General features: G+C 43.8%; 4 protein-coding genes and 1 long non-coding RNA gene across 18 annotated transcripts; 4 read left to right on the top strand and 1 right to left on the bottom strand.

The window, feature by feature from the left end:
• Positions 1 to 13,169: 13,169 nt before the first annotated feature.
• LOC101712838 (vomeronasal type-2 receptor 26-like) lies at positions 13,170 to 35,788 on the bottom strand. Its single transcript, XM_013066174.3, is given in 5 exon segments — positions 13,170 to 14,573; positions 15,684 to 15,807; positions 17,118 to 17,327; positions 21,625 to 22,422; positions 35,542 to 35,788. Coding segments are annotated over 5 exon segments (2,136 nt in total). The 5' UTR covers positions 35,578 to 35,788; the 3' UTR covers positions 13,170 to 13,605.
• A 3,517-nt stretch (positions 35,789 to 39,305) lies between these two features.
• Znf606 (zinc finger protein 606) lies at positions 39,306 to 90,399 on the top strand. Of its 11 annotated transcripts, none has more exons than XM_087200815.1 (7): positions 39,306 to 39,699; positions 55,866 to 55,946; positions 56,677 to 56,733; positions 57,193 to 57,278; positions 64,488 to 64,614; positions 64,843 to 64,938; positions 70,820 to 74,751. In XM_087200815.1, the coding sequence occupies exons 2-7, from the start codon at positions 55,916 to 55,918 to the stop codon at positions 72,799 to 72,801; spliced, it is 2,379 nt and encodes a 792-aa protein (XP_087056941.1). In that variant the 5' UTR covers positions 39,306 to 39,699; positions 55,866 to 55,915; the 3' UTR covers positions 72,802 to 74,751. The 11 variants fall into 11 exon arrangements, with proteins under 11 accessions (XP_087056941.1, XP_021101721.1, XP_087056945.1 ...); XM_021246062.2 differs by lacking the exons at positions 39,306 to 39,699; positions 70,820 to 74,751 and adding exons at positions 54,927 to 55,028; positions 76,723 to 80,961; XM_087200818.1 differs by lacking the exons at positions 39,306 to 39,699; positions 70,820 to 74,751 and adding exons at positions 54,929 to 55,028; positions 90,368 to 90,399.
• Positions 90,400 to 91,759: 1,360 nt separating this feature from the next.
• On the top strand, positions 91,760 to 129,965 carry LOC147821313 (uncharacterized). The gene is made up of 3 exons (XR_015447266.1): positions 91,760 to 92,105; positions 92,214 to 92,318; positions 128,099 to 129,965. It is a non-coding gene; the product is annotated as an uncharacterized LOC147821313 (long non-coding RNA).
• Positions 99,454 to 108,447, top strand: CUNH19orf18 (chromosome unknown C19orf18 homolog). The gene is made up of 4 exons (XM_087200807.1): positions 99,454 to 99,527; positions 103,205 to 103,359; positions 104,428 to 104,530; positions 107,485 to 108,447. Exons 1-4 carry the CDS (start codon positions 99,454 to 99,456, stop codon positions 107,756 to 107,758), a joined length of 606 nt encoding a protein of 201 aa, XP_087056933.1. The 3' UTR covers positions 107,759 to 108,447.
• Positions 114,672 to 121,797, top strand: LOC106007875 (uncharacterized). 4 transcript variants are annotated; one of them, XM_013066250.3, is made up of 4 exons: positions 114,677 to 115,185; positions 115,514 to 115,681; positions 118,355 to 118,481; positions 119,724 to 121,797. In XM_013066250.3, the coding sequence occupies exons 1-4, from the start codon at positions 115,156 to 115,158 to the stop codon at positions 121,040 to 121,042; spliced, it is 1,644 nt and encodes a 547-aa protein (XP_012921704.2). In that variant the 5' UTR covers positions 114,677 to 115,155; the 3' UTR covers positions 121,043 to 121,797. The 4 variants fall into 4 exon arrangements, with proteins under 4 accessions (XP_021101753.2, XP_012921704.2, XP_012921705.2 ...); XM_013066251.3 differs by lacking the exon at positions 114,677 to 115,185 and adding an exon at positions 116,903 to 116,953 and having other exon boundaries at positions 115,198 to 115,681; XM_021246094.2 differs by lacking the exon at positions 115,514 to 115,681 and having other exon boundaries at positions 114,672 to 115,185.
• Positions 129,966 to 132,713: the final 2,748 nt, after the last annotated feature.

The following is a 132,713-nucleotide window of genomic DNA, read 5'->3' as shown; positions in this document are numbered from 1 at the left end:
GAAACATGGTAAGACCAGTGAATCACATCAGCATAAGCCCATTGCTTCACTTCTTTGGCCATGAAAAGAGTTCTTTGGTCAGAAGCAATGTTGTGTGGAATACCATGATGATAGATAAGGCACTCTGCCAGTCATAGATGGTAGTTTGGGCAGAGGCATTGTGTATAGGGAAGGAAAATCCATACCTGAAATAGATGTCTATGCCAGTAAGGCCAAAGCAGTATTCTTCACATGATGGAAGCAGTCCAATACAATCAACCTGCCAGCAGGTCACAGGCTCATTGCCCCAGGGAATGGTGTTGTATCGGGGAATCTGTGTTTGTCTCTGCTGCTGGCATACTGGGTATACCACAGTGGCTATAGCCAGACCAGTTTGGTTGAGTGGGGGGTCCGTTTTGCAGAGTCCATGCATAACCTCTATCCCCGATACCATGACCACTTTGTGCATGAGCCAATTAAGCAATGACAGGGGTGACTGAAGAAAAACTTGACTGCGATCCACCAAAAGGGCCATCTTATCCACTTGATTATTAAATCCTCATTTGCTAGGGTTGCCTTTTGGTGAGCATTTACCTGAGACACAAATGTGCTTATATCCTTAACTCATATAGAGAAGTCTAGACACATACCACTGAACTACTTTGTCACCAAATTTCTAGTCATGTTCCCTCCAAGTCTCTTACCATCTGGTCAGATCATTTGCTACAGCTCATGAATCAGAACATAGTCATATTGCTGGCCATTTTTTCTTCCAAGAAAAATGTATGAGCAGGTGCATTTCCTGAAGTTCCACCCACTGTAAAGATTTCCCTATAGCACTGCTTGTCAGGGAATTTTTGGAAAGGGGCAATAGAGCTGTGTCTGTCCATTTTCAGTTGGTGCCTTCATAACATGGAGAGCAATATGTGAGCCAGGTCCTAGTCTCTTCCTCTGTCAGCTCATGACAGGGTGCACACCATGAGGCTGGCAGTGCATGCTGGGGGACAGAATGCCCTATAGCAGGAGTAGGAACCATGTGTGTTTGGGCAACTTCTTTGTGTACCTTGTGGATTCCAGAGTTGCTCAGTCTTGGTCACATATATGCCACTCCCTTTTCATGACCGACTGCTGCTGTGCATGTCCGACTCTATGACTCAGTGGGTCAGATGATGTTTAGGTCATGGTGGGTACCTCAGGCCACATGGTAACCTGCTGTCCGATGGTCAAGCGTTCATTTTCCATCAAGGTCGAGGAGAAGACCATGAGATGTTTCCATAAGGAGAGTAGTTGCCTTCAGATGACAGCAGAGCCTTGCTGCAAGACCCTAAAGGCCTCTGATGTGAGTCACCTATGGTGGCCTGCCAGAGACTCCAGAGAGAATCATCATCTTCCACCGATACCTCAAGTACCTTTGGATCTGCTGGATATATGGCCCCAGTGACAGAGCGGCCTGCGCAGCCTTCTCTTGTCCCGGGCTACACTCAGATCTAGCAGCGTTTCAAGCCATTGGATAAATGGGCGAGAGTAACACACTGCACTGAGGAATATGCTGTCTGCAAAATCCAGATAGGCTCAGTAGGTACTGTGCCTCTTTTGTGGTTAGAGGGGGAGCCATATGCAACAACTTATCCTTCATCTTAAAAGAGAGTTCTCTGCATGCCCCATACAACTAGACTCCTAGAAATTTCACTGATTAGAGGGGCCTTGGATTTCAGTTGGATTTATTGCCCACTCTCTGCCACACAAATACTTTACCAACAAGTCCCAAGTGATTGCTACAGCTTGTTCTCTTGGTCCAGTCAACATAATGTTATCAATGTAATGGACCAATGTGATACCTTGTGGAAGAGAAAGATGATTAAGATTCCTGAAAACTAAGTTAAGACGCAGGAGTGGAGAGTTAGTATACCCCTGAGACAGGAAAGTAAAGGTGTGTTGCTGGATTTCCTAGCTGTCAGTAAATTGCTTCTGGTAGGAGTTATAGAAAAGTATGGAGAAAACTTCATTTCCAAAATCAGTAGTTGCATACCAGGTGTGTTAATCTCCTCAAGCAAGGAAACCACATCTGCAATTGGAGCCACTACTTGAACAAGCTAATGGTAATCCACCATCATTCTCCAAGATCCATCCTTTTTCTACCTAGGCCGAATAGAGAGTGAAGTGGTGAGAAACATCATTCATATATCTTTCACGTCCTTGGTGATGGCAATAATTTCTGCAATCTCTCTGAGGATGTGCTATTGAGTTTTATTTACTATTTTGCCAAGTAGAGGCATCTCTAATGGCTTCCATTTAGCCCCTTCAACCCAAGTAGCTCTCACTACAGATTAGGGAACCAATGTAAGGATTCTGCCAAAGCCTAAGTATATTTACCTCAATTATGCATTCTGAAACTTGGGAAATGACCACAGGGTGACTTTAGGATCATATTGCAACCACTGTGAGCCAGACCTTGGCAAAACTCCATTGATCTCTTGGCCTTCATAGGCCACAACTCTTACTGGAAGGCCACAAAGACATTTTGGGTTTCCCAGAATCAGCTTTAGTTCAGAACCAGTATCCATTTCTCCCCTAAATGTCAAATAAATTCCCTCCCTCAGTATACAAAAGCCTCAAGGATCATTGGAGACGGATTGACAGTATAACTTTTGGCAGTGCCAACATCCTTCCTAAGAGGCCCAGCCTCCCCTTCCTTCAAGGGATTTTGGTTCTGTAAGGTAGCTCAATTCTGGGACTTGGCTGAGGGTCTGTGATTCTCTCTTGCTACAATTTTAGGTGATTTCTGTTCGTTTGCCCCCAAATAGTTTTCCCATATATATTTTTCTTATGAAAATATTTTTCTTAGTAAAAATTTTGTAGGCTTTCTGTTTATTTTTCTTCTGGGAAAAAACATGAGCAATCAGCTAATTCCATAGGTCTACACATGCCATACCATTCTGCTCATTGCTTTGCTTCTACTGTCCTTTATGGTCAGCACAGACACCTTGCCTGCAGTGGTTAAGTGCTGGCCCTTGAACTCCGCTGCTCCAGCACCCAGCCAAACCCATTGCCTTTCAGTTTCCCCACTGAGTGACTGTAACATCTGGCCTGCAGAGTAGAGCAATGGCAGAGCTCTTCAAGGATGCTGCTGCTCCCCTTACAGATCTGTTTACTAAGGGATTAGTGAGTACAGTTTCTGGCCCACCCACTGTGGAGAATTATGTTCAACCTGGAAAATTCACTCCACTAATCTTATTTTCCTGAGCCCTTGAATTTCCTCATCAAAGGTAAACCCAGGAATAGCAGGAATTACTGGCTCACATATAGTGGGCCACGATTTAATCCATACTTCTGCCACCCAATCACATAAACTATTATTATTTTTTTAAACTCTAGAAGCTGCAACATTAAATTCAGAAACTCTACCTAATGGTATCAGTGTGGGCCCATACTGAGAAACTCACCCTGATCAAGGTTTATGTTTCTTCCACCACTGTCCTACATCCTTAAAATCCATTGCCATACTTGCTTTTCAAACCTCTGCTTATAAAAATTAGAAAACTCAAGAACTTCTTCGGGAGTGTAGTGTACCTCTTCATGGCTCATTTTGTGATCCTCACCTCCAGGAGCCTTCTGAGAGGTGACCCTTGTTAGAAACCTAGAGGCAAATGTTGTGTGATAAGGGTGGGTCCTGAGGAGGGTCAGCATTGTCTTACTCCATGAGATCAGCAAGGATGATCATTACTGTTTCCATAGGCAAGTCCCCATTAGTTTCCTCAGGTTTAGAGGAAAGGCCAATACCAGTAAGGGTGTGGGTGGTGAAATCTCCTCCTCTGGAAAAACAATCTCATCAGGATTTAGGTTCTTAATGTTCTCACCCTTGTCAGGTTTCTCTCCAGCATCTCCATCTCAATTTGAGGGATCCTGTGTTTTTCCTGACCCATGCACTCACTTTCACTTCCGATATCCCTTGAGGCTGAGAGTTATTCTTACACTGTCATTTGGCCAGTGGAATTATGAGGGCTTGCATGTGGGTTTCTGCATGTTCCACCCTATGGCTAATGGAGAGAAGATTCTGTATCATGGCACAATCAGGAACCTTCAGATGCTCGATGCAGTTCTGGAGCTGGAACTTTGAATCTTTAAGCTCCTTATTTTTCTTTATTATCCCTCTTCACAATTAGAAGCCTTTAGATTTTCTGTGCATGTGTAGAGCTCATGATTTTCCTTTACCAGTTTGCCCAGAGATATTAAGGGCAAACAGCCAGCATCATTATATTTTGAACTCTACCAAAAATGTTCAGAAGTACTGTCTATAGTCATTAAATTCTTTGGCTCTCACTAGTAGTGAATTAGGATGATCAAATGGATTTACATTGTTTATCAGTTGAAGCATTCACACCATGGACTATCAGTACTCTCCACATTATCAGAGGGAGAGACCATGGCAAATGTAGGTCTCATCAAATTAGAGAGTGAACACCAGGACCTACTAAACCCATTAAAAGAACACATCCTTACCTTTCAGTCCCTCTGAGCCACCCTCAGATCCAAAATCTGTACCAGTTAGGGTTCACTAGAGGAATAGACTTAATCATACGTAATTGACTAAGTGGTCTCATGGTGGCCACCTACGGAACCAGGGGTGGAGGAATGAAAAATGGCCCCCTGTGCACTGGTGAGAGGTGGAGGACCCAGCCTAAGGCCACAAGCCTGGAGCCTCACTGCAGAGTCTGGCGCAGTTTTGTTCCAGAGTCTGAAGTTTCAGGGTGGAAGGCAGACGAATCTGCTCTGGAAACCTGAAGGAACTGGAGAAGATCAGCCAAAGGCCATGGTGAAGAGCAAAGCCCCTCTGCAGAAGAAAACAGAAGACTGATTTTCTGTTTTCTTCTTTAAATTCTTGCTAGTATATGCATGCAGTCCATAATAATTACATTCACTTTGGAGAATGGGTACATGTATGTAACACATTGCAGTTCTCTTTTCCCCCTTGCTCTCCACCCCTTTTAAAATTTTTTGGCAGCATCAGATTTGTTTATTTGTTTTACAAGTCTTTATCAAATTATTTGTCATAAACAGAATAATAGCCAGACTAACGGGCCAAAACATACAAAATACAGGAGTACAGAGGAGGTGAGCTGCTCCCAGTGCACAAGAGGAGGCTTCTGGGGCACCATAGCACCCCCCCTTCAAAATGAGAAGACATGTAAATAAATCTCAAAAGAGACTTCTAGATCTCCTACTGTAACCCCAAAGGGAAATGAGATGGAATAATCTGATACTCAACCACCTGGACTCCCTGAACTGGCAAGAAAAGAGGATCTGGAAAATATTAAATCAAAAATAATTTCTCAGATAACAGCAGAGATTGTGCTCATAGTGCAAGACATGATTAATAAATCTAGAGAGGAGCTGAGGAGCATGAGGGAATCCAAACATAGGAAACAAATGGAATCCATAAAGCCAATGCAAATAGACTTCCAGGAGATGAAAAACTCCACTGAAAGTCTACGCAGCAGAATGAGCCAATGTGAAGACAGAATTTCAGATATAGAAGATAAGATTGCAATTAGTGACCAGGAAAAGAAAAATTGCTTTAAAATTGTAAGGGACCATGAGAAATCAACCCAGTAGCTGCTAGACGATGCAAAGAGGAATAACATAAGACTGACTGGAGTCAATGAAGAAACAGGAGGGAATGCAGATGACATAAAAATCTTTTCACGGAAGTGATGGCAGAAAACTTCCCAAGCAGGGGAAAAGAACTTGACATACAGATAAGTGAGGCATATAGGACTCCAACTGCCCTTGATCAAAAAAAATCTACACATAGGCATATAATTGTTAAGATTCCAGAAACCCAACAGAAGAACAAAATTCTACAAGCAGTTAGAGAAAAGAAAAAAATCACATACAAAGGAAAGCCCATCAGAATCACAGCAGACTTCTCAATGCAAACCCTAAAGGCAAGAAGAGCCTGGAGTGATGTATTTCAAGCCCAAAAGAAAACAGCCTCCAACCCAGATTGATGTACCCTGCAAAATTATCTTTCAAAATTGATGGAGAAATAAGATACTTCCATGACAAAGAGCACCTTAGGAACTTCATGAATACCAAACCAGCACTCCAAAAATTTTAGACAATATCCTAGGAAAAGACAACGAGGATCACAGCCCCAGGAAGCCCAGCAGAATGAATACATCAGGCACAACAAGAAATTAAACACAGGGTCGGGGATTCAGCTCAGTGTTTTCATCACCTGCTGCACAAGTGCAAGGACCTGAGTTTGATCCCTGGTACTAAAAAAAAGAAAAAGAAAAAGAAATTAAACACAAAGGGGGAGAATCCAACAAACAGAAAAATTCATGACAATGATAAGTCAATATGTATGAGTAAAAACCATCAATGTTAATGCTCTCAATTCACCAATTAAAAGAAACAGACTGGCAGAATGGGTCAAGAAGCAAGATTCAACAATATGTTGCATATAAGAAACACATTTAATTCAAAAAGAAACTCATAGCCTGAGAGTTAAAGGGTGGAAAACAATACTCCATGTGACAGGAACCCAAAAAAAAAAGCAGGAGTAGCTATGCTCTTTGCAGATCAAGTTGATTTCAAATGAAAATCTGCAACACTCTGGTCCCAAGAATTTCAGATAAGGGATACTCAACTTCTGTGTACTAATCTGTTGTGAACATGTGTTTTCATTCCTCTCAAGTAAAAACGTAAGAACAGGACTGTTGGTTCTTAACAGTAATACAGGAAATTTCTATATTGTTTTCCAAAATGGTTTTATCATTTTATATCCACATTAGCAGTATTAGAAAGTTCTAACTGGTTCACACCTAAGCTGACATTTGTTCTTTTAAAACTTTTAACTTCATCTCCCTAATGAGTGTATAATTCAATCTTGTTATTGTACTGATTAGTATTTTTCTGATTCTAGTGTTGCACACCTTTCCATGTGTTGTACTGGCTTTTATCATCTTCCTGTGTCTACTTTTTAGCTAGATTGTCTTTTAATGAGCTGTAAGAGTTCTTTATATATTCTGATCATAGGTTATATGCATTGCAAATATGATCTGTTTAAGGGCTACTTTTCATTTTAACGATGTCATTTAAAGTTCTAAATTTTGATGGAATCTCATTTATCAATTTTTTTCTTTTATACATCATGTGTTTTGTATCCTAGGTAGTTCTTGCCTACTCTAAATTCATAAACATTTTCCCTTATAATTTCTTCTTAAAGTTTTATAGTTTTAGTCTTTCATCTTTAGGTTCATAGATCCTTTCCAATTATTTTTATGTATGGAAATAAAGGACTGACGTTAATTTTTTATATACAGATACTAGGTATTCTAGTGCCATTGGCTGAAAACACTATCTTTTTCTCAGCTCTTGAATTGAGTTTATATTCTATAAAATGTTAATATTAAATAATCTTTCAAAAATCAGTAGACCATATAAGTGTGGTTCTATTTCTAGATTCTCTGTTTTATTTCAATGATCTATATGTCTTTCCTTACACCAACACTGCCTTGATTACTGTAGCTTTAGAGAAAGTCTTAAAATTAGTACTAAACATCTTCCAATGCTTTTTTTTCTTTTTCTTTTTACTTTTCTAGGTCCTTTGTACTCCTACATAACTTTTAAATTTCAATATCCAATTCTTCATTTATAGCAAGTATACATAGACCGGATTTTTTATATATATATCTTGTGTTTTCTAATCCTGCTAAGTTCAAATACAAGTTCTCAGGGCTTCTAGAGATCTCTTAGTATTTTCTCTGTAGATGATCATTCCATCTACATATAAAGATTTTTCTTCCACCTTGCCAATCCTATCCTAATTGTGTCATTTTATTGCCAGACTATTTTGGTTTAGGCCTATGTTTCAAAGTTTAATGGACAGATAAAGAGTAGGCATATCTTCCCTTGTTCCCCACCTTAGGGAGAAAGCATTGTATCTTCTCCATTCATATAAGGCATTTTTGCTGGAAGTATGGAGTACATGTCTTTGATTTGTTGAGAAGGCTCTGTTCTACTTGTAATCTCCTGATAGCTTTTACCATGAACAATTGTAGAATTTAGTTTGATACTTTTTCTCCAACTAGTGACAGGATCATATGGCTTTTTTCTTTTCTCTATTAAAATAGTGACTTCTGGGTGTGGATCTTCCAATGCTGAATCAACACTGCCATCCCTATAATAAAACCACTTTCTACATACCACCAGATCTGACTTCTAATACTTTGTTTTATTAAACAAATTTCTATCTCTGTTCATACTTTTTTCTTCTACTATCTTTATCCAGTTTTAGGATTAGCACAATGCTGATTTCCTAAAATGAGGGGAGAAGTGTTCCTTCTTTTTCCTGCTTTAAATGTTTGATATGATTTATCAGTTAAAATGTATACGAGCCTGTTGTTGTCATATAGGTAGGTTTTCAAGCTAGGAATATACTTTCTTTAATAGGTGCTATTCAAATTTTATATTTCCTCCAGAGTTAGTTTCATTAGTTTGTCTTCCAAGGTACTTCTTAGAAGTTGTCAAATTTATTTCAAAACAGATTTTTGTAATATGCTTTCTATATCCTTTTAAATTCTGTAAAATCTATGGTTATGTTTCCTAGATCTTGATATCATAATTTAAAAAATGTATAATTGATGTTGTATAATAGGAAGTAAAGGTCTAAAGGAGCAGGGGAAGTGGGAGGGGTAGGGGAAAGGAAAGAAGGAAAAAGAAAAAATATGAGAAAAGGAAAAAAATGGAAAGAAAGTCTTTGCAAATAGGGAAGGGTGGAGGGGGTGAAGGGAAGGCAGAGGAAGGGAAAAAAATAAGAACTAAGATACTCATGTACAGGTACAAGATCCCAATGATGAATGTAACTGTATTGTATACCTAAAATGTGCCAATAAATTTAATGGGGGAAAAAATGAGAAAATGAAAAGAAAATGAAAAAATGGAAACAAAGTCTTTGTAAATAGGGAGGGATGGAGGGGTTGAAGGGAGTGCAAGGGAATGGGGAAAAAATAAGAACCAAGAGAGACTATATAAAGGTGCAAATTTCCAATGATGAATGTCATTATATTGTATACCTAAAATGTACCAATAAAATTAATTTTAAAAAATATTTCAAGTGGTGAGTGCAAAGTAGAAAAAGTTAAAATATTTTCTGTATAAATTGTTAACCTTTAGAGATATAATTGCTGCTAAAAATGGAGTCCTTACATTTAAGGAAAATTGGTGCCATTTTGAAAATGGGATCTTGTGCCATAAATTCAGCTGAACTAGATATAAATACTAGTTCACAAATTAATGCTGGCAAAGGAATGAATAGAGAAACTTTCAACAGGTGATGCTCCATTCTAAGTTATGTAGTATGATCAGACATGGCCATCTGGAATTCCTATATTTTCCTTTGTACAAAAGTTATGTATGCTGGTATTTTTTTAAAGAAATCATTTAAATATCACAAATCAACATTTTCTACCAATCACCAATGGACTAAGATTTTCTCAGTCTCTAAAATTTCTTTAAATCATATACTTAACAAGAGAGAAACTGGATTGTCTTTGTATATAAGGCTGTTTTCACCTGAAATGCTTTCACAAGAACTTAAGGGGGTATCTTTGTTACTTTTCTCATTGCTGAGACAAAATAACCATCACTCAAAGTTAAAGGACGAAAGGTTTATTTAGGTCAGTTTCTAGAGGTTTCAGTTCATAATCGACTGGCTCCAAGGCAGGGTGGCATCACAGAGGAAAAACAGTTCATGGTGGGCAGAAGATAGCAAAGCAGAAGCAAGCAAGGGATGACCACAGCTCTTTCTATTCCTTATATCTTATCCAGGCTACTTAGGGTGGGCAGCACTCACACCTTTACTCCTAGTGCCCTTGATCCTAGCATTGCACCATGAATTGATCCCATTGTCACACACTCAATATCCAGTCACCTCTTACAAAGCCCCACCTATGACTACATGACGCTTTGGGGGGACAGCTAGACACAGCCATAACAGGGGCATTTCTCTTGTATATGATATTCTTAGAGGTAATAATACATGAACTTCTTTTATAAACTCTCAGACTACATATTTGACATGTAAAAACCTACAGTTTGGCAGCCATCTCTTAAGTTAGACTATAAATACTGTATAATTCTCTTTGGTCAGAAACATTTAGAATAAGTATTGCCACCTGGGTCAAGATTTTCTTCAGTGCCATTTATTTAGCAAAACCAACTGTCTTTAGGCCATACAATTAGCAAAAATTTGTATACTACAGCAGAATATAGCTTTGAAATTTTTTTATTTTTTATTTTTCATTAAGTTTATTGGTACATTTTAGGTATACAATATGATGACATGCATCATTGGAAATTTGTACCTTCACGTGATATATCTTGGTTATTTCTCCCCCTTCCCCTGCCCTCACTTCAACCTCTCCCCCTCTCTGCTTACAAAGACTTTGTTTCCATTTTTTCCTTTTCTCATATGTTTTTCCTTTCCCTTCTTTCCTTTCCCCTACTGCTCCCACTTCCTCTTCCCCTTTAGACCTTTTCTTCCTGTTTCACATTACCTATTATACATTTTGATCCTTATTTACATTTTCAGTTTTTCACTCCAGAGAAACTATTCAGTATTTACACGTGTGTCCTATTTATTTCACTTAAGAGTATGGCCTCAATGTGCATCCATTTAATATAATATAAATGGCTCTAGTTTCACATTCTTTATGGCTGAGTAGTACTCCATTTTATTTTTTTTAAAATGTGTCTTCTTTATCCCGTCTCCAGTTGATGGGCATTTGGGCTGTTTCCAAGTTTTAGCTGTTACAAACTGTGCTGCTATGAACATGGGTGCGCATATGTTTCCTTTTGGGAAGCTACCCAGCAGTACAGCAGAATATAGTTTTTGCACATGAATTTCACATGAGTTCTTCTGAAACCCAGTCTGGCAAAATTGAAAGGGACAGTCCTAAGGAGAGTTAAGAGAAAAAAATCCAGCACTTCCAGGCCTAAACAGTTGGATCGACCAGAGGTGAATCATGGCTGCTCTCTCAGTTCTCTGAAGTCTGTTGTGTTGGTGGTGACCTTTGTGCTTATTTGCAGGGTAGCTGAGTAAAATTAGGCAGCTAAATTTCAGTTCCATGCTGCTTCTATAAAAACAGAAAATAGGCAGTTATTATAAATTGACTTTCAGACAAAGTAGGAACTGCCTTGCATGTTATTTTTGTAAAGAGATGATATTTTCCAACCAAGCACATGCCATCCAATTATCTGTCAGTCGCACCATTGTATACTGCAGAAAACCTGAAGGGGAGGAGATGACTGTTGTATTTAATCTGTTGGTTTGCATGGTCTCATTTGAGATCATTGGTGTAAGAATCTTAATTTTTTCTATCTGTAAACAAAAATGAAAACATAAAAAGGAGGCATTTTTTAGACTCATTTCATTTTTTTATTAATTTGGGGGGATACAGGGTTTTCTCTTTTCTTTTCTTTTTAATTTTTGTGCTTTTTCTTCTTTATTTTGTTCCCTGTTTTTTGTTCCTTCTTATTTTCTGTTTGTTCCATTTTGATGCTTTCATCTACTTTTGTTTACTCCTTAATAGGATACTTTATCTCACATTTGTTTCTTCCTTCTCATCTTCCTTTTGTGTATTTTTCAAAACTTGCTCCATTTGTTCCCGGAGGGCAGCGAGGCGCACAGCCAGAGGTCGCTCTGGGCTGGCACCCAACATTGCTGGGAGGAGAGGATGGAGAATCAAGCTAGAGGGTCCACCAGCCTGGAAAGGAGCTAGACTGGACACGGAGCCCAGCCTCTTCCCCAACATAGCTGCTTCCTCCGAGAAACAGCATTTATCAAAGTTCCTTCATCAAGAATTCATGATTGCCCTCCCAAATTTAAAGACCCAATCCAAACATGGGCACCTGAAATGAACAGACATTTCTCACACAAAGAAGTAAAAGCAGCAAATAAACATATGAAAAAATGTTCAACATCACTGGTCATCCAAGAAATGGGAATGAAAACAACGCTAAGATTCCACCTCACCCCAGAAAGAATGGCTGCTATCAAGAAATCAACCAATAACAAACACTGGCCGGGCTGTGGGGAGAAAGGAACCCTTCTCCATTGTTGGTGGGAGTGTGACTGGGGCAACCACTATGGAAATCAGTATGAAGATACCTCAAAGAACTAGGACTAGAGGTCCCATTTGACCCAGCTATTCCCCTGCTGAGTATCTTCCTAAAAGAATCATAACACAGTAATACATGTACACCCATATTTATAGTGACACAGTTTGTAATAGCTAAAGCTTGGAAACAGCCCAAATGCCCATCAACTGGAGACTGGATAAAGAAGATGTGGTTTTTTTTATAAAATGGAGTACTACTCAGCCATAAAGAGTGAGAAACTAAAAAAAGGAATGAGAAACTACAGACATTTATAACTAAATGGATGCACACTGAAGCAATACTCTTAAGTGAAATAAGTAGGACACACATGTAAATACCAAATAGTTTTTCTGGTGTGAGAAATTGAAAGTGTAAATAAGGGTCAAAATGTATAAAAGATAATGTGAAATAGGAAGAAAAGATCAAAGGGGAAGGGGAAGTGGGAGGTGGAGGGGAAAGGAAAGAAGGGAAAGGAATAAATATGAGATAAGGAAAAAAGCAGAAACAAAGTCTTTATAAACAGGGAGGAGTGGAGGGGTTGAAGGGAGGGCAGGGGAATGGGGAAAAAATAAGAACCAAGATACTCATGTAAAGGTACAAATTCCCAATGATGAATGTAAATGTATTGTATATCTAAAATGTACCAATAAAATTAATGAAAAAAAAGTTGCTCCATTCATTCTCCTATTGCCCACTCCATATTACTATTATGAAGTTTTATGAATTCATACATATTTACCTGATACTATGCTATTATTATTGAATTATTTTCTTTTTATTGTTGTTGAATTATTTTCTATTGTTCATTGTTCTTAGACATTGCATTTAGCAGTTTTTTAGTGTACATCAATGTTTATGAAATTATTTCTTTTTGTCAAAATAACTCCAAAAAATCAAAGATACTGAAAGCCAAACTTTGTAATTGGCAATACTTTTTCTTTTATACAATACTATTGAAATATAATTTACATACATGCAATTCACCAATGTAAAGTATGCAATTTAATAGTTTTTACTACCTTCACACAATTGGACAACCATCACCAAAATCAATCTGATAATTTCATCATCCTGCCAAAAAAGGCACTATTCCTTAGGGGCCTGAAATCTCCCTCCCCCAACACCAGGAAAACACTACTCTACAGTGTTCCATGGGACCTGCCTCCTCTGGGATATGCCACAGACTGGAATTTTTCTTCTTTTAGCACTAGAATCTTACACCACATGGTGTTCTGCATTTGCTTTCCTTCATTCAGGATAACAGTTTTAAGGCTCATCTATGTTGTAGCATGCATTGGTCCTTCGTTCCTTCTTATTCTCAAATACTATTTAATTCATGGATAGATCACACTTGTTTATCCATGTATCACTTGATGGACTCTCAATCCTCACCTTTCCCTCAGTCAACACAGGAACCAGGCACCTGCACCCAGGATCCTGCTGCAGTCAGTGAGGCTGGGCTCAACTGGTACTGTGCTGAAGGCCTGGAGGGACTCCCATTCCCAGGAGACTGCCACATCCACTCTTAGCCCAGGCTCCAGGCCTCAACCCAGCCAGCGTGTTCCTCTCAGGCTTCAGCAGGATGAGGTAGCACTTGGGGAGGAAGAGGCCACCCAGCAGTCCTGCAGTGGAGGCCAAGATGGAGAAGACCTCCACAGCGACGGTGGCCTTGCCCCGTGCACTGTGGTACAGGGGTAGGAAGGCCGTCCAGACGCTGCAGAAGAGCAGCATGCTGAAGGTGAGGAACTTGGTCTCGTTGAAGGCATCCGGCAGGCCCCGGGCCAGGAAGGCCACAGAGAAGGTGCCCACAGCCAGGAGGCCCAGGTAGCCCAGCACACAGGAGAAGGCGACACCAGAGCCCTCCTGGCACAGGAGCACAAGGCGGCCTGCCTCTGAGGCTGTGTCACTGTGTGGGAATGGTGGGGAGGTGCCCAGCCAGATCCCACAGAGGACGACCTGCACCACCAAGGCACCCAGTACCACAAAAGAGGAGGTGCTGGGCCCAAGGCACATGCGGATTCTCTGTCCCGGCCTAGTGACCCTGAAGGCTAGGACCACAGTGAGGGTCTTGGCGAGGACACAGGACACGGCCACAGTGAACACCACAGCAAAGGTGGTCTGGCGGAGGAGGCAGGTGGTGGGTGAGGGGCGGCCAAGGAACAGCAAGGGACTCAGGGCACAGAGGGCCAAGGACACCAGGAGCACGTAGCTGAGGGCCCTGTTGTTGGCCCTGACCACAGGTGTGTCCCGGAACCTCAGGAATACCCCGAGGACCAGGCAGGCCAGGCCGGCCAGCGCCAGCGCCACCGAAGTCAGTGCAAGGCCCAGGGGTTCATCGAAGGCCAGGAAGGTCTCTGTCCTGGGAAGGCAGCGGTCTCTGGCCTGGCTTGGGTACTGCTCCTTGGGACACTGGCGACAGCTCTTCATGTCTGTGGGAGACACAGAACACGTGTTGGGCACACATCTTGCACAACAGCAGCCCTGGAAGGGCTCTTTTTGCACCAGGGCCTCTAGGAAGAGCTCACGTTCTTCCATATCTGTGGGTTATTCTTAGTCACCCCTGAAGTGCGGGTGGCATCAGAGTCAGAGGCAGTAGGAAAAATGCAGGCTCTATATATTTGTGTGGTTTTTAAATAATGTTTTGTTTTCTTTTTATACAAAAGATTGAACCCAAACCCTTTGGGATGAGCTACCTCCACAGCACATTTATTAGATTTTATTTTGTCACAGCATTTCCCTAAGTCACTGTGTTGCCCAGGCTGGGCTGGAAGATTTTGTCCTTGATTTATTACAAATATTTTGGGCTGCTTTATGTCTTGCAAAGCTTATTTGTTGAAGTCTTGATCTCCTGGACACAAGAAGGTGTTTGCAATTGCAGGTAGGAAAACTGGACATGAGGTAATTAAGGTTCAATGAGGTCACTGGTTTGGGCCTAATCCAACATGCCTGGAATCCTCTGAAGGAGAAGGAATTGGGACCCTGGGAAGACACAAGGGGACACAGTGAGAAGGTGGTCACCTACAAATCCATGAGAGAGGACTCGAGAATCCCATCCTGCTGACACAAAGACTTCTACCTCCAAAGCTGGGAGGAAATGCATTTCTCCGGCATAAGGACCCCAGGCCGTGGGATTTCTTACCACACACCTACTGGAGTGGATATCACACAAAGAGAAAGCAGAAGAGATGAGCTGCTCAAGGACCTCACCAAGCTGTCCATGGACAGGAAGTTAAACCAAGCCTGAGGGTTAGAATGTGGGGACCTGGGCAGGGCCAGGGGCTCTAGAGCAGAACACTCTGTGGCAGGACAGGCAGAGAGGAGAATGCCCACAAAGCGAGGATTTCATGGGACACCTTCCCCACCATGGCTGTCCAGGGCGTGCAGTTCAGGACACATGTGCCTGAGAATAAGTGGGAGAGTGGCATGTTAGCCAGGGTCTATGGGAAGTTCCCAGAGAGTGGAGACCCTGCAGCACCCTATGTGAGTGGAGACTCAAGGGCAGCTTGCTCTTGATGCCCAGAAAGCAGCTTCCCACTTACCTCTCTGGTCTGCAAATTGTCCCTCTGGGCAGGGCCGGCACTCGAAGCAGCAGTGGGGGGCTCCCTGTCGAGGCATCTGGCTGGATCCTGGCTCACAGCTGGTGCTGCAGACAGAGCTGGGCACCTGGGCAGAATGTGTAGAGTGACAATAGAGACCCTGCTTGCTCCAAGCCCAGAGATGGCCTCACCTAGCAGAGAGCAGGGTGGTGCCCTCCCTCTACGCTGGAGAGCATGCAAGGGAAAGGTCCTCTCTGCTGTTAGGAGCCAGGCATAGAGGGACCACCCACAAGGGAGTGAGCACCCATCCAGAGGCCCGCCTGACTCCCTGGGGTGGTACCATTCACCAAACCCTGTGCTCAGAGCCCTTCCATTGCTCTTGTGTCCCACATGGGAGCTCAGGTGCTGGGCCCACACCACGTCATACACACACATGAACATGCACACCTTCCCTCCTCACAGTGGGACCTGTGCAACCACGGCTCAGTCTCCTCTGCCCAGGCCCCACCTCCAGGGAGTAGCAGAGCAGGAGTGGCTATGGATAGCGTGTAGTATGGATACCATGGAGAGAAGAATCGGTGCTATGCTCCTCAGAAGAAAATGAAAGCTGCACTTCAGAACCTCAGATAGGCCCGCAAGTCCTGTGAACATACAGCTGTATTCCTGTAGGAAGGAGTCGGGGATGGAACCCCATCTCCTGAGAAAACTCTTAGGCTATAGGGACAGAGCCAGCCCAGCCTGCAGAGGAGGCTACAGGGTGGGTCCTGGGTCAGAACAGCCTTGGGCACCAATGCCAATAATGGGAACATATGTCAGTGAGTCACGGGAGCAGCTTGCTCTGCCTCCCCAGTGCAGCCTGGGACAGTCATGGAGTTAGAGCTCTGACCTCCCAGGTGCCCAGGAGCCTGACCCAGAGACAGAGGTGGAGAAAGCCACTGATGCCTGCTGCTGACCTAATTCACTCAACTAGTGTGGCTTGCTTTCTTTCTTTCTTTCTTTCTTTCTTTCTTTCTTTCTTTCTTTCTTTCTTTCTTCTTTCTTATTTTTCCCCCTCTCTACTGGAAAGTGAACTGAGAGCCTTCCCCCTAAGCAACATCACCAACCATGTTTTTTCATTTCAATTTTGGGACAAGGTTTCACTAAGTTGCCCAGGCTGGTCTTCAACTTGCAATTCTCTGGCCTTAGTTTTATGAGAAGCTGGAATGCAAGGTGTGCACCACCATACCCACATCAAGGGTTTTAGTTTTGATGGTGAGTAAATACCTTTCCCCCCTCACAGAAGAGTCCACTATGCACAAACAGCATAGCTGAGCTACTACTGGCCAGATTTATATCCACATCCACTTCATGCCTCCAACAGAAACAAGAACTTCAGGCCTGAGTTTCCTCAACTCCAAGGCCCAGGCCTGGGTCCATCTGTGCACCCAGAAGACTTACCTGGACACCAGCCTTCAAGTGAATCATCATCCTGTCCCCCAAAGAGGGATGAGGCTCCATTGTGCCAATGTGGACAAAGTGGAAGTGGCCCTCGGGGCTCTGCTGCCCTTGGATAACATCAAATTTTGTCACCAAGTCTCCATTGGCATCAAACATGATGTGGGTCCCATCAGGGGTCTGGAAGCACACCTTCCTGAGGGGGTGAAGGAGCTGGGGAAGGAGGGAGACATGTAGTCTGGCCAGGGCCCTGGCTCAGGGACAGATGCTTGACCTCCAGGCAGCACCAACTGGCCCATGAGCCCGTGGGGCACCGGGGCCAGAAAATGTTCCACCTTTCAGTTGTAGAATTAAAAGGAAATTTTAAAAGCGAGCCACATGTAGTAATGAATCAGATCACCCTTATCATTATAAGGCAGTCATCAGTTAAATTTTCCGCATCTGTTCCATGAAGTCAGGAACCCAGGACTGTCATGGCTGCTCTGTTCCATGCAGAGCCTCCTGTCCCACTCAGAGTTCAATGCATCCTCAGGCGTGGCATCCACAGAGGGCTCTGCCCTCTGTGCTCCTGATCCCAGCCCAGCCGCTGCCTTCAGCCCAGCTGCAGCCCTGCCTGGGCTCTTCTTGGAAGGCCTTGGCAGGGGCTGCTCCTGGGCCACCACTCTCCTCCCGTGGCAGTGGCTTCCTGTGCAGGCTGGATCTCAGATGCATCCTCCTTGAGATCTAACCTGGGCTCTCCACTCATTCCCACCCCTCATCCACCCCACAGCGTGCAGACATCATGTCCTTGTGATTGGTAATCTCTGCCCTGCCCTACAGCCAGGTGCCCTCATTGTCCATTTACCCAGAGCCACGTGTTCTTATCCCCCAACCGGTAGGTACCCCTTAATCAGGGTGGAGGTCACAACAGTGTCCCCTTCCTGCCTCAGCCTCCACTATAGGCCAGCAGCATTTTCCCAACAGATATCTTGCCACTCCAGGCAGAGGATGTCCACCTGTGCAGTAAGTAGGTGGAAAAGATGCCCTTTGGAACCTCCCTATCCTCCCACCCATCAGATGGCAGCATGTCAGCATCAGCAGACATCTCACAATGAAGGGGAAGGCTAAAAATCTAAGCCTTAAACAGAATGCAGCAAATCATCAAGAAGATTATACACTATGACCAAGTAGGATTCATCATGGGGACGCAGGAATGGTTCAACACATGCAAATGAATAAATATAATTCACCATATTAACAGAACCAAAGACACAACCACATGATCATCTCAATACATACAGAAAAAGCATTTGACAAAGTCCAATAACCATTCGTGATAAAAACCCTAGAGAAAATTAGGACAGATGGTCCTTATTTCCATCTAATAAAAGCCTTCCATGACAAACTAACAGCCAACAATATACTTAACGGTCAAAAACTCCAAGCTTTCACTCTAAAATCAGGGACAAGATAAAGATGTCCACTATCACCACTCTTATTCAGTATAGTCCTGGAAACATTAGCTGGAACAATTAGACAAGAGAAAGAAATAAAAGGAATAAGGGTAAGAAAGGAAGAACTTAAATTAATCATTATCTGCTGAGGACATGGTACAGACACATGTAAGACCCCAAGAACTCCACCAAAAGACTTCTAGATCTAATAATCAAATTATGTAGCATGTCTGGACACAAAGTCAGCCCTAAAAAATCAATAGCCTCTTTAATAAATGGTGCTGGAAAAACTGGCTTTCCACATGCTGAAGATTAAACCTAGCCCCATATCTTTCACCATGCACTAAACTAAAATTGAAATGGATCAATGAGCTAAATATTAAAACAGAAACACTAAATCTGCTGCAGAGAGAATAGGTGGAACTCTTGAAGGAACTGGTGTAAGCAAAGACTTTATGACCAAACCCCTATCGCACAGGAAATATGACAAAGAATCCACAGCTAGAATCTCATCTTATTAAAAACCTTTTGCACAGCAAAAGAAACCACCAATAGAGTGAAGAGACAACCCAGAGAGTGGGGAAAAATTTTGCCAGATGTTCCTCAGACAAATGAATACATAAAGAACTCAAAAAATCAACCCCCCCAAATTTAAAGACCCAATACAAAAACAGGCATCTGAAATGAATAGACACTTCTGAGATGAAGAAGTAGAAACTACAAATAAAGATATGGAAAAATGTTCAACATCACTGGTCATTTGAGAGATACAAATTAAAAGAACACTAAGATTTCATCTCACTCTAGGAGGAATGACTATTATAAAAAAAATCAACCAATAACAAATGCTGGTGGGGCTGTGGGTAGAAAGAAACACTTTTCCACTGTTGGTGAGAGTGTAGACTGGTGCAACCACTGTGGAAATCAATGTGGAGATTCCTCAAAATACTAACACTAGAGTTTCTATTTGATGCAGCTATTCCTCTTCTTGGTATCTTTCCAAAAGAATTAAAAACATCATATCACAGGGATATATGCACACTCATGTTTATAGCAGCATAGTTTGTTATAGCTAATTCTTGGAAGCAGCCCAAGTACCCATCAGCTGATGAGTGGAAAAAGATGTGTACTCCATACCATGGAATACTATTCAGCCACAAAGAAGGGTAAACTTGAGACATTTATAAATAAATGATTGCGTCTTGAGAGCATGTTTTTAAATGAAATAAATCACGCATACATAGTTAAATATGGCATGGTTTCTCTGGTATGAGAAAACAAAAGAAAAATAAGAACCAAAATGTATAATAGGTCTTGGGAAATAGGAAGAAAATGTTCAAGTGGGAAAGGGAACAAGGAAAGGAAGAGGGGTAAAGGAAGGGACAAGAAAAGGAAGGAAAATAGAAGGAAAAACTGGGAACAAAGCTTTAATAAATAAGGGGGTGAGGAGGAATTGAAGGGAGGGGAGGCGATTGGGGAAAAAAGAAGAGTCATGATATATTATGCACAGGTACAAATACCCTATGATCAATATGATCATCATATATATCTAAAGTGTACAATAAAATTAATTTAAAATGTATACTATGAAAAAACCTGCTAACATTTTATGGAATTGCATCAAATCCATGGATCAATTTGAGGGGAATGACATCCTAACCATATTGACTCTTCCAATCTCTGAAATGTTGCTCTTATATGTCTCTATGTAGATAGGTCTTTTAAAATTTTTCATGGTAGTATTCTGTAGTTTTCAATCATAGAAGTCTTGGATGTCTTTAAATAATTTTGTTCCTGGATATTTGAAGTTATCCTGTGATATTATAAGTAGTAATTTTAACATATTTATTTCCTAATTGATTTTTCCTCCTATATAAAAACTTAATTTTCCTACTTATCTTGCATCCATCTTTGCTGAATTCAACTTGCCCATTCTAGAAATTTATCTGTAGAGTTAATGGCATTTTAGAACCACACAACCATATCATCTGTGAATAAAGAGCAGTTTCCTCTTCTTTTTCAAAAAATAAAAAATATAAATCAAAGCCTTACAGACACTTGTGCTGCTTTCCCTAGGCCAGCAGCCTGCTTTCCAGTGCCATGTGGGCCCCCAGTCACTGGGTTCTTTAGAAAGAACTCAGAGAAGGCCCTGCCTGTGAGCCTTCCTCTCAGAACACCTACGAAAGCTCCAGTGAAGCATCACCTGGGGACACTGGCTTGGAGAGTCACAGGGACAGCCCTGAGAGGACTGGACCAGGAGGTAAGGGACACATAGGCATGGCTATCTGTGGTGGGGAGGCCTCCAGGTTGTGGAATATTCCTGGAGAGAGCAGCTTAGCAGGGGCCTCTCTCCATAACTGAGGTCAAGGTGGGCCAGGCAACAGCTGTGCACACAGTCTTGGTCTCTAGAGGGGAAAGGGAACAAGTGACCCTTGACACAGCCAAGAGAATGAGAAGGCCTGGGCAACTTAGAGACTTACCCAGACTCCATCTCAAATGAAATGAAAATTGAGCTGTGGGCCTAGAGCCTTAGGAGTACACCCCTGGGCTAAATGCACTGTGCTATAAAAAGACTCATTGGAGGGCTGGGGATTTAGCTCAGTGGTTCCAGTGCCTGCCTTGAAAGCGCAAGGTCCTGAGTTTGATCCCTGGTACCAAAAAAGAAAAGAAAAGAAAAAGACTCATTGGTACTAGGATATCTCATACATATGAGACACGCACTAAAAGCTATTTGCTAATTATCTTAAATTCAAATATGGGCCATGTATTTATCATAAATCAATTATTGGTCACAAAAACTCAAATTTGGGACACTAGCCAAGAAAATCTGTTCATGGAAGATCTGAAATTCGAATTTCAGGAGGCACCCAGTCTATGCTAAATGAAGCCACCCCATAGGAATGGAATGCACCTGAGCTCACACAGCCAGTATGGCTTTGACACTCTTGGTCCAGTGTTCCTGCCAGATCCCTCTGGGCTGCAGGCACAGGTGTCTACCTGACAGGTGCCATCACTGGGCACCTCAGCAGTTGTACTGAGAGTGTTGTGGCTCCTCCCTTCCCTGTGACCCTGCTCACCTGCCAGGGCTGGAAGTGCCTAGAATCTTCACATGCCTTATCTCCCTGCTCACAAGACACCAGGTCATGCAGGGCACAGGCAATGCTGTAGACGGCTGGGTATGCAGCATCCACTCTACTCACATCCTGGAAAGGAAACTCATGGCCTCTCAGACTCTCACTGCCTGAGCAGAGCTGCACATCCCTCGCCACAGTGTCATTACCATGTGGCCACCTGCACCCAAAGGTGGCCTCCCAGAACCTCCTCAGGAACATGTCCTCAGGGGTCCGGCTGGGGTGCAGGTGGGCAAAGAACTCGGGGAGTCCATGTGCATGGCTACTGTGCAGCTTAAGACCAAATGCACCCTGCAGAATCCAGGAGGCACCTGGTGTGGCCAGGGCAATCACTGTGTGCAGGAGGCCCTCGCTGACCCAGACCTGGCCAAGGACACGGATGCCTACCAGCCTCCGCAGGATGAGTTGAATATTGGAGTTACTCAGGAAGACCAAGACCCCTGTGGCTGTGCTCTGCTCCATCTTCTGCACAATGGCATCAATCTTCTCAGTGGACTAAAGGGAAGGGACATGCAGGTGGAACTCGATGCAAACACCTGCCTTACCCAGCTCCTGGGTGGCCAGAGTGCCGGCCTGGTGCCCAAAGTCATCATCCTGGGCCAGAATGCCTACCCAGGACCATCTCAAGTGTCGCACTAGCTGGGTGACAACATAGGAGGACGTGAGGTCACTGGCACGGGTGCGCAGGAAGGATGGGAACTGGGTCTTGTCACTGAGGCTGGGTAGTGTGGATGCATAGCTGACCTGTAGGGAGGGCCAGGGCACAGAAAAAAGACCAGGACTCAGAAACAGGCTGATCACAGTTCTAAATGAGGAATAAGGGCACAGCAAGGACGGAATGAGAGAGGCCAGCTCCCCTGAATGGCCCAGACATTTTCCCAGACGTGTCCCTCTAAGGACCACATGCCTTGTCCATCCTGAGTTCTAGCAGAGGGATGGACATTCACTTCAGCCATCACAGAAAGTAGACACCATGGTCCCTTAAGAATCACAAGGGCAAGATACAGACCACAAGTTTGAATGAAAACCAAAATTCACCACTGTGCTGCCTGCAGAGACACACTTTCGCTGAAGGTGAAAGGATGGAAAACCATGTTCTCTGCAGCCAAAGCCCCAAAGTGAGCAGGAGTAGCTACTCCAATCCCTGACTGAGTGGACTTCAAACTACAACTGCTCACAAAGGCCAAAAGAGGTTACCACAGAGTCAGGAGTGGTGGCACAGCCTATGATCCCAGCACTCAGGAGGCTGACACAGGAGCACTGCTACAAATTCAAGGTCAACCTGGCCTACACAGTGAGTTCAAGGCCAGTCTGAACTAGAAGACCTCCTCTCACCACAAAATAAAACAAAGGAAAATAATATGTCATTGTATTAAAAAAAATCCATACATATTGTTAACGAGAGCAATTCACAGAGACATGTAACAGTTGTAAATATTAATGTACTAAATATCCATGACACAATTTCTTAAAGCAAAAACTACTTGACACTCAAGGACAGATAGACACCATTACAATCATAATGGGGAATTTTAATATCCCCATTCACAAATAGACAAGTCAAACAGATGAAATATCAATAAAAAAATCAGAGTTGAACCACACCAGTGAACAAATGGATTTAACAGATACCAGCAGAATATTTCATTCAACAGCAGAATACACATTATTGCCAACACCCATAGAACTTTCTTCAAAATAGAATGTCTCAGGGCAGGGGATTTAGCTCTGTGGTTCCACTGCCTGCCTCGCAAGCACAAGGTCCCAAGTTCAATATCCAGTACCAATAAATAAATAAATAAATAAATAAATAAATAGAGTGTCTCAGACCATACAGTATGTCTGAATAGATACAAAGGAATCTGAATAATCTCTTACATTCTATCAGATCATAATGGGATTAAAGTAGAAATCAACAGCGAAAGAAATCACAAAAACTAAACAATCACATGGAGACTAGGGCCGGGGATTTAGCTCAGTGGTTCTGGCACCTGCCTCGAAAGTGCAAGGTCCCGAGTTTGATCCCCGGTACCAAAAAAAAAAAAAATTGTATTAATTAATTTAATTCACATGGAGATTATATCATACATTCTTGCAAAGTAATAATCAAAGGGTCAGAGAAGAAATCATGGAAGAAGTTTAAAAATTTCTGGAAACAGGTAACAATTTAAATATAATGTATCAAAACCTCTGATACACAATGAAAACAGTTCTAAGAAGGAAGTTTATACTTCTGAGTGCTGACTGAGAAAAACTAGGTGATCCCAAATAAGTCACCTAATGATATATCTCAAGGTACTGGAAAAATAAGAAAAATCCATGCCCCAAAATTGTAACAAGAAATACATATTAAAGATCCAGGTTGAAAATCAATGAAATTAAGAATACAAAAATACAAATGATCAATTTATGAATGAGTTGAGAGTTGCCAAACTTACCCAAAGGGGGAAGAGAAAGACCCACATCAATGCAATTAGAAATAAATAAGAGCTCAGTACCAAAAAAAGAAAGAAAGAAATAAGAGAAAGCCATCAGAGATGCCACTGAAATCCAGTAATTATAAAAAACTATTTTGAAAATTTATATTTCTACCAATTGGAGAACCTGGAAATAAAGGATGAAACCTACATACATGTTACTTATCAAAAAAGAACCAAGAAAATATAAAAATCCTGAGGGGACCAGGCAAAGAGAGAAGACAAGCAAAGAAATTGGTGCAGTAATAAATATTCTACTTACTAAACAAAGCCCAAGACCTGACAGATTTGGCCACTGAATTAAATTAGAGCTTCAAAGAACAACTAAGGCCCATATTCCTAAACTCTTCCATGAAACTGAAAGGGAAGAAACATTGGCAACTCACTCCTTGAAGCCAGCATCACCCTGAAAAATTGGACAAAAACTCAACACCACACACAACACTGACAAACTACCTTAGTCAACCAATATCCTTCTCCAACCTTGATGCAAAAATCCACAACAACATGCTAGCAAATAGAATGAAAATCATGAAAAATATCATGTGTCATGACCATATATTAACAGGAAAGAATTAAAATGATCTTATAGCTAATAAATTCAGCAAAGTGGCAGGACACAAATTCAATGCACAAAAATGAATATCATTTATATACAATAATGAACTCAAGGAGAAAGAAATTAGAAAAACAATCCCATTTGTGGTACCATAAAAATTCAATCCTGATAATCAACATAACCTAGGAGATAATAGACCTCTATTTTGAAATTATAGTATTCTGAATAAAGAGATTGAGGAGAACACTAGCAAACGGAAAGATGGCAGACCTAATATTCACATTAGCCATATTACCAAAAGTGATATGTAGATTTATTGCTGATACTACAAAAATACCATCAACATTCTTTGAAGAACTAAAGAAAAAATCATAAAATTTATATGAAACCAGAAGAGGCCAGAATAGCCAAACTAATCCTGAACAAAAAGAGCAAAGTTGGAGGCATTACAATCCCAAAGGTCAGGTTGTACAATGAAGCTCTAGTAATGAAAACAAAGCTTCATGAGACTGGCACAAAACTGAAAATGTAGAACAATGGAATATAATAGAAAACATAGAAACAACCTCAGTCCATTCAGCCATCTGCTTTTTTATAAAAGGACTAAAAGTATACACTGGAGAAGCGCTTCCCCTGCTCTCTGCTTCCTGGATAATATGAGTTGAGAAGCGCTCACCTGATATACCCTTCCAATATGATGTTTCTGCCTTGAAGCCAGCTGAGCATGGACTGAAATCTCTAAAACAAATATATTGGGGAGACTTCTGGGGAGATGGCAGAGTGGTGAACAGCAGAGAAATAGCCTCTCTGAGATTTGGTGTCCAGATGCTGGAATATAGCTATGCATGGAAGAGAAGAAGGAGGGAAGTGGGTCCCCAGTATCCAGCAAGGATAAGTGAAAATTGAAGCCCACAGGGAGAATTAAGAGAGAGACCTCAACACAGAAGAAGGAGGTGGTAAGGGGTGCTTTCTCCTTGAGCCTTAATTCACTGTGTGGGAGGGGCAGCTCAAAGCTGCAGTTGCATAGTAGCTACTGGCAACCCTAGAGGCCTCTACAGAGAAACACACTACTAGAGCGGAGCAGTGGACACAGCAGATTGCAGAGGCTGTTGAGTTATTCAGGTTCAGACACCTCTCAGGAGACGGCAATCCACTGGTAACCATCTTGAAGAGGGGCCAACTAATGTTGGAGCTCAGAGCAGCTGCCATCCGGCTCCATCTAGCAGCTCCATCTAGTGGCTCTCAGTATTAGGGTGGGGCAGAACGAAGTTCAAAATAGCAGGAAATCAAGGAGCAGAATCCAAGCCAACAGGGAACCAAGTTCAAGTTGGCAGGAGGCAGCAGGGTGTTGCAGGCTGAACAAATTGTGTTCCAGCTTCACAGCCAGAACCATTCTGAACTTCAGTGGAACTAAAGTTCCAACCTGCTGGGATTATCCACTACCCTACCATAAATCTACAGCTGGCTTGCTGGGATTAATCAATATGGATCTGGGCTCTGTTTGCCCACACTGTCTATCAGTGACAGCAGAGACATGCCCTTAAATGGTCATTTTTTTCTTTTCTTCTTTTTGTGTTGATTCGTTTTCATTTTTCCGATTATTTGTTCTTGTTTTTATATGAGTGTGAACATTGTTTCTACTTTTTTGGTGTTGTTTGGTTCTGTTCTTGTCTTAATTTCTTCCTTCTCTCCTTCCCTCCTATTTTCTTCATCAGTTCACATACTCTTCATCCTCCAGCCTTGCTTCTAATATCTTCCTCTTCTTTGGCTTCTCTATTTTCCCCCCAACCCCTTTAAAATTTTATTCCCTGAGTGTAAAATCAACATATTGAGGCATATTTACTGTATACAATTTTCTGGTTCATTTCAGATTTTGTTATATAACCGCAAATATACTTCATACGGTTAAAGGTGACAAATTAATACTTACCACAGTTTGTCATTTTCTAGGCTATGTTTGATGCTACTGTTATTGCTCATTGTACTACTTTAGCCAAGGTGACTTAATTAGTCTAATCAGTTGTTCTTCCTCATATGCCAAGACTGAGATTGTCTAAGGGTCATAAATAATACTATAGGCCAGAGCCAAAGAACCAAGGTCTAGGCCAAATAGCCAGTAATTTCTCATACCCAACAAATTGAAGAAGTGGGATCTGTAAACAGACTTAAAATCCAAAAGCCAGCTACACCTGGAAGACATCTCTGAGAAGCAGTCATTTCCTCAGGGTTCTCAATACTAGCAACAAAGCTACTTGCCATAAGCAATCTACAAGCATCAACTTCAGGACTTAAACTTAAAACAAAAAAAGAAAGAAAGAAAATGAGAAGACATTTAGGCAAGATTCAACCCAAACTTTCAGGTCATCAAAGACAAACCCAGGGGGCAATGAGGTGGAACAATTCAAAATCTACCCATCTAGACTCTCTGAAGTGGTAATAGAGGAAGTAACAAAGCAGCTAAATGAGGCTCTAGAAAAAAAATTAAATCAGAAATAATTTTTCAGATAACTACACAGATGGTGACCATAATAAAAGATATGGTTATGGGCCAGGGATTTAGCTCAGTGGCTCCGCCACCTGCCCTGTAAGCACAAGGACCCAAGTTCAATTCCACTGTACCAAAAAAATAAAAGACATCGTTATGACTCTAGAGCAGATACAGACAAAAAAAAAGAGGAGCTTAGGAAAATGGTGGAAACTGTGAACGCCCAACATAGGAAAGAAATGGAACCCATGAAACAGATTCAAACATATATCTAAGAGATTAAAAATTCCATTCAAAGTATATACAGCAGAATGAGCCAATATGAAGGGAGGGAAAGGGAATGGGAAAAAAAAGGAAGATATACCATGGACAGCTACAAATTTCCTACAATAAATGCTATCATTATGTACATTTAAAATGTATCAATAAAAAGAGTTTGTACCAATATGGGGAAAAGTTTTTGGTCCAGCTCAGAAAAAAAGGACAATACAAGAGTATCCTCCTGGGCCTGAAGAGAAGGACTCAGAGGAGACACTGACATTGTGCTCTGCTACTTGAGCCAGAAGGGTTTTCATTCACTTATTCAGAATTATATTAATGTTTGTAGCATACATAAAATAAAACAAAATGGAAAAAAAACATGAATTAGAGAGGGGAGGATAGGTTGGGGTAGTAAATATGATTAAAAGATAGACATATGTTCCAATTCCTCACAATGCTTATAATTATATAATTTATATGTATCACAAACATACACCAATAATAAAAATAATTATAGAATAAGAAAAAAGTTTATCTCCCCGTTTAAAATGGTATGAGATTTCTAGTTGCTAAGTGGCATCTCCAGACTTGTAAAACCCTTATGAGTTTCTTTCGTACATCATAGGTCCCTAGATAGAAAGCTCTTAGGGTGATATTTTCAATAAAGCCCAGCTGTCGTATATGACTTCCTTCTTTTGCCTTTTTGATCTGTTGATGCAATGGAACCTGGTGCATGTTGCCTGATAGGAAAGATTTCTGTGCGACTGTCAGGGATGCCTAGACTAGTCATGACAGAAAGTGGGGCAGGTTGCACATGCAGTGTGACCTCGCTTAGGGACAGCGTAGGCCTGAGAAAAGCGACCTGACTTCTGCCCTGACCCCTGGTCGAGATGCTCTGATTATGCTGCCTGACCTCAGGGACCTAAATGGGACTCATATTTTCTCTCCCTTTTTTCTTTTTTTCTTTCTCTCTTCATCTCTTTCCAAAAGTACCCAAGGTGGATATTGAAGGCATACAGTGCATTTTAAGTGATTATGGAGAGTTTAATATCTCTTCCAGAAATGTCTCCTTTAGGTTATATTTTATGAACTTGGGGACAATTTAAGATGGAGGATCTTTGAAGGTTAGTTTTTCTCCAAGTGTAGGTAAAGAGTAAAAAGATAAGACCTCAAACTTGGTTTTATAATAAAGACAAAAAGCGAAGAAAGATCCCATCTAACAATCTACAGTCCTTCTCTCTTTCTCTTTTCTGACTCCTATTGGTTATGTGTATAGGGTTAACTATCAAGAAAAAAGTACTCAGAATAGTTTAAAATGTTAAAGAAAATAGTTACAATTTATTTTGGTTTTTTGGGGGGTTTTTGGTACCGGGGAGCGAAGTCGGGTCCTTGCGCTTGTGCAGCAGGTGGCAAAACCACTGAGCTAAATCCCGGCCCTACTTTGTTTTTTTCAAAGGAGTGCTAATTGATACATATTAGGGAAAGTTCTCACTGACTACCTATTTATAGTTATGAACTGAAAATTAAGAAAAAATCAGATTATTATAATTCACCATAGCCAGTGTATCTAAAATGTACTCTAGGGTCAGGGATTTAGCTCGGTGGTGCCATGGCCTGCCTCGCAAGCACAAGGTCCTGAGTTCTATCCCTGGTACCAATAAATAAATAAATAAAATGGCAGTGGTCCCACCACCTGTCTCGCAAGCTAAAGGACCTGAGTTCAATCCCTGGTACCAAAATATACATATATATATATTGGACTCTGATTTAACATAATTTTTTTTTATCCTACATGTCTTTTCTGTCTGCTTGCTTATCTATGTCTTTAACAATTGGTTAAAGTGCCTGTGTCTGCTTCATTTAAAAAACATTTTTGAGCTCATATCAATTTCGGTTTTTTTGCCCTTACAAATATCTGGCTGTTAGGGCCTTCCATAAGAAAACAGTTATACAGACAACAAAGGTTAACAAACTCGCAGCATTAGAGGGTAAAAACTTCTACACTACTGTCTTACATAAAACTTTCAAATAAGAAACTTAAAGTTGGATAGCATAAAGGTTATATGACTTAGGTTAATGTGTATGTTAACTTTCAGATGTATATTATCCTCCAAAAGTTCTTTAGAAGTTGGCTTATAGATAAATGGACACTTATGATATTAGCTCAAATACTTTTGTTCACACGGCTTGACTCTGAGCTAATTTAAGTTGGTGTTAAGAGAAGAGTAAAGATGTCTTTAAAGTTAGTGATATGTTCTTCACAGTTGGTCAGTTTGTTACCCAATAAAAACATATATCTTTAATAAATTTGTTTTATACATGCAATGTCCAATGCAATGTTCTCTGGGTATAATAATATCAGATTTTTGTAGTTAAGATTATATAGATGTATATCCTATGAATATTAACTAGGCTATACTTTGCTTCTGATAAGTAATCTGAAGTAATTGTTAAATAAGTACAAGTAAAAATGGAAGTAATGCTTGTACATGTTTATAATAATATCTCAGTCATCAAGTGATGGATATAAATTCTAATACTCTTGCCTTTTTAAGGTTTATAAAAAGATAAAGAATATTTGGTCATTTAATATGTTTTTATGAATTGTTTATATATAAAAGAGTCAGGTTGCTTTACTAGGTTTACTAAGAGTTAAATAATATAATTTCATTTTTAATATATAATGTAAAAAATATATACAAAGTTTGCCCCAAACATACATGCACACTTCAGCAGTTTGCTGTACTGATAAACGTCTGGAAGCTAGTGGCCACAACTTTGAATACCTCTTTTTTAAAATTAATTTTATTGGTACATTTAAGGTATACAATATAATGACATTCCTCATTGGAAATTTGCACCTTTACATAATCTCTCTTGGTTCTTATTTTTTCCCCATTCCTCTGCCCTCCCTTCAACCCCTGGACCTCTTGTAATTGTAGAAGCCAAAGGTAACTTGTATTAATCTCATGATGTCTCAATAAATTTAGTACTAATACATTTATACAAGTTTTTCTTTTTTTGATTATATGTTTTTGGTAGACTCTGTATATTTAATATAATTTCATACTAAAGCATTATTTTTAAAATTTCCCCTAAGTGAGAGCCCATTTCGCCTGGGAAACTAGAAAACACAACTCTGCTTTGTGTAAAACAGCAGCTACCTGAACCAATTTGCTTCAGTTTTCTCTGCTGCAGGGGAGCCCTCTGGTCCTCCCACACTCCCACTGGGCCACGCCTTGACAGATGGTACTAAAATTTATTATGATATGTAATTAATTTGGCTATAATTCAAAAATTAAAGTTTCCTATGTCTAAACTAAAGTTTTCTTAAAATATTAAAACGCTCTTAGTTAAACTTACAAAACCTGGATTAAAAAATAAAAGTTTTGGGCCAGGGATTTAGCTCAGTGGTTCCACTGCCTTCCTCGCAAGCACAAGGTCCCGAGTTCGAGCCCCAGTACCAAAAAAAAAGTTTTGAGTTTTATTAAAACAATGTCTTATGTTTTACATTGCTAGGTTTTGTCTTAAGAAAACAAGTTTTAAGAGTTAAAAATTATTAAAATGTTGCCTTATTAGAAAATTTTTTCAATAGTCAGTTTATAACTGTTAAATGAGCAGTTATCTTAGATTAAAAGACCCTACACATTGGGCCGGGGATTTAGCTCAGTGGCTTCGCCGCCTGCTGTGCAAGCGCAAGGACCTGAGTTTGATCCCCGGTACCAAAAAAAAAAAAAAAAAGACCCTATACATATGTACCTCAGTTCACTAACACTTTTGTGTTTGGCAAAATGTTGTTTTTGTTTGCAAACTCTGCATTAGGTGGCAAACATAACTATGGGCATCTTTCCCACATAAACACAAACATAGCCAACTTTTCCAAAATTGTAAAACAAATTAAGTTCATAGACCAAGACAGATAGATATAGATATAGATCAGGTATGGATCTTGGTCCATGAACTTAATTATATATATAATAATTATATATATGACGAGAGATGTATATATCTGAAGAAAAATTATGGGCTGGGGATTTAGCTCAGTGGTTCCAGAGCCTGCCTCACAAGCATAAGGTCCCAAGTTCGATCCCCAGTACTAAAAAAAAAGAAAAAGAAAAAAGAAAAATTATGCTCTAAGTCTAAGCTTTAATGTTAAAAGATTACAGAGTTAAGACTATATAAGTTTAATGCATACAAAATGACCAATAGGAGTTCTCTTTGATACAATATAGACCATATATAGATCTTAAACATAGAAAATGATCAAAATTTTTAACATTTCCTAAAACCTGGTACTGCCATTCAAAATGCGATCTTCATTTACAGGATTTGACTAAAGACGCATTCAGCTATTGAATAAATGAGATACATACTAGGCTTGGTGGCACACACCTATAATCCCAGTACTCAGAGGGCTGAGGCATGAGAATCGCTGAGAGTTCGAGGCAAGCCTGGGCTACATAGTGAGTTCAAGTCCATTCTAAACTACAAATCAAAATTCAGTCTCAAAAAAGCCAAAATAAATAAGCAAACATAAATAAATAAATGACACACACATGTGCATTGGGAAATAAGTCTATTTGTGATCAGCAACACTGTTCCCTAAGATCTAGAAACCCTAAAGGTGCTCTTTGACTCATGTCAGTGCAGTTATACTATGTAAGTCTGTTAAAGGAATCTAAATTTTGCCTAAGAGTATAAGCTAAGTGAATATATGCAATAGATTTTTAAATAGCGTTGATGCTAATTATTACTAGCCTCTCAGAATATTAAATGCATTTATGTTCCTCAAGTCCTCTAAAACACAAAATTTAGTAGAACACCTTATCACACTAGTGTTCTCAATAGTTACATGTCCCTAAGTACTAAACATTACAGACAGCAACATGCTAATATTTAAAAATTAGGCCTTAGTCACCTACGACATACTTCTTGGGGGGGGGGCGCGGTTTACTGGAAATTGAACTCAGGACCTTCCACTTGCCACACAAACAGGGTGCTGCTGAGCTACATCCCTGGCCTCTATGACATATTTCTCTAAACAAGTACATTCTACTTTAAAAGACACTTTATTTTTAAAAAGTAACTAATTTAGATGAGACTGTATATCACTTAAAATTTTGTAACTGGATAAATGTAACCCATTGGTAAATTTCTGTAGACTAAAATGGAAAATCAAATTATTCTTTTAGAGAAAATAACAAGAATCTAATAGTTCTAGTATAATAAAGTCATCATAAGTATTATGCTAAAATGCTGTGTTATGTTTGCTCTTGATTTTAAATTTTCCTTGCAAAACTTTCTAACTGGTAATATTCTATCGGAATATAACTTCTACAAGACAACCTAAACAGTATGTTTAGATAGTAGGCCATCACCTTCAGTTCAGATAGAACATGATGCAGACTCCTAATGCTAATGCTGACTCTGATTCACAGAAGAAGTAGCTGTTATCTGGTCATTTTTCATATTTCAAAGTGCCCCAATTCAGATATGATTATAATACTTAAAACCTACTGTTCCTTCATCACCTTCACTGCTGCTGTAACTGATCTTTTGGGTGTTCAAAAACAGGCTTGGAGAACAAAGATAAGACAGATTACTGAGCTAAAAGGACAGCCAATATTGTGGCCTTTGCCCTCCGAGATCAGCCAGGACCCAGGGCATGATGGGATTCCTATGAAAGGAGCCCAGAACTCTGGTGAATCACCGAACTTCCTGAGCAGGGAGATTGTTGGACCCCAGAGGACAAAAGTCAACCAGAGCACAATGTGTAAAATAGAGGCTACAAAAGAGAGAAATGTTCCCCATGCTGCTAAGGGAAGCTGTGTGGTCAGGCAAGTCTGTGACCCATTTTGACAGATGACACCAATGGTAGAAGCCAAAGCTGGATGAGCTAAGAGGCTCCTCACATCACTCCAAAAGCAACCTCTCAGGAGCCTGATTTGAACTTGACAAACACATAGAGAGATTTTTATTAACACAGGTCTTATTTTGACTTAGTCTTAAATACTCAGCAGGAAAATATGAGAGAGAGAGAGAGAGAATAAAAAGCTGAGCTGTATATAAAAATGGGCTCCAAACACTACACCAACTTCTACACTTACAATTTAACGCAATGAGAAATTTTGATTCCCAGGCCCACTAGCTCAGAGGTGGCGAACCTCTGGAACACATTATTTGTTTTCTTTTAAGGAAAAAAAATATGTTAACGTATGAGTTATTTTTTTCTAAACTAAAACTTCAGTATTCAGGTTTAATTGCAGTGTTGGCACTTTGCAGAAATAAGTGGGGTTTGGGTTGCAGTTTGGGCTCTCTTCTCTAAAATGTTCACCACCACTGCACTAGCTATTCCAAGAATGTGTTCTTTAGCCTCTCTTATTATATTCCCATTGTTTTATCTTAATGTAATTTCAAGTACCTCTTCAAGGCAAAGATTTAACTTCTAATATAGCTGTGCCTATAGAATAAAAATGGCGATGTATTCTAGTTACTACAATTTGTTAACTTTGTGCTATAAACTAAATTTCTGTTATCTACTTCAGACTTTCTGTTTATATTATCTAGAGCCAATCTTTACAAAACACCTTCAGGTCTACGAAAGAGAGGCTAGATACAGATTCTAACACCTATGATTAAAAAAATTAATGACTCAATTGTAACAATAACAGAGATATCTGTTTAATATATTTCTTCATCATTGTTATAATGAAAAAATTTTAATTGATGGTTTTAACAAACAGGAAGAGTGCCCATGCTCTTAAACTCCACCTGTTTTATTAGGGTAAACACCTCAAAATAAATAAAGGTTAATATTAAAGATAAAAGGTTTCTGCCAAATTCTACTGAACTCTACCATTTTTAGAGCCACTATTTTTCAATATTCTACCTTTTATTTCTGGCCCAGGATTGCTTAGCAATGTTATAAAATTAAGCATAAATATCAATTACTTGCCAATGTCTCTGTCTTCTTTTCCAAACTATCAAAAGATGACAGTTTCATCAAACAACAAAACCTGTCATCCTTTGTCTCCTTTTGATCAGTTATGGTGAGACTTTGGGTCCCTGGCTGGGCAAGATCAATGCTCCTCTTCCGACTGAGGTAATTATAAGAAAATGGACCCTTGGCCCTTCCGCACCCTTCATAATGAAGGATAAAAGTCTGAGGGGCAGAAAACATTGTAGAATATAAGAAATAACATATATAAAAAGGAGACAAGGAGAATCATAACTAAAAATTGTACTTTGAGGAACACTACACCTTCCACTACAGAGTGGTAGTTACCCAAGGTGATCCATACCGGCATTCCTTTCAGGCTCCTTTTCTTCCAGTGCCATCACACCCCAAATTCCTCAGCAATACTCTATGTCCATAAACCGGCTTAAGAAAATAAAGAACAGGAATCTGATCCTCAGTTAAAGGAACAGGTTGAAAGAATGGAAGGAATGTTTAAATTAACTGTCTTTAAAACCCATGGACTCATACCTGTAAATAGGCTGGTACTCATCTGGAGGATGGACCAAATTTCCTGGTATTTCCAACCCCCAAGAGCAGCATAAATATTCTCACCTCTTGAAAATGATGCACCTCTCTCTCTTGAGGGCCTGCACCATATTTCTTTGAGCATGTACATTTGAAGTTCTACCTAATAAAAGGCTGCCTGTGTCTCTTACTGACTATTCCTGGAAATTCCTTTTTGAGGATGGGAGGTTGTGAACCTGCAAATATTTTCTAAAAATAGGTGAGTTACATTCCTTATCTCAGCTTTGAGAACCTCCACAAACACTGTCAGGGGATAGTGGAATAATCTGCTGCCTGGATTTAAGCCCCAGCTCCAAATCCAGCTCCAGCTCCTCCTGAAGGGTGAGCTGGGACAGTAACTGAGTTTAATCCAAACCCTTCTGCTCACCCATGTGGTGGGATCCAAGGTCTCCCATCACAAGGTGCTGTGGAGGAGAGCAGAGTGGGTGGAATGTGACAGCAGGGAGCTGCCCAGAGCAGAGCAGCTCAGGGTCACCATCCCCTCAGGCTCGCTGCCATCCTCCCTGGTTGCAGAGGGACAGGGCTGGGGAGGACTCACCTGGGGAAACTTGTAGAGCCCCAGCAGCCTGGCCATGGCCACAGACAGAGCCGAGCGTGTGTCCCCCACCAAGGCAACCCGGGGTGGACCAAACTGGCACACATAGTTGGGGACAGGATCCTCCTGGCCAGTGAGGAAGGACAGGGTCTCATGCAGGGCCCTGTGAACAGAGTCCCCGGAGTTGCGGATGGAGAAGCCCAGAGTCAGGTTGGGCAGCAGGCAGGTGCTCCTGTTGATCTCCTCGACAGCAAAGACGAAGCTCTGGGCCACCCGGTAGCCCCAGCTGGACACACTGAGGAGAGAAGCGCAATGTCACAGTGGGCAGAGGGCAGCTGGGGCAGGTGGGCACAATCAGTGATGTCTGTGCGCATGCCACACACAGGACAGGTGACGACATGCATCCCCACAGAACCTGTACACAGATGTGTTTGGCAGCTTCATTCAGAAGAGACACAGAGGTTGGGGACATGATTGATGGTACCAGAAACAGGGATATAGTGTCAGTGGGGCAGGAGAGATAAGTGTCAGTCCAGCGTACAGCATGGGTGATTGTACTGCGTGAGAATTGATGCATATTTCAAATGGTGCATGTGTGTAATACCAGCACTCCATGTGGCTGAGGTAAGAGGGTTTCAGGTTCCAGCCCATGGTGGACAACTTAATGGCTTAGAGACAACCTGTGCCAGAATTTAGAGATGGAAGGAGATTTTTGTGATTGTAGCACAGAGCAAATCCCTGGATTCAGTCTCTGGGGAGGAAGGTATGTTACAATACCAGTGATGGTCACAGTGGAACAATGCAAATCTCATTGGTTTTAGGTGGGAATGCTGGGGTGATTTTGGCAACATTTTAGCAGAGTTAAACACACACACACACACACACACACACACACACATTGTTCACAAAAGAACAGTCATTTGGACCCACAGGACAGAAATGGACAAAGGGAAAACAGGCCAAGAGGCGCCCCGGCCACAGTTCAGAAAGAGGTGCATGAACCCACATTTACTCAGTAAGTGAAATACCTACCTCTCACCTGGCACTGTTCTCAGCACCAGAGGTGTAAAGAGACAAGAATCAGTGCCCAAGCCTGGACCAAAAAGCTCACACAGATACCAGGACCAGGCCAGTGAACAATGCAGCACCAGAGGTGATGGGAGGACCAGGCAGAGCCCCGGTTCTGGGATCAGCCCCATCACTGCATTGCGCATCCAGGGCCCACTCACCGTGAGGATGGCAGCCCTGCTGGCAGGGACCTGAAATCCAGCTGGACAACATTGTAGAACTGCAGGATGGAGAAGCTGCCGCCCAGCACCACATCCCCAGGGCGCTCAAATCTGGGGCTGCTGCCTGGCAGGAGCATGGGCACAGGAGCCACCACAAGAGCACATGCCAGCATGGCCAGCAGCGCACACGGCCTCATGTCTCCACCAGCTGGATGCAGAGCAATCTCCCACCTGCACTGCTGTGACCAGGCAATCTCAGGTGTGCGGGAAGGGGGGTGGGCTCTTATAGAGACACCTCTCACCTGGTCACTAAGCCCCAGGGCCATTAGAAGTCCCCTTCCTTTCCTGGCCCCTCACCCTCTGAAAGCCCAAAGCTCTGGGTGCCTCCTGCAGACCTCAGGGAGTGAGGTGGTCCAGCTGCATGGAAGACCTGCAGGCCTGCAGCTATGCTGGCTCCCAAGGGTGGCAGTGCAGTGAGTCTGGAGACGCACTGTCCCCAGAGCTGCAGGTGGCCGGGGGCCCCATGAGGGTCCCAAAACCAACAGAGTGGGGATGCAGGGCTGTGGGTCAGTGACGCCTGGTCCCATGAGAGGCTGGGCTGGGAGGACCCAGGACACAGCTGGGTCAGGCTCCCAGCCCAGGAGGTACAGGAATGGCTCTGAGCAGGCAGGAAGTTATTCAGTGTCATTGCACTGGAGGTGGGAGTGGGCACACGGTCCTGCCCAGGTGACACCATGACGCGCAAGGTCAACTGTGCAGCAAAGCACTGAACTGGAACATCAAGCATCTTGAGAATTTAGCAGGATCTCGGCCTCCACCAGTGCGGATGCAAACACCATCCCTAGTCTCAGAACAAACACCTTCAGACATCACCCAGCAGTGGGCAAGGGGGAGAACTGGGCCCAGGTGAGTCCAGTGCCCCAGGAAACCCAGACTCCTGCCCTGTGCCGAGTCAGAAGCCCCAGCTTTTGGGCTGGGCCCACGCAGAGGTGTGCAGCTCTCGAGACCAGGCTTGCACGACCCCCAGGACCTCACCCCAGACACTCTCATTGGCCCACAAAGGAACCCCATTTCCTGCCCTCTGGCCCTGACCACCACAGCAATTGTGTCTTGACCTTATTTATTTTGGAACCTGGGTTTTCAGTTAGATTTCATTGGGAACAAGGGTGCTGCTACTTACAAAATGTTTGGAAACCACTGCCTGTCTCCAGGCTGCTCCCATGTGGCTCCAGGGGCCGGATGTCCTGAGAGGTCAGTGCTGTCTCTCCTCATTCCAGCACAGACTAAGTCAGGTGGTCTTCATGGCCACTTCCCAAGGGGTCAGAGGGTTATAAATGCACAATCAGCCACCACTGCCCTGAGGGCCAGGCCAATTCCAACTCCTGAGAACAGGACTCAGGGGACCGTCCACAGCAGGACCTGCCTTACAAGGAGAATAATAGCCCTGGGCACACACAGCCCTCCTGGGCCAGCAGCCCGAAGTTGACAGAGGCACAGCCAGGCCCCAGCACAGGTGGCCTCCTCTCCTCCTGGGACTCTATTTCCAGACTGTGTTGGTTTCTTCCAGCACATGTGCTGCTGCTCACGGTGGCTCCTCAGGGCCTTGACTGCTGACCAGCTTTGCCTCTCAGGATGCTGGGACAGACATATGGCTGCTCAGCACACAGCTGCCCAGGGAGTGCGGGGTTCTGCAACCTTAGGCCCGGCCTCTGCTGCTTCTTAGTGCTCAGCTCCAGCTTCCTCCTGCCCCACAGGAGCCCATCCTGCTCTGTCCTGGGCTGTGCTGTCTCCCTGAATCCTTTTCTCACACCAGCTCTGAAGTCAAGTTTTTAAAATAAACATTTACAATACATATCCCATGTATACTTTTACAATACACTAAAACTATGATAAAATATTAGCCATTTAAAAAAGTTTTGGTGCTAGAATTAAGTATAACTATGGTACAAATATATCTTGAGATATAATTAAAATAAGATGTACTATTAGCACTTAATATGGTACTTAGTATAAGAGTACCTCAGATATACTATTGTGACATATTTACACCAAAAGAATCCATTACTGCTCTGAAATTCATATTTAACTAAGAATTCTCCCGTATTTTAATTTGCTAACTGTGGCAACTCAATTCTCTGCGTATATATATTACACACACTTACATTAAACATTACATATTAAAAATTATTTAGGGCCTGAGATTTAGCTCAGTGGCTCCGCCGCCCGCCTCGCAAGCATAAGGTCCCGAGTTCGATCCCCGGTACCAAAAACAAAAAACAAAAAACAACCCAACCAAACAAAATTATTTATATGAACTGGTCACGCAGGCACCCCCTCCTGAATGCCTGGGTGTTTAGTCTACGTTTTAGTCCACAAGTCTTGGCGGCCCTCCGCGCCACCGTAGCTTTCAGAATGCCCGCTCCGGAGCTCAACTACCAACACCGGGGCTGGGAGACCACAACTCCCAGCACCCCGCAGAGCGAACGGAGGCCACAACTCCCAGCCACGGGCTAAAGACTACGGGCTGCAACTTCCGGTCCTCCGCGGGCCCCATCGACCTCACTCCTAGAGTGCAAGGGATCGGCGCGGGCCTTATCTCCCAACAGCCCGAGCTCGGGCCACTGCACGCCATAGTCCCAGAGCGCTGCGCGAGTGGCCGGCTGTGGCGGCTCGGGGTGCGCCCCTGCTGACAGCGTCTTTCAGCGGGAACGCCCTGGAGAGGACGAGTGGTGACCGAACAGCTACTACGGTGGGACCAATCCGATGTCGCCTTGGTTCCCACGCTGTCTTCCTGGGGAGCGTTAGGTCGCCCTGGCAGCGTGTGGCTCCGCGTCTGGGGCTGAGCTGAGTGCGGTTACCCAAGGCCAGGTCCTGGTTTCCGGGAGCCACTCATTAGAAGCCTATCCCACCTCTGCCTGTTGACAATATAAATGTAAGTATGTCTAGGAAAAGCGTGTCTCACCATAGACTTCCCACATTTAGCACTTCCAGATGCAAGACCTGTGCTGTGCAGGTACCGACTCCCGGGATGAGTGCAATCGTGCTCTGCAGACGCGGACTAAAAACCCAGACTTTAGCATCACGGCTACAGAGGGAGTGTCAGGCGCCGCGTGGGGTTTGTCACCGCAATCCCCTCCTAACACCCCCACTGCCTTTCTGTAGAGTATCCCTTGGACTTTGTAAGACTGGTTTCTCTGCCTCCAAGTAGCAAGCTTTGGTTTGCACGTTCCCCATGTGCTTTTCTCAGTGGCATTCCTCTTGTCCTATTAGCTTCTGCCTAAAAGCCTAACTTAACAGTCAAATGTAGTCAACACATTAAATTTTAACTTAATTTAAAATTTACAGCTCAAGCACTGTAAAGAAGGAATGGAACCTATGATGCACTCCGTGTTACTGTTAAACTCCTTCTGAATTCAGTTAGCTTAAAAATATATACATGACCAGCCAGGCATGGTGGCCCACACTTGTGATCCGAGTCTGAGACTGGAGGAGGCAAGGAAGTCACAAGTTCCAGCCCAGCCTGGGATGCACAGCAAGACCCTGTTGCAAACAACAACAAACAAAACAAAACCCATGGGTCCCAGTGAACGTGAATCTCAGATAACAGTGCATTTAATTTTAGTGTTAACTGTTTCAGATTTAATATAGTAAAAACTTATTAATATATTAGTTAAGTAATTTTTTTTTTGTACCAAGGATCGAACTCAGGTCCTTGTGCTTGCAAGGCAGGCAGCAGAACCACTGAGCTAAACCCCTGGCCCTTAGTTAAGTAATTTTTAATATAACTGTACCCCAGAGTAGTACTGCCAGGCTTAGTAAGTAAAAAAGGCAGAGGGCCCGATTAAATTAAACTTCCAGATAAACAACAAATGTTACTATCAGTGTGTGCCATATTTACTTTATTTGAATATTTTAAATATATTTCACATACATAATATTTTTTAATTTTTAAACTTTGTTTTTGTTCTTTTGAAACAGGGCTTTGCTGTGTTGTTCAGGGGTCCTTGAATTCACCAAGTCGCACAGGCTGCACCTGATCTGACCCCCTTGCCTCAGCCTCCAGCTGGGATTAAGTGTGGCTCTGCCTGTTTATCCCTTAGTCCTGTAGCCCCCATGTGGTGCCCCAAGCTGCCTGGCCCCTGCAATACCCCCCCCCGCCCCCGCAAAGCTCCTTTCCCTGTCCCAGCACTTCAGATAAATTCCTGCAGTTAAGGAGCTGGTTCCAGCTGTGAAGCCCTTCTGCCCTCCCCCTAGCAGAGGCCAGGTTGGCTGCCGGCCCCTCCATGGACCAGTGACTCCCAGACACCCCTACACCTTCCAAGACCCCCACATAGCCTGAGACACACTACCCCCACAAAGACATCATTCCTCCGTGGACCTCAGACACGCACAGATCTCTGCACCCCCCAGCTTCTCAACCCCCTCTGACATGTGCTCTGTATCAGAAGCATCCACCCCAGGGTCCACATGGGTTCTGCTTCTGTGCATGGAGAGAAGATACTGTCTGAGGCCTTCAAAGAGGCAACCCCTTGGACCTCTGATGCACAGCTATCAGTCCATTTGCAAAAACACAGGGAGAGCTGGGTTTGGCAGAGTACAACTGTAATCCCAACACTCTGGGGGCCTGAGGAAGGAGGATGGCAGTTTGAACCCAGCCTGGGCCACTTAGTGACTTACCAAGCCCTTGTCCCAAAATTTTAAAAGAGGGGTTGGGGGGGGAGTTGGAGGAGGGGGAGGAGGAGGAAAAGAGAAGAGGAAGAGGAAGAAGGAAAAGAAGAAGAGGAAGAGGGAGAAGAGGAAGAGGAGGAGGAGGAAGAGGAAGAAGAAGAGGAAGAGGAAGAAGAAAAAGAAGAAGAGGAAGTGGAGGAAGAGGAAAAGAAGAGGAAGAGGAGGAAGAGGAAGAAGAAAAAGAAGAAGAGGAAGAGGAAAAGGAGGAAGAGGAAGAAGAAAGAAGAGGAGGAGGAAGAGGAAGAAGAAAAAGAAGAGGAAGAGGAAGAAGAAGAAGAAAGAAGAAGAAAAGAAAGATGCAGTAGGATGCTCTTGCACTTGCCATATCATGGCTTTCTCCCATGAAAATCCTCCTAAAGCTTTGAGGTGGGGTGGTGCCCCATGCAAATGAAGGACATCATTTGGAGAATCACAGAAGGGTTGAGGGTATAAACCCTGTGGCTTGCCACTAGGGGTCTCTGTCCAGACACTGCACCTTTGCTCTTGAACAAGTAGGGACAGCTGCTGTGTCCCACCTGGGATGGGAGGCAGTGAATGGATCCCACCAAGCCCCAATTTGTGGCACTTCTGTAGTGAATCTCAGTACCTGCATCTTTGTCCACATCTGGATAAATTTCAGTGTGAGCTTCTAGAAAATCCTAACTAATACAAGCTGCCACCAAACCTTTCAGAAAGGTCTGGAAGGTGCACGTTCCCATCAGTGGATCCCACAGAGGTCAGATGTGTACAAAACACAACACCCTGTTCATTTTTATGGTTTTTAAATGTTTTCCTCAGGTATAAGTCACTGTAGGGATTTGGGGAAAGCGCAGTGTCTGCTATTTCCTTGCCCTTTCCCTTGCCTGTGCCTTCAGTTTCTCCTTCAGGCCTCTGGCTTGTGACCACCTTCCCCAGGCTGGACATGGCAGAAAGGGTAGAGAGGACAGCAGAGGTGACACCCAGGGTACAGGTGGCCACTGCTACACTACTGTAGTGTGGACCACACATTGCTGTTTCCATTTCAATGAATTACAGTGTCCAAGTCCAGCTCTTTCTGGGTGGAGCATACCATGCCTTCTTGAGGTTCTGCTTCCCAGATGGCTACTCTACAAATGCAAGAGTCCTCTCGGCTCTTCAGTGGATGTGTGCTCGTGACATGGAATGCGGTGGAGGTGGGTGTGGGGCTAAGTCAAGGGAAAAGATGTGTTCAGCGCTGGGTGGACACAGCAAGGTGAGGATGGTGTGCATAGTAATTAATAGGAGCTGGGTGGGAACCACAGGTGTGCAAAGGCCCTGTAGCAGCTGCTGGCTTGCCCTTGGTGCGCTTGTGTCCCTCCCTGAGGGGAGGAGAGTGGCTGGGTTAAGAGAGGGGCAGGACTGAAGAGAGAAGGACGAGTTTTCTATGAAAGTAGTATGGAAGAGTTGTAGCCTAGAGGGGCCAGATGTGAGAAGCTATAGTGAGTAAGTCTCGTAAGTTAGTCCCGTAACTTTACTATCATTGGTTGACTAAAAGTTAGTTTAGAGCTCTCTTGGGCTAGGAGAGGGGCAGCTGCCAGGGTGCGTAAACATGTGGGCCAGACCCGGACAGCGTGGTTGAGTTGTTTAGTTCGGTAAGCAACCGGAACAAAATGTGACCCAGTGTTTTGTCCCAGGACCCCCAACACCAGTCCTGCTCATTCAGTGACATAGAGAATGAAAGGTTTTTGGAGATATGGAAGAGCTAGTGCCGGGGTAGAGAGGACAGTAGGCTGAAGTTGAGAAATGTTTCCCTGATGGATGTGTCATCTCTAGGTTCATTTGGGTCTCCCTTGGAAGCCTCATACAGAGGTTTATCAAGTAGCCTGAGATCGGCTCTCCATAAGCAAAGAAAGCCTGCGAGCCCCAGAAAAGACAGGATCTCGGCTTTGGAGGAAGGGATTGGGAGGTCCCGAAGAAGCTGTGTAGGGTCCAAGGTGAGCTCTCATTGTTGATATGAGACCTTAACCCCGAGATATTGTACTGTGTGTTGGGAGAGTTGGGCCTTGTCCTTTGAGACCCAGTATCCCTTTTTACACAAGAAGTTAAGTAATGAGGCTGTGTGTTGTTGGGAGAGTTCAAGAGTGGGACTGCACAAAAGCAAGTCATCTACATATTGGAGTAGCTTAGAGGGAGACAGGTCTAATTTTAAGAGGTCAGCAGCCAAGGCCTGTCCAAAGAGGTGTGGACTATCCTGAAAACACTGTGGGAGGACCGTCCAAGTAAGTTGATCGGAGTGTCCTGTATCAGGGTCAGTCCATGTAAATGCAAAGAGGTCTTGTGAGTTGGGGTGTAAGGAAATGGTGAAAAAGGCATCTTTGAGGTCTAGAACCATGAAATGATGTGAAGAGGAGGAGATATAGGACAGCAGAGTGTAGGGGTTAGGAACAACAGAGTGTATAGGAAGTACAGTGGACTTGGTGGCCCTCAGGTCTTGTACTAATCAGTAGGAACCATTTGTTTTTAGGACTGGAAGGATAGGGGTGTTGTAGGGGGAGTGAGCTGGTCTGAGAAGTCACTTATCGATTAGACCAGTGATTATAGACTTTAGTCCTTTTAGGTGTCTTAAGGTTATAGGGTATTTTGAGACATTTGGAAATTGAGTGACATCCTTGAGAGAGATCTGAATGGGAGGGTGATGTTTAGCCACAGAAGGGGTGGAGGTGTCCCAGATCAAGGGGTTGATATAAGGCACCTTGGAAGAAGGTGAAGTTGGATTTGAGATTGAGTCATTTGGGGGCATCCAGGAGCAACAGGATGCTGATAGGATCTGAATTGGTTGGGTGGAGAATGAGTGAGGCCCTGAATTTAGTGAGAATATCTCTCCCTAAAATGGGGGTAGGACAGCTAGGGATAACCAAGAAACTATGTGAAAATGTACTGCTTAACAGGGAACAAGCTAGGGGTGGGGTAATTAGTGAGTTTGAAGGTATCCCCTGGACACCCATGATGGTGACTGTGGAGAGACAAGTGGGGCCTGAGTATTGTGGTAAGGCTAAGACAGATGTGGTCTGGAGGAGGCTGCTGAAAGGCCAATTGACCCTGACCCATGGGGGATCGTCACTTAATCGACCACCTACCTCCCGGGTTTCTGGCATCAGATATGTCATGTAAAGAAGCCAAAAACCAAGACCAGACCAGGCCACAACAAGCCTTTATTGTAGGAACAATCTTCCAGGCTGTCTCTGAACAAAGGAGAGACAAAAGCAATATGGCCAGGATGGGGAGCACTTCTTATAGGAGCTGGGGTAGGGTTAAGTGAGGTACTGGCTAGGGACTGGAGGAGCCTGTGATGTCACTAGTTGTTAGAAGGAGAACAAGTATTAGGTTACTCTTTTGGTGGGAGTATGGGCATGTTGGAAAGAAGGTAGCTATTATATACAGCAGCCACCCTAAATCATAGGGAAATGTATCAAGAATTAGATCTCTGGGAATCAGGAGGGAGTTGACAGGAAACCTAGAAACTACAGAAAAACTGGATGAATGGACCACAAAATGGAAAAGAATGCAATAGTCTGGAAACCTCTCCCCAGCTCCGGGGAGGGGCCTCTGCCTTTGCTGACACAAGTTAAGCCCTGAGAATGTCAGCAGCTCCAGGGAGAAACAACAAACTGGGGTAGCAGTGCCAGCCCCAACAAAAGCCCACATCCTTTGAAAATTGTAAGCTGCAAAACAGCATGGGGTTTTACTCTGAAAGTAACTCCTGCGTGATAGGTTAGAATTGGAGAAGAGATCCAGTCCAGCACCTTCCCTATTTGAGAAGGTTTAATCAGGTGCCATTTTGAGAAGGGGGTTGTTCAAGACCGAGCTTTAGTTCAGTGTTCCTGGTGCCACCCTACTATAGTGACTGGGTGGAAGACAAACACATGGAGACAGCATGGGCTGGACATGGGCTCCCTTGAAAAGTTTAAGCTCAGTCCAGAAAGGACAGGGGTGCCCCTACTACAGGGTGAGAAGGCAGGCTGATCATGAGTGACTTTCACAGGTGGCTGGGTCTGAAATTGCTGGCTATGTCTGGTGGTCTGCATGACCCTTCCTGACCAGCTGCTTACAGCCAGCACAGAAGTCAGGAGACCGATGGCTTTTCTGTCTACCAGCGTGAGCAAGGACACACCTGGGACTCTAGCATTGCCACAGGCTGGGATAAATGTGGGCCTCTGGAGCAAGGTCAGTGTCTCACAAAGCCACAGGTCAAAGAGCTAGGCAGAGGGAGTCATGACTTTCTGCTCACAGAAGAACAGGAACACTGGGATCTGAGTATGTAGCCCCCGTATCAAGCAAGAACAAGATAGATCTACCTGAGATGCTGACAGTTACCCTGGGCTCATTGGAAGTTATGGCTGTGGGGGATGCAGATGACCCTGGGCACTGTCAATCCTCCATTGCCAGGCTGATGAGCTCTGACAGAGACATCTCTGTACCTGTTGGCTGGTTTGAGGAGGGGATGGCCTCTTATCTTTTTGGCAAAGGGGACAGTCAACCCTCCAGTGACCCGCCTGCCTGCAGTCAGGACAGGGACCAGGCAGTAGCCTGGGATTGGGGCATTCTTTAGCTCAGTGTCCAGTTTGATTGCATTTAAAGCAGGCCCCAGGGGCCCCATCACGAGTGAATGTCTTTTTGTAGGATGGTGGTTTACCCTGTAGGGCTGCTGCCAGCATCTGGTAATTAGCCACCTTTCGTTGCTTTGCCTGTTCTTCACGGTTATTGAACACCGTAAAAGTGACATTAAGGAGCTTGGTCTGAGTGGCCTGGGGGCCCTCCTTGACCTTTTAAAGTTGTTTTCTAATGTCAGGGGCAGACTGTGAAATAAAATGAGTGTTAATGACAATTGTGCCCTCCTGAGATGTAGGATCAATCTTGATATATTTTTGCAGAGCATCAGGCCAATCTAGAAAGAAACTGTGCTGGATTTTCTTGGGGTCCCTGAGCTATCTCACTGGGATCTGCCAGGGTGGCCAGAGCCTTAGGGCAGAACTTTTGATGACCAAACCCAGTGTGAATGGTGGGGCAGGCTTTGGCACTGACTCACAGAAATGTGAGCTTGGACACAAAATAGGTCTCAGCATTACACACTATCCTTTCTTCATATCTGGTAGATGATCCTGCAGGCCCAGGAAGAAATAACTCATTCAAAAACATGGAGGAATTATTTTAGACTCATTTTTTCTTTTTCATTGATTTTGGGGGATCTAGTGTTTTCCTCTTTTTTCTTTTCTTTTAATTTTTGTGTTCTTACTTTTTTCTTTATTTTACTCTATTTTTGCTTTTCTGTTTTTTTCCATTCTGTTGCTTTTATATAACTCTATTAACTTTCTTTTACTCCTTAATAGGATCTATCATCTCACAGTACTTTTCCTTCTCACCTTACTTTTCTTTGTTTTTCAATTTTTACTACATTCATTCTCCTCTTCCCCTCTCCTTTATCTTTACTATTATTACTATGAGGTTCTATGAATTTTTAGATATTTAGTTAACTCTATGCTTAATTATTTTTTGTTGATTATGGTTATTAGGTATTGCATTTAGCAGATATTTACTGTATGTCAGTGTTTGCTAAATGATTTCTTATTGTCAAAATATCACCAAAAAATCTGAGATAATGAAAACCCACCACTTGTAATTGGCAATTCCTTTCCTATTATAAAATACTAATTTTACTGAAATATAATTTACATAACATACAATTTGCCTATTTATTTATTGATGATTTTTAGTTCTTTTATTGGTACATTTTAGGTATACAATTTGTTTACATTTATCACTGGGTGTTTGTACCTGTACATGATATATCTTGGTTCTTATTTTTTTCCCCATTACCTGTGCACCCTTCACCCCCTCCACCCTTCCCTATTTACATAGATTTCATTTCCATTTTTTTTTCTTTTCTCATAGTTTTTCCTTTCCCTCTTTTCCTTTCCCCTTCCCCTACCTTCACTCCTTCCTCTTTGGACCTTTTATCCTATTTCAAATTATCAATTATTCATTTTAATCATTTTAACCCTTGTTTACACTATCAGTTTCTCACATTAGTGAAACATTCGGTATTTACACATGTGTGTCCTATTTATTTCACTTAAGAGTATGGCCTCGATATCCATCCATTTAGCTATAAATGACTCTAGTTTTTCATTCTTTATGGCTGAGTAGTACTCCATTTTATAAAAAAAACACATTTTCTTTTCCAATTTCCAGTTGATGGGCACTTGGCCTGCTTCCAGGCTTTAGCTATTACAAACTGTGCTGCCATGAACATGGGTTCACATATATCACTGTGGTATGATTCTTTTAATTCTTTTGGGAAGATGCCCAGCAGGGGAATAGCTGGGTCAAATGGGACCTCTAGCCCTAGTTCTTTGAGGTATCTCCATACTGACTTCCACAGTGGTTGCACCAGTCTTCACTCCTACCAGCAATGGAGAAGGGTTCCTTTCTCCCCACAACCCTGCCAGCATTTGTTATTTGTTGATTTCTTCATAGCAGCCATTCTTTCTGGGGTGAGGTGGAATCTCAGTGTTTTTTTCTTCTGCATCTCTTGAATGACCAGTGATGTTGAACATTTTTTCATATATTTGTTTGCTGCTTTTACCTCCTCTTCTGAGAAATGTCTGTTTATTTCAGATGCCCATTTTTGAATTGGGTCTTTGAATTTGGGGGGTCTGATTTTTTTCAATTCTTTATATATTCTAGATAGTAGTCCTTTGTCTGAGGTACAGCTGCTAAAATTTTTTTCCCATATTGTAGGCTGTCTGTTAACTCTGTTGGTGGCTTCTTTTGCAGTGCAGAAGCTTTTTAATAAGATGAGATCCCAGTTGTTGATTCTTTCTGCTAGTTCCCATGCTGCTGAGGTTTTGTTCATGAAGTCTTTTCCTATGCCAGTGTCTTCAAGAGTTCTACCTAACTTATCTTCCAGCAAGTTTAGTGTTTCTGTCTTAATATTTATATCTTTAATCCACTTAGATCTTAGTTTAGTGCATGGCGATAGGTATGGGTCTAGTTTCAATCTTTGGCAGGTTGAAATCCAGTTTTTCCAACACCATTTAAAAATGGGCTATCTTTCCTCCAATGATGGTGGTTGGCTTCTTTGTCAAAGATGAGGTGGCTGAGCATGTCTGGAGTTGTTTCTGCATCTTCTAATCTATTCCACTGATCCTCAGGTCTGTTCCTTTGACAGTACCATGCTGATTTTATCACAGTAGCTTTGTAGTATAGTTTCAAGTTGGGGATTGTGATACCCCCAGCCATGTCTCTGTTGCTTAGAATTGCTTTAGCTATTCTAGGTCTCCTATGGTTCCAAATGAATTTTTGGATTGTTTTCTCAAGGTCCGTGAAGTGTGCTGCTGGGATCTCAATTGGAATTGCATTGACTCTATATAGCAGTTTTGGAAGTGTGGCCATTTTCACTATATTGATTCTTCCTATCCAGGAACAGGGGACATCTTCACATTTTCTTATATCCTCTTTGATCTCTTTTTTCAGAGTGCTGTAGTTCTCAATGTAGAGGTCTTTTGCTTCCTTCATTAGATTGAGTCCTAGATATTTCATTTTTTTGAATGCTATCATGAAAGGGATTGTTTCCCTAATTTCTCTTTCAGTGAGTCTGTTATTTGTGTACAAGAAGGCTATTGATTTTTGAGTGTTGACCTTGTATCCAGCTACTCTACTGAATCTATCAATTAAGTCTAGAAGTCTTTTGGTGGAGTTTTTGGTCTTCAATGTAGAGCATCATATCGTCAGCAAATAATTACAGTTTAACTTCTTCCTTTCCTATCTTTATTCCTTTTAGTTCTTTCTCTTATCTAATTGCTGTGGCTAATGTTTCAAGGCCTATATTGAATAAGAGTGGTGATAGTGGACATCCTTGTCTTGTTCCTGATTTTAGCATGAAGGTTTTCAGTTTTTAACCATTTAGTATCATGTTGGTTGTTGGTTTTTCATAGATAGTCTTTATCAAGTTGAGGTAAAGAACATCTATTCCAATTTTCTGCAAGATTTTTATCATGAATGGGTGTTGAATTTTGTGGAATGCTTTTTCTGCATCTATTGAGATGATCATATGGTTTTTGTCTTTGACTCTGTAAATATAGTGGAGCCTCTTTTTATATCTAGCTTTATTGCTATGTTCTTGACTCTATATATCTTTTAGTTATACTTTTCTACTGAGTGTTCAAGACCAAGTTAAAGTGAGACATATATTAATTAGGATTAACCTCTTGCTATCTGGCAAGGTCAATTAAATCTTCTCAGGCATTACCTTGGAACCGTGTAGAGCTTCTTAGCTTTTATTAGTGTCAGCTGTCAGGGTGGGTCACAGCCTTGCTTGATCATGTTGCTTTCTTTGATAGCATGGGATAATCTTCTCTCTAGGTAATTGTCCTTTGGCACACTGGTTGTTGGTTCTTATCTTTTCCATGTCTACAATCTCTGTGCTTAGGAGGTTGAGTGACTTACCAAATTTGTAGGATCTTACAGAGAAGATTCTCTCATTCCTGAGTTTTTTATTGACCTTGGAGGGCTAAAATATTGGCTATCTTCTTAGTCCAGCTACTTTTCTCATTTTGGTCCCTAAACTTTAGTTGTTGAACACCCAGAAGACAAGTTCAATAGCATTAGTATTGCAATGGGAGTAGTGAATTTAACTATTATAATTTTACCTGGATATCAAGCATTTTGGAATATAAAATATAGGGGACTGTCATTTTTATCAACCATGGTTGTTTTAGTAGTTAAATACCTGTAGAATGTTAACAGAAAAAAAAACCTTCAAATCAAGAGCCACACATAATATTTTAGCCTGACAATTATGGTGACAGTATCTTTGTAACCACTTAAATGTCCATCTTAGTATAAAACATCCATTGTTAAATGCAATCATCCCTTCTCCAAAACACAAAAAACTGTTACCTAAGTTTTTTTTTCCTTTTCTTTTTTTGGTACAGGGATTGAACCTGGGACCTTGCGCTTGTGAGGCAGGCGGCAGAACCACTGGGCTAAATCCCCAGCCCCTAAGTTGTTATCTTTTAATAGTATGCCATCTGAGGAAAATCTAGCGGCCTATAAGTGTACCTGTTATCATAAGTAGCTGGAGCATAAGAGAAAGGCAAATCACTGAATAGAAAGGAGGTTGTTACCTTAAGCAATATGTTGGAAGACCTGTATGGTCAGAAAGCATCAACACATTTACCTTGTATGTGTAAGACTCACTTTGTCAGACGTATAAACGAATTTGAATGTTTTCCTCACAGAGAACTTGTTCATAAGTTGGAGACTTAACTGTAGCCTTTTTGTTGCCTTTCACGACTTTCTGTAGATCCAGGCTTCTGTTTTTAAACATTTCCATTCAATCTAAAGAACATATTTTAGTATTTATTATGGTCTGGTAAGATGTTGAAAGATTCTTTCCTTTTTTTTTTTTTTTTCCTAAAAGTGTATTTATTTTCCCAGGATGTAGAATTCTAGGATTTTTTTTCTCTCACTTTGAAAAACCTCTTCTTTGCTTTCGTTGTTTCTTGTGAAAATTACCTATTGTTTGTCTTGTTCCCGGAATGTAATCTGCTCTGCTCACTTTTAATGCATGTTTTGTATTCTGTTTCCAACAGTTTAATTATGATGTTTCAAGTGAAGTCTTCTTTGAAATGCTTCTGCTTGGAGTACGCTGAGCCTCTTGGATCCAGGACACTGCCTTTAATCAGGGAAACTCTTTGGCCATTACTGCTTCATAAATTTTTTCTTCTGCTTTCTGGTTCTCCTTTCCTCCTGTTAGTTTAGTTACACATGTTAGTTCATTATCAGATGTTCTATTGTTCTTTTTTTGTGGGGGGGAGAGGTTTGTTTGTTTTGGGGATGTTTTGTTTTAAAATTCTTTTTCTCCCTTTATCATTGTAGCCTTTTCTTATGTGTCTGAATTCACAGAACCTTTCCTTTCCTTTGTGCAGTGTTTTTAAGACCTCTCATGGTTTATTTCAGCTATTGTACTTGTATTTGATTCTAGAATTTTCTTTTTTCTTTTTATTTTTTTCCACAAAATTCTCTATCAGTTTATAATAGTTATTTTAATGTCTTTTTTCCTGCTACTTGTCATTCAGTACATGTTTCTATTCACTTTTTTTTCTTGATTATGAGTCATGTTTTCTTGATTCTTTCCATGTCTAGTAATTTTTTATTGTGTACTGGACACTGTAGATACTGGATTGTCATCGTGCACCAAAGGCCAAATAGAAAATGGGTAAAGGTCATGAAGATTTTTTTCCAAGGAGAGAGAAAATAAAAGAAACATAAAACACATGAGAAGACAGTGAATCTAGTTAAGAGAATTGTACATGTATCACAGCAAACTACTGTTTCCTCCTCATGCATTTGACAGAAACTTAGGAATCTCAAAGCATCAGGCATTGGTGAAGACATGGAACAAGTGGAACCTTTAGACTAGTGGGAGTGTAAAAAGGTATAATCCATTTGGAAACAGGGCAACATCCCTATGGGTTCTAGATGTATATGCATATATTTATGTATTCACACTTGACCTGCCAGGGGTGGGGGACCCAAGCCTGAAGATAGTCCTTTGACTCCTCCCTTCTCCCTTTCTCCCCCATAGATTAGAGAGTCAAACAGAGTTGACCAATATCATAGACCCGGGATGGCACAGCCCTAGGAGACAATGACATTGCATATCCTTCCCTGTTCCCTTCCTGCACATGCCCAGATCACAAAACAATCATGCTACATTCCACCTAGGCCATGTAGGCCCCATAGCACTATTTGCCCTGTTTGCCTTCCACTACAAATAAAGAGCATGTGGTGCTCCAGGTGGCCATTAGCTCCCTACAAGCTATGGTTCCACCTGGTCCCAGCTTTTAAGAATAGTCTTGGTTTCTTCATTTTTCTTCATTTCCCACCACTCTCCCCGGCTTCAGATGTGATGTGATGTGTGGGTTGCAGCATCAGTCCCTTTCTGAGGGTCTCTGGGACAAATCTGCATGTGGAGACCTGTACATTAACACTCACATCAACATCTTTTGTAACCTATTCTCCCTTCAGCAGGGGGTTCTCATTTTAAAACAATGTCAGAGTCCATTCCTTCTCTGCTGAGATCTCCCACTGGGGCCTGCCCACCAAGCGCTCCTTTTATTCTCTCCCTTAGCCTCTGCTCCAACCACATCTTTCTCAGGGCCTTTCTCCTACAGTGTTCATCCAGGAATCTGTGTGTCTGGGTCTCCTCCCTGTCTTCTAGTCTTTGCTCGAATATCACCCTGTCAGTGTGGCCTTCCCTGATTCCTAAACTTAAATATTGCAGCTGCTGCTCCAGTGTTCTTGCTCCTTTCCCTGCTTGGCTGTTCTTCATCGAGGTTAACCCCTATCACCATCCTCTGTATTCTACTTATTTTTCCATTGTGTTCTCATCTCTGGAAAGTAATCTCCATGATGGCATTGGTATTGCAATTTTTATTCATTACCTCATGCTCAGAGCCTCCAATAATACCTTGCATATTAGGTGATTCAGTAAGTATTTACTGAATGAGCATCCAAGGCCATCAAAGTAGAGAAGACAAACCATCCCACAGCTATTCAGTGGGAAAGTATGCAGCAGTGAAGTTAGATAAAAAAGAGCTTCACATATTAATTGCACAATGATGACTACTGGGAGCAAAAAAAAAAAAAGGTTTGCAGATAAAATCTTCAGGTACCCATAGCATTTACATAAATGCAGGCAAGGCTTTGCATTGCTTCAGAGAACACACATTGTGAAGTTTCAGGAACTACGGGCGTGACGTCACTCTCAGGAGAGTGGCTGCCTCTGGCAGAAGGGATGCCGTTAGTTTCACTATTCAGCACCCTACAACCCAGCTCATAAAGTCCCTTGCCTTTACTTTTTGCGCTCATCATCTGGCTCTGAAGAAACGGAGGCAGCGGAGCCCTGCTCATGGCATAGGTGACCGCAGGGCATCTCATGGAAGAAGCACACGTCCAGGAGAAACGAGTTTCCCCGCTGCTGTGGTTTCTTTCCACGCAGAAGCCTCAGTGGCAGCACGGACACAGCCCGTGCGGCCTCCTAGCACAGGGGAACAGGTTCCACCCAGCACACGGGGGTGAGTGAAGGGAGCCTGGCAGAGGGAGCAGCACCTTCACAGTCCTGTAACCTGTCCTCCCTACCCAGCCTCCAGGTGAACAGCTGCGTGTGGGGGCTGCCTCCGATTCGCCTTGTTCTGGAGCCTATGGGCCACTGTAGTCCAGGAGCAAAGGCTGCTGGGACCTACCTTTAAATCAATGTCTCCTCTGCCTGAACGGCCTTTCCCGCCCGTCATTTAGGAATCCTGCTTCGGTTAGTGTGCTTTTCGGGCCACCTCTCCCCTTCCTAAGGGACCGATCCTCCCTTCTCAGATGTGCAAGCCCAAGGACAGATGCTGCCCTCTCCCAGCCACTTTTTCTGCCTCTTTCCTGTTTCTTGTTGCCGTGGTTTATATTTAGATGTCTCTCCAAAGCCTGTTGCCCTCATAGGTGGGGCTTTCGGAAGGTGACTGGATCATGGAGCGTGATGCTCATGGGTGGATTAGCCCACTGATGGCTTCTAGCTAAATACGATGCTGGGAGCTGGAGCCTGGTTGGAGGAAGTGGGGCACTGGGGGCGTGGCCTAGGAGTTTGTCTCCCTCCCTCTTCCTTGGCTCTCACCGCTTCTTGCTGCCTTGCCCGCCCTGCCCTGGAGCCGGTGGAGTGGAGTGTGAACTGGAATCTCTGCAGACTGAGAGCCAAACTAAACCTCTCCTCCAACTTGTGGGTTCGGGTACTGTGTCTCGCTATGAGAAAGTCACATGTCCTGTCCTCCGTGTGCTGTGGATCCTGGCCGGACTTGCCTTGGACACCTGCACACTTGGTCGCAGGGTGAGCGCTTCATAAATGCTCAGAAAGTAAGCTGGGCGTGCAGGAAGAGCAGTCTCCCCTGAGGCGGCGAGCAGGGGAGACAGACCCAGCACCCTGAGTGACAGTGGCGTCTGCTCGGGGACCGTGCAGCCCGCCCCCTCCCCCGGTGAATGCTGACTCTGGGAAGCTCGTACATGGGAGGGCAACTCAAGGCTTCCGTGCAGCTGCGCCCTCTGAGGAGAGACGGGGCAATCTCTCAGATCTCGGCAGCGGACTCCGTAGGCGAGGTCACGTCCAGAACTCGGTGCCTCGCCCCGCAGAGGGGCAGGGTGACAGCCACTCTCCCGACTGGGACCGGCCCTACTCGAGCTCCCGCGGGGACAGTGCCCCCGTCCGCCGTCCCTGGGCGGACGGGTAAACTGAGGCTCCGGCGCCGCTGTGTCCCCAGGCCCTCGAAGTGGACAGTGGCGGCGGAAAGGAACGCGGTCCCTGCCTGGATCTGCGGTCCACACAGCGCTGTCCACGCCAAAGCCAGCGGCCCGCCAGCCCCGGCGCCGGGCGGAACTTCCGGCAGAGACCGGGGGTGGGGGTGGGGGTGGGGTGGGTGTCCAAGGACTACAGCTCCCAGCGGCCCCCGCGGCGCGTCTCCGTCGGCCCAGGGAGCGCCGCCATTGTCCGCGGCCGAGGTGAGGCCTTCGCTTTGGAGGCCGTCAGGTCCGGGGTGCGGCTGCAAGGCAGCGGGCCTGCGGCGGGCGGGCCTGTGGACGGACGGACGGGCGGGGGTTACCGTGGCGCCCTCGCCGCGCCCGCTGCGGTCCTCCCACCCCAACCCGGTGCCCTCCGCCCGCGACCGGTGGGCGCTGCGCGGCCCGGCCTCGGTGCCTGCCTCGGAGCCCTCGGTGCCCGCCTCGGAGCCGCCGGGGCCGAGCGGCGCAGGTGAGGCGGCGTCGGGAGGCCGGCGGGGACCTGGCCCGACCTCCACTCGGGCGGCCTGGAGTCCGCAGATGCAGTGTTTTGAGATAACGTTTGCCCATCACGTCCACCACTGCACCACTTCGCCCTGCGGTTCAGTGGTCTCCTGGCATATCCATAAAATTATGCAGCCGTCCGCACGGTCCAAGTCCAGAACATTTTCATCCAGAAGAAAGCCTGCTCCCATGGAGACCAGTCGATCCCCACTTCCTGCCCCCAGCTCTGGACCGAGATTGCACTAGCATTGCAGCTAACAGTTTTTTTCAGGACCTTTGGTAACTTCTGTCTGAGTTGACTAGCTCCCTATTGGGAGTGGATGGCTCACACTTTTCACCCTCACTCAAGATTGTGCCCTTTTTTGTGCAGCTTATTGAAATTACCGTTTATTTCTTTTCAGGAATTCTGGTATGTTTTGATGTGTAAATTATGTTTTCTTATGAAGTTTCCTTCCTAAGAGTCTTTGTTGTTTCCATGGATGGGTTCTCTTCTTTGTTCTCCTTGGATCTTGTAAGAGAAAGGACCAGTTTTGTCTTTCTCTCTTTGATCTTTAGGTTGGCACTTGCTGTGCTCCTGGGCTGGACCTGGTTGATCAGTTCTTACAATGGCAGCCATCAACCCCTGGAGCACATGGGGTGAGTCGGAATCCTCTTTTTCTAGGAGTTCCCTTGGCCGAGGATCTGAGGAGGTGCTGAGGGCTTTTGGGGAAGAGAGAGGGTCTGTTTGTCTTAGCACAGGCAGAAGTGATTGGGAAGTAGAAATAGCAGTGCTTGGTCATTAAGGGGGGAAATTGTTTCCATAAAAGACCTTGCAACTTTTTTATATTTTATAATTAGCTCCTGAAAAGTGGCTTTTGAGAAGTGTCATTAGCTCTAAGAGATTTTCCAGTGATTAGTGGGGTTTCTCACAAGAGTCACACCTACAGTCAACGTGTCGTTTTTATTGATGCCGTATTTTTTACCTTTGCTGTTGTTTTCACTTACATAGTATTGATCTGTAATTTTAAAACAATGTTAAATGATAGTGGATGTCAGTTGTACTCTATCTTTAAATGAGGTTTCATCACTAAAGACATCAAGAGTATCATGCTAGTACATTTTTAAAAAATTAGATGATGTTACATTTTACCAAACACCTTTTCAGCCATGTAAAGGGCTTTATTTTTATTTGTCCTGTGCCTACATGGTGTCAGAACCTTTCCTAACATTGGTCCACCTGTGCATTTGCTGTTGGATTCTTCACATTCCCTTGGCCTCTTTTTATGGAACTTTGTCATACCCATTAGTGAGACAGTCTCTTTTTCCATTCTGTTACCTTCAATCAATAGGTTCGGTGTCACAATCCTAACCTGATTCTTCTGTGCAGGTGCCCTTATGGACCAGTCCTGGGGGATGGTAGCAGTTGACCCGTGGGCCTCCTGGGGTGAGTCAAGAACCTGTGTCCCTGCCACATGGGGTGCTTTGTTCTCCCTGCAGTGATCTACCATACCTGGGGATATGAGCTGGGGATCAGGTGGATTTTTAGGGTAGGGAGATTGGGGTCCAGATCTGTCTGTGCAGAATTGGGACAAGCAGTGGTCAGAAAACTCCCCTGGGGGATGAAAGTGATGGTAATATTATCTCTATAACAGGATGAAGGGGAGTTAATATGTAGCCGTTCAGGGCTCAGGCCCAGGAAGCCTGTGAACATGCATTGCCTTCATAGCGTAGGGTGAGGGATTCACATGGTAGATATGTTCCTGACCTTTGTAGGATGAGGAAGTGGGTTCTTCCCTACCTGTGAGGAGAGGGCCAGGGCTGTTCCTCAACAACCCAGGTTGAAGGGCTGTGGGATGGGGCTTCTGCAGGAAGCTGCCTCCATGTCTTCTTTTTTGTTTCCCAGCTCTCTGTCCTCAGGACCCCATGTGGCATGTGGAGGAGAGCCCTGAGGAGGGAAGTGCAGCTGGGCTCCCAACAGCCCAGATCCAGGTGAGATGGGGCGCTACTCTTTCTCAGGGGCTATTGTGTTCCCCAGGGATGGGTGTCCAGGTTGTCCCTGGCCATCCTGGTTGATGTGGTTTCTCAGTTTACAACAGCAAGATTTGGCTAGAGAAGGAATCAACTGGAGGTGTGTGCTTCCCAAGTGCAAGCAGAGAGAATTCAGTTTTCCATGACCCAGAGCTTACAACCAGCCTGTCCCCAGTGCTGACCTAGGGCACAGCTGTGTCTGTGAATACACTAAAAACCAATAAACTGGACACATTCCAAAGGTAAAACTTACGGTATGTGGGTACCTCAATAAAGCTATTACAGGAAGTCCCAGACTTCAGTGTATTCACAGACACAGCTGTCACAGCTGTGCCCTAGTTTATTTGTGGGAGTTGAAGTTGAAGGACAGCCCTTAATGGCTGGCAGCCCCCTATTTCTACCTCCTGCCTCAAACGTTCAGTACCTGGCTCAAGCTCATGTTTGGTGGTGAACTTCTTGCTGTGAAGGGAACAAAGACAGGTGTCAGCCTTTACCCTGGGGACCACCCAGCCCCCCTTCCAGGGTCATTTGCTCAGCTAATGATGCCTCACAGCTGGCCTGGGCTGCACATGCTCTGCAGGAGATGTGGAGGGAAGCCCCAAGTCCTGCAGCAGCTCAGTCCAGGGATAGGGCAGAGTCTGCACAGAGGTCAGTGAGGGCACAGCCACCGGGATCCATTCACAGTAGCTGGGAGCTGCCTGTGAGACCTGAGCCAGGAGGTGAAGGGGATGTGACAGCCAGATGGGCACAGTCTGGTGGGCAGGGGTCTGGCCTCCTACAGCACCACAGGTGCGTTTTGGGTGTGTGTTGTGCATGGCATGGCCAGTGCCCAGGTGAAGATTGGCCCCTGTAGATTTTAGGCTGGAGATGCCCACTGCAGGCCTTGCTCCGTCCTGGTGGGAATATGGAGCCTGAGAAGTGTTGGCAGTAGAGGCACCATGGTCCAGGATATGGCTGTGAGGTATTCCTGTTGGAGTTGGGAGGAGGGACTGTGGTAGCTCCTGACCTTCCAGGCTCCAGTCTGATCTGGGCTGGGTCTGGGGAGATCAGAGACATAAGGGAGTTGAGACAGGGCTTTTGGTCTGGGGTGGGCACAAGGCTGGCTCTGGAGAGATAGGACAAGCGTCCTCCTCTTCCTCTCCCTGCACAGCCTCCTCACCAGAGACAGCCCCTTAAAAAGAATTTCTTAATACAATAAGTCCCTGACTTACAAATGAGTTCCTTTCCGGGAGAATTGTTCCTAAGTTGGATTAGTTCATAAGCGGACAAAGTGAGTCTTACACAGCACATACCTATGAAAGTTTGCACCTTGAGTGGTCATAAGTTGGGAACTTCTTGTAGTAGCTTTATTGAGGTACCCACATACTGTAAGTTGTACCTTTGGAATGTGTACAGTTCATTGGTTTTTAGTGTATTCACAGAATTGTACATCTTAACAGTATCTGACTGCAACGTTTTTCTTACCCCCCAAAGATGCCCTGTATCCATGAGCAGACACTCCCTGCTCCCTTCTTGCAGCCTCTGGCACCATGAATCTACTTTCTATGGACGCCTGTTGCAAGCGTCTCATAGAAATGGAATCATGCACCGTCTGGCCTGCTGTGTCTGGCTTCTTTCACTTAGCGTGGTGCTTTTGAGGGTCGGCTGTGTTGTAATCTGCATCAGGATTTTATTTTCAAGATGAAAGTATAACTTTTTAACTGGCTTTCAGTATTTTAAGGTTATCTGCATGCCTCTAAATGGGAAGTTTTACATCCAGTTTTTCTAATTTCATCAGATTAACATTTGCTCTGTTGATTTCCTGCTATGAAAGGTGAAGAAAAAGAATCCCTAAGTCTTTTCTTTGTAAGTTAAAATAAGGAATCATGCAATTATGAGATACTGTGATAGAAAAATTTTAAAGATAACATCTCTACTTAACTTTATGCTCCCCCCCCAAATTAAACAAAAATTAACACAACCTCCTGCAGTTCCAAAGTTGACAGTGAGGTGCTACATCGTAAGTGTGCTGTACCCAGGAAGCAGAAGGCCTGAGAGGAGTGAGGCAGGGGTGGGTTCCTGGCTTTAGGGCTGGAGACTGAGCCTCCTGCCTTGTGGTCTGTAGTTATTTTACAGAATCAGCAGTGGAGCTAGGTTAGGCTGAAAGGTGCGCCTGAGTCAGTCACTTGGGAACATATGTTAGTTATAAGCAAACTCCATGAAGAAGCCTGGTTAACCGTGATGCTGCACTCTACTGCTGGTTTATGTGAGGGTATCTGGATGGTTAGAGTAATGGTGAGAAAATAAAACAATTAAAATAACAACAATTTCTAATGTCTGAAGAGTTGTGATTTCTGAAAACATCCTGGCCCCCTCCCCACATTCATTCTGGATTTTCCCTTGTGGGAAACCTGAACTTGAATCATGTCAGTTTTTAATTAAATAATGTCTTTGGGAATGCAAATGAGCCTCTGTCCCTTTATGGTTCTATCCAAGTTAAGTATTCATTGAAATAAAGCATTCACTTGGTGAAAATATAAGATGCTATCATCCCTCATCGAAATAGTCCATCCTTGGAAACATGTTAAGTAGTGAAGTTTTAGCTAGCGGGATCCTAGATCCTATTATTTCAAAGAATAGGGGAAAATAAGAGTGATAATATCCCATTTGAGCTAAAAACCCCATTCCCCCCAAATATGGAAATGCCTCAAACCCCTTAATAATCCACCAAGAATACATGCGTGATAAATGTGTACTAAAACACTAGTAATCGTCTGCACCCATCCTTGGGCATTCTCCATAATGTGTACAATCTGGATACGTTTTTCTTCTCTGTAAAGAAAGTGCACTAAAATATTGAAATGATCTCTTGAGAAGCCATCTGAGTTGCCCCCGGTTCCATGATGTACTGAACAGTCAAGGGCCTCAGACCACCAGGCAAGACTCCATTGGGGAGACACTGAGACCCCGCCCTGCACCCTGGCCTTGGCTTTCCAGTCCTCACGAGGGTTTAAATGTGTGGCTGCTGTGTAAGCGGGTCCCAGGAAGTGCTTTAAGTGCCTAGAGGCGTACATGTGCGCACTGATATGTGCAAAGATGTGCACAGAGTTGGGTGAGGCTTCCGACGGGAAAATGTAGGTGCAGATTGTGAGGTTTGCAGTGTTGCCCCCCGGGTCCTCTGCCTCCTCACCGCAGAAGATCTGGTTGCGGAGAAGGTCATGTTGCCTGTGCTCAAGGGTCCCTCTTGTCCTCAGAGACTGCTGTTTTCCCTATAGCCTTCCATTTTCAGTTCTAGACAGGTGCTTGGTCTTCTCTGATCTCAGGTGAGGCCTCACGGGCCCCAGCATTGGGGAGTGTTCGGCTCAATGTGGGGACTCTTGCTCTTCAGCCCATAGGCATTCCAGTTGGATGACATCTTTTTAAATCCTGGAAGTTTCTGCCATTTTAAATTTTATTTTGGCCAATTCTTTACTTTTAGGAAAGTAAAAAGTAGTTGAGCAAACTGCATCCCATATTTGCTTTTTATGTTTTTCTTTATCCTCATTACTGTGGTGGTACAGGGTGTTGGACCTAGGGCCTTGTGGTTTCAAGGCTGTCACTGCCATGGAGGGGCACTGCTGAGCCTCTAAATTTTGAGTATCTGTGGCTCAAGCTGCGTTTGTAATTGTTCTGTCAGCCTCCCTAGAAGCTTGGATTACAGTGTGTACCACTGCACCCAGTGGTTTTCCATTTTTGTGTAGTCCTCAGTTGTTTTCTCACCCTTTGTCAGATTAGCTGGTGGTGGATTCATTGTGACATAATCCAATTTCATTTTTGTATGTTAACCATGTAGACATAGATACACAGTCTGGTTTTTTTTTTTTTTTTTTTTTTTAACATTTCCCCCCCACGTGTAACTTTTTAAAAACCTTTATGGAAGTCGGAAATGTAGCTCAGAGGTACTGCTTCTGCCTGGCAAGTGCAAATCCCTGAGTTCAATTCCCGGTACAAAAAACCCCCCAAAAACCCCCCAAAAACCTTTTTGTAACTTTGAGGTCTCTCTGTTGATAGATGGAGTAGGCCAGGTTCCTTCCTTGTGCACTCCTGGTAGTACCCACTGGACGCGGCCACTGTGTGTCCCTCCTTTTCTTTTTGGATGGGCTTGTTACTCCCTTGCCCTGTCATTTTTGGTCGAGTCCAAACTGTGTGGTTTTCTTCATGGTTGCGCATTGTGCATGTGTGTGAGTTGGCGTGCCCCAGAAGAATTCTGCCAGGTTTTCTCGTGTTACTAGTGCCGCCACGTGGCTCTCCAAAGGCACACAGCCTTGCTCAGTCTCCCCCCTTGGTGGGGAGAGTGCCTGCTTCCCAGCGCCCTTGCTGGCCCTTGACACCATTGGGTTAATTTTTGCTTACCTTGAGACCGCAAGGGTATATAGTAGTACACTCATGTGAGTATCCCTGATTGCTAGTAGGGGTGACTATCTTATGAAATCTTTATTGGATATTTGTGTCTCTTTTCTTACTCCCCTGTCCTTAGATTTCTAGACTGGCTTGCCTAATAGGTGGCTGTTTCAGTGCATTCTGAATCCTGATTCTTTGCCATATATGAATTATCTCCTCCCATTCTATAGCTTCTCTTAATTTGTGGTGTGCTTTTGTCGAATATGTGTTTTGTCAAATACATGTTAATATGTTTTGTCAAATATATGATCATGGGTAATGTTTTTGTGTCATATTTTGAGTGTGTTGTATTACTTTAAAAAACCCTCCTTTTCCTTTATACTGTCTTTCTACAGTCTTCCATTGGGTGGCAGGCCTCCTGAGTAAACTGTGTTCTGACCTCCCCTCTATATTCTATGTCCTTTTCTTGGGAAGAGGGCAGAAACTTTGGCAATCACATTCTCACATTTTATATCTATTTTATATCTATATATATCTATATATAATCATTTTATATCTGCATATATCTCTATATATGTCTGTATCAATATCTACCTGTAGATCTGTTTTTTTTTTCTTTTCAGTACTGGGGATTGGAAAAGGGCCTCATGCATGCTAGGCAACATTCCTCATCCTTTTTAACATTTTTTGAGACAGTGTCTCATTTAAGTTGCCCAGGCTGTCCTTGAACTTGTGATCCCCTTGCTTCAGGCTCCCAGGTAGCTGGGATTACAGCATGCACCACCATGCCCAGCCTTCTCTCTCATGTCCTGTGGGTCATTCTGTTCTCCCAGGAAGTCTTCCCTGTAGCATTCTGTCCATTTTGCACCACAGCCTCTGAGGGCTGAGAGCCTTAGAGTAGGATGTACAGTGCTTTAGAGGTTGGATGCAGCTGCTGTAGATTCCCTGTCCTCTTGGCCACTGAGGTCCATCTCTGCCTACATGGCAGGTGTCCCTTGAGTCTGGGCTCCTCTGGTCTGTTGGTATGTTTCAGAATCCTGCCTTGCCGATTCATGACCAGTGCTTGCCTCCCACCCTCCCCACAGGTCCTGCTCTGGGCTCCACGGCTGGTTGGGTGCTGCTTGCAGTCTCCAGGCCACAGACACCCGCCCGTGCTGGGCTGGGGGTGGGCCTTGGCTCACCTGGGAGCCTGAAAGCTCCCACACTGCGTCTGGATGGCCCCTGGGGCTTTTGCACAGGCCTCAGGGCAGTGCTGTGGGTAGTGCTGCCTGTGCGGTGGGTGGGTGCTGGCAGAGCCATCCTGCACACATGCTTTGTGCTCGTCTGTCTCCACCCTGGGTCACACCCCTGCACACCCCTGGGGAAGGCTCTGTGCTGCCACAGCTCTTCCTGGCTTGTGGGGCAGGGGCCCCCATTCTGCTGGTGGCTCAGCAGTTCTAGCAGGGGTTTGTGCGACTCCTGGCACTGCTGGCTTGTTCTCATCACTGTCTGGGTATCTCTTCTTAGTTTTGTTTTGTTTAATTTTTATTTAGGAGATTTTTGGACCCCAGAGTAGAACGTAACCTGTTTTAGTTTTCTTTTGCTGTTGTAACACTACCACAGATTTCATGGCCTCAAACAGCATGTTATTCTCTTGCTCTGGAATGTGGAAGTCTTCAGATGAGTGTTTAGGGCTGGGTCCCAGCAGGAGGACTAGGTGAGAATCTGTTTTGCTGTCACTGCTTCCTTCCTGGGCTCACCTCCTCCATCTTGAAAGCACATGGCTCAGACTTCTGTTTTCATCCTTGTCTCCTTTGTGTGATTCCACTGGGACCCCTGTGTGCTCAGGATAATCTTTCCATGTCGATATCTTTAGCTTGTCCTGTCTACTATAAAGTCCTTATTGTTCAGGTTGCAGTCACAGATTTGAGGGTTGGTGTGGATGTTGTCTGGCCGTGCTTGGCCTTCCACAAGCATCTCACCCACAGCTTCAGCAACTGCCAGCTTTCAGCTCACTGCCTTTCATTTGTTCTAACACAGCCTTTTTGTTAAACTGGAGTACTTTGGAGCAAATGTCAGAATTGTACCGTTTCCCTTGTGAGCACTTCTGTATGTGTAGTTAGTGTATCTGAGAGACTGTGATGCTTCATCCTGCCAACTTGATTGGATGGGGAAGCGCCTAGGACAGTGGTAGTGAATGCATGGCATGTGTGCCACAGCAGGCTGTTTGTTGTCATCAGCAGCTCTAAAAGGCTTGCCATCACTGACCTAGGACCTTAATGAAGCACACTTCTGTTGTGTGAGGGTATTTCTAGAGAAGATTGCCCTGAGGATCAGTGGTCTGGGGTGCCTCCCATGTGGCTGGGCAGCACCATCCAGGAATGAGGGGCCCTGATGAAACAGACGTAGAAGGGAAGCTGCAGCACAGGTTCCTCCTCTGCTTTCTGCTTCCATGAGGTGAGCAGCTTTCCCCCACCATGCTCTTCTGCAATGAGGTTTCTGCCTCACCGCAGGCTGGAAGCAGTGGACCCCATTGACCAGGAAATCTCAGAACTGTGAGCCAACTAAACCTGACTCACTGAGATACGTACTTTCTTTTCAGACCACAACCACAGCTTTATCAGAGCCAGCACAGTTGACAGTAATGTGTTTCCCAGTCCATGTGCAGTTTTCCTCACTTGTCTCCAGAATGTCTTCTTACATTTGGTTTGTGAGATCAGGATCCAAACCAGCATGGTCTCAGGTCCTCAGAGAGCTGGCCATGTCCCCTCTGTCCCCTCCATCTCCTCCTCATTCCACCCAAGGCTGCGAGCGAACCCTGTGATTTTCTAGGAGCCGGTGACCTTCCGAGATGTGGCCGTGGACTTCACCCAGGAGGAGTGGGGGCAGCTGGACCCTACACAGAGGATGCTGTACCGCGACGTGATGCTGGAGACCTTCGGCCACCTGCTGTCTGTGGGTGAGGCAGCCCTGCTGGGTACACAAGCTGCTCCTGTCAGGGGCCTCTGTAACACTGTGGGAGGGGTGGGCCTGAGTCCTGAGGCTGAGGAATGGGGCTACCTGCTAGTGCTTTTGATGCCTACATTGTCTGATCATGTGGGTACCCATGGGGAAGATAGACAAGGGAAGCCTTCTTGGGCTGCCCCGAAGCTGCACTGACACAAGTCCGCATTTCCTCCTCGTGTAGGGCACCAGATCACCAAGCCTGAGGTCATCTCCCTGTTAGAGCAAGGAGAGGAGCCGTGGTTGGTGGAGCCCATGCATCCTCAGAGCTCTTGTCCAGGTGAGGGCAGGCTGGGGTGGGCAAGGAGCTTCCCCAGAGCACTGCTTCCTTGGAAGTGGGGTGAGGCGGAAGGAGGTACCTGCTCAGGTGGGTCCAGAACTCCCAGTGGGGCGGCTACTCTTGCTGCGTCAGGGAAAGATACCCGAGCTACCAGGGCACCAGCTCTGCCCAGCTTCCCTTGGCCTCTACTCTCCACACCACTCATGTGTCCTACTACTCTCTCTCTCTGAGGTGACTTGTGAAGTTTTTCTTCTTTCCTCTCTTGCTAAATGGTAGCCTGTGGCCACAAACCCTTCTTTAAAAAGGTGATAAAAAAGTTTTTTTTTTTTTTAGGTAATCGTAGAGTTCAAAAACCTCAAAGCTATATAAAATGTTTAAGCTGAAAAAAATCTCATTTGTACTTCCTATCCGAAGTACTCTTACCCGCTAGTAGACACACAGAGTAGCACACAGGTATTACTCCATCCTTCCATCCATCCATCGGTCCATCTTTTTATCTTTCTGCCTGCCTGCCTTCCTGTCTTCCTTCCTTCTTTTCTCTGCCCTCCTGCTCCCCTTTTCCTCCCCTTCCCCCTCTCCTTGTACTGAGGATTGAACCCAGGGCCATCACAATGTGCTGAATCCCCAGCTCTTTATTTACTTATTTTATTTTGAGGCAGGGTCTTGCTAAGTCCATGGTTACTTGCATTCTTCCTCATCAACCTCCCAGGGTGTTGAGATTCTAGGCATGCACCACTATCCCCTGGTAATCTTTTTCTTGTAGTATACATTTTTATTTTCTTAGTGCTTGACCTGGAAATTACAATTAAAATCTCAATTTTATTTGTTTATTAGGGTTTTCTTTTTGTAGACAGGGTCTTAGTATATAGTCCAAGGCTGGCTTCATATTTGGTTTATAGCCCTGGCTGGTCTCAAACTCACGACCCTCCTGCCTTAGCCTCCTGAGTGCTGGCATTACTGGTGTGTACCACCACATCTTACTAAGATCTCAATTTACAACAATCTCATCAGATTAATACCAGTTTAATTTTAATAGTATTCAGAGACTTTGCTTCTGTGTAGCTCTATCCTCCTTTTATGCTGGTATTGTCATAAATTTATTTTTATACAGTGGCCCACACAGATTTATGATTATTGGTTTATGTTATTATCTTTAAATCAGGTCCAAAAAGATTTACAAACAAAAAATTTATTTATGTTCTCATTGTATTAACTGTGCGATATCCTTTATTGGCACTCTTGTTTTGAGTGACTGTTGGTGTTCTTTCTTTCAGCCTGAGGACTCCCTTTAGCATTTCTGTGAGTCAGACATGTTAGCATCTGACTGTCAGGTTTTGTTCGTCTGGGAATCTCTTGATTTCTCCTTCCTTTTTGAGGGATGATATTGCTGGATGTAAAATTCTTAGCTGGCAGTTTTTCCTTTCTGGCCTTGCCAGTGTCTGATGAGGAAAAAGCTGGTATCTTTACTGAGGATTCCTGGTGTGTGCGGAGTTCTTTTGCCTTGCTGCTTTCAGTGCTTTGGCTTTTGACAGTGAAACTGATTATGTACCTGTGGCCCCCTTGGTTGCACTTTGCAAGGCCCCCTGGACATCTTACCTTGTTCCTCAGGTTTTCTTGTCCTCTTTCTGGTGAGTGTACTCTTTACCTTGCCATGGCAGCAGTGACTCTGAAGGATTGCTGGCAATGTTTGACAGGTTCCTCCTTGCTGGAGGCCTTAGCAGGTGAGAGTTTCCTGCCAGGTAAACAGTGGCCATCCTACCAGGCTGAGCCGGGGAGCCCAGGTAGGTCCAGGCATGACTGTTACTTAGACTGGGCTTTGAAGAAGCCGCAGCTCTCTTCCTACTACACTACTGGAAATGTGGGCTGTTATTTTATGTTTTCAAGGTTACCAGTGAGCTAGGAAGGCGGCAGTAATTCTAGGATGTGGTTGTTAAGAAGCCACAGAGCTCACTGTCTTTATTGAAATCCAGTTGTTTTTCTTGTTTAATATTTCCAAGTTGGTTGATTTATGCAATTTCTAAAAAATTGATTCTGCCAGTTCTGCCAGATTTTTAATTGCTTTTATGGGGGGATGAAATTGTTCAGTTCCTTTGCCATTTGTAGTGCCATCCAACCACAGATAATCACATTTTGCAGTTTTTATTATATGCTTACAATACTCCTTTAGACAGCTACAAGCACACATGAATTTGTAGCTACTTTTAACTTTTCTAAAGGTGGCATACACACACACACACACACACACACACACACACACACATGTTTGTGTATTTTACTGTACTGGAAATTTAACCCAGGGCTTTGTGTATGCTAAGCAAGTCCTCTATCACTGAATGACATCCCTAGCCCTTTCTGTTTTATTTTGAGACAAGATCTTGCTAAGCTCTCCATGCTGGTTTTCAACTTGTGATCCTGCCTCAGCCTCCCAAGTAGATGGAATGAAAGGCCCATGCCACCAGTCCTGGCTTCCTGTGGCTTTTGACTTGACATTGTACTACACCTCTTCTTGAGTCCTGCAGTAGAAAATCTCCCCATCTACTCTGGTGAATGGAATGTGTTTCCTGTTGTCCCCTGTCTAGATCTGAAACTTCCTTCAAGAGCTTGTGAATTCAGGAGCTTCAGTGTTTGTACTGTGCTGAACACTCTTACTACCCTGAGCCCTGTTTCCTTACACTTCTGCACTGTTATGAAGCTTCTCCATTGTCCTGATCTCAGTAGAGAGAAGGAGGAACCTTGGCCCTTACTCATGGATGTTTCCTTGTATTCCTGAGTGGTGACCCTGGTACTAGCTCTGCCAGTCCCTCCAGTGCAGATTAAGAAGTCTTCTGGACTTCCTGCTCCTTTTTAGTTTAAAAGTGATCTTTCTTCAAACTCCTAAGATTTTCTTTGTCTGGAACATTGACTGTGGTGTTCAGCTTCCACTGACATCACCCTCAGTCAGGCCCTTTTCTCATAATATGAGTCCATCTCAGCATGATGAGGAAATTCTTACTTGTTATTTATAGATTAGTATCCCTGAAATCTTCCATTTGAGATCCCTGTCAGTAAACCTACAGTGATTCTAGTTGTTTTTTAAATAAAGCGAGATTTTAAGACTTTGTGTTTTCTTCTGTTATTTGTCACATTTCACTCAGCCGGTGTCCTTACTCATGTGTGGTCACATCATCATACCTTTGCTGTCAGAGTTATTCTTTTTGTGTGAACCCTAGATTGCTTCTGTCCATGCTAATCTCCTTTTCCAGCCTCTCAATCTCCTGGCACCCACACCTCAAAGTTTCTTGATGACTATTGTGTGTGTGTTGTTTGTTACTACTTGGCATGTCCTCTTATCATGTAGATTCTGTTTTCCTGGAGGAAGAGACTGCTTTCTTGTCTCTGGTGCTAGACACTCAGTAAGATTCAAGTACTGAGTATGAAATTGTGCAATCATGTTTGATTCAGCCTTTCTTTTGGGCAGTTAGTCAGAGGCCATCTTAACTTTTTCCTGGAAGCTAATACAAGATTTTTTACTAAATTCTTTGAGCTAAGTTTGAAATTTGTATTAAGTGTCAGATTTTGAGTAGAGCCTCTATTTTATGGGCTTAGATGATGAAAGGGGGAAAATGGTACACAGTGAAGAGAGAAGGTAGAGATACAGAACAAGGGGTACCTGCTTGGTACCTGGGGGTTTAGACCTTTGGGAGGCTGAACAATGACTCCTCTTACCCGGGACATCCATATCTTAATCTTCAGTTTGTGAAAATGGTACCTTATATGGCAAAAAGAGGTTTTCAGATGTAAATAAATTAAAGATCTTGAGGTAAGAAGATGATCTTGGCTTATCTGGGTAGATTCTAAATGTAATCACAAGCATCCTTGTAAGAGTGAGGCAGGAAGGAGAGATGGAGGCAGTGGTGGTAAGTGTCAGAGGCTGAGTGATATGCCCTGAGGAGGGAGGAAAGAGCTGTCAGCTGAAGCGTGAAGGAAATACAAGGGGACAGGTTTCCCCCTGGAGACTCCAGAGAAAGCACAGTCTGCTGACAGCTTCTTTGTAGCCCAGCAAAAGCCTTTTTAGATTTCTGACTTCCAGAACTCTAAGAAAATAATTTTGTGTTATTTTAAGTCACTAAGTTAATGTGGTAAATGTGGTAATTTGTCACAATAGCATAGGAAACTAATACACTCAGTTGTTAGAGAGTAGATACCTCAGCAATAATTTTATATATCTCACTGCTCCCCCCCCCCTTTCAGAGTCTTATTCAATCATGAGAAAAGTCCACTTAGGATAATGGCAGAGCTAGCATTTAAATGCTTATGATTGGATGATAACGTCTATGAGTTGTTTTTTTTTTGGTACTGGGAAACGAACTTGGGACCTTGTGCTTGCGAGGCAGCCAGCAGAACCACTAAGCTAAATCCCCAGCCCCAGACCTTTTTGATTTTTAAGTTTTGAGACAGGATCTCATTAAGTTGCTCAGGCTAGACTTGGAACTTATGATCCTTCTGCTTCAGCCTCCTAGAGTGCTCACTTTACAGGTATGTGCCACCATGCCTGGCTTCCAGTCCATCTGTTATATAATTCGTCTAAAATGATTTTGGGCATGGTGGCACATACCCGTAATCCCAGCACTCTGAGAGGCTTAGGCAAGAGGATTGCAAATCCAAGCACAGCCTGGGCAACTTAATGACTTAGCAAGACCCTGATTTTTAAAAAAAGATTCTGTAGTAGAATTGTAACCTCAGAGGACTTAAACCTCAGGAGTATCCTTAAACCATAGTGATATTTGCCCTTTGGGCCAGCTAATCTTGTGTTTTCCACTGGACTCTGTGGAAAAACCAATAATGTAACAGCATTTGATCATAGATGACAACCTGGCTTGAAGCATCATTTGATAATACTTCCTCTCAACCCTGCCCTTTCCTTCTTCAGGCAAGTGTCAGGATGAAAAGCAGGATGACATAACAGAAGTGAATTAGGTCACTGTTTAATGATTTAAACATTACTCACTAAGGGCTTCCTTCTGTTAAGATATTTCTTTTTACCTTAATAGCACTCACTATAGCCTTTTGTCAAGGGTCCTCACAACCACCTCGGGTTCAGTGATTTACTAGGAAGAGTTGCTCACAGGACTAACTGAGCTCACGACTATAGGTCAGTACATTGAAATGCTATGCAATAAGAGCAAAGGGGTGATGCACAGAGTCAATCCAGAGGAAACCAGGTGATTTCTATCCCTGCTTTCCCAGTGGAGTTGCACAGGACACATCTAGTTCCCCCAGCAAGGACTTGGGATGCCATGTCTAAGGTTGTCTGCTAGCTAGCAAACCTGCCTGAGCCCAGGAGTCCATGCTGTTTACTGGGCTTGTCATGCATGCCCACAGTGCTCATGTGACTGACTTGGATCACTGAATTCCCAGGCCTCCAGAAGGAAAGCACATGTTCACTATAAATGACAGTGTTTGCATAAACTACCTAAAGAAATTGGTACAATGTACTTCAAGGCCTTGAGCATACAAAGCTCTCTTAGTAGTTAGAATGTTTCAAGGTCTCAATTCCTAGGCTTTGGCCTAGTGCCGGTTCTGAAACAGGTCGGCTTGGTAATGTGCAGGGCTGGAGCAACTCAGTCGTGCATGGTTAACTCTTTGCTGAACATTCTTCTTCTGGTCCTCCTATAGGAAAGTACTCTTCAGTGGTTTTATTATTTGCAGTACACACTTTGTATTCAGGTTATCTGTAGTTCACTTTTCACTATTCTCTTGTCTATTATATTGTCTGGCTCCCAAGTCTGTGCTTGAATAAAATTCACTCTTGCCCTTTCAATAATATGGAGAGTAAATCTCATCATTCTTGTTCTTTCTTGAGGTCTTTGTGCTCTCACAGCTGTTTTCTGTCTTGTTTCAGAGTGGATGAGAAATCTTGAAAATAAAGCACTGATCCCAGCACAGAGTGTTTTTGAGGAAGAACAACCCCATGGCATAAAGTTGGGAAGATGCCTATGGGATGATTCTTGGTTCTCCAGATTAGGAGTTTTGGGATATAAAGACCAATTAGAAATGTACCACATGAACCAGAGTACAGCTATGAGGCAAATGGTCTTCATGCAAAAACAAGTACTGTCTCAAAGAGGTTCTGAATTCTGTGAACTTGGGGCAGAGTATAGCCAGAGCTTAAACTTTGTTCCATCTCAGAGAGTTTCCCAGTTAGAACATTTTTATAAGCCTGACATGCAGGCTGAAAGTTGGAGATATAACTCAGCCATAATGTATGCAGATAAGATTATCTGTGACAATAATAATTGTGACAAAGCATTTAACCAATCCATTCAACATGTTTATCCTGGAAGAATGCAGATTGGAGATGATCTTTTCAAATGTACTGATGCTGTGAAATCCTTCAATAATGTCATACATTATGGTGATCATAAAGGAATACACACGGGAGAAAAACTATATGAGTATAAGGAATGCCATCAAATTTTTAATCAGAGTCCTTCATTTAATGAACACCCAAGGCTTCATTTTGGAGAAAACCAGTATTACAAAGAATATGAAAATATCTTTTACTTTTCATCCTTTATGGAACATCAAAAAATTGGCACTGTAGAGAAAGCATATAAATACAATGAATGGGAGAAAGTCTTTGGATATGATTCATTCCTTACTCAACACACGGGCACGTACACTGCAGAGAAACCCTATGATTGTAACGAATGTGGGACATCTTTCATCTGGAGCTCTTATCTTTTTCAACATAAGAAAACTCATGCTGGAGAGAAACCCTATGAATGTGATAAATGTGGAAAAGTTTTTAGGAATCGTTCAGCCCTTACCAAACATGAACGGACTCACACTGGAATAAAACCCTATGAATGTAACAAATGTGGGAAAGCCTTCAGCTGGAATTCTCATCTGATTGTACACAAGAGAGTCCATACAGGAGAAAAGCCTTATGTGTGTAACGAGTGTGGAAAGTCCTTCAACTGGAACTCCCATCTCATTGGACACCAGAGGACTCATACTGGAGAGAAACCATTTGAATGTAGGGAATGTGGGAAGTCATTCAGCTGGAGCTCCCATCTCATTGCTCACATGAGAATGCATACAGGAGAGAAACCCTTTAAATGTGATGAATGTGAAAAAGCTTTTCGAGATTATTCGGCCCTTAGTAAACATGAAAGAACTCACTCTGGAGCAAAACCTTATAAATGTACAGAGTGTGGAAAATCCTTCAGCTGGAGCTCCCATCTCATTGCTCATCAGAGAACTCACACAGGAGAGAAACCCTATAACTGTCAGGAATGTGGCAAAGCATTTCGGGAACGCTCAGCCCTCACCAAACATGAGATTATTCATTCTGGAATTAAACCTTATGAATGTAATAAATGTGGAAAATCTTGTAGCCAGATGGCTCACCTTGTTAGACATCAAAGGACTCACACTGGAGAGAAACCCTATGAATGCAATAAATGTGGGAAATCCTTTAGTCAGAGCTGTCACCTAGTTGCTCATCGGAGAATCCACACTGGTGAGAAACCCTATAAATGTAATCAGTGTGAAAGATCCTTTAACTGTAGCTCTCACCTTATTGCGCATCGGAGAACTCATACTGGAGAGAAACCATATAGGTGTAATGAATGTGGGAAAGCATTTAACGAGAGTTCTTCCCTTATTGTGCACCTGAGAAACCATACTGGAGAAAAACCCTACAAATGCAATCATTGTGAGAAGGCTTTCTGTAAGAACTCATCCCTTATTATTCATCAGAGAATGCACAGTGGACAGAAGCGCTTCATATGCAGTGACTGTGGAAGAGCCTTCAGTGGTCACTCATCCCTGCTTCAGCACCAGAGGAGTCACAGTGAAGGGAAACTGCTGTTGAACTGATCAGAGAATTTTCCTTTATTGTACATTTGATAACACATTGAAGATACTGTATGAATATAAGAGGGAAAAGAAAGTTTTAAATTAAGAGTTCAGTAAGACTTTCTATGATTCAATAAGAAACCTGTGAATGAAATTAATAGGTAAAAGCTTACAGCAGTGTTGTAGCCCTCATTCAGCATAAGATAATTAGAGAAATAAACTAAACTCCCCATGACCTCCAGGAATCCCTGCCTAAGGAACATGACTCTGGGGAGTAAGGCAGCTTTCAGCACGTGCTTTTAGCGATTTCGTAGGTAGATCAGTGTGTGTCACTAAGGGAAAACCCTATACCAAGAATGGCATTTGACTGGAAATAGCTTTTTCATTAGGCTGAAGTAGTGGATGGAGACATTCACATTTGTGCATAATTTTAGAAATACAGATTTTACTATTATAAGAAGAGGATCTAGATGCTAGAATAAAGAATACTAAATCTGAATTTAAGAAAGAAAATAGTATAGTATTGAGTGAGATATTTACTGTTGATCAAGATTAACCTCCTTAGAAAACAATTAGTTGGTGAGATTACTGATGGTGGAAAGGTTGTCCGTAGAAGTCTGAGGCTGATGTTGGCACAGAGGTGACACTAAATCACCCAAGTGTCATTGTCTTTTGTGTACTCATTACTGCATTGTTGGGCAGTTAGTCTGTAACTTCTTTTAGATGATCAGTATAAATTATACAGTAATTGTGGGTACTGCATCAGTATACATAATATGAAGGAATAAAAAGGACACAGAATTGTGTATACATATCTACTATAGCAGATCTAAAAAGTGTATAGGGATAAGGACCTGGTAGATTCATCAAGAACCCCATTAATTTAAGATTTTTTTGTTTTACGAGCATAGCACTCACCAAGTGCTAGGCTTTGTTTTAAATGTTTTTCAAATATTAATTTGGTTCTCTGTAGATACTGTTATCCCAGGTTTATGAATGGGGAGATTGAAGTGGTGAAAGTGGGGTTCCTGCCCCAGGACCACTGCTAGTCAGCAGTAGAGCTGAGACTGTGGCTCCACAGGCCATTTTTGCTTTTTTTGGTACTGGGGATCAAACTCAGGACCTTGTGCTTGTGAGGCAGGTGTGGTGCCACTCAGCTAAATCTCTGTTGGCAGGCCATGTTTTTAGCTACTGTATCATCCTGTCTCTTCAGTGATACATTTCCCAAGTTTTTACCTTTTTTGGTTCATTGTTTGTATAGTAGAGATTTGACAATAAAATTAAAGAAAATCTTAAGTGGTGAGAAGCTGTTACCTGGCTCCTGTATCCTGAAGGGTTTCTGGTAATGAGAGCTAAGATCTTGGGCGTGGGAAAAAGTCTGTACTGGACATTCAGAGCCACTGGTTTTTGGGGCCTGCATTTCCTAGACTTTCCCTACTCATAGCCCTGAGGGCCCCAGAGCAGCAAGGTCCAGAAGACTCACTGAGGCTTGGGCTGGGCAGGAACTCTTCCTGTTGGGTTCAGAGTGCCCCTTGTAAAGTGGAGGGCAAAGGCATCTGTTCTTTCACACAGTAAAACACCATTGCACCTCAGAGCAGCATTTCCCAATGTCTCCCTTAAATACAAGGTTGTCTTTCTTTATCTTCTCCAGGTGACAGTTTCTTGATGGATGGAGGATACAGAGGGAGAGTCCCTCACCTGTTCATCTCAGAGTGGGGAAGTCTGAATTCACAGGGAAGGGGGCAGGAGGGATCCAAGCACTTGGGCCAAAGCAGCAAAGGTGCTGAATAGAAATCCAGGGTCATAAAGTTATCCATTACTCAGTGGGTCCATGACTCCCCAGTGAGAACTGTGACACTGGCTTTAAGTGATTGTATTCATTGCCCAACTCAATATGCGACATTTGATCCCTTCCTTCCCAGGGCCTGATGCATCGGTGGTCACCCAATAAATGTTGCAGGAATGAAGTAATTGATGGGTTTCTCATGTGATTTCTTGTGGAGAATACAGTTAGCAGTATTATCTCTGAAAGAGAATGGATAATGTATCCAGAACTGTACTGCCAGTGTGGTATGGATATGTTATTCTAGTACCCAGAGTGAGTCCTGATTAAGGGATATCACAAGTCATATATAGTATTCCGTAAGCATCCCAGTAACTTATAACCTTATTACCAATCTTAATACCTTTAAAAAAATGTCCCTAAAGGGGCCTCCTGGGCTCAGTCCACATTGGGAGTCAAGTGAAAGCCCCAGGCTGCTGTTTGCTCCTGGCTGGGTTCCCTGTATTGGAATGTTGAGATGCCTGGTAGTGTTGTCTTGTGCCCAGGACTCCCCAGTCCCCTCTGCACCCCAGTGCTAACACACGTTTGGCTCAGATCATTGCTGTTGGACCCCTTCTTACAGTCCCCAGCTCTGACTCCCACTGGTGCACTCACATTCAGCCATCAGGTCCCCTTCACCTCTCGCTGGGCTCCCCTGGGCCCTTGCTCCCTTCCTTGGTGCTGCCTTCCTCACTTTTCATCTGGTGCCCCCAGGCTGCCCTTTCCCTTACACCTAGAACTCAGCTCCCACTCAGGATGCCTGCTGAGCACCACTCATCTCCCAGCTGTCCTCCCCTGCTGATCAGCTCCACGGGAACTGCACATGAACTGCTCCTGCTGTCACTGTTCTGGGAGGATAGAGGCACTCAGCAGCAGGCTCCATTGCACCCTCACTCCTCTATTTGCCTCCCCTCTGCTGGACGCTATTTAACCTGCTTTGCATTCTGGGACATTTCTCAATATTTTTGTTTTTGTTTCATTCTGGAAATCTCTCATTTTAGGGTTCCTGTTTTTCAAATGTTAGTGTGCCCATTTCTGTTGTTTTTATCTCTTCACGTTTGTTTTCTTAATTATTTTCCTTTCTTCACATTGTGTGGACATTCCCTTAATCTGCTCTTCCAGTTTGCTGATTTGTTCTTCAGCTGTATTTGTTTTGATGTTTCCTCTATTGTGTTTTTATTTCAATAATTGTTTTACAAGCCTAATATTCCTGGTTGGTTCTCTTTTTTTTTGGTACCAGGGATCAAACTCAGGTCCTTGCACTTGCACAGCAGGTGGCAAAACCACTGAGCTAAATCCTTGGCTCGGTTGGCTCTTTTTATATGTATGTTCTGTCATTTCCTGTGCTAATGCATGCCTTGTTTCTATGTGGGTTCAAGCGACTTTTACAATTTTACTCCATCTCTTCTAATGTCTGCTTCTGTTGGATCTATAATGCAGTGTATTACTTTTGTTTTGAAATAGTTATGCCTGTTACTGTGGCCATTGAATGTAGCTCCCAGGGCCATCAATGCTGTGCAGAGGACAGAAGGAAGCCCAGTGGAGCTCAGGTGTGGGATGCATCCTAGGGTGAAGGTCCAGGCACCAGGAAGACTGTTAGGTTTTTGGTTTGTTTTCTTCCCAAGTTTTGGGGATTGAATCCAGGGCCTTTGCCCTGAGCTACATCACCCCTTTTTCATTTTCTGTTTTAAGATAACACCCCAAGTTGCTAAGTTGCCCAAGCTGGGCTTGAACTTGTGGTTCTTACTTGGTTCAGGCTGCTCCCTGCCTCGATCTCAGTGGTATCACTGTAGAAGGGATCTGTTCTTCCAAGGCTAAGGTGAGGAGGAGCCAAGCCCAGTGGTACTGTTGTGTTCTCTTAGAGTTGAGTCATGCAGCCTCCTGCCCTTAACCCACCCTGCACACCAGATCAGATCACACCTGGGCTTTCTCAGAGTTCCTGATCCACCCTGACTTTGGCCTCTCACCCCTGGGCTTATCTGAGTGGTCCCTGCAGGTGAGCTGACTCCTAGGAGGCAGAGTTGGAACCATAGTTCCATGTCTGCCTCAGGGTGGTGGCAGTGTGAAGTTGTGGAAAGTCCTGTGGGTCACAGCCGACATCCTTGCCTCATCCTCCACAGAAGCAGTGCAAAGCACAGCTCCAAGACCATCCTCCTCTTCCTGTGTGGCTTTCCTTCTCCATGTCAGTGATGACACGTGTTCACTTCAGGTACAGGTTAGCATCGATATCTCTAGGTTCCTTTTTGTTGCTTGTTCCATGCTTAGTAGACCCCAGGAGGGTGAAGTGTTATGGAGAGCATTGTCTATGACCCCTGCAGTGGGTCTCAATCTCCTGTGAGACAATATGACATAAGCTGAGAAAGGGAAAGAGAGAACAAAGACACAGACACAGAGACTTGAGAGAAGAAGCTGGGTCTTGGGCTGATCTAAGCTCCCCAGCCAGCAAAGACTAAAGGCACCAAGGACACCCAGTGTTCATTCATCACAAGTGTGGGAAGGAGGGGAGCAGGCCTTGGGACACCTGCTGATAACAAGGCAGGACTGTAAAAGAGAGGCACTAGCTTATCTTTGCTGAAGAGAACAAATGAGTAATTCAGAGGGGAAGAATTTAATTGGAGTCAAGTTGACCTTGGCTAGAAATAAACTCAGCTAGCCCCTGTTACTTCTAATGTAATATAGCCGAATTACAGAGGGGCAAGAAGCTTGTGCCACTTACACCCTGCTAGTACTGGGCAGAGATGTCTGCTACAGGGTGTCAACTTGTTCACTGTTACATGTTTGGGACACCACAGTTTTTCCTGATATCTCAGGGACACATGACCAAAGTGGCCCAGGGTTGTTCCCAGAGTGCCAAACTGAGATTCCTCTGTAGAGACAACTGAAGCTCCTAACAGCATTCATAGCAAGCAGCCAGCCAGAGGGGAGAGCCCTGGGTGGATTTGTGCAGGGCACACACGGGAAATGTGAGAGGCTGCTGTGGGTTTGGTGCACTCAGAAGACAAGGCTTCTTGTTCCAGACCTCAACCCTGGGCCCAGCGAGTAAGCCAGCTAGGTGAAGGCTGGAGCATATCCCTGTGGGCCCGGTATAATAGGGACATGGGCTGCCCTATGGCCTCCTGCTGCCTCAGCCTCCATCAACTTGCCACTGCCAGCATGGACCCCGCAGATGGGGACCACTGTCCCCTGCTTGTGGTGTGCTGTGTGAGGCAACAGAAGCCAGTCTGCTATGGTTCTGCTGTAAACAACCAGATGTTCTCAGTCTCTCATAGTTTTAGAGCAGTGGTGGGAATGAGCCTACTACACGAGAAGCACATGTGTCCCCACTGACCCAGAGTACATGGCCAACAGGTGGGAGAACCCAGCTCTGAGAACAGTGGTGACCCTGTGATGATGCTGGTCTCATCTCAGGGCTGCAGCTGGGATTGGTGCAGTGCATAATGGAAGAGCCAGGTGGGAGAATCTGGATTTGGTTTGTAAGGGAAGAGAGTGCTGGAAGACTGAGCCCACTAGGGATCACAGGCCCAGGAGACAGTCAAATGGGTGCCACAGCAGAGGCATGAACAAGTGTGGTAGAAGCACCAAGGGAGAGTATGTGAGATCTGGAGTTGGGATGGCCCTCCAGGAGGTGAAACCACCCCTATTTTTGTCCCTGGTCAGAAACTAGCAATGAACCACTGGCCATTTACTATGCTCTAGGGCTATTTTAGAGAGAAAACCATGCATTTCCTCTTCCAAGATGCACTTGTGTGAAAACAGATGAGCATTTGGTTCTGCCTGTGGGTGCCATGCTGTGGCCTAAACAGGGGCCACAGGTGAGTGGAGAGGAATGGGAGGGGGAATGGCCTGGGTCCAGCCACAAGGGGAGCTGCACACTGGGACCCCAAGGCCTCACTGTCCCTCCTGCCCATTCCCTACCCTGTCAGCCACCCAGATCAGGCACAGAGGCCACACAGTGTCACCCTTTTTTGAATGCCACTGAAAGCAAGCCATGAACAGCATAATGTGACAAGGACTCTGAGGGAAATGCACTAGGACAGCAAACTAAGGAAGCCTCTGGCAGTGAGGGTGGAGAGGATTAAAGTATGCAGAGGAAGGTGAGAGTCTGCAGAAAGGTGCCCAGAGTAGAGGGGCCAGCAGAGTTATCAACATGGAGCCTGGAAGCCCAGAACACTGGACATGTAGTTTGGCCTCAGCTACCAATACAGAGTTATGATTTAAGAAGAGATGGTAGTGCAAGCCTGTAATCCTAGTGATAGAGAAGTGCTATACAATAATATGGGCCCTTGCCTTGCCTTCATTTTTTGCCCACAGAATATTTTGTTTTGGAAATGTAAATTTGTGCTGCTGGGCTCCGGCCCAATGTATCAAAATGGTTTGTGACTGTTTGAACTGTGTGACCTTTGAGGAATGTTCTCTTTAGCCCTGCCCCTCTCAAGAATGTTCTGTAACACTGCCCCTCTGCTTCAGGAGTGTTCTGTAACTCCAACCCCTGCTTCACTAAGCATGCTCACCTACTCTAGATCCCTATGTAAGGAAGCTCTCATTTCTGGCAGAGTGTTCAGAAACCTGAGCCTGCTGGGTTTCACTGGCATAATAAAAAGTTTTTCTCCACATCTTCAACTGACCATCAGCTTCTTGAGTCTTCAAAGAATGAGAGCTGTGACCGAGAGCTGCCACACTGACCTGTAAAGCTCAGCTGTGCCTCAGAGCTGTGTTCCAGAGCCGCCACACTGAGCTGTAAAGCTCAGCTGTGCCTCTGAGCAGTGGCACTTAATTGCAACACTGAGCTGTAACAGTTAGCTGTGCCTCTGAGCTGTGGCACTTAGCTGTGACACTGAGCTATAACACTTGGCTATAGCACAGAGATGCTCTGCTCTGCCACATTTGTTTCACTGACCAGGAAACTGATTGAGCTGTACCTTTGAGCCACCAATTCAGAGTCAGAGAGTGGCCTCTGGGAGCCCTCTCCAAAGACTTCATTTGCTTCTCCTGACCGAACTCAGGAGAAGAGGTAGACTGAAAAACCCCTTCAGAACTTCAGGATATGGTAAAGCCCTGGGGCCCTGTTTGAACCCAGTCAGGCCTATCCCAGTGGACAGAAGGAGTCTGATCACCTCTCATGGTCTTGAATCAGAGATCCCAGTCAGGGATTTCCCCTCAGGATCCGGTAAAGTCCCCCCTGGAGCCCTGTTTGAACCCAGTCAGACCTGTCCCAGTGGACAGAAATAGAGTGATCACTCAAGTCAGAGACTGCAGTCAGGGATCTCCCTAAGGGGGAAAGGAATATTTTAACTTCTGAATAACTGGTGAATGTGTGAGTAAATGTAACCAGGCATGGTCCTCCATGACTGGCCTGTGTGGCTCCATGACTTTGGCTATGGAGTCTGATTGGGTTGTACCCTGCAAATTCATGACAGTGTTATGCAGCATAACTATGCCTCACCTCTTGTAATGGAAGGCTGACCAGGTTGGGGATTACCAGTGCACCTTAGCCAAAATGTGCCTAAGTTCCTGAGAGGGTGGCCAGCCAGACAGCTGTGTGGTCTCCTTTGGGGAGCTCCCATCCTTTGTTGCACCACCATTCAAGGGCACTACTTACACCATGGGTAACAACTATAGTAAACCCACAGTCCTAGACTGCATGGTCAAAAATTTTAAGAAGGGATTTAGTGGGGAATATGGAGTTAGACTGAAGCCTGCAAGGTTTTGGACCCTCTGCAAAATAGATTGGCCCCAGTTTATTGTAGGGTGGCCCCCTCATGGAACCCTGGATATTCAGACTGTGCATGCAGTCTGGAAAGTCATTACTGATGAACCTGGATACCCTAACCAATTCCCTTATATTGATTCTTGGCTACCTACCTACCCACCTGGGTTCAATTCTGTATTGGTAGGAAGGGACAGAGTCAAGTTTTCATAGCCCAAAGTAGTGGCCATCTCTCCAAGACATGGCAAAAGCCAACTCCCTTTGTCCATTGGAAGCAACAATGGATCTGCCTTTGTGGCTGAGGCTATCCAAGGCCTCTCTGATATGCTAAAGATTAAATGGAATCTGTGCAGAGCCTATCAGCCACAAATTTCAAGGAGGCTAGAATGCATGAATTGAACCCTTAAAACCATCTTTGCTAAGTATTGCCAAGAAACAGGGACAGAGTGGCCAGACATGTTACCTCTGGCCCTGCCCAGAGTCAGGTGGACAGACTCTTAGGTTATTCCCCATATGAGATAATGTTTGAGAGACCTCCCCCCAATCATTAGATATTTTAGGAGAGATGTTATCAGTTTGGGTTAAAGATTGGAAAAGGACACCCCTCCAACCTATTGGCTAGGGCCATATACTGTTGTGCTTTCTTCCCCCACTGCTGTCAAAGTTACAGGTATTATCACATGGGCACATCATGAATAAAGAAGTTCCTCCCTGCAGAAGTCCTGGACACCTGGACTACCCACCTGAACCCCCAGAATCCCCTTAGGACTCGACTCAGACAGAAGACCTTGGAACTCACCTTGCCTTGGATATAGCATCAGGAGATAACAGTCCTGCTCTAGTCAGATGTGGAGTCTATGCATGGCCGAAGCCTGAGGACACCATTCACAGGATGTAACTGGAGTCACTCTACAAAACCGCCATGCCGTTGACTTACTTACAGTGGAAGAGAGGGGAACTTGTATCTTTCTCAGGGAAGAGTGCTGTTTCTATGTAAACAAATCAGAGGTCATTCATTAAGCTGTTAAAGGTCTCCAAGACAGAGCTACCAGACTCCAGAAACAATCCCAAACTAGTGGGTTTTGGAGTTTCTCCTGGGATAACTAACTGGTCAACATGGTTTACCCCTCTACTTGGAACCCTGGTCCCCATCTTCCTGTTGCTAATGATTGACCCTTGTCTGTTCAGGTGCCTCACAGAGTTCAGGCTCTCACAAGACCGTATGACAATTACTGGTGAGAGCTCACCTAAACTATGGCCCTGTAGCTACTAGTGATGCACTAAATAGGGGTATCAAAGGGGGGAATGATAGAGAAGTACCATACAATAAGACAGGCCCTTGCCTTGCCTCCATTTTTTGCCCACAGAATGTTTTGTTTTGGAAGTGTAAGTTTGTGTTGCTGGGCTCTGGCCCAATGTATCAAAATTGTTTGTGACTCTTTGAACTGTATGACCTTTGAGGAGTGTTCTGTTAAGCCCCGCCCCTCTCAAGAATGTTCTGTAACTCTGCCCCTCTGTTTCAGGAATATTCTGTAACTCTTCCTCCTGCTTTATTGAGCATGCTCACATGGCATGTGTTTCAGGAATGTTCTGTAACCCCACCCCTTTACTTCAGGAATGTTCTGTAACTCCGCCCCCTGCTTCATTGAGCATGCTCACCTACTCTGTAGATCCCTATATAAGGAGGCTCTCATTTCTGGTAGAGTGCTTAGAATCCCCAGTGGGCTCACGGGCATAATAAAATGTTTTTCTCCACCTCTTCAACTGACCATCAGCTTTTTGAGTCTTCAAAGAATGACAGCTGTGACCCAGAGCTGCCACACCGAGCTGTAAGGCTCAGCTGTGCCTTTTGACCTGTGGCACTTGGCTGCAACACTGAGCTGTAACACTTAGCTATAGCACAGAGCTGCTCTGCTCTGCTGCAACACTAGCTCGTTGGGAGGCTGAGGCAGGACAACCAAAAGTTTGAGCCCAACCCGGGCAACTTAGGACTCAGTGAGATCTTGTCTCAGAAAGGGGTGAGGGTGGAAGAGGAGGTAGAGCCTGGTGTCTTTGAGACCTTGAGCAGTGTGTGAAAGAGACGGTGGTGAAACTGAATGGCTATGAGGTGGGCCTACAAACAGGTTAGCCTGGTCCTGGAACAAAGGGGCTCTGAAGAGAGCACCAAGACTGAGTGTCCAAAGACCTTGGCCTCAAAATAGCATTTGAAGCCAGGCTGGGTGGCACATGCCTGTAATCACAGCACTCAGGGATGCTAAAGAAGGAGGACTACCATGAGTTCAAGGGCAGCCTGGGCTACATAGTGAGTTCAAGACTAGCCTGAGCTATATAGCAAGACCCTGTCTCAAAAAAAAAAAAAAAAAAAAAAAAGCAATGTTTGTTGAGATGATGGCTGGAAATGTCTTGCCACAGTGAGACAGCACTTCAACCACAGCAAACGGTGGGTCACAGAGCCCTGCTGAGTTACGGCATGGACCAGCTGCTAAGCACCACCAAGATCACCTTGCAAAAGCCAGTGCCATACAGACACATTCACTGCAGAGGCAGTGGCAAAACTGAAGCTGACTCAGTGAGGGAGAGGACAGACACGGAGTGGTGGTGTCTGCCTGCTGGAGAAATGTGTCTCTGCACTCCGTGTCCACCAGGGGCCACCTTCGGAGCTATAGACGATGTGCACTGATGAGCCACGGTGGGAGGGGGGGAGCGTGGTATTTTACTGGAGAGCTGCACTAAATAAACACCAGGGCTTATTCAGGCAGAAGAGAAATTGTTCAAGAGAGAAGTGTGAGAATGCAAGAGGCAGGCACTAAAGAGCAAAAACACAACTGTGGTGTTTCTTTTTCTTTTTCTTTTTTGTGGCACGGGACCTTCACACTGAGTTACATCCTCAACTTTTTTTATGTTCTATTTTGAGACAGTGTCTTGTTAAGTTGGCCAGGCCTGGGCTGGAAATGTGTGATCCTCCTGCTTCAGACTCTCGAGTAGCTGGGGTTAGAGGTGTGTACCAGCACGCCTGGGTGGATGGGGTTTTTGATTGACCTTGAAGCAGCCTGACCTCCTTAGCTTGGGGGCCCCTGAGCTCTCCCACTCCTGGGCCTCTGGACCATGGGGATTGGAAGGGGAAGAGCATGCAGTTTCAGCAGACAGACCAGTGGTGGAGGAGTTGAGTCACCAGTGCAGAGCCCAATCAGCCTGACCATGTGGGCAGAGGCAAGAGGCCCCACAGCAGCCCTGTCTTGTGATGTCACAGAGGAAAGTCCCTGCATAGGGCGGCAGGCACACTGGTAGGGAGGCCATGGTGGGTGCTCCTGAGCCTGGAAAAGAAGAGGAGGAGAGAGCCTTGTCTTCCAAAGGGGGAAATGCACCATGTGGAGTACTGGGGACCTGCTCAGTTTTCCAGCCAGAGATCACCAAACTTTGCTGTGCTTCCCAAACTCCAGATCCTAAAAATCCCTTGGGACCTTGCACCTTGATCCTCTGCACCCAGAACTGTGTCTCCCAGCCGTGCTCCAGAGATTTCTGTCCTGTGAGCAGACACTTGCTGTAGTTTGACCCCACCCAAGGAAGGGAGCCAGCTGGGTGGTGGTGTTTGGGGCTCAATCTTGGGCAGAGCTAGATGCAGTCCCTGCAGTGATCCCCCAGGGGCATGTGGCCCAGAGTAGCAGCTCCCAGAATGACCATGAAGGCTTCTGGGAGAAAGGGGATGTGAGTCCTGCATGTGAGAAGTGAGCCCATGCTGTGGGGATGGTCATAGCTGAGTGATTCCGCAACCTTTGTGTACTGGGAATGGATCACTGCAATGGGCTTCCCTTGTTCCAGGACAGGCGAGACTCAACTCGAGAGGAGTCTCCCTCTTTCTTTACCTGAGAAAGATGAGGCAAGATACAGACATGTGAATCTCCATTTTGTCTCATAAGCAATTAGCTGAACTGTGTCCGTGTGGCTCCATCCAGAGAAATGCCTGCTGCTTTGCCAGACACGAGTTCAAGTTTCCTACCTCTCCACAGACCTCTGGGAGAAGGAGCACTGGGGGCACAGCTCCATCCTGGCCATCTCCAGGGCCCATGGCCACAGCTCTCATGCTTCGCTATCCCTGTGGCCATCATACTTCTGCTCCTCTCTAGCAGTTAACTCCTCCCTTTGGATGAAAATTCCTTTTCCCAAGGTTTGTGATCTTTTTGATCAGAAAGTGTTTCCTGTTGCATTGGCCACCTGTTCTTTTGAAGCTTGTTTTGTCTTTGGTTTGGCAGAGTTTGGCTGCAATGCACGGAAGCTGTTCCTGCATTGAGATGTTCTGGGCCCTGGGAGCTGCTGAGCAGCTTCCCCAGGAGGAAAGTAATGCTTTTGCTTTGTTCAGGCTCCCTGGATGCTGCAGATGAGGACCAGCAGTGGCTGTGCATAGGACAACCGATGTGGAGGCCATAGCAGTCTTGATATTGCTAGGCCACATTCTGTTCTGGCAGCAGTAGGACTTGGTTCTTGAATGTCACCAAGCCACACTCAGGGCACCTTGTCCCACAGGGGGCAGGGTGACAGAGAGGAGCTCAGTCGGCTCCCTCGGCCTAGTCATGGTTTAAAAAGGTTCCCTCTGGCCATTGGGCCTGGAGGCTGCTGTCTGCAGACTGGAAGTTATTAGCTGTTCACAGGGCCCCCACTGAGGAAGACCAAGGCTACAGCCCCTCAATTCAGTTCCTAGATTCCTTCTCTTGTTGGGGGGGGAGATGTTTTTCCAGCTTGCTGCAGTGAAGGGCAGAGAAGGGGCATAGGATAGGGCAAGGAGCTTGGCAGTGCCGGGAGGAGGAGACTGAGCTATGGGTGGGGCACTGGTAGTCTTCACAGAGGGTGAAGCCCAAGGGTGGGTAGCAGGCTGGACTTCCATGCCCTTAGCAGATCGTCCTGTCCTGGAGGTGAGCACCCTGGTCTCCTGCTCTTTCTACTCTGACTTCCGGTTGTGCTGTGTGAATCCCAGCCAACTACTCTTGGATGCTTCTCAGCTTGTGTCTACCCCTCAGCATCCTGGAGCTCAGCCACCATGCTTTCTCCTAGTCCAGCCTGGCCTCCTGCACAAGTAAGTCTTCTGATCTCTACAGAGAATCTATGGACATGTAGGTGACCACTCAGTGCCAGGTCTGCTGGAAATTTTAATCCTGCAGGGAGATCTCTGCTGTCTCCTTTCCTAGAGTGCAGTGAGAGTGATTCACATCATTCTGTGAGGAATTATTTATTTCATTGTGCCTCCTTTTTTTTGAGACAGGGTCTCACTATGTAGCCCAGGCTGGCCTCAAACTCACACTGAACCTCAGGATCTTGAGTGCTGGGATTACAGGTGTTCACTACCATGTCCTGCTGTGCCATAGTTTTAAATGGAATAGGTCACTACCTTTGAGATGGAAGGATGTGGCAAAATTGCTGAGTTTATGGCTTAAAGAGTCCCTTATGTAGAGTCACATCAGGTTTTATGTTGATTATAGGTATATTTCTACTTCAAGGACAGTGGTTTAGCTCTGTCTGGCAGGCGGGGAATCACATGGAAAGACCTTATGATGGGACGGAGTGAAACTCTGTATTTTCATTTCCTGGAGCCCACTGAGTGACCCCATGGGAAGGAGCTGGGAAGGAACCAGCTTCCTCCAACACAGGGACTATGGGTTTGGCTTTCATCTTCAGAGTGATTGTTTGGTGTAGGGGTTCAGATCACTAGCTCCACTGATTATGGCTATTTCAGCAGCTATTCAATTCACATAGATTCAATTCTATTAAACTTGTACTTTGTTACAATTTGATTTTGAAATATTTTAGTATTAATAATTTTCAAAAAGAATTCTTTTCCCATTTTAAATTTTCAGCTCTTATCAAATATGAGATATGATAAAAACTATGGTAAATGTTTGCATTTTAACAGTTTATTACAGTAAAAGGCATATTGTCAATTCCCTTTAAAATACGCATGCCCTCCCTATCTTTGAACATATTTATACCATCGTCCTTGCCATTTTCTGCAGCATCTCTGCTGTCTTTTTCTGAGTATCTTTAGCTGTGCTGTCGTGGCTGCCTATGTCCTGAACGGATTCCAAATGTTTCCCTTTTATGGTCGTTTTGGCTTTGAGGAAGAGCCAGAAGTCACACAGTGCCAGATCTGGTGAATAAAGTGGATGAAGACACACTTTATTTAATTAATTTATTTATTTTCACAGGAATTGCTGTAAATGTTTTCAACAGATTCAGAACATTGCAGCAGCCATGAAAAGACATAAAGCAGGACTTTTAGAATCAGAAAGTCGCAAGAACCATAAAATAAGTGTGTTTGGGGTGAGGGGGAGGATTTTTTAGGGGAGAAAAGGTAATATTTTTTACTGCAATACATTTTTAGTTTAAATACACCATAGTTTTAAAAGTAAAACATTTATTGGTACATTTCAGATATACATAATGATGATAACACTCATCATAGGGAATTTGCTACATCATGTTTTATATAAGCCCTTGTACATAAAAATACATAAGAAAAAGTTTTGTTTTGTGGTTCGGAGGATTAAACCCAGGGAACACTGAACTGCATTTCCAAACCTTTTTTGTACTGAGACAGTCTCGCTAAGTGGCCGAGGCCGGCCTCAAAGTTGTGATCATCCTGCCTCAGCCTCCCGAGTACTGGGATTACAAGCATATGCCTCTATCCTCAGCAGTGGCGATTTTAATTTTCTCCATGTGTTGTCACTTAGAGGAATGGTTTCTAAGGAGCTTCACTTCCAGTTTTTCTTTGGGGTTGCAGCTTTTGCATGCCCAGCAGGAGCTCTTTGCTTGTAGGCATCTGACGGTTTCCCCTCATGATCATTATAAAGGCTTCTAGCATGTTAAGTGGGGACTTTAGGAAAGCACTTAATGTTTATCTAGATTATGCCTGGAACTGAATTGTATTTCTGAGAATGTGCAAGCCTGTGTTTCATTATACATCACAATCATGAAGTGTAAACAGCTGTGGAGATTCTCAGCCTTCACATTTCAGGGCATATCTACCCCGTTTTTACATTAGGTTATACATTTTAACTAATTTATGATCCCAGTTGGGTTCTTTTTCCTTGGAATCATGGAATCAATAAAACCAATTGTTATGCATAAAGGAAAGTTGTTCTTTGGCCAGAGAATAAGATGTTGAGAGAAATAACTCACAGATCAGCTTCCCATCCAAACAAAGGATGAGGTCCCTTTTAAGAGTAGGGGGAGAAGCTGGGTATGTTGGTGTATTCCTGTAATCTCAACACTTTGTGAAGCTGAGGCAGAAGGACCCCAAGTTTGAACCCCGCCTGGGCAATTTAGAGCCTGAGTCAAAATGAAAAATCAAAAGGGGGTTGGGTATGTAGCTCAGTACAAAGGCCCTGGGTTCCATCCCCAGGACTGAAAATAACATTAAGGGGGGGATTTTTGTTAGTGAGTGGGGGTTTATTCCTGACTTTCTAGGGAGTGGTTTGGGTCTATCCAGAGATGAGGTTCTGCCTTCCTTTAATCCTTACATGGGCTAGGTCCAGTCTGGGCAGAGCAGACCAGGCTGAGATGGCTGTGGTGGCCGGAAGTTTATTAGTGCACTCTGTTACAGTGATATGGAGTTTTGAGTGAGCTATGCCATCAACACAGCCTAGACACATTTGTGTCTTTCCACAATGTAAGAGTTTACAGAACATCAATAAACTCACAAGCTACTAGAGCAGAACTTAGTTCTGCAGGTGCCCAGTGGTAACTGAAAGCAGAACAGAGCTGGCATTTCTGCTTTGTTCTGTGTCTGACTCCTTTCTTACCTTAAAACTCTGGGTTGGCCCCTGCTCAGTTCTGAACACAGACAAGCTAATCACTGAAGCACTGTCTGTTTATGCAAGGTGTACTGGCCCCAACTTTACCAAGCCAGCCTCATCCTCCTTCAAGACACAGCAAGATTTGCAGGGGTGCTCAGCTGCTGGCCTCAGCTTCCTGTCCAGACACCATGGAGTGACACCCAGAGATCCCCTAGACCTGCATCCTGAGACTTCAGGAGAAACAGGGCCTTGTGGACCAATTTGTGCTGAGTATTCCCTGACCCCCGAGCAGGAGCAGTAATCTCAGAGGAACTTGATTTTCACCTGTGGCCACAAGGACCTCTCACCTCGAAGAAATAGTCCAGGGAAAACCACCAACCAGGCCAGAGCTTGACTGCATTAAACTCTGCAGGCACATACATGCTGAGCCTTGCCTTTGCTCCCTTTGCTGTGAGACCTCAGTGTTTCTGGCAGCCTCCTGAAGCCAGTTATTGGGGCTCTTCCTCTGTTCTTCCCTGCATGGCCACACCGATTAGAGCTCCTTTCCTGCCCTTCACCTCTGTTCTTCCCTTTGATTGATCTCATGGGACAGGTGACCCAGCCTGGTCTTCTGGGACCCCTGAAGCTAGAGCCTTTGCACTAAAACTTTGGTAACACCATGTCCATTCTGTTGGCTTCAACCCCTGAGTATTCTTAATTCCACTTGGAGTTGCAACCAACACAATCACAATTCCATTCCAATCTTTTTTTGGTATCAGGGATCGAACTCAGGAGTAGTCTTTTTTTTTTTTTTTTTGGTACTAAGGATCAAACTTGGGTCCTTGTGCTTGTGGGGCAGGTGGCAGAACCACTGAGCTAAATACCTGGCCCACATTCCAATCTTAATTACTAACATTTATAACATCCAAGTTATATATCACACTTTGCATAATAATATACAGGTTACAGAATGGCTAAGAAAGGATTAGCAGGTCCACAGGACTCAGAGACAGAACTGAAAACCGGACAGGGAGCCCATGGAGATGTAAAAGTCCCCTCAGGTGGCCGGATAAGATCACAGCTGAGCAGAGCTGCTCAAGGCCCACAAGTGTGGACAGCTGGCGGTTGGAGAGCCACCCTTACATAGGCAGAAGGGACAGAGCCAGAGTTCTTTTCTGTCAACTCTGGACACATTCACCAGGTGGTGGGATGAGATGGCAGTGGGTGTGAACCATAGTGCCCAGCGTTGAGTGCCCATCCTTTTGTAGGATCCAAGTGAGGGGTTGGCTGGTGAGTCCAATGAGCTTATGGGCCTGGTTTCTCTGATGTGGCATTGGTACTTCATGCACCTCTCAATGTGCTTTGATAATTTCATTGGTGATGATTTTTCATTAGCACATTCAGCTTATCAGCTGTGCCTTAGGATTGTGCTGTGCAGCCAGGTGTGGTTCTCTGGGTAAGTCTGAGGTGTCCAGCATCTCGTGCTTGTCTGCTGACACAGACCAGTCACTGAGTTAGCCTAGCCTGGCACTTGCAGTCCATATGCAGCAAACTGCTGCTCAGTGAAGCACAGCCACAGAGCCTGGCACAGCTTGGGAACTACTGTTCCATACAAGGCTGAGTCAGGGCAGGGCACAACCAGCTCTGCACAGAAGGTGATGAGCCTGGGGTGAAGAGCAAGTCCACGTGGGGCCCTGCAGCCATGCCTGGGTCTGTCCTGCACCTGGTTTTCCACTGGCCATTGAGGTCCGGGCTGTCTGTGTGGCTGGCCAGGCAGGTACCTTGTCTGAAACAGAATGTGGGCTAGCAAAAAGAGGGTCTCTTGGGGTTTGGGAGGGTGTTTTCTAGTGACAGTCCTGGAAATAATTCTTGTGTTTCTATAAAACTTCTGATAGAGACTTCCACATCCTGAAACTTCCACTTCATAGCCTTCACCTCCAGGGACAGGTGTGCACGTGTTCCACCCAGCCCTGAGTGACCCAGCTGGTGTACCTGGGTGTGGACTCTCACTTGCCATGATCCTAATTTAGTTTTGTGTTACAATTTATACCTGACTAATAAATAAGAAGACATTCTGTAAATAAACACAGCTTATTTTGACCAAGCCCATTTTACATAGTTAATCAACAAAAGCACAGAGAGGCAGACTGTGTTTCTGTGTCTTTGGATCTGACTACCTCTCAAGTTGGCCTGGCTGGTGCAGCATGACAATAAGCTCTCAGGGACTTCCCAAATGCATTGCACTGCAAGAATATATTTTTCTAATGTATTTTTCTGTTCTTCCTCTATTTCTAGAATCTCCTTGGATCTAGTGGTTTTAAGAGCAGGAAAAAAGAGACTTCTGGCATGAAGACAGAGCTTTTGCACTTACCATGTGCAGTGTTTCAATCCAAAAGGAAGTTGGGTTGTCTCCTCTTGTGGTCTGCTTTGCTATTGCTGGGACCAAATACCTGACACCTTCAGTTTATAGGAAGACAGGCTTATTTAGCTCAAAGATTAAATTTCAGAGGTTCCATGGTCAGGTGGCTCCAAGGTAGAAGGGTATAGTGGAGGAAAGCTGCTTAACTCATGGCATTCAGAAAGCAGAGAGCAGGGGAAGAGCCAGAGAGGAGGGGGCTAGAGACCAGATGCAGTTCCCAAGGTCGTGGCCCAGGACTCAATTCCTCCAGCAGGCTCCACCTCCTAAAATCCCAACCAGGGATGAAGTCGTCAATGGGGTAGCCCATTAATGAGATCAGTGCCTCACAATCCATCCTCCTCTCCAAGAGTCTCTTAATCTAATTGCTATGGCTTGTGTCTAGACATCCCCCCTAAAGCCTCATGTGGTTGTCAATGGGGCTTTTTCAGAGGTAGCTGGATCTTGAGCGTGTGACCCTCGGAATGACTCATGGTTCAATGCTAGGATCAAGAGCACTAGGATTAAGGGTGTGATTGCTGCCCACCCAAGGTATCCTGGATAAGATAGAAGGGATAGAAAGAGCTTCAGTCATCCCTTGTTGCTTTGCTACCTTCCACCTGCCATTAACTATTTCTCCTCTGCAATGCCTGACTGCCATGCCACCCTGTTTCGGAGCCAGCTGATTATGGACTGAAATCTCTACAAACTGTGAGCTAAATAAACCTCTCTTCCTTTGACTTTGGGTGTTGAGTATTTTGTCTCAACAATGAGGAAAGTAACTAAGACCCCAATCAAGTTGACAATGGAGATTAATTGGTGCATATACAATGTATAGTTCCTAAAACATTAAAAATTAACATATGGCTTCTTTTTCATGGGAAACTCATGATTTCTAGGTTTCTGAAGTCCTGAGAGGTTGGAGAGTTATGTATTGAGTTGCTTTACTGCAAATATTGACACAATCCTGTGTTATAAAAAGAAGTGATGTCTGTTCAGAATTAATTCATTTTTTTCTGAGGTGTGCATAGATTACATTAGTAACCCCATGGGATTGGTACTATTTCTTCCTCATTTTATACATGAGGAAACTGAAGCATAGAGTGGTTAAGTTACTTGATCAAGCTCAAACATTGAGGAAGCCAGAGATGAGGCTCAGAATCCAGACATTTTGACCTGATCCAGCCCCTGACATAACTCTGCTGCCTTGTCTGTTGCTTTCTTACGATGAATCTCACTCTCTACCTCCTCTAATCTGCACAGGCCCTGCTGTCAGGGAATTGGTTTCATGTATCTGCTTTACCCTGGGCACCACCTGTCCTGTCCGTCTCCCCATTGGCTGGCATGGACCCAGGGGAGATTCTGTGGTGGTGACACTTGCTGACCTCACACTGGTGGCTCCGAGTTAGAACCCAAACATTCTTCAGGGAACAGAGCTTCTGATTTCCTCAGATAATTGGACTATGGATAAACATTTCCTTTCATCTGTATGATAAAAGATGGACCACTTTAGAGCAGTGAATATGGTTTAACATTCTTTCACATTTATGTTTTTGTTTTTACTGGAATGCCCCTTTTTTGTGTGCTTGCCTTATACAGATGGGTTCCATTCTGTTGGAAAAACAACAAGCTTACCAGGTAGCCTCAACCATTGGTTTTCTTAAACTCAGGGGAATTAAAAACAGTTTATGGGGAGATAAATAAGGGAGTAATTATGTTACTGCTACAAGTGTTATTCTCTTCCAGGCAATGAACAGTCACAAACACCCAGAAACATCATCAAACAGCCCAGAAGTTCCTTTGGTATAATCAGATCATCTGAGATTCCAAAGACTTCCTGGTGACCCAGAGGTCAGTCACCACTTTCCTCGTTAGGTGAAAGGAGGGCTACAGCTGGGAGTCCTCTTATAGGTTGTGTGAAGATGCATGGAGTATGTATTAGTAGCAAGGTCCATAAAATAGGATATAATTAGGCTGGGTGAGTGGCCCATGCCTGTAAGCTGAACCCTCTGAGGCTGAAGAGGAAGATCAAAAGTTGAAGCCCAGCCTGGCAATTTAGTAACTTAGTGAGTCCCTGTTTTAAAATAAAACTTGAAAAAGAGCTGGGAATGTAGCTCAATGCAAAGGCCTTGGGTTCAATTTCCAGCACTACAAAAAACATAATTAGATAAAATGCAGTCTGCCAAAAAATGTATACACACTTCAGGAAAAGAAAAACTTGTATAAATATTTTAATACTAAATTTATTGAGACAACATGAGATTAGTGTCAGGTAAAACAGCCAAAAACCGAGACCAGACCAGTACCACAACAACCCTTTATTGCAGGGACAGTCTGCCGGGCTGTCTCTTAACAAGGAGTGCAGCAGCATGGCTAGGGTAGGGAGAGCTTATATGGGAGGTAGGGTGGGGTTTGGGGATGTGATGGTTAGGGACTGGAGGGTTTGAAAGGCGTGTGACTGGGGATTGGAGGAGCTGTGACATCACTAGTTACTAGGAAGAGAGCAAGTATCAGGTTACTCTTTTGGTGGGAAAAAGGCATGTTGGGAAGAAGAAGGTTGTCTTTTGGTGGGAGAAGCCATCTTGGGGTTGGGTTTTAGGTGGGGAGCAGGGCATTATGGGAAGGAGAAGGCCAGTCTGGCAGGAAATAAGCCATCTTGGAACTGGGTTTAGGCGGGAAGCAGGGTATTATGGGAAGAAGAAGGCAGCTATTATATGTAGCAGCCATCTTAAGGTGAGATAAATCTATCATTCCAGGCTTTTGTTTTATGGATGTTGGGTGAAGGTAGCTTCTTCCGGAGCTGCTTCAAGCTGACAAAGGGGTGAAGATTGGGGCTAGACCTGGATCTGAGGGCAGGTGAAAGTGTCATCTTGTTGTCACAGTGGTTTGTATCCTGCCATAACGAGTTCTGTGATTGTCTGGTTGGTAAATGCCCTCATGCCTTTCTGTAAGAAATTTTGAAAACATTGAAACAGACAGGATCCAAGGAGCAGGATAAGGCAGATGATGACTAGTGGTCCCATCAGAGGAAGGAGCTAGGGCAGCCAATTATTTAGGGAAAAGAGGTTTCCATTTACCCAATTGTTTATGCATTGATCAATGCTTGAGGCCCTTTCAGTGAGCTTTTTTGCTGCATCTTGTACTATACCTGATTGATTTGTATAAAAACAACATTCTTCTCCTAGGAAAAGATATATCCTGCCCTTCTCTGCTCTGAGGAGATCTAGCCCCCTCCTATTTTGGAGAGTGACAGCTGCTAAGAAATCTATTTGGTTTTATAAAGTTGTGATTGATTTAGCTATTTCTTTTAGGCTATCACTCAACTCTTTAGAAAGTTTGAAATTGAGTTAGTGGGTGGCTAGGGTCCCTACTCCTGTCACTACAGTGGCAGTGATGCCTAATCCTATGAGTAAGGGTATTAGTTGGAAAGCTCATATGACTGACCTGTGTTTTTGTTGGCACTGATAAGGTTTGATTGTTTGGGGCTATATCAATGTTAGGGCTGAGGTAAACTAGCATGCAAGTTCCAGTAACTGGATTAACTAGTCAGTAGGCACAGGTAGGCCGAAGTTCCACAAAGGAAGAAGACACCTTGACTAGGTAAACAGAATTGGTTGTGTATGTTGAAAAGATGTGTGAGTTTGCTATTTTCATTTTCACATATTCCTAGTGTTCCTGCCAATGCAACACCTGTTAAGGGTTGAAAAGGTCTTTGGCGTGAGATTTTTTGGGCATTGCTAGTCTTATTTTCCCATAGGAGGAAGAATCTGTTGGTATTGACCTGATGAGGCCTGTAATTGTAACATGTAATTGCACTTTTGAGAGGGGAGATGTCCCAACATGGAGCCCATGGAAAAGTTATGCTGAAGGCAAAGTGGGGCTCAAAAGCACAAGATGATATCTTGGCTATAGGTCCTAGTATAGGTTTTTTCTTACTCTCATATAGAGAAAGGTTAGCCATGTAAGGTTGAAGGAGCTGGGCTGCATGACCTGTTTGTGTTCCTTTTGTCATGTCAGTGATGTGAAAGTCAGTGATGGGCTGTTTGTTAAGTAGCTGTAGTGGGCCTCCCATCTTATATTGAGTATGGTAAGTGAGATTGGTAGTAGTCTTAGACCTTTGGAGGTACCAGGATGGCCATGTAGGAAGCAGTGGATAGGGATATACAGAGCCAACAGTCACAGGCTAGTGATGGGTTGAATCGATTTAGTAGGGAGTGGGTTAGCTGTAGCATGTTGTCTAGATAGTGTGGAAGCAGGGAGTGAGTTAGTTGGAGGTCATTGTGCATGTGTGTGGGTTAACAGGTAGGAGTGGGATCATGGAAACTGAATGTAGAGCGAGGAGAAGGATGAGAACAAGGGCATTTGGGAGAATTGTGGTGTGGACCCTGTAGCATGTGACAGGACAGCAAGGAGTCTTGTCAAAGGGAAGAAGAGAAGAGCAAAGAAACATTTTGTGTATTAGCGAAAGCAAATAAGAATACCAATAAGGGTGATAATTAGGTAATAGGTTGCTGCAAGAAGACACTTTTGTGAGAAGGGCCAGTCAGTTGGGCTCATGGCAAAGAGTCCAACTCCAAGAAGGGTACCAAGGGACACAAGAAGCAGAAGGGAGAGGATGTCAATGGGAAGGCCCATAGCCATGGTGTTGCAATACCCCATGAATGTTGTCTAGCATAAGGGGATATCTATGAATTGAGGGACAGGTGTTGTCAGGCGACATACTAGAAGAAAAAGGTAGAGGGGATCTTCCTTGGGGGTGAAATCTGTTAGGGAGCCCTGATAGTAGCTGTCAATCACCCATTCATGCAGAGTATCAATCAACACCTCACGTTCCTCCTCATTGTCAGTGATCCAGAGCCAGATAAAGTCCCCCTGAAGCACCTGGGTAAAAGCATAGAATCATGCTGTGAGGCTGCTTAGGGGCATCAGTCAGATGGTGGCTCTTCAGGGATTTGGGAGAGTTTGAGTCTTAGAGGGCCCGTCAAAAGAGAAGAATATCTGGGAGTTTTAGGTTGTTGCTTAGACTGGTCTACCTGGAGAGCTGGAGGAGCTCTTTTTATTCTGGAAAGATGAAACCAAGGCACCTTTTCTTGAAGTTTGATTGCTGTGGGGGGTGGTTAAGGAGATGGTGAAAGGTCCTTCCCAGCACAGTTGCAGAGGTTTGAGCAAGAGGGTCTTGAGATATACCTGGTCACCTGGGGAAAGAGGAGGATGAAGAGTGCCTGATGAGTCAGGAGAGTGAAGAGTTTGGTGTGCTAGAGTCTGAAGGAGATGACAAGCATAGTTGAGTGTTGGGATATAGTCAGCAAGAGGTGGTGAGGGATCAGGTAAGTTAGAAAATGAGAGGTCACCCATACATTAACTCAAAGGGGGTTAAATTTAATGGTTTTTGAGGAGTGGAGCAAAGCTGCATGAGAGCCAAAGGGAAGAGGGTGACCCAGCTTTGTTTTAATTCCATGGAAAGTTTGGTTAACTGAGTTTTAATTAGCCCATTAGTTTGCTCAACCTTGCCTGATGACTGGGGCTGATAGGGGATGTGCAGTTTCCACTGTATGTTGAGTGCTTCCGTTACCTGTTGGGTGATCTGGGAGACAAAGGCAGGTCCATTATTGGACTGGATGGAGCATGGGAGGCCAAATCAAGGAATGAGCTCAGTTGGTAGTATATCAACTACAGTGGCTTCTCCTTCCGATGTATGTGGAAATGCCTCTATCCACCCTGTGAATGTGTTTACCAGGGTTAAGAGGTATTTTACTCTTTTGACAAGTGGCACGTGGGTAAAGTCAGTTTGCCAATCTTCTGTCAGTAGCTGTCCTCAGGACTGGTGAATTTCTGTACATATCTGGAGACTCCCTTGGGGGCTGGTTGTGGAGCAGATGGAACAGGCCTCAGTTATAGCTTGTGTGTGTGTAGTTAGAGACGGATGATATAGGAAAGGCCTAAGAAGGTGTAGGAGGGGTTGAGTCCCTATATGGAGACAGTTGTGGAGATTAGTGAGGAGAGGTATTATCTGATCACCTGGAATGATGTGGTGTCCCCTATAGAGGAGCCAGTTATACTGAAGTGTGGTGCCCTTTTCTATGTAAGTGGACTTTTCTTGGGGGTGTATCTGGGCTCCAGAGATGGAATAATTAACATTTGGTTGTGAGGAATGGAGGACTGTGCCATTTTTTGGGTGATTTGATTGGCTTTGTTAATTCCCTGGGCTATGGGAGAAGATCAGGATTGATGTTCCTTGCAATGAATGACACCTATTTGTGTCAGGAGAGCTGCTGCCTGGAGGAGAGCATCTATCAGGTGCCCATTGACAATGGGGGTTTCCTTTGTGGTCATAAAGTCTCTCTCTTTCCAGGTAGAGTTGTGAAAATGTAGGATATGGTAGGGGTATTTGGAGTCAGTGTAGATGTTGCCTCACTTGTTCTGAGCCAGAGCAAGGGCTTGGGTGAGGGCAATCAGTTCAGCCTAATGGTGAGTGGTGCTTAGTGGCAGTGCATTGGCCTCAATGGTCTGTGTGAGAGAGACTATGGCATATCCTGCCCCCTTTTTGCCTGGCACATGGGTGGGAATTGAGCTGCCACCAAACCATGTAAACCCTGGGTTGGGGATGGCCTCTGAGGAGACATTGGGAAGGGAAGGGAGTAGATTTTCAATAGCCTCTCTACAAGAGTGGGTGGGCATTTGAGTGGCCTTGGGGAATAGTGATGCTAGGTTAAGAGAAGGACAGGATTGAAGGAAAAGATTGGTTTTTCTATAAAAGTAGCATGGAAAAGTTGTAGCTGAGAGGGTGATAGATGTGAGAGGCTATGGTGTGTGAGTAGGTCTTGTAGGTGATGAGGTGACTTTATTGTTGTTGGTTAGCCAAAAATTAGTTTAGGGCTCTCTTGGGCTAGGAGAGAAGTGGCTGCAAGGGTGCATAAACATGTGGGCCAGACCCAGTGTGGTGAGTTCTTTAGATAAGTAAGCAACTGGGAAAAAATGTGACCCAATGTTTTGTCCCAGGACCCCCAATGCCAGTTCTGCTTGTTCAGTTACATAGAGTGTGAATGGTTTTTGGAGGTCTGGAAGAACTAGTGCTGGGGCACAGAGGATGGCAGAACCATAAAATGACGTGAAGAGGAGAGGATATGGGACAGCAGAGTGTGGGGGCTGGGAACAACAGGGTACATAGGAAGTACAGTGGAATTGATGGCCCTTAGGTCCTGTACCAACTGGTAGGAACCATTCATTTTCAGGACTGGAAGGATAGGAGTGTTGTAGGGGGAGTGAGCTGGTCTGAGAAGTCCCTTATTGATTAGGCCAGTGATTATACACTTTAGTCCTTTTAGGTGTCTTAAGGCTATAGAGTATTGTGGGATGTTTGGGAATTGAGTGACATCCTTGAGAGAGAACTGAAAGGGAGGGTGACGTTTAGCAACAGAAGGGGTGCAAGTGTTCCAGACTGAAGGGTCAATATAAGGCACCTTGGAAGAAGGTGAGGTCAGGTTGGGGATTGAGTCAGTCAGGGGGGAAGCCAGGAGCAGCAGGATGCCAGTAGGGTCTGAAATGTTTGGGTGGAGAATGAGTGAGGCCCTGAATTTAGCTAGACTATCCCTCCCTAAAATGGGGGTAGGACAGCTAGGAATAACCAAGAAACTATGTGAAAACGTGCTGCCTAACAGGGAACAAGCTAGGACAGGGGTGATTAGTGGGTTTGAAGGCATCCCTTGAACCCTCATGATGGTTACTGTGGAGGGATGAGTGGGGCCTGAGTATTATGGTAAGGCCAAGTATGTAGCCCCCATGTCAAGCAAGAATGAGATAGGCTCACCTGAGATGCTGACAGTTATCCTGGGCTCATTGGAAGTGATGGCCGTGGGGGCTGCAGACGACCCTGGGGACTGCCAATCCTCCGTCGCCAGGCCAATGAGCTCTGACAGAGACATCTCTGTACCTGCTGCCTGGGCTTGAGGTGGGGATGGCCTCTTATCTTTTCAGCGAAGGGGACAGTCAACCCTCCAGTGACCTGTCTGTTTGCAGTCAGGACAAGGGCCAGGCAGTGGCTTGGGAATTGGGGCATTCTTTAGCCCAGTTCCAAGTTTGATTACATTGAAATCAGGCCCCAGGGGCCCTATCACAAATGAATGTCCTTTTGTAGGATGGTGGTTTACCCTGTAGGGCTGCTGCCAGCATCCAGTAATTAGCCACTTTTTGTTGTTTTGCCTGTTCTTCACAGTTATTGAATACCTTAAAGGCAATGTTGAGGAGCTTAGTTTACATGGCCTGGGGGCCCTCCTTGACCTTTTAAAGTTTTTTTCTAATGTCAGGGGCAGACTGTGAAATAAAATGAGTGATAATAACAATTGTGCCCACCTGAGATGTAGGATCAATTTTGGTATATTTTTGGAGAGCATAGGCCAATCAGGAAAGAAACTGTGCTGGATTTTCTTGGGTTCCCTGAGTTATCTCTCTGATCTTGTCAAAATTAACTGTCTTTTGGGAAATCCTCTTTAAGCCTTCTATGAGACAGACAATCATATAGTTCCAGAGGTCCCTGCCTGGGTCATCATCCTGGTAAGTCGAAGCAGGTTGTGTATCTGGTACTGCCTGTGTGCCCACTAGCTTGGTCAGGTCTTTGGCATGGAAATCATCTGCTGCTGCCTGGGCTACCCTCCAGACCCTCTGGTGCTCCTCTGGGGAGAGAGTGGTGGAGAGAATCATGTAAATATCTTGCCAGGTCATATCATAGGACTGAGTAAAGTAGCAGAATTCTTTAATATAGACATCAGGATTGGAGAAGAAGGAGCCTAAGCATTTTTTAATTTGAGAAAGATTGGAGAAAGAGAAGGGCACACATACTCTAACAATGCCCTTGGTCCTGGCAACCTCTCAGAGAGGCATCTGTGTGGCCAGGGCTGATATTGGGAGGGTTGGGTAGCAAGAATGGGTGTGGGGTGGGGAGTGTGGGTGTGAAGGTGGGTGTTGAGGAGGCAGGGCTGGGAGGCGCAAGATGACGGAAATGAGGGAGGGTCAGAAGATGGCAGTGACAAAGAAGCACGAGGAGATGGAAGAAGAGCTGGCTGGGTTATAGGGTGGAGGAAGTGTGAGCGGTAAGTGATTGGCAGGATCGAATGTGTTGGGGTCGGGAAGGATGGACAGAGCAGTTTGGGCTAGAAGTACCTGAGAAGGTGAACAGGTTTGACAGAAAGAGGGTCAAAAGCATAGGTAGAAGAAGGCTTGCAGGTAGGGGATTTCTGACCATTTGACATTGCATTGACAGAAACTGCATAAATCGTGTAGCATGTGAAAATCAAAAGTGCCATTTTTGGGCCATTAAGACCCCCTATCTAGTTTGTATTGAGGCCAAACCTGACTATAATAGAAAACGAGTCTTTTTGGTTTAAAGTCTGGTCCCAACAATCCAAGGGGCCTGAGTTGTGCTAGGAGACAGCCTAGAGGCATTGAGAGGGGGGATTTGGGTTGTTGGGCTCCCATGTTAGGATGGGGGAGGAGGAGGCAGCTCCCTAGAAGGGAAAAAGGGAAGAGCATCCTCGTCCCTTTTGACAATCCCTGAGCAAGTCTCCGGAGGGAGAGAATGAGAGGAGCCAGGCCAATGGGGCATCCCCCAGGGGCACAGTCCTGGGCCCAGCAGCTGAGGGGTCTCTCTGACCAAGCACTTGGATTTTTGAGAAGTCCCTGGAGGGAGAGAATGAGAATGAAACAGAGGACCAGAAGAGAGGGAGGCTGAACTGCCCACTCACCCAGAGATCGATGACCAGTGTGGATGTGTAGCATCAGCAATGGCAAAGGCAGAGACCCCCAAGACATGCCTGGCTCAGCAGATGTGTTCTGGAGGAGATGGCAGAAAGGCCAATCAACCTTGACCCATGGGAGATCGTCGCTTAATTGACTGCCTGCCTCTCAGGTTTGGGCACCAGATATGTCAGGTAAAAGAGCCAAAAACCAAGACCAGACCAGAATCACAACAAGCCTTTACTGCAGGGACAATCTGCCAGGCTGTCTCTCAACAAAGGAGTGCAGCAGCCTGGAGCTTTTATGGGAGCTAGGGTGGGGTTTGGGGATGTGATGGTTAGGGATTGGACTACTTGAAAGGAGCATGACTGGGGATTGGAGGAGATGTGACATCACTAGTTACTAGGAAGAGAGCAAGTACCAGGTTACTCTTTTGGCGGGAAGAGGGGCATGTTGGGAAAAAGGTTGTCTTTTGGTGGGAGAAGCCATTTTGGGGTTGGGTTTTAGGTGGGGAGTAGGGTATTATGGGAAGGAAAAAGCCAGTTTGGGTGGGAAAGAAGCCATCTTGGAACTGGGTTTAGGTGGGAAGCAGGGTATTATGGGAAGAAGGTAGCTATTATATATAGCAGCCATCTTAAGGTGAGGAGAATTATCAATTAGTACAAGTTACATTTGGCCTCTATAGTTACAACAGGTGCTCAAAGTGGTGACCATTAGCCTCCCGACATTTGTTAATATAGCAAACTGCTGCTTGGGTAACCTTAGTCATCGAGATTGCTACACATGAATTTTCAGTTTCTTCTCTAGGGGCTGACAGTGTAGTGGTTTTCTGCCATATATATAATCCTCTGGGGTCCCTCATATGAGGATAACACCATCTGTTGAAAAAATATACTATTTTTCTTTTCCTGAAGTGTGTATATATTTTCTGGCAGACTATATATTCATTTGTTTGTAAATGCAATGCTATGTTATCATTCTTTGAAGGTTACATTTTCTCATTAGGGATTGCATCTTTCTTTTCCTCCTTTACTTTACTTTAATGGACACATTTAGAAGCCTTGATCCTGCCCAGATTAAAGGCACATGCAGATTTGACTTTGGTTGCAATCTAGGGCATGTGTTTTGAAGGCAGAATGTATGCGTGCAGACACAGATGCTCTGCCAGTGTATGGCATCCTCCATAACCATTTGTCTTCTGTGCTTTGCTTTTGAACTTGAGAACTATAAGAAGGCATTTATCAAAGACACTGGAACCAACCCTTATGAACTTTGAAGGGAGGGGACCCTTCAAAGAGATACAGATGTAAACAATCCTGTTCCTTACAGGGGAAAGGCTGGCTGTTTGGTATGTTGTGCCTAATGTGTGTCTGAGGAAAGGACACCACTGTTGGCCCCCTGGCACTGGTTCTCTGACCTTCTGATGGGAGCATAGCCCTTGTGCCTCTCCCTCTCCAGGTCCTCCACCTGGGAGGAAGTTTCCCAACTCGGAGTCCAGACCTACTAGATTCTTTTCCATATTCATGAAAGGAACCACTGTGCATAAATAGAGCACTGTGCCTTTCAGATTAACCTAAATTTTCTGCTAGGCACTGGGATAAATTTATTAACATTTAGTTTCTTAGATACTCTGCACCTGTGTGTTTGCTCCCTTATCATACCAAGTTATGTCTAAATCTGTCTTAAACATGTCTCTTCACTTTGATCCCCTTCACTGGCGTTTTAGCTGGAATACCTACTAAGCCCATGAACTTGCTGAGGAATAGAGGTCAGCCAAGGGACCTGGGAGGGTGGTGGGATCTGTGGACATTCCCAAGGCTGTCGTGTGGCACTCTGGGAACACAGAATAGACAGCACCTCTGTGCAGATTATTGGAGGGCTCACTTGTGGGTGGCTGGGTGAGTAATGGTGCTGCTCAGGAAGATCAGGAAGTAGCACAGCCCTATGGACTGATGTCATAGCAACAAACACAAGTGGAGATTGCTCCCTTTGTGTGGCACACAAAATGCACAGTCACAAGCCTAGCCAGAAGCACTCTTTCTAGCTGCTTCTCTGCTCTTGGCTTTTTCTCCTGGGACTTCCTGAGGCCACTTGATTCAGAGTCCTCTAAACCAGAAGGATACCTCTTGTAGGATTGCTGCTCCTCCCACCTCAGATGTACCTTCCTTCTCTCTCTCTACGAGGGCCTCTGTTCTGGCTTTTCTGAGGAAGGCCAGGGTAAGCAGCCTTGCTAGTTGAACAGATTTGGTGGGCATGGGGCAAAGGCTTCTGGAGTAGTCTGCTGCCTGGAACTGGCATGAGGAGGGCACATAGACAGAGGAACCCAACACAAAGGCATTCCTCTATTCATGTTCACTGGCACTGAGTGCATGTGTATCCCCCATGGTGTTCACATGTTCAGATCTTCATTCCATGGGTGATGATATTAGGAAGTGAGGCCTTTGGGAGGTGATTAGGTTGTGGGAGCAGAACTCTCATGATTAGGAGTTGCTGCCCTTAGAAGAGAAGCCCAAGAAGCCAAGCAGGTGGCTGTGGTCCTAGATATTCCAGAAGCTGAGGCAGGAAGATCGATTGAGCACAGGAGTCAGAGACCAGCCTGGGCAACACAGTGAAAGCCTATCTCAGATCAGACAAACAAATGAGCAAACAAACAACATGAACAAAAAAGCCCTAGAGAGCTGTCTTGCTTCTTCTGAGGAAATAGCTAGAAGGGGCCATCTATGAACTTATAATGGGCCATCCATGAAAAGGAAGTGGGCCCTTACCACATACAGAGCCTGCTGGCACCTTGAACTTGGATTTACTAGCTCCAGAACTGTGAGCGATACATTTGTGTTGTTTATAAGCCACCAAGTTTATGGTACTTTGTTGTAACAGCCTGAACAGACTGACTGTAGTATCATGGTTTCCATCTCATTCTCATAATTTTCTCAACTTATCCCCAATCCATCTCTTGATCCTTCATCCTACTTCAGGATCTGCACCCGTTTCTCTCCCCTCTTTTGTAGAAAGCTCTTCAAGAGAGTTTCCATAGCTCGCTCTCTCCTATCTCTTTCCTTGCCTCCTCTCTTGAGCCTGCTTCACTTAAACTGGTGTCCTCAGAAGACTGCTAATGCTGCCTTTGCCCAAGTCTCTACTGACCCCTTTGCTGCCCACTCTTGTGGTCAGTTCTCAGTTCTAATTGTACTGAAGCCATTTGCAACCCATGTTGTCTTCTCACCTACAGTATTTCACTGTGAAAATCTGAAGATATACAGGAAGGTTGACAGAGCAATAGAGTGAATACTGATATACCTCACACTTCAAATCTACAGTTAATCATTTTACACTCCTAGGTATTTCATAGACCAGGTTTTTTGTGTCATATCAAGCTAAGTTTCTACTGAACCACAGGACATTTTTTGACTCCATCAGAAAACCTCTTCATCCTGTACTGGAAGAAGGATCATGAAGTGAGAGAAGGCCAAGTGTGGGATGATGAGTAGTCGCTTCAGTTGGTCACATTTTACAAATGACTGAGCAATGTATGCTCTTTGGCAGTTGCTCTGTTGTTCATTTTATACACATGATAATTTCCTCTTTTTTAAAAAAATATTTCAGATAATAAAACAGAGGATGATACATGTGAGCTTACAAAGAACAATTGTTACAAAGAATTGTTTTTGGTACTGGGGATCGAACTCGGGTCCTTGCATCTGCGCAGCAGGTGGAGAAACCTCTGAGCTAAATCCCTGGCCCAGAGCAACCATGGTTTTATAGCACATTCTCTAGCTGTAAAATCTGACAGTTGGAATAAAGGTTCATGGAATTCCATGCTAAATTGTCTTGTAATCCCCTTTTGTGACAATACCACACAAGTTGAGGCCATCAGGGAAACATCTGAATAATTCCTAGAACTAAGGCCACTTTCCTTTCAGTTCCATAGATGATAGGTGTTGCTGTAGGGTTCCATGAGAGAGAGAGAGAGAGAGAGAGAGAGAGAGAGGGAGAGAGATTTGATCAAGGATGGGAGGTGGACCACAGGGAGTCAGGAACTGTTAGGACTAAAATTATATTTGTTGATACAGGATATCCAATATAGCCTCAGTATTATTAAAAGTTAAGAATGTTATTTTTATATTGTATTTCTGATTTTCCTTTTTTGTAATAACAATGTGATTAACAAACATGTGAGCTGAGAGACACAGCTAAGACAAAAATTTTTGAAAGCTTCTTTTCTTTCCCTTTTTAGCAGTGACTCCACATAGACCTGCTATTTTTCAAGTAATTTTAGTCACGTGTGTAGCCTTTGGCATTGCTGTGATATGTGGGATCATATTCTTCTATATTACACAGTAAATGTATGCTAAATAACATCTACTCTCCTTTAAGAATTAGATAAAAAGTTGCTAAAGTACTAATTAGTGTCAAAAGAAGACGATCATGATAATAAAAAAGTTGATGATGATGATAATCTTATAATTGCTAAATTATCATTAGTCATTATACATTTCTGGACCAGCACTTATCAAAATGTGGATTATACACATGTTGGGTCATGATGTAACTGAGAAGAAAAGAAATGGCAAAGAAAAGAGACAAAACAGAATACATTTTAGCAGCATGGAAATGCTAAAGGTATTAAAGGGTGATTTCTAAACTTTTCAGACAGAGACAGACGCACACATGATGGAGACACAGGTACACACAGCACATACCCATGTTTGTGAAGGGAAATGTATTTCCTATGGTGAGTCATGTCAGAAATGTTTGCCACTGAGGTGCTAGCACCTTCCCAAATGCAGTACTCTGGAATGAACTTAACCCTTGAGAAGGGACTCAGCTATGTAAGGCAGAAATGAGTGAGTGCTCTCTTTTTCACCAGACACTTACCAATGCAGTCTGGGGTATTGGGGGAAAGTACTTCACCCTCTTCATACAACAAAGCTTGGACCAAGCTCTTTCAAGCAGTCATTGTGAAGTTAGTAGAAGAAAGTGATATGACACCATTCTGACCAGAGTCAACATGCTGTCATGCCCCATCAGAAAAAGCTCAGGGAAGTACAAACTTATTTTAACCTGTGAGAATTAAATGGGAAAAAAAAGGCTATACACTGTGTATGGCATATTTTTAAAGGTGGCTGTAAAAGACCATGTCAATATGTCAAAAGAAGCCATAATGAGATTAGAAGTGAAATGGAAGATGTTTTAGTAATGAGTATGTACTGTGCTTTGGTTCTGGGTTATCTAATGTGCAAAGGCTTTTTTCTTCCATCTTTCTTTCTTTTTTGTACCAGGGATTGAACTCAGGACCTTGTGCTTGTGAGGCAGGTGTGGTGCCACTGAGCTAAATTCCCGGCCCTGAGTTATCTAATGTGACAGACAGTCTATGTTGACTTAATTGCTGTAACTCCAATATCTGTGTATTTGCTGTAATAACTTAATTGCTGTAATTCAGTATCTGCGCATTTCATTATTACAGAAAAAAGTCAACAAATCTAAAGTTTTATGAGGTAACTCACTAAAACACATCTCCTGGACATCAGTGCTCCAAGCTGTTGGCCTAGAGTCAACTCATGGTCATCATCCTGTGCCACCCTAGTAGGTGCCACACGAGGCTGCGTCAGAGCCTGAGGTGAAAGGAAATGCATATGGCCCAAAGTGCACAATTTTTAAATTTTTTTTATGGTTTATCTTTTCCAGAAATAGATTTTTGAAAACACTATTGGTGAGTTTGCTTTTATTTAAAGTAGGAAAGTAAAATGATAATTCTGGGTGTGGTTTGGATAACATATTTAAACTTAGTGTCATGGCTTTTCTTACACTGGCTTTCAAATTTTAAATACATTCTCAACTTTAGTGCTTTGGAAAAGAATATTCACTTAAAAATCAGCATGGCATGGTTGGATCCTGTCTTTAACATTTTGATCTTTCGCTTAACATGGATTTTTTGCTTTAATTTCACTTTCTGAAAATATTGAATTAAAATATTTGCTTCATTCCTCAGTGTTTTGGGCTCCATCTTACACATTTAGCACCTGAAGCCAGTGACTCACCTCTGTGCCTCATGTTTGTTTGTTAATCACATTATTACAAAAGGTACAATTGCTAGAGTTTTCAGGATATAAAATAAACACTAGGGGTGGCTCTTCATGCAGAAGAAAAGTTGTTCAAGACTGAAACATGACAATGCAGGAGGCACTGAAGAGCAAAAACACACCTGCATTTTGTTTATTTGAGATACTAGGGTTTTAACCCAGGGCTTCTGTACAAAGCTACACCCTCAGCCCATTTTTATTTTTTATTTTGAGACAGGGTCTCATTAAGTTTCTATGTTGTCCAAGGTGGGCTGTAACTTGCAGTCCTCCTGCCTCAGCCTTCCAAAGTGCCGGGGTTACAGGTGTGCATCACCATGCCCAACTTGATTTGGTTGTCTTACTAATGATCATGACCAGCAGTTTTTGTTGTGTCACAGCATACTTCTGGACTGTCCCCCACTCTTTGCTCTATCGCTGCCCCTAAGGACACAAGTAAGTTAATTCAAAAAGTATCTTTTATTGCCTAAGTCACGCAGAGCTGGGGAGGTAAATATACCAGGAAAAAGTAAAATGCTATCATCATTTCAAATTTGGACAGAAATAGCCATTCAGTGATTCATTATCAGATTGAACCTGCAGTGATCAGAATGAGCTGTCCACTTCAGGGGCCAAAGCTAGGAGAGCGAGTGTCAAAAGTTCAGTGATTGAGACAAATACTGTTTTAAGGTAGTACTTTCTGAAGTTTAGACTAAGGCCAAAAATGTCCACAGTGAGCAAAATATCAATGTTTTAAGCATAGGATCACTAACAGTGCTGGATCACACCATATGGGAGCCTCAGCAAAGGGAAAAATCCATGACACCCACCATGTCTTTATTTAAAATGTTGATGTTTTATTTATCATGGATTTCTTGGCATTAATTTTTATTTTATAACATATTGCCCTCAAATATAATTTGTCTTGTTGTGGATTTTTTTCCCTCAACTCCTTAAATTTTGTACCCAATTTGAGTGTTGCATTCACTCCTAGTTGCTGGCTTTGATCTATACTTTGGGATTATCTGAGTTATTTCTTACTACAGAAACCAGCTGGTTAGTCTTGAAATTTGAGATCTGCTTATGATTGGTCTGGTTTGAAAGTATATATATGCCTCCCTCCTCCACATACCACCATCACTGAGCAACTCCTTTTCAGTCAGAGAGCTCCATGATTAAACATAATGATTCACTGTGAGAACCGTGCTTCTAAATTCATGTACATTCTTCTGCAGTCGAATGGTAAAGGCAGAGGAAAGACAACAGTTCACATTGCTTTATGAAAATGTCCAGATTCCACTGTTAGGAGACCAGGAGGGCTCTGAGGACAGTGGACCCGAGGAGTCCACACACCTGCTTCTGGAGAATGAGAAGGAGCTGGGCAATTTCACTAGCTCAGGTAGAGGATCCACCAGGTTGACTATCAGATCCAAGGTCACTAGAGGGCTCAGTTGGCAGAGCTTGTTTAGTTGTCAAAGTCAAAGATATGTGGGAGCTAATAGAGTTTGAAGTGAAAAAAATGAATACTTATGACCATACCTAAGAAACCAGTCATTCTCAAATCACATAGAAGAGGGAGCAGTGCTGTGGTTCTTGATGCTTAATGCAGGCCTATTCCAAAGCTCTAAGATTTTTTTCCAGAATGAAACTTTCCCTTAAACACATTTATTACTGTGGCATTACTTGCATATTTAGAACACAGACAAGCAGATGCCCCACTTGCCTCTGTCTAATGTAGAGATGGGACCCAGGTCCATACAACGAGACCACCCCTAGGGACCACCCCAGCCCATAAGTGAGGCCCACATATATCTTTGCCAGAAGATGATGACATAAGTGCTCACAAAAGCTAGATTTTGTGAAAGCTCTGAGAATTTTGGACATCTTTCTGAAAATTCTAGAGCAAAAACATGTAGAGTGCAGTGTCTGATCCAGCATTCCAACATCCTCTGCCTGGACTTCCACTAACAATTCCAGATATGCACAGTGTGAATGTGGTGGGGTGGCCAGGATAGGAGAGATAATTGGTGCCTACTGAGGCAGGCAGCCGTCATCACCACCCATATGAAGTGGCTTTTCAATGTCTTTTCATTACATTGGACTATAACTAATCTAAATTCTTTCTTTTAGAAACTAGCTTTTTATAAAATTCAAATACAGAAAGTGGAAAAATAATTTTAAAATTCAATTTTCACCATCCTTGTCAAATAGCATTCATTATCCATGGAACGTTTCACTGCTTGTACATTTATTTTTCTGTTTCTTACCAAACTCCTTTGTTTCCATTTCTATTCCATCATTTCTACATTTTAGTTATTAGATCAAAAAGAAGGGAAAATATTGAAAAGAAGAAATGAAGGGAAGAACAACAGTTAATGAAAGAAAGGAATGCCACACACAAGGCAAAAATGGAGAATCTCTGAGAGCAGTGTAAGGTGATGCAGGATGTTCTGGCCAAAGTGAAGAATAAATTGCAATGATGATGGGTGACTGAGAATGTGAGCAGGGCGAGCTTCCAGAGAACTTGTGGATGAGCACTCACAAGAAAGAAATGTCTGAGTGTTTAACAGAAAATAAATTCCTATGGTATAGCAAGTCTGAGCTCTCATAGCCATAAATGATTGTAACAGTTGGAAAATAGAAAAAAAATCCAACATTGGTAAAAGTGAAAGAGAAATTGTCTGGATTTGCTTCTCTTCCTCCTGATCAGAAATACAAGTAATTTCTTTGGACCATCCTCTACATTGTGCCAATGAAATGTTTTCATTAAACAGAACATTCTCAGTGGTATTTTGTATTAATTCCAATCATTCATTTCCATTTCACACATGAGGAAACTGAGGATGTCAAGTAAATACAACACCTTACTAAGACACAGTCACCACCCTCATGTCCCTACTCTGTCTAGAAAGTGGGCCTGCAGGCAGGGAACTGGTGTATACATAGCCAGAGGTAGCGAGTACTACAGGCTGGGAGCTGCCAAGAGCTGTAGATATAGAATATACAAGACCCAGTCTAAATGGTGCAGTTGCTTTAAGAAATAGTCTAGCAATTCTTCAGAAGTTAAATGTTGAGTTACTTTGTGGCCCAGCAGTTCCATTCCTAGGTCTGCATTCAAGAGGATTGAAAACACCCGTCCATACAAAAACTTGTGCAGAGATGTTTATAATGGCACTATTTCTAAGAGCCAAAAGGTGGAAACAACACACATGCCCATCAGCTGATAAAAGGGTGAACACAATGTAATCTGTACACGCAATGATATGTTTTAGCAGTAAACAGGAATGAAATTCTGATATGCACTACAACATAAACAAACCTCCAAAACATGCCCCTAAATGCAAGAAACCAGACATCTATTGTATGATTCTGTTGATAAAAAATGTCCCAAATTGGCAAACCCACAATTATAGAAAGTGGATTAGTAGTTCCAGGAGCTGAGAGCTGAGGGACTAATAATGACAATGGGATTTCTTTTTGTGGTAACAAAAATGTTTGAAAATTTGATAGTGATGATGAGTGTACAAACTTGGGAATATACTAAAGTACACTGAACTGTACACTTGATAAGGGTAAATTTTGCAGCATATAAATTAGGTCTCAAGCTATTAATGAAAGAAAAAGATTTGATATACATTGAGAATTAACTCAAGCCAAACCCATGTTTCCTGACTCTTGCTTTCAGTTTTCATCTCTTCCAAACTAAATTTTAAAAATTACAGGTGACATGACATGGGAATCGTCACACTATATATTGGAATTTGGGACAATAGTTTTTCAGCTAATAGCTGGAAGCTGCCTGGGCAGCACAGTGAAGGAAAGAGGTGTATATGGGTCGGTGGCCCAGCTGCCAGCAGAGCCATGGAGCAGCCAGGGCCCTGCACTGACAACTTACTGCAGTCTCATTTCCATGGGGAAAAGCCAGAAGCTCTTGAGATGAAATCTTAATGCAGGGAGACACCAGTATGAAGTTGGTGTCTTAATGTGCTTGGCTGGATAAGTCATAGATTGGGTAGCTTAAAGAAAAAAATATTTCTCATTGTTTTGCAGTTCAAGATTAGAGTTCATATTTTTGGATTCTGGGAGAGGGAGGGGAGAAGGAGAGATCTTCTGTCTATTTTTTTAAGGGCATTAATCCCATTCATTAGGGCTCCAGCCTTACGACCTGATTACTCCCTAAAGTCCACCTCTCCAAATACCATCACATGAAGGACTGGGATTTCAACTCATGCACTGTATGTGGACACAAACATTCAGCCCATAGTAAGTACTTTTAAAAACATTTGTCTATTCAACAAATAGTTGTTGAACTTCCACCATGTGCCAGAAGCTTGCCCATTTGGTAGACAATATAGTGAAGCTAGTTTAAGTATTTATCTCAAATAACCAATAATATATCGGTCAGTTATGTTATTTCTAAAATTAGTGTTTGTAAAATCATCTAAAAGTAACTTGGAATGAGAATGTGCTTTTGTATAAGTCCCAAAGTGACTCTGGTGGTGAAGAGCAAGAATCCAACTCAGAAACCAAGCAGGTTACTTGATCCCAGGCCCAGTCAGTCACTGTGCAGATCTGCAGGCTTCCAGAAGTAGAGTCAAGGGTTTTCATCCATGTGCCCTGAATGTGCACTGAGCAAATTAGGTTTATGGCCAACTGAGTGGAGACCCTAGGCCCACACTCCCAAGGAGGCAGTGACTTCTCTACCCACCAAACCTGCCTGAATTCGCTTCTTCTGCCTGGAACTTGTTCCAAAAATACTCACGTGACTCACTGTCCAAATCTGTCGATGGCCCATTGGTTAGTGGGGCCTCTTTTACTGTTCTACATCATATACATCCCTTTCTCTACTTCTAAGACCAGTCATTTTATTTTCTTTCCATGGTGCCTTCTGCATCCTAACATACTATGTAACTTCGTACATCTCTCATTTTAAAAAAATTATTCATTTTAATCATTGGTACATTTTAGGTATAGAATATAATGACATTCATCATTGGAAATTTACACCTTTACATAATCTCTCTTGGTTATTTTTTCCCCATTCCCCTGCCCTCCTTGCAACCCCTCTATTCCTCCCTATTTACAAAGACTTTATTTCCATTTTTTCATTTTCTCATAGTAATTCCATTCCCTTCTTTCCTTTCCCCTAAACCTCCCACGTCCCCTTCCCCTTTGCCCCCTTTCTTCCTGTTTCACATTATTTATTATACATTTTAGTTCTTATTTACACTGTCAGTTTCTCACACTAGAGAAACTATTCGGTATTTACACGTGTGTCCTACGTATTTCACTTAAGAGTATGGCCTCAATGTGCATCCATTTAGCTATAAATGTCTCTAATTTCTCATTTTTAATGGCTGAGTAGTGGTCCATTTTATTTAAAAAACACATTTTCTTTATCCAGTCTCCAGTTGATGGGCATTTGGGCTGCTTCCCAGTTTTAGCTATTACAAACTGTGCTACTATGAACATGGGTGCACATGTATCACTGTGGTATGCTTCTTTTAATTCTTTGGGGAAGAGACCCAGCAGGGGAATAGCAGGGTCAAATGGGACTTCCAGTCCTAGTTCTTTGAGGTATCTCCATACTGATTTCCATAGTGGTTGAACCAGTCTACACTCCCACCAGCAGTGGAGTAGGGCTCCTCTTTCCCTACAGCCCCACCAGCACTTGTTATTGGTTGATTTCATGATAGCAGCCATTTTTTCTGGAGTGAAGTGGAATCTTAGCGTTGTTTTCATTTGCATCTCTCGAATGACAAGTGATGCTGAACATTTTTTCATGTATTTATTTGCTATTTCTACTTCTTTGAGAAATGTCTGTTCACTTTAGATGCCCATTTTTGGATGGGGTCTTTAAATTTGGGAGGTCTGATCTTTTTAAGTTCTTTATAGATTGGAGATAGTAGGCCTTTGTCTGAGGAACAGCAGGTGAAGATTTTTTCCCACATTGTGGGTTGTCTCTTCACATTGCTGGTGATTTCTCTTGCGGTGCAGAAGCTTTTTAATAAGAAGAGATCCCACTTGTTGATTGTTTGTGCTAACTCATGGGCAACTGAGGTTTTCTTCGTAAGATCTTTTCCTACACCAGTGTCTTCAAGAGTTCTACCTAACCTCTGTTCCAGCCGGTTCAGCATTTCTATTTTAATATTTAGATCTTTAATCCATTTCAATTTTAGTTTAGTGCATGGTGAAAGATACAGGTCTAGTTCTAATCTTTGACAACTTGAAACCCAATTTTTCCAGCATCATTTATTAAAGAGGCTATCTTTCCTCCAGTGAGGGTGTTTGGCTCCTTTATCAAAGATGAGATGGCTGAGTGTGTCTGGTGTTGTTTCTGCGTCTTTGAATCAGGTCTGTTTCTTTGCCAGTACCATGCTGTTTTTATCACAGTAGCTTCATAGTATAGTTTCAAGTTGGGGATTGTGATACTCCCTGCCATGTCTCTGTTACTTAGAATTGCTTTTGCTATTCTGGGTCTCTTCTTGTTCCAAATGAATTTTTGGATTGTTTTCTCAAGGTCCATGAGGTATGCTGCTGGGATCTCAATTGGAATTGCACTGAATCTATATAGCAGTTTTGGAAGTAAGTACATCTTTCATTCTTAGCTGTCTTCCTTGAACACAGTATAAGCCCCATGGATGTTTGTCTCTTAGGTGACCCAGTGTTTCCTATTAGCTGATACAAAGTGCCTGAAGCCAAGTATTTGCTGAGTAATCTGTTAGAACAGTGAATAAACATGATACTTCAGCTCCTCCTGTGCTTTTATAATTCTGGCTACTCCCAATGCCTCCTTTAATTCTTTTCTTCACACTAGTATTGATCCATGATTTCAAGAATGAAGAATCCTGTTTTGGAGACAATACTAGTGACCACTGTTGTCCCATACTCTACTAATTCTTTTTCTTAGATATCTCTACTAAAGTTTTCTGACAATTTCACTCTTTTTACCATCTGATGGTAACTTCCCTGGGGCAAGTTTCTCCTGTTTTTGAAAATTAATAGTCTTCATTATTAATATGCACCATTATTTCCTATAATTTGCACTTCACAATTTTTTCTGAGATAGTATCAATTTCTTATGCAGAACAGTCTATATAATCACAGAGGAAATTGTCAATGAGAAGATATCATGGATTTAAGATATCCCTCACATTTCAGGGTTGAGACCACTCCAGCCTATGCTTTCTACCTGTTAACAATTTAGCCATTGTACCTTATCAAAATAGCATTTCTTTTGCTGTTCTCTTTTGAGATTGATTTCAGATTCCTAAAAGAAAGGGAGTATAAAGATATGAAGAAAGAGATATTAAATGTGTCAAAGTATTGCTTACTAAATTGGACACAGTAATACAAAACTGACAGGAGAGACATTTTCTGTGGGAACTGCCATGCTAGATGGCCTATGAAGTACCAGTGACACAGGACATAAATTACCCAGGCAAGGATGAACCTAAACATGAGTTTATTCAGGCCACTTTATTTAGGTCACAGTACACTGTCAAAGGGACAGCAAGTGATTTTCCAAGAGAGGACTCATGAGGGTCAGGGTGAGAGATTTAAGTTTTTATAAAGTTTGAGGATATGGAAAAAGAGTCCATGCAACCAATATGATCAGTTAGATGTTTTTTCCCCCCAGATCATCTAGCACCTTACAGATCTTCTAGAAGTCTCTGCACTGTGTCTAAAATTATATGTTTAAAGTTGCCACTTGAAAGAGTATTTGCTTCAGCATTACAGAAGGCCTTTATCTTCAGAGAAGGAGACCTATACATATTAATTTTTAGAGATGGGTCCAGGAGGAATTGGTCTTACACCAAAGGTTTGCTTTCATCGTGTGTTGTTTTGGCCAGCATTGTTGTCTTATGACCATTAGGTACTAGCAGGCAGGATTGTGTTAATAGAGGAGTTCTGCTAAGGGCTTTGACCCTTTCATTGCCAATGGATTAGACAAAGCCCCACCTTTGTACTCTGGGTGCAGGAAGCCTCAGCATGACACCTGTCTTCCCTGTCGTGCTTCTATCTACAGTATTTTTAAAAATCAGTACATGTTTGCAGAGCATATCTACATTCTTTGTGAGGAGTTGATACATGGACAGGACACAGTTTCTTTTTCAACCCCTTTCCCTCCTACTCCTTCCATCTTTGGGTCCTTTCCCCTTTGAGAAAGATCTGCCTTCTTATTTTCTATTACCTATCTTTTACTTTGCTCTTGATTTATAATTTGGGTTCCCACAATATTTAAAAATTTGTCCCTGACTGAACATAGACAGTTCTATCTCCCTACTTCCTATTATCTTTTATTTTGCTCTTTATAATTTGGGTGCTTACACTATTGTCAAGTTTATCTCTGACTGAACATAATGAGACTCAAAACTCACTGCTGCTTCAGACCTCACAGGACTGAACTGCACCATGGTCATTTGTTTTCTCAGCTGGGGTTCACACCGTGTGACTGAGTAAATGACACACTTGTAGACTGTGGAAGCATCTGAAATATTACCTCTCTCAACAAGTGACTGAATAGCTGACGATAACGAAGGACTAGAGTCTGACCATCCCCTTTAAAAGGGGTGAAGGCTACTCCTGCTCAGGACCTGAGTCGCCCTTTCCCAGTATACCTCACAGACGCGCTCAGCCTCTTCCGCGTTCCCACCGCCTTGGAACCACACTACCCAGGAGGATCTGCGGCGGAGGGCGTTTCCGTTTTCCATACGTAGCGTTAGGGCGGGACTTCCGGCGGCCTTCTTCTGGCGGTCACTTTGGGTTCTTTCGGTCGGATCTGAGGATCTGAATGCTGTGACAGGACCGAGAAGACAGAGAGCAGCGGTCGTGCCCTGCACAGAGTCGGGTCCGCAGTGTCCCTGTCGCGCGGCTCCCGCCCCGGGCGCCCACAGAGTCAGTCGATGGCGGCCGCATCGAGGGGCCCGGCCCAGGTGAGCAGCGCGCACCCCCCAGCCCGAGCAGGAGCCCAAGGAAGGGCAGTGTCCCGGACCGGGTCGCCTCCGGGTGGGGTGCCTGCCACTCACCTCTTTGCTGCAGCAGGGAGGGGTTAGGGGTGACGGGCGACCCCGAAGACGAGGTCTCCGGGCTCTGGGCCACAGGGACAGCTGAGCCCGACTCCACTGAGTCGCCTCGAGGCCTGGACTTCCCACGGCTTCCATGTCTAAAGAAGGTTATGGAAGCTGCACACTTAGGTGGGAGGCGCTTCAATTCCTCAGCGGCCTCGACACCCCCAGACGTCCTGTGGATTGTATGTTCTAGGATTCTTCCAGTCCTTGGTTCCTGGGGCCCTGGAGAAACCCCAAGCCCGGGGACCTCAGTCCGTGCCAGCCTGTATGGAGAGGTATGAAAGGAGCTCTCGTTTCTCTTCAGTGTGAGCAGGTGTGGAAGGTTATCCCAGAAAGACATCAAATGCACCCATGCTCAGAGGTAATGCCAAACTGGAACGTTTAGGTTCTCACAGGTCTGCTTGCTTTCTGGTGCTAACAAAGAGTGGGATTGAAGTCAGTACTACGAACATTGGGCTGGGGTTAGCTCAGTGGTAGAGCATCTGCCTAGCATTGACAAGGCCTTGGATTTGCTCCTCAGCATAGGGGGAAAAAATTCCAAACCGTTGAGAAGTTTGATGTTTATTCTGGAGGTAGTAAGAAGTTTGTATCAGAGCAAGGAGATGATATACCTTAACAGTCTCTGTGTGTCTGCAGAGTGGAGAATAGACTGGAGTTGGAGGAGGAAGGAAGATCAGAGTTGAGGCTGCTTTTTTTTTTTTTTTTTTTGGTGGTACCTGGTATTGAACCCAGGACCTTGTGCATGCCAGGTGCTCTACCACTAAGCAATATCCCAAGCCCCTTTTATTTTTATTTTATTTTAAAAAATTTGAGATAGTCCTGCTAAGCTACCCACATTGGTTTCAGACTTGGAGTTCTCCTGCTTCAACCTCCTGAGTAGCTGGGATGGCTGCATACACATTTTTAAAAGGAGCAACTAGATTATCTAATGTGAATAGTGAGGTAATGAAACAGGGTTCAGAGGTGATCCCAAGGTTTTTGATATTAACAGCTAAGGATAAAAGCTCCATCAACCAAGATGAACAAGTTGGTAGTTGGAGTATTACTCACTAGGCATATGAGAAAGGTTGTTTTCACCAGCCTGAAATTTTTAGAGCCTACAAAGGCTCTAAGAGATGTTAAGTGGGCAGAAATGTGGAATGTGGCTCAGGATACAGACATTCAAAATATGTTGGCTGTCATGTGGACTAAACTGAGTGAACTGTGGGTTACATTTAAGAGGGACAGTCTCTGGGTTGTAGTTGTAATGCTATTAGGTGGCAAAGAAAGGGAATGAGGAGCATGGATTGGGTCAGTTTTTTGGGTACCTGGGTAACATAGGTGATGGTGTAAGTGACCATGCTTGGAGGGTATGTAAAAAATAGGTAGTTTGGCAGGTTGCTAAAGCTTGCAAGAGAAGGGCAGACATGATATAAGTGCAGAGGCATAGGAGGTAAGATGACATTCAGGCTGTAGCTAGTGCTTATTCATCATGATTTTGTGAAGACTTTGATGGTACCTGAGGTGTTTTAGGCCAGAAGGACAGGGTCAAATAGGGTCATTGGGATTTTGCCCACTGAGGCTTTTGCCCTTTGAATCTTAGGTGGATAGTGGAAGAAGTTTGTGACTGCTGAGGGGACCACAAGTACAGCACGTAAGTGGAACAGGGCCATGAGTGTGAGTTATCCACACATGCTTCTTGAAGGCTAAGTCTGTAAAGAACGGAGTCTGGCAGGAGGCAGGAGGCAGGAGGTCTTCATCCAGGGTATTGGGGCTGCTACCATTAGTGGGTGCCACAGGAATGCTGGCGTAACAATGGATTCGGTTTGAATCTGCCAGGCAAGTTGTGTGTAAGGCCAAAAACTAGGCTCAGTCTTATATGCTGCCTTGAAATCTGGTGAAAACAGTATGGCCTCAAATGGCCTGGGTGCAAAGTCCCCTCGTTGTTCCACTCCTGTGGGTAAGTTTTCTTAGCCAAGCAAACCCTTTTTATTAAGAGAACCAGAACAATTTTTATTTATCATTTTATAGTGGATTTCAGTTCTCTACTAGTCTTTAGAGTTAGTCAAACAAGCCAATCCCATTTTCTTATGGGAACCAGGAGGCTCTTCTCCTTCTTGATTCTACAAAGCTTACATCCTAGCCCTGAAGTGTTCACTCTCTGGAGTATTGGCTTCACATGGCCCTATCTGGCTTGAGATGTTATCATTCAGGCTATGAATATAATGATTAATAAACTGCTATTGAGCTCATCAGTCCATTGTTCAGTGTCATCTGGTTGGTCATCACCATAACCATAGATTACCTGCTGTTTTACCACAAAAGTATGGTAAAGAGGAGCTGATTATGACCAGGTAGGAAGTGGGGAGGCCAGAGAGGTGCCTGTGGTATGGGGCAGTGAGGTGGTGGTGGCTATGCTGCTCATGTGGCTGTGGAATCTGGAGGCACAAAAGTTGTGTTGTCTAAAGAATGATGTGCACTGGAGAGGGAGTATACCACACACCTCCAGGGCCTTGAGTTGAGACGCAAAGACCAGTCACACCTGGGGAACTTCCAGGTATAAGCAGAAGGATCCTTCTGTGTCAGGCTCACAGTTTAGGTATATATTGGTCCACATGCCTCTTTTTAAAAAAATTCATTGAGTTTTATTAAATGTAGAGACTTTAATAAAAGTACAAATGAATAATTCGTGGATTGGTTATATATTATGGTGATCATATAACCATGAGAAACACCCATTCTCTGAATGGCCAGATAGCAATTCTTTGAGCCCAAAAGCTTAGTCTTTCATAGAATTCTAAAATAAAGTGATGATTTTTCCCACTTGCAATCACAGACTATTTTTATCATGCTTTATGTCGTCCACCTGCCTTTTGTGACTGATGCTGCATCCAGTGACAAATGGGAGGAAACAGCAGCACCAGTTGCCTGGTTTCTCCTTCCAGTTGGGGAGCTTGGATGGAGGAAGGGCGTGGGATGGCAGAATTGAGAGGTGGTTTGTGGAGCCTCCTTTCCAAGGAGCTGTTTTTTATTTCATCTGTCCCCGTCTTGACAGGGGACTGTGATCTTTGAGGATGTGGCTGTGTACTTTTCCTGGGAGGAATGGGATCTCCTTGATGAGACACAGAGAGACCTGTACCACAGTGTGATGCTGGAGAACTTGGCACTTGTAACCTCCTTGGGTAAGGTCCTCACACCCACCTCTGTGCCCTGAACCAGGCTCTCCACATCTCCTTCCTCAGGGTAGATCTGTTCCTTTTATATCAGGACCACAGGCACAGCTCCTTTCCTCCTTTCCCTGGGAAAGAGCTTTGGGTGGCAGGGCTGGATTGTATCTTGTTCTCCTTTCTTCTTGAGCAGCTTTGCAACTAGAGCAACATGGGGAGCATTTCAGGCTCACATATCTTTTAGTCAGCCTTGTGAATCTCACCTTGTTTGCCTCCCCCTAGCCACATGACTCTCCAGATCCAAGGCATCTGTGCCTTAGGTGCTACTTCTTCCTTTAGTTGACATTTTCTTGGGCCTGCCTATGCCAGGAATTGCCGTGACCAACATGGTCACTAATTATGTGGATTATGGGCTGCTTTTGCCAAACCTTTCTCTGAAATTCTTTCTGTAGTAGTTTTGTTTACTGTGGGCCTTCATGTGCTGAGTATTCTGGGGTTCACAGGAGATAACAGAATGCTTGTATATTCCAGGTGCTGTGTAGTTACTCACCTTAGGGGTTAGGGTGAATGGTACTTGGTGGTTCATAGGATCCTTAGGAATGCAGCTACAGCAAGATGGGGTGAGAGGGAACCTGGCCCTGAGGAGTAGCACCTGTTTGAGATATCCTATCTGGCCTGTGTTCAAATCATACCAGAAGCCTATTCTGACTAATATTTTGGTGATAATGATAGCGGTGGCCAAACCCATTACTGCCTTTCTTTCCCCATTCTTGACACACTTTGTTGACTTGTTGATTCTATTGTTTGTCACTTCTACTCCTATATCCAGCCCAGTGTGAGTCCCACATCTCACGGCTTCATCTGTAGTGCTCCCCAGGATTGCCTTCTGCACTTCGTGTTTTGAGGTGTGCACCCATTTGTTAACAGTCCTTGATAGCCAGCTGCTCATTTGCTATCACATTTTCTTGGGCCCAGACATACTTCATAATGCATGTCAGAAGATGAGATCTGGCTGGGAGATGTTCTAGAGGAGGAAGCCATAGCCCCTGCCTCTTCCTGTGTGGCATCCCATGGGCTTCCTCTGTACTGGGATTCTTAAGGGCCTGTTCTGCTAGGCCTCCTAATCTTCAGCCTGAACTTGACTCCCTGACTCTGCAAACAGTTCCTGGACTCAGGTACTGGGCTAGTCAGACACGTTTGTCTGTGGGATCCCCCTCCCCCAAAGTCAGCATGCACTTAACCAGAGATTCCTTTCAGGTTGTTTGTGTGAAGCAGAAGGTGAGAAGACAAATTCTCTGCTGACTGTTTCTGCACAAAGAAGGCCCATTTCTCCTGAGAAGGCCTATGCCTGTGAGATATGTGGACCAGTCTTGAGAGACATTTTATACTTGATGGAGCACCAGCACTGTGGGCAGAAACAGTACATGGATGGGGCATGTGGGAAACAATTGCAGTTTACTGCATATCTTCATCAGCACCAGAAGCAGCACACTGGGAAGAAATTCTTCAGAAGTGATGTGGGTAGAAACTTGTTTCTGAGCAGCTACAGATTCGAGGTATCTGAGAAACCCTTTCTCTGCAGAAATGTTGGGAAGGACTTCCTGGTCAGGTCAAACTTTCTGCAGCAACAGGCCCCTCACAATGATGAGAAGTCAAGCAGCAGAACCAAGAGCACACTGGGCTTTCCTAGTGTAAAAAGTCACTACAGCTGGGGAGAGCAGATGAAAACTTTGAGCTACAAACAGGCACTTGTTCCACATCAGAGAATCTTGAGTAAAGAAAGATCTTACATGTGCACTGAATGTGGGAAATCCTTTAGTACAAGCAGTAGCCTCAATGATCATCTAAGAATTCACACATTAGAAAAGCCTTATGAATGTGGAGAATGTGGGAAATGCTATAGGCAAAGCTCTAGCCTCATTACACACCGAAGAGTCCACACTGGAATAAAACTTCATCAGTGTGATGAATGCGGAAAGTTAGTTAGTAGGAAGTATGACCTCTTCATCCATCAAAGAGTTCACACTGGAGAAAGACCTTATGGGTGCAGCAAATGTGGGAAATCATTTAGGCATAGCTCTAGCCTTGTTACACACCAGAGGATTCACACTGGAACAAGGCCTTATGAGTGTCGCAAATGTGGGAAATCCTTTACCCATAGCTCCACACTCCTTCAACACCAAAGAGTTCACTCTGGAGAAAGGCCTTATGAGTGCGGTGAATGTGAGAAATCCTTTAGCCAGAGCTCTAGCCTCATTAGACATCAGAGAAGTCACACAGAAGAAAGGCCTTATGAGTGTGGGGAATGTCAAAAATCCTTTAGCCACCACTCTAGCCTCGTTAGACACCAAAGGATTCATACTGGAGAAAGGCCTTTTGAGTGTAATCAGTGTGGGAAATCCTTTAGCCAGAGCTCTAACCTCAATGATCACCAGAGAGTTCACAATGGGGAAAGGCCTTATGAGTGCAGTGAGTGTGGGAAGTCCTTTACCTTCACCACCAACCTCCTGAAACATCAGAATGTTCACAAGGATAAAGGCCTTTCAGCAACACAAGTAGGGTCTTTTTTGGACTGAAACACATCCTGTAAACTGGTCAATCCATATACTCATGTGACAAGTAATTAAGTTTCAGTGAGATCGTAAGGTTTGGGCCCTAATCCAAACTGGTGGTGTTACGAGAGACACCAGAAGGTTCTTTGTGTGCATAGTGGAAAGATGACACAACAGAGCAAGATGATATCTAGAAGTCAGGAAGAGAACCTTCACAGAGCTTGCCTCAGAATCCCACTGTTCAGGACTGATCAAATACATTTTCTTGTTTAAGCCACCCAATCTGATACCTTGTTATGAAGTCTGAGCTAATATAGTTTGGTTTATGCATAGGTAGAAATGGATAATGGTTGCTTTACACTTGAGGTGCCACAGTTAGGGGAGAAGGAACATTTTCTCTGGGCAAAGGTGGGCATTTTATTACACTTTATGTTGACTGTCATTGTTGGGTTGTCAGAGGTGGAGTATCAGACCCAAGCAGGTGTGTCAAACCTGTGCCCCCCCCTTTAACGGTATAGTGAGTTTATTCACAATTAGGCAAATTTGGGAGAGCAGGTAGTTGTCCCACTGGAATGTATAAAACACTACAAACAACGTACAAAACTTACTGAAGTGTGGAACAAAAGCCAGGAAATGTGCATTTGTAGATTCAGGCAGGCTTTGACCACCAGTGGGCCCAGAAATATACTGGAAGTCTGGTTCTGTTGAAACTTCCTTGGTGCTAGGGCTGTGATTTCCACTCTATTTAAAAATGTTATAATAAAAAATTTAAAAAATAAGTGTTTTTACATGTATGCATTACATCGTATGTACGTGGTTCAGGATAATTCTTCACTCAGAGGAAAACAGGCTGCAGGTGGGACATCACTGTGAGTACCACCCCTGGAGGAGGAAGCTAGGAACCTCTGGTAGCACTTTGTGGACCTGACCTCCTATGCTAGTGTTAGGGGGACCCAGAGAGCTCAGACAGAGGTCTTGAGTCACTCCCTGCCCAAGAGGGGCCAACCAAGAGCTCAGCTGCATGTCCAGTGCCTCAGCTACTGTGGCTCAGTTTTGTCACCTCTGCCTTCTGCTCTCTGGGCTTCATTTCTCTGCAGGCTTGGAAAGTGCCCTGGCAAGAGGAAGGGGGAAAGTGATTTCACCTGTTGTGCTGTCTTTTCCCCAAGGTCACAGCTCTGTGCTGTCTGTTGTCTGAGATCTGAAAGCAACAGGTGCTCACCCCTTCAATGCACAAACAATAAAAAATACATGTCCCCAACGGTGCATGGGGCAGAATATCTGTAGGCACTCTGACGATAGGGATGTTTGATATGAATGTTGGAGGAAGGGACCTTGGGAGTAACTTCTCAAGGTTCTGGTATGCGTGGTTACAGAACAGTTCTGCAGGACAGCCACACAATCAACAATAGGTTATTCTCAGAAGATGTTTGCTCTGGTCACTGTTCCTCCTGCCCTCTGATAAGCTTCCAGCCTGATAAGTTTGCTTTGTTTGATTCTACACAGCCATGGGTGCACAGTGTGATAAATATCTTTATAGGTTCTCTCACTTTTGTTGCCTAAAGGAAGGCCTGATCTGTGTTTTGGGGTTCCTATAAAGTTACTCATGTTTTTTGGGGGAGATGGCAGCACATTCCAGTGCATGTCCCCCTGACTGGAGAGGGGAGGGTCACCACATGCTCAGCTTTTGGACTTTCTGTGTGTTGCCCAGTGCTTCCTGCTCACTGCAAGAAGAGCTTTCCCTCAGTTGTGGCCAGTAGCAATAGTAATGTATGGATACAGGCACAAATGCTTTTAGCAGTTTCACTGCCATATCATATCTACTTAACAGCACAGGGTTCTTCTCTGGGTACTGTAATTTCCCCAGCAATAGGTCTTTGTCCTGGCTCACAGGACAAAATACAGTCTCCTCCCTTGGAGCAGGTTTAAAATTAATTAGAAAGTGATTGATTGTACCCAGACCAGTTGTTTCCTTTCTATACCAGTAGACCCATCCTACATACCATGCTAATAATGTAACACATGAGGCCGATAGCAAAGCGGGACCATTGGTGACAATTCTCCCTTGGCAGCCTGCATAGAACAACACAGCACCTTCCAACATTACAAATGCTAGGCAGTAGGGAGCAAACTTCCAGTTCAGTCTCTGACTAATTTCTTCATGTCCTGAAGCTTAAGCATGTGGTGTGTCTTAGTTACTTTCTCCTCACTGAGATGCAATAGCCAACACCCAAAACTGAAGGAGGAAGGGTTTATTTTAGCTCACAGTTTTTAGGGGTTTCAGTCCATAGGCAGCTGGCTCCAATGCAGGGCAGCATGGCAGAGGGGCAAGGCAGGGGAGAAACAGTCCATCGCAGTACAGGCAGGAAGCAGCAGGGCCTTCTTTTCCCTTTTATTCCATCCAGGCTACATGCCTGTTGGTTGGTGCCACCCACACCCTAGGTGTCTTCCATCTTCAGGAAATCCATCATCCATACCTAGAGCTATGCTAACACAGTTGTCAGACTAATCCAGTATAACATATCCATGATCTAGTCACTCACCAAAACACTACCTATGAGTACATGAGGCTTTGGGGAGACATCTAGATAAAAGCCATAACTTGGTGTCTTCAGCAATAGGGACTTACTAACCAGTTTGGCCATTAAGCCAACTGCAGTGGCAACAACCTGTATGGTACATGGGGCAAAGCTCAGACACCTCCCTGGCCAACACCTCACAGGGAGGTATCCCATCTCTAGCACCAGGATTTTCATTCAGCAACTCTGTGCCTTTTGGAATTGATGCCCCTCTCCTCTCCCCTCCCCTCTCCCCCTCCCTTTTCCCCTTCCCTTCCTGCTTCTCCTCTCCCTTTCTCCCTCTCCTTTTTCACTCATGCAGATTATCGTCATTTAAATATTTTAACAATTGTTTTAACCACCCATTTTAAAAAATCAAGCCAGACCCTGTGGGATTGTGAAAGTACCAAAGATAAAACTACCACTGTACTCGATTTCTCTCAACCCAATTTTGTAAATCAGTGTTGGTGAAGTGAGCATGTATTTGTATCCATCACTCACCAGTATGGGCCTGATGTGCTTCCTCCTGCCAATTCCATGCCAGACACCTGCCCAGCTAGTACATCCATCCTTCAAGCCTGTGCTGGGAGCAGGCCTTGCATGTCTGTAAAGCATGTAAAAGGTCAGAATACCTTAAGGGAATGCCTGCAGGCTTTGCTATCCTCCATCCCATGTTGGTTCCTCTGTGCCCAGATTTTATATGCATCCAATGCAGCTTCTTCAGGAGTCTGGGGACAAAAGCTATTCCCCTCCACATCCATTGTGGCGTACCATGCACCTGCCAGTGTTCCTTTTTCCCTTTGGGCCATTCATCGGTGTGAGTCCTCTAAAGACCACACAAGTATTTGTGCAGATAGGTAGTAGTCTTTTCTCATGAGTCACCACATACAGCCCAGCTGCATCACCTTATTTAACTCTCTATGATCTATAGTTACATTATGGGAGATTCAGCTTTTTTACTAGCTGTACCAGATTGTTAAAAGAACTGTGGGTTGGGTAGATGATTTCTTAATAACCTTCTGATAGTCTGTACTGTTCAGTATTAACTACATTGTGTGCACTTCATTGCCTGTATCCTCCAGGAAATTTTTGACTGTAGGGTGCATCGTGTGCCCCAGCAGTATGTCCACCCCCAGGAAAGTTTTGGTCTTTTATTATTTTTGATTATCTTTTCAACCTGTGAATATTTTGACATCTGGATTTTATAAGGACAGTATTGCTGGATGGAAGGTCTCATTGGAGTTGTTTCCAGGTTCTTGGTATCCCAAACAAAGAATTAAGGAGTACACTCAGAAGGAGTAACAACAGTAAGGATTTATCAAAAGCAAAAATACACTCCACAGGGTGGGAGTGGGCAATAGGAAGAGCTCATGACCCCAGTAAGGGCAGGGACCGGGTTTCTTAAGGTCCTGGGTTTATGGAATAATTCACAGTTGGATATTGACAGCAGTCATGACCCAGGTAGCTGACTTGGCCCACTCATTGGGAGTGGGGAATTTTTCACCACCCTACACGAGTAGGGGCCATTCCATGGCTGATGTAATGTTACATAGCTATTTTACCTCTCATTAATAAATGACAATATTTACCCAAATCTTTGAGTGCCTTCAAGGCATCCTTGTACTTACATGACAATTCCCAGACATCTATAATAGTACCCACCCCTCCACCCATGGAGGTAGACGGCCATCCCAAGATCTCCCCCTTGGTGGCAAGTCAGCCACAATAGTGGATCTTACCACTCACAACAAGGGCCATGTAACACCAGCTACAGGTCTCCTGCACTCTTTCCCCAGAAAGAATACCATCAGGGATTGCAGCAAACTCTCCAGTCCATTAGATGTTTTCAGGGTATCTTTGTACTCACATGGTGGACCACATTCATCTAGGAGGCATGCCACCCCATACCACATGGAAAAGGATGGCCATGCCAGGATTTCTCCTGCTCATTTTTTCTGTGACTTAACTTTGGAATTTCCAGGTCCCTGTTCAGGTGCCAGATATTGTGTGAATTTCTCAGGCAGATGTAGAGGAAACATCTGGCTTCAAATTGAGAGGAGATGATAGTCCAAAGAATGACTTAGACAAGTCCAGTTTGGTGAGTTACTGAGTTTATTAAGGCTTACTTATAGAGCAGTGGACAATTTGAGGGCTGCAGAATTACCAAAGTTTCCAACCTTCCTGTGCTAAGATCCTTCTTGGTTTTTATCCTTGATATTTTAATTAGTGCTCTATAAGGATATCAAGGATAAAAACCAAGAAGGATCTTTGGCAAAATGTATGTACTCTGTTCTCATTCCAACATTATCAGGAACCCTGCCAATCTCAGTAAGCACCGTCTAGTGTAAATATGGCTGACCTTGTGCTGCAGAGTGGCACGCAGCTCAGCACCAGGGGTTCACTGGACAGCTATATAGGGGCATCATAAAGTAGAGTTATTTTGGCAAAGGTTTGGGGACAATTCTCACTACACTAGCTGACAAATCTCTGCTTGGGTTGAAAACCACAAGAAAATAACATGAACAATCCATACTTACTAGTATGATTTATAAAAACCTCTTCAGGTTGGGAAAGATTTTAATAGAGTCCTTTGGCACAAACTTGCTGTAAGGTAGGATTGCCTAATGTCCCTGTCCACCACAAAGGATTTATTTAGTAAGAGAAATGTAAGAAGTTGAATAAAATCTACCTGTGGCATTTACTGTTTTTCATTTGTGACTTTGTTAAAATTGACTGAAGTAGAATTTCCCCTGGAATTGGAGGAAATTTCCAATTTGTGCTTTTCTTACGGGCAGGTATTCAAAACTTCCTGTGAGATCCTGCCAGTGTGTGGCCTGGAGTTACAATACTCAAATTCTGGGTGAAACAACATGATGATATTTTAGGAGCATGTATCAAACTTCTCTTATTTCAGTGAATCTTTGCCTGTGTACCCTTTGTTACTTTCCCAGGTGAGTGTGCAGACACCAAAAATTAAGAACCACTGACTTAGAATATCCATTTTGCAAAATATGCACCTGAGCCCATGTGCTATCTACCAGTTACCCTTATGATGCCAATTACTAATATAAAGAATATAGGAACCAAAGACATAACATACAGTTGGTTAGTGGACAGAATACAAATGAGTATGATATAATGCATGTATAAGAAATATAATACAAGAAGATATGGTACACTCTGATGTAGTTTAGTAGAGCAGAGCAGAACAGAACAGAATAGTTGGCACTAACCCCAGAGGTGAGGAAACCTATGAAAAAGCCCTGAATTCCCTATCTGAGGGCTGTGCCCTGTACAGGAAAACAAGACCAAACTCATCAACTTTCGGAGAAGCTGCTATGATGCAGCAGTGGGAGTATTCACTGAAATGTGTTTTCTGGACCTAGACAGATAACCTTAGTCTAGGGTGGTGGGGAAGCCGAGCACAGTGGTGACAGGTGCACACACCCTGCTCCAGACTTGGCTGACAAGAGGGGACTGTGTGGAAGTTGTAGGGTGCTGGGTGCAGCTCACTATCATGCCCTCCAGGAGGAATTGGGTCAGCCACTATGCTGCAGAATGAGGCTACTGTTTGCTCTGCTGGGGGTTGGTGCTGGAAAAGTGGCCCATACAGAAGGTGCTGGCACTCAGTAAGCCAAGGTCACTGTCAGAACCTTTCTAACTTTGTTAAAACCTCACTGAAGTGGATCTAGATCTTCATAACAGTCACGGATCCAGTGATCTTTTTGATATATCCACAAACTTGGTTTTCTTTTGTTAGATTGTTCCATAAATCATGTAAAAATATCCATGGAGACACAGAATTCGGGTAAAATAATAAAAGTTTACTTGCGAGCAGGCAGGACTACCAGAAACTCGTCTGGTCAGTGTCCTCACCATGCTTTTTGTTCGTCTCCTCTTTTATACCTTTGTTAGTCATTATCTCATACCTAGTGGTCTTTGTTAAGTATATAAAATTCCAATTCCTGTTTAATGGTTAGACACAGGTGGTTTCTGTTACTGATTACAGTCCTAAACACATGGCAGTTAAGGCATATATATCACAAGTTTGCCCAAGCATTGCAACTTTGTTCTTCAGAGTTAAGATGTTACCTATAGTAGAGCTACAGATCAAAGGAGCTATAAAACCTTCACTTTAAACAGCAAAAGCAATGGGCTAAGGCAAGTTTTTAAAGGGATACACTGCCTATTTTTCTTCTACAACTACTTTAATAGGTAATCTACTAACAGTCTAAAACTTTTTCCCCATCAAGATTATCTTTAAAAATTCTGAACATCTTCATTGAGGAATAGATTTATATCAGTTAATCTTTTTGTAGTTATTATTGAAGTATTTAATGTATGGCTAAAAAATAAAATAAATGAGTGATTGTGGATCTTTTATACAAAGTACCAAAACTTCTAGCAAAGTATCTCAGACCTACAAGACACCTAGAGATATGGAGAGTGTAGTTAACTTCCTTGGAGAGAAGAAGAATCTTTAGATACATAAGGACATTCATATGTATTTTTCTCTTCCCAGCAGGAAGAGAAACTATGAGGAAAAGAAAAGCAGAACTACAAGATTCAGGAATCAATGATGATGAGCAGTAAGGAGCTAAATGTTGGAAAACATGAGCTCACAAACACAGGTGAGCACCAGCCAGTGGCCTGGATTCACAAAAGAAAAACAAAGTGAAAATGAAGGAGACAGAATAAAATAAGATGAAGGAGCTGACCAGGGCCAGGATGGTTCATGTGGTGCTAGCCTCATGGGAAGGACTGGGGGAGAGGCTGTGGCTGCGAATGTGCTGGACTCGCTGCCTGTGTCTGTGCAGGACCAGAGCCATGGAGCCACTGGCCCAAGACACTAGGATCAAAATGATTGCATCAAATAAAGAGAAAGATTCAAATGGAGTTAGCCCTCAACTTAAAAATGATGGTACAGATGAAGGATGAATCAATGATAATTAAACAGTGAATCACATGAAATGTGCTCTAAAATCTATATATTGCTAATGATATGAATATAAACCAGTAAATTTGGGAGATTTGTGATGAAATTCATTTTTTTACAAATCATTAAATGTAGTAAAGTAGTTTCTTTCCTTAGATGTACAAACTACACTGTAGAATAAATAAATAGATTAGGAGAACTTTTTTTTCAGTAATGGACATTGAAATGAGGGCCCGCACACTGAGCTACATCCCCAGTCATTTTTTAAATTTGTTTTTTCATTTTGAGAGAGGGTCTTGCTAAGTCACTAAGTTCCAAAGGCTGGACTTGAACTTTCAGTGCTCCTGCCTCACTCAGCCTCCTAGAGTATTGGGATTAGAGGTGTGAGCCACCACTCATGGTTTAGTAAAATTGGGGGTTTTTTGGTGATTTAATAAAATTTTATTCAACATTTGTAGCTAAATAATGCAGCAGTCCTGACAATTAGGCAGGCTACATTTGCATACATAGCTCATAAAAATAATAGTTTCAACCAGTGATAATCAACCAATCTCTGTAACCAATGGTGTCAGCCAGTGGAGATAGATAAAATGCCAGTGGAGAAAGAGTTACTGGAGGAAAGAAGCTAATAACATTGAGCCTAGTATAAATTTTGACATCACAAAAGACATCTGAATTCAGAGCATGTGTGCTGGATGCAGTAAGAAGTGTCAGCTTGCACTTGGAGCACAGAGCCCAAAGAGTGAACCTAGATTTGATCAATGCCTCTGGCTCTTATTGTACACTTATGGGAAGCATGGGAGGGCATGCTGGAGTGCATTAAAAAGATGCAATGATGTTAGAGAATATGGGTCATTATATCCACTTATCCTATCAGATAAATGACAGAGCACAAAAAATTAGGGAAGTTTTTTGAAATAAAAGAAAAGATGAATGACATATAAATAAAATGGGAGTATATTGTTTACTCCTGATATAAACACTGATAATGAAAACTATATGTTTTTGAAAATTACAAGGTTAAATTCTGGCTGCATATATGAGTTACTGCTATTTTTGTTAGTGTAAAAATGCTGTCATAATTATCATAATGAGATTGTACTTTGGAGACATATTTAAATGACTTATGTGAAATTATGTCTAATATTGACTACTATAAGACTAGAAATATTGATGAATTATATCTAGAGTAAATGAAGTGTAGGAACCAGCCTACAAACTTGAACCTGGCCAAGGGGTTATGAGGATGAAAAATAGAGACACAGAAACAGGTTAAAATCTGGGAGGTCAGGGGGCTCATTTCTCCCTTCAACATAGAGCCCCAAATGACTAATGCACCTTGGCTTTATTCAGTTAGACATGGGCACAAGCAATTAGAGTTCTACAGGATTCATCTTTCTCCCACCTCCACAGTACTTCTGCAGGTAAACAACTTAACCTCACGTGTTTTTACTTTTCCTAGCAGTGTGATAGCATGCTTGCATGCCCCTTTCTTCTGAGTGCTCACTGAGGAGACCAGTTATGCCTCATTCTTACCATCTCATCTCCCATAATGAAGTATTACACATTCTTAGAGCAAGTGCATAGTTGAAAATCCTTCAAGAATAATATGAAATTGAGAATTCAACATGGCTGAATAGAGGAGGAGCCACATTGGAATTACTCAGAGAACATCAACTAAAAACACAGGTAATTGGAACAAAAGAAGGGACATACATCCTGATGCCAAAATCAATCTGAAATAAGAGACTTGTAGGTCAAGCAAAACATAGACATATGACTTTATAAAGTGGTGGAGCAGTCCACAGGGCTGTCTGCAGGACCTCTGCCTGCATGTGGTGCAGGAACCGCCACTCTGGGAAGTTCCCAAAAAGCTGATGGACTGCAATAGTGTGGTAAACTCAAGCCACACAGGATTTGGGGCATATGGCCCCTTGCCTATTTTGCCTTCCTCCAAACAGAGGACATTACAGCCTGGCAGTAAATTTTGCTGGCACACAAAGGGATGAATGACCAGGAAGCTGTGCCATCCCCAATGGTCACTAGTTTTTTGTTATGTGCCATAGCAGCTAATTGGAACCTCTAGCATCAGCAAGGTAAGGGACTGAAGTGGTGATGAATATATTGAGTTGGGTGGCAGCACTCCCCCTGCTCTGGTCCCAGAGACTTGAGCAAGGAGAGAGACATGCTAGCAGAATGGAACAGAGGAGGTTGTGCAATGGGCAGGATGGGACAACTGAATGAGGGACTAGGAGCAGCCTTGGGCTATCTTTGTCTTAGGGTGCCACAGTAACTGAGCAAGTGACATGGACACACAAAGAACAAGGAGATGTGGGCAGGCTGGGACATCCAGAGAGTTGTTGGCTGAAGAGCCTCAGCCCCCAAATCCAGAGGGCAAGATCAGCACTGATCCCAGGACTAATCGTACTGCAAACTTGGTGGGGTTATCCAGCACAGATTTGCAGTCTGACTTTCTGGCTTAGACACTACCAGAGAACTGTGGACACCAGTGAAATTTCATTTTGTTTTCCTCTTTCTGTTTTTTGTTGGGTTTTTTTTTTTTGGTTGTTTAGGTTTTTACTTTTGTTGTTTTATTTTGTTCATCTTTTTTTTTTGTACTGGGGATCAAACTCAGGACTTTCTGCTTGTGAGGCAGGCGTCAGAACCACTGAGCTAAATCCCCATTCCTGTTCTTCTTTTTTTACCCTCTGTTTCCTCAGTTATCTTTTTTTATTTTTTTCATGTGAGTGAACATTGTCTCTAATATTTCTGATTTGCCTTAATTTTTTTTTTCATTCTTTCTCTCCTGTCTTCTCCAGTATCCCAAAGTTTGGGTGATCTTCCTTTGTCCTTCAGCCTTGCTTCTACTATATTTCTCTTCATTTACCTCTCTATTTTCCCCCTATCTCTCTTAAATTCTCCCAAATGATAAAATTACTTTACTAAGGGAAAACTCACTGCATACAAGTACCTGGTTTATGTTGGATTTTGTTATATAATTGTAGATCTTGCTCTGTGGTTAAAGGTACCAAATTAATGGTTATCACAGTTTGTCAGTTTCTAGGGTGTGCCTGATGCTACTGTTATTGCTAATTGTACTACATTAGCCAGGGTGTCATACCTATTGTAATCAGTTGTTCTCCTTTGTATGACAACACTGATTGTCTGGGGTCATAATCATTACTATAGTCCAGTACCAAAGGACTAGGTTTTGAGCCAAGTAGATAGCAACTTGTCATCCCTAATAAATTGGGAAGGTAGGATCTTGGGACAGACTTAAAGGCCAAGAGCCAGCTACACCTCGAAGATATTTGTGAGAAATAGTCATTTCCTATGGAAGCCTTGGTACTAGTGATAAAGCTACCTATCATAGGCAGTTTACAGGCATCAACACAGAAAACAAAATAAAAAAGAAGAAAATGACAAGGTACAGAAGCAAAATGAAACCCCAGACCTCCAGTCCATCCAGGACAAGTCCAAGGGACAACACGGCAGAGGAAATCAGAAGCCACTCACCTAAATTTTCTCAAATTGTAGCAGCAGAAGTAAAAATCCCAGATGAATGAGGCTATAAAGAAAATCGTATCAGAAATAATTTCTCAGGTAAAAAAGAAAGATGACAATAAAAAAGGAATGACTTGCTCAGTGAATCTAGAGGAGACACATTAAAAAATAGAGGAACTTAAAAAAATGATGAAAACCATGACTGCCCAACATAGCAAAGAAATGGAATACAGGAAACAGATTCAAACTGATATCTAACAGATTAAAAATTCGATTGAAAGAATAAGCAGCTGAATGAACCAGTGTGAGGACAGAATATCAGATCTAGAATACAGGATTGCATTTAGCAATCAATAAAAGAAAGATTTCTTAAAAATAGTAAGGGACCATGAAAAATCCAACAATTTCAAGGTGATGAAAAGAAAAACAACAAAAGATTGATAGGAGTCAATGAGAAAGCAGGAAAGAGCATAAATGACATTAAAACCTGTTCACAGAAGTAATGGCAGAAAACTTCCCAAGCATGGAAAAAGAATTTGACATACAGATAAGTGAGGCATATAGGACCCCAATTAGTCATGACCAAAATAAATCTATACTAAGGCATATAATAATCAACATTCCAGAAACTCAGCACAAGAACAGAATATTAAAAGCTGCTAGAGAAAAGAATCAAGTCACTTTCCTAAAGGAAAGTCCA

Source organism: Heterocephalus glaber, unplaced genomic scaffold (genome assembly GCF_053883595.1).
Source record: "Heterocephalus glaber isolate CG9 unplaced genomic scaffold, H.glaber_assembly_v1.0 deba00001745, whole genome shotgun sequence".
Taxonomy (NCBI): Eukaryota; Metazoa; Chordata; class Mammalia; order Rodentia; family Bathyergidae; genus Heterocephalus; species Heterocephalus glaber.
The sequence above is the reverse complement of the archived record's forward strand: the minus strand, read 5'-3'. Positions and strand labels throughout refer to the sequence as shown.

What these genes read in the sequence shown, in the direction of transcription:
- Znf606 (XM_087200815.1), top strand. Translation starts at nt 55,916, where the DNA reads ATGGCAGCCATCAACCCCTGGAGCACATGGG. An exon ending in TGACCCGTGGGCCTCCTGGG is followed by an intron (nt 56,734 to 57,192) that starts GTGAGTCAAGAA and finishes TTTGTTTCCCAG; the next exon opens with CTCTCTGTCCTCAGGACCCC. An exon ending in CGGCCACCTGCTGTCTGTGG is followed by an intron (nt 64,615 to 64,842) that starts GTGAGGCAGCCC and finishes CTCCTCGTGTAG; the next exon opens with GGCACCAGATCACCAAGCCT.
- CUNH19orf18 (XM_087200807.1), top strand. Translation starts at nt 99,454, where the DNA reads ATGACGGAAATGAGGGAGGGTCAGAAGATGGCAGTGACAAAGAAGCAC. An exon ending in ATGGAAGAAGAGCTGGCTGG is followed by an intron (nt 99,528 to 103,204) that starts GTTATAGGGTGG and finishes CCTCTTTTGTAG; the next exon opens with AAAGCTCTTCAAGAGAGTTT. An exon ending in CTTTGCTGCCCACTCTTGTG is followed by an intron (nt 103,360 to 104,427) that starts GTCAGTTCTCAG and finishes TTCCCTTTTTAG; the next exon opens with CAGTGACTCCACATAGACCT.
- LOC106007875 (XM_013066250.3), top strand. Translation starts at nt 115,156, where the DNA reads ATGGCGGCCGCATCGAGGGGCCCGGCCCAG. An exon ending in CATCGAGGGGCCCGGCCCAG is followed by an intron (nt 115,186 to 115,513) that starts GTGAGCAGCGCG and finishes TGTATGTTCTAG; the next exon opens with GATTCTTCCAGTCCTTGGTT. An exon ending in GGCACTTGTAACCTCCTTGG is followed by an intron (nt 118,482 to 119,723) that starts GTAAGGTCCTCA and finishes GATTCCTTTCAG; the next exon opens with GTTGTTTGTGTGAAGCAGAA.